General features: G+C 36.8%; 2 protein-coding genes across 3 annotated transcripts; one reads left to right on the top strand and one right to left on the bottom strand.

The window, feature by feature from the left end:
- Positions 1-34,890: 34,890 nt before the first annotated feature.
- col9a2 (procollagen, type IX, alpha 2) lies at positions 34,891-53,110 on the top strand. Its single transcript, XM_087787569.1, has 32 exons — positions 34,891-35,109; positions 35,908-35,982; positions 36,382-36,417; positions 36,498-36,560; positions 38,172-38,225; positions 38,755-38,790; positions 39,241-39,264; positions 39,339-39,392; positions 39,463-39,516; positions 41,072-41,122; positions 41,204-41,260; positions 42,079-42,132; positions 43,939-43,992; positions 45,766-45,819; positions 46,291-46,344; positions 46,420-46,473; positions 46,558-46,611; positions 47,248-47,301; positions 47,375-47,428; positions 48,339-48,383; positions 48,456-48,509; positions 48,597-48,650; positions 48,712-48,765; positions 48,852-48,923; positions 49,145-49,180; positions 49,290-49,334; positions 49,414-49,446; positions 50,837-50,983; positions 51,177-51,231; positions 51,378-51,566; positions 52,007-52,084; positions 52,515-53,110. Exons 1-32 carry the CDS (start codon positions 35,038-35,040, stop codon positions 52,718-52,720), a joined length of 2,076 nt encoding a protein of 691 aa, XP_087643695.1. The 5' UTR covers positions 34,891-35,037; the 3' UTR covers positions 52,721-53,110.
- A 3,713-nt stretch (positions 53,111-56,823) lies between these two features.
- On the bottom strand, positions 56,824-121,355 carry col16a1 (collagen, type XVI, alpha 1). 2 transcript variants are annotated; one of them, XM_087787567.1, is made up of 69 exons: positions 121,073-121,355; positions 113,899-114,008; positions 103,842-103,910; positions 102,804-102,921; positions 95,887-96,010; positions 94,718-94,999; positions 91,841-91,921; positions 91,200-91,268; positions 87,952-88,002; positions 87,642-87,674; positions 87,467-87,511; positions 86,510-86,548; positions 86,318-86,380; positions 84,307-84,351; positions 84,117-84,212; positions 83,962-84,000; positions 83,039-83,083; positions 82,912-82,947; positions 82,717-82,839; positions 82,179-82,214; positions 80,123-80,158; positions 79,807-79,917; positions 79,290-79,334; positions 78,938-78,973; positions 78,802-78,855; positions 77,427-77,477; positions 77,191-77,328; positions 76,875-76,910; positions 76,670-76,777; positions 76,435-76,557; positions 76,298-76,351; positions 76,070-76,111; positions 75,556-75,591; positions 75,427-75,480; positions 75,273-75,341; positions 75,126-75,179; positions 74,742-74,768; positions 73,347-73,403; positions 73,168-73,212; positions 72,932-73,003; positions 72,232-72,285; positions 69,387-69,434; positions 69,184-69,303; positions 68,922-68,963; positions 68,777-68,842; positions 68,545-68,589; positions 68,346-68,390; positions 66,112-66,165; positions 65,938-65,991; positions 65,802-65,855; positions 65,677-65,721; positions 65,527-65,580; positions 65,397-65,432; positions 65,263-65,325; positions 65,110-65,181; positions 64,954-65,007; positions 64,803-64,847; positions 63,459-63,503; positions 63,234-63,287; positions 63,093-63,146; positions 62,964-63,014; positions 62,377-62,466; positions 62,273-62,308; positions 61,739-61,783; positions 59,724-59,918; positions 59,492-59,555; positions 59,164-59,340; positions 58,320-58,397; positions 56,824-57,857 (listed from the first exon to the last, which is right to left on the bottom strand). In XM_087787567.1, exons 2-69 carry the CDS (start codon positions 113,969-113,971, stop codon positions 57,664-57,666), a joined length of 4,749 nt encoding a protein of 1,582 aa, XP_087643693.1. In that variant the 5' UTR covers positions 113,972-114,008; positions 121,073-121,355; the 3' UTR covers positions 56,824-57,663. The 2 variants fall into 2 exon arrangements, with proteins under 2 accessions (XP_087643693.1, XP_087643694.1); XM_087787568.1 differs by lacking the exon at positions 72,232-72,285 and having other exon boundaries at positions 121,073-121,354.
- Between the last annotated feature and the right edge of the window lie 21,269 nt (positions 121,356-142,624).

The raw sequence follows: 142,624 nt of genomic DNA on the forward strand, positions 1-142,624 counted from the left end.
GACCTTATTCTTTCTCCAAAAAAAACAAAGATTGAACGCTTAATACTCCCTAATTATTAGTGCAACAATAGTGTGAAAGGCATTTTTCATTTAAAATATTTTTTGCGGGTCCTTGAGTTTGTGTTTAAATATACCTGTGACAGCTGGTGATGCTTTTTAAAAGGACAATATTGCAATGCTCAAAATAGTCACATCTATAGCGTTTTATTTTCTCAAATTGTTCACTTTTGACGAAATATGTACGCATCAACTTAGAGCAAACAAAGATGCATTAGAGATCATATATAGATAAATAACTCTTAGAACCCATTAGATATCCTATTGCATTTGCAATTGGTCCAAATACTTGAGAAAATGTAGGCAAAAAAATAACTGATTTTCATTAGGGTTTGTATACCCTAAGAAATGCAGAAGAAAGTAAAAATGCAAAAATATAAATAATTATTAAAAATCAGTAAAATAACATTCAAGGAGAGCTTTGTCAGACATTTAAATATAGAAATGTATCACAAAAGGCTAAATGGAAAAAACAGGTTGTTCACCATAACACATCAAAGATTATGAAGTGCACAGTAACAACGGCACTCTACTTCAACTGTGGGGCTCTATACTTTATACAAAAAGACTTAAATATGAAAGAGTAGACGCTCAAGAATATGATCGTCTCTATTCCTGCAGAGTACTCTAGCAGGATGAGAATTCCGAAGAGTTGAATGTTGTTGCCCAAAACAACCTTTGATGAAAAAACGGTCACAGTTTCAGAAACATTGTTTCTCTTATGATAAAAAATTGAATTTGAATCCAGCTTCAATGAAGAGTAGTCGGGAGTTCTGACTATTCAGGTAACAAGTAACAATAGGCCATCATGTTTTTGTGCAGCAGAACAAGGCAGTGTTGTAGGAGGCTTAATTATGTTATCGGCGCTGTACAGATTAGTAAGTTAGTTAAAGTTATTCGTAAAGCACCTTTCTAGACCAGGGTCACAAAGTGCTCTGACAATCAAAAGCAATACACATTTAAAAATACCTACAAATATAAAAACTCTTGATGGCCAGGACAACATAGAGACAAACACAGGACTCCCAGAAAATTAAGAAAAGCCTGCACGAATAAAAAAGATCTTAAGATGTTTCCATAACCAGAATTTTAAAATTGATCCTGAAAGCAGCCAGTGAAGAGATTTAAGGATCGGAGAAATGTGAGTTCTTCTACTAGAGCGGCTCAGAATACTCGCTGCAGAGTTTTGTTTTAACTGTAGCCGAGACAGCTCCTTCTAAAGAAAAGATAATAATAAAGACTACTATTACAAACTAATAAACCTTACTTAATTACTTACTTACTAAAGCCTTCTCTATTTTTAGATAAGGACAATGCATGTGCTGTTTTTTAGTTCATCTGAGGACAGCATAGCTCAGTTGTGGTGATCTGACTGGAAGGTCACCAGATCAATCCTCAGTCCAGATGGGTTTGTGTCCCTGAGCAAGACATTTAACCCTACAGGGTCACTGTGTGGCAGATTCCTGCTGCTGGTTGTAAAGGGATGACAATAGTGTAGAACACTTTGTGTGCTGGGTAAGCCTAAAAAAGAGGATAGATAAACAAGGAGAATAAGATCATTATCTTGAGATCACAAGTAAACTACATGTAACCTAGTGATGGTCTGATGAAGCTTCATAAAACATTGTCATGTTGTTTAGAGGTCACTAGGTGGCGCCATCAGTTAAAAAATAATTTGATGTTTCATTAGGACTGTTTTTCAAAACAAAAGTAAATCAGTGCGTTAGAATCAACGACAAAACGCCACCCTTCAAACCCTGTACAACGGGTGTCCCACAAGGTTCTATTCTAGGGCCGTTACTATTCAGCTTGTACATCAACAATCTACCCTAGATCTGTGACACTGTGGAGGTCTTAATGTACGCTGATGATACGGTCTTCTTTACACACGGCCTTACACAAATTCTGTAGCAGCTAGGCTCTCTACAGCGATGAAGAAAGCAACTGAGTAGCTTGACAGGTCCTGCCTTACGCTGAACACAGAGAAAACGGTCTCAATGTTCTACTCGAACAGACAATTCCAAAGTGTCCTTCCAGATATCTTTATGGATAATTTCACAATCAAAAATGTAGAGGAAGTGAAATACTTGGGTGTCATTTTAGACCCTACACTTAATTTTAAAAACATGTGAAAAAGGTCTGCAATGTGCTAAAATTTAACATAGTCAACTTTAAACACATAAGGACCTCCTTCTTATTGGAAGCAGCAAAATGTTATTTCAAAGCAATGATAATTTCAATTTTGTTGTACTGATTTCTTGTCATCATGGTCCCAAGCGAAACCCACAGTTTTATACTCGCTTAGATATTTCCACAGCCAGGCCTTAAAAATCCTTGATCAAAAACCTTGGAGTTACCACCATTGCTTTATCCTTTAAAAACATCAAATATTGAGCTTTGACAACTTGATCAGGTTCTCCAATATTCGTCTGGTACATAAAGTCCTGCATGATGCTGCCCCTCCTCCCCTAAAGAACTATGTACAGCCACAGCGTTAAGGTCAGTGTCCAGGGGTGACTGCAATGTTCCCAAAAGAAAGTCTGCGTTCTCTCAATCAAGCTTTTCATACAAAGGCATCAAAGAATACAACGGGTTCCAAGACAACCTATGGAACAAAGCAGATTTTCATCGCTTCTCACGGGCTGTCAAAGACTGGCTTTTAGACTTAAGACTTTAACATTTCTTTATTGTCATTGCACAGAAGAACACAGCTGTGAAAAACTGGCAACGAAATTGCGTTGCATGGAAACCGTTTAACAAAACACAGTATAGGGTTTATTGTATAAATATTAATAAGTTAGAAATAGTGTAATATAATATAAACAGAATAAATAAATGTTTTAAATATTGCATATAATGAATGTATATAAAAGTATAAATATAAATATAAATAAGTAAAAAATAGTGCAACATAAATAGAAATAGAACAAACAAATAACGTTTTAAATACTAAGTTAGTAAGTAAGTAAGTAATATTTATTTATATAGCGCTTTTCTAGACCAGGGTCACAAAATGCATTGCTCAAAGTCATATTTCATTCAGCAGTCTGATGGCCAGAGGAAAGAAGCCTTTTCTAAATCTTTCTGTTCTGCAGCGGATACTGTGGAACCTTCTGCCAGATGCCAGGAGAGAGAACAGTACATAGAGGGGTTGGGTGGGGTCGGACAGAATTATGTAGGTTCAGGCAGCATGATTTTGCAACGTCCTGGATGTGGGGTGGAGTGGTGTCCCGATTATCTTCTCTGTGGTCCTCACCACTCTCTGCAGAGAATTCCAGTCGGAGGCCTTGCAGTTCCCCCGACCAGATGGAGATTCTGCTGGTCAGCAGGCTTTCGATGGTCCCTCTGTAGAAGGTGAAGAGGATAGGAGAGTGGAGAGACACCTTCCACACCCGTCTCAGGAAGTGCAGGCACTGCTGAGCTTTCTTCACCAGGCAGGTGGTGTGAAGTGTCCTGATGAGAACCTCTGTGATGTGCAACCCCAGGAACTTGGTACTGCTGACGACCTCCACCGTTGTGCCGTTGATGAGGAGTGGTGCGTGGCTGGGTCGGGATCCCCAACTTCAGCTATATTATGTGTATTTACAATGTGTAGTATTGTTTTATTCTGGTCAGTCTTTGTCTGGACACTTTCTCCCTTCATCTCCTCTTCCCTTCTTGGTATCGTCTTGTACGGATGGTCTGATGAAGTGAACAACTGTTCTACTAAAACCTCACATCTTTCTTTAACAGATAGCGCCACCTATTGACCTTTTAACAGTATTATACTGTTTCATAAAGCTTCAGCAGCCCATCACTAGTGTATTGGTGTCGGTAGAAATGAAGGAAGGTAGAACTTTATTGATCCCTAAGGCCTGGCCTGGATGGCCTGGACTACAAGTTTATTTTATTAGTATTATTATCTTAGCAACACACAGAAGAACAAACACCTGTTAAGAATGATCTTTGAAAGTCATTAGGTGGAAAAAAAATTAACCCCTGTGCGGCCTCTGTGTCAAGGTGACTGTTTAGGTCAAGAAAACCCTTTGGATCAAGGTGAACGACCTCAGCCTTTTGGTCACCTTGATCCAGAGATAACACAAGGGATACTTCAAACATATTTGTTTTCAGGCCTTCGGGTCACCTTGATCCAGAGATAACACAAGGGATACTTCAAACATATTTGTTTTCAGGCCTTCGGGTCACCTTGACCTAGAAAAAACACAGGGGCTACATCAAACACAGTTTTTTTTAGGCCTTTGGGTCACCTTGACCCAGAGACAACACAGATTGAACATGGTAATGTGCTGCTTTTGAGTGATTCAAAATGTTTCCTTTCTAAAACATTCTTGACAATTTAGAGAACTCAACATTGAACACTGAAACGAAGCAGCCAAACCAGTGACCTTCCTACTCTGAGATGCTAGCATTTACTACTACCCCAAATTAATTAAATATTCATTAGTCTAAACAATTTTTTGCAGTTTGCATTTCTACACATTAATGGCTGGGATCCATGCCTCATTTCACCGAGAGCATATGGGCAAAGCATCAGAGTATCCTTATCCGTCATCTCCGACATGCCCTGCTTTTATTACAAAATATAGAAATAAAAAAATAAAAAATCCGTCAAGTGAAAGTGGCAGCGTCAAACCTATTGAACTTTCAAATGTAAAGTAACATTGTCGTATAGAAAGCAGCTCAACCCTCAGGTCATGGCATTTGAGATTTCAGCTCTTTAGACATTTAAGATTTCAGTTCGTGACATGAGACCTTGACCTCCTGTCTATGCTTGGATGTATGTGACTTGGCAAGTCCTACAGCGGTGGGTAATGTCAGCAAACAAATGTTGTGCTCTGTTTGTGTGAAGCTCACTCGTGTGGCAATAGCCTCAGTCTAGTCAGCAGCTCTGTTTGATGGAGCATTTCTCAGCAGGGATCTCATGAGAGAAGCGGAAACGCTTGCCCTCACTTGCCTCCTGACACTTTGAAAATTAACAAAGATTGTCTGGATCAATTTTTGATCAAAGCCGTCGCATTGTAAACTTGCATGTGTAGTTGGGGTGACTTTCTGTTTGCGGTGAAAGTCATTGAGAGGGAAAATAAAAATCGAAGGATAAACAACACACGATAGGAATGAATGTTTTGTTTTTCAAAGTGACATTTGGTTGTCCACCATGTTTTGCTAAAATGAGTTCTCTCGGTGCAGTAGCTGTAATCGTCCAGGAGTCGTTCTTCTGTTTTCCGTGCACATACTTGAGGTTCTAGCGAGAGACACAGACTGCCCAGGGGACAAGCTGCCATTTCATAAACCCCTCAAAGATTACTCTGTATTCACACCGAGTTCATCCCCCGTCAGTTAGACTGGGATTTCATATAAAACCCTTTTCAATCACTTAAATGGGCTTGTGACTTTCTTTCAAGCCATTTCAACCAGGACGGATAGAGACATCCCAGATTTTCTTTCGGCATGAAGGTGGCAACAGGTTTTGCCCGCTTTGTTTTGAATAGATGTTAGAAAATAAATGTTTACTTACAATTGATTGATTACAGCTGAACATTGTTTATAGTTAACACATTCTTGATAATGATTGAAATGCATTCGTTTAAAGTTTTATAAAATATGTTACAGTTAAAAGATATTTGATAACAGCTTAATTTTGTTTTATTATACCAGTTGGAAAATCTTGTTTAAGGCTGAAAATAATTTGATTCAAGTTTAGGAAACTTTTATTAAAGTTGAAAATGGTTTGTTTGCATTTGAAAATTGTTTGGTTGAATACAACTTGATTTTTAAATTGTTTTATTCCATTTCATTTACACAGACAGCTATTTTTTTCAAGTTTAGGAATGCAATCGAACTGTTTTTATTTTCAATCAAAGTTGAAAAAAGTTTGGTCAAAATGTAAAGTTTTTTGTTTGAAGTTGATCATTTTTGGTGATCACTGTTGTAAATTGTGGAGGTATACAAAAATAAATGTGTTTTTTTTTTGTTATTTTGATTATGATGAAATGTCCCAGCTACTCATGGCGATTTGTGAAGGAACACCATTTAGAAACTGGTGGTGCCGTCAGGTAGAAACACTTTTCAAAGAAATAGATTTTAAAGCAGACATGAGTGACATATAGTTGGCTCTAAAAAACAAGTACACTGCTTCGAAAAGCTTCATCTTGTTATTTATGTAAATATGATTGTGTATATATTATATAGCGCAGATTTATCTTTTATTCTATTTAGATTTTCTTTCTCGTTTTTATTTCTGGGTGTTTTTATTTCTCTTGCTGTTGTTAAACCGAATTTCCCCTCGCGGGACTAATAAAGGTTTTCTGATTCTGATTCTGATTCATCACTAGTTAGAGAAGACTAGAAAATGTTCTACCTACCAGAGGATATGTACCAAAACAAACCTGTCACTATTAAGAACAGCCATTATTGTAGTTTTACGTGCAGAAGAAAGTCATTTCAATCCCTGACAGTTAAAAGAGGAAGGGAAAGTTTGTCCGATCATGTAGTTTTTAAAGCATCTGCTGTGCTGGTAGCATTGCAGGTAAAGATGCAGTATGTCATCACTTCATAAGGCAAGTATATATTTGTTGCCAGTCAGCTCCAGCACATCTTTTCTCTCTCAACTGACCGTGTTTCTACTGGGTTGCATTTTATTCCCTAAATTGTTGTTGTCTCTGCTGCTGTCACGATAGCTTCTTTTTTACCCGTTTGTTCTCTTGACTGTTATATTTTGAATACACCATAATGTGCAAGTGTCCGCGGTTGTTTGTCAGATGCTGGAGAATTTGTCGGGCAGCGACTCGGCCCAGTGTCTCGCGTCAGTCCTCCTTATGTCGTTTGCTCGAAAGATGCCAACCAATGGCATGATAAACAGAATTATGATTTCAATCTCTTATTCATTATGACAACACGTCCAGTGCTAGTCTTGACAGGCCACGCTCACTGGACGCTTTCAGGCTACATCAGGAAATGGATGCAGGTCCATTGAAGCTCAAACAAGCACACATACCCGTAGCTTTTAAGTAAGTAAGTAAGTAATATTTATTTATATAGCGCTTTTCCAGACCAGGGTCACAAAGCGCTTTAACAATCAAAACAATAATCAAAAAAGTATATACTTTAAAGATCAAGATAATACTGAGAACAACACAGGAGTTCCAGAAAATCAAGGAAAAGCCTGCACAAATAGAAACGTCTTAAGATGTTTCTTAAAGGAGTCAGTAGATCCATCAAGCGCAAAGAGAGAGGAAGATTGTTCCAAAGCTTAGGAGCAACAGCCTGAAAAGATTTCTCTCCTCTGGTCCTGAGCCGTGTGCGAGGAACCATAAGTAGATTCTGATCCACAGACCTCAGAGCCCAAGGTGGGGTGTAAGGCTGGATCAGATCAGTGATGTAAGTAGGAGCCTGACCATGAATAGATCTGAAAGTAAGAACCAGAATTTTAAAGTTGATCCTGAAAGAAACTGGAAGCCAGTGAAGAGTTTTAAGGATCGGAGAAATGTAAGTTCTTCTACTTGAGCAGGTCAGAATTCTCGCTGCAGAGTTCTGAATCAACTGCAGGCGAGACAGCTCCTTCTTGTTAAGACAATTAAACAAACTGTTACAATAGTCCAGACGAGAAGAAACAAACGCATGGATTACAAGCTCCAGATCATGTTCCGACAACATTTTCCTAAGTTTGGAGATTTTAAATTAAACTATTTGTATTAAAATTAATATTTCTTTGGTAAAGTTGTTTTGGAAAATATATGTCTTGTCTTGTCACCAATGTCTTAATCTTAAACTAAATCCTAGATATTCAACTGTAATTACATATGCTTAAAACTACTTAGTGTTGCAGAATTTAATTACCTTCATTTCATGAGTATAGAGCACACCTTAAGATTAAAGATGGTCTCAAGAAGCTTCATGAAGCATTGTCATTATTCTCAGAGCCCACTAGATGGCAGTCTCTGCTCTATTTTCCATTTTTTTGAAAAACTGTTCTAATTAAACATCACATCATTTTTTAAACTGATTGCGCCACCTACTGACCTCTTAACAACATGACACTGTTTCATGAGGCTTCATCAGCACATCACTAGTGTATACAAGCTGCACAAAACAAAATGTTTACTCATTTATTTGTAACTAGAATAGGGCTCTACAAATATTACTTACTTACTTAAATATATTGAACTCTGCCTGAAACATGGCAGTAAAATGGCTCAATATAAATATAAATAAGACAAATGACAAGACTACCAGAAGTTTGCCCATCTGTTTTTGTTACCTTCGTCGTCTACTTTTTTTGTGTTAAGTCAGTCCCTCACGCTGCTGTCTCCAACGTCTCACCATCAATTAAACAAGCTTTTGTGCAGCGTCTCTTTTTTAACCTTCAACAACCCACATTGATTTAACTGCATATGCATTTCTGTGTGTGTTCTTCATCACGATGCACATATTGACTGTGCAAAACAAAATGATTGTCTTCCTTTGCAATTTTTCTCTTTGGCTGTCTGCTTCTGGAAGCTGTAAACTGCTTTGAAACAGAGGTAATTATTTGTGGCGGCAGCAGATCTGACATTTATGGCCTCTGACAAAAGTAATTTAACCTTTATGATTAGCATGTTAAAAAGGGACGTTTGTTGACATAATGCCAAGTTTTACTACTATCAAACCAAAATCTTCTCACCAGGATTGTTTCATTTGAACAGTGATTTCTATTACAATTTTTTTTATAATATAATAACATGTATGATAACATACTATAATAACGGACTTATAATAGGAACTGAATATACCACTGGTTATCCTGGTAATATCCACTGAAATACATTAATTATTTTAAACAATATTTTTATGAAAATAAGTTTTTTATTAATGGTTATGTTATAGTTGGTTAATGGTCATTTCCATGATTTAGTAGCAGTTACAATCCCTAAATAAATGAAAGATGATAACTTTAAACTCTGTAATCTTATATGCTCAGTTTCCTAAAAATATTCGGCCTGATTTTCTACTGTAGTTTTTATCTGGAAAAAGGATGATGTGTTGTTAGACATGCAAATAAATGCAAAGTTATATAATCCAGATAATGTTTGTATCTTTCAGGCTCATAGTCGTGATTTACCAACTCGAGTTTTTTTGTGCCACACTGCCCTCATGTGGTCAGTTAAATTGTTTTCCCCCTCGCTTTATTTTCCTCGTTCTGCATGACAACAGCAGAGACAAAAACTCGTGACTAGAAGTACAGTCTGTACTGTTAATGGTGTTGGATATTGATATTCTGAACTTGTCTAGACCTCTCAATCCCTCACTCATTATCCTTTAAACATTTGTGTTTCATTTTTGTTAAGGAATGAAAACTGTGTCACACTTAGATATATAGAAATAAAAGAGAATTTGATAATAAAATAATAATCAATAACTTCTAAATGATGTCACAATTATTTATTCTAAGTGTGGGATTAAAGGAATACTAAGTACAAACAAGATTTATTGAGGGAATATGCAATGTGAATAAACAGCAGGTAGATGTTCATGACATCAACAAACAAGGGCAGATAGAGATGCAGCTTAATGTCCCTGATGCTCCACTTAACCTGAACACGGGCATTTCATCTGTGGAGCCAGCAGCAGGGCCAAATAAAGTGGTCATTATTAAAGTCACTCTGATGGATTCACCCCTGACCACCCACATTGAGATCTACGGCCTGTCCACCCCGTGGAGGCTGTAATAAACATGTTTAACAATGGGGTCGCTGCATAAAGAGGTTGTTAAAGTTGCCTTTTGAAAATCCCCACAGTCAACATAGTTTAATACAAAGTTTGTAAATGTCATGATTAGCACCAGCATCTGAGTCTGTGTCAGTAATGAGGGATTCAGGAAGGAAAAAAAGACGTCCATCAGGGTAATACAATTTAATTTATTAAAGAAAAAGAGAAACAGTAATTATTATTGATAATAATAATAATGGGCTGATGGAGCTTCATGAAGCAGCGTCATGTTGTTTAGAGGTCAGAAGGTGGCGCCATCAGTTTAAAAATGATGGGACGTTTCAAATGACACTGCTTCATGAAGCTTCATCAGACCATCAATACTTAATTAGATGAAGCAACAGAAAAATAACAAATATTCTGAAATAACAAATGAAATAACATTGAATACCCAAAATAATGTTATTATTTCTGAGTTTAAAGATGTTTCCACTGAAATCGTCAACATATACTATTTTCTTTGTTTAGGTATTGTTTCCGTTTTTAAACTGTGATTACGTTATTCCAGTTTTCATTAATTTCAGCCTTAGGCTAGCACTGATGTCACCATAGTCCAAACTAAATCCTCCTCATACTAGCATCAATATTACACCACAGCTTCAGCATCACACGTAGATGTCACAGTACAGATTGTAATCCAATAGGATCTGGAATTCCTATCACTACTAGTGGGATCTGGAATCCTACTATTGATATTGGTTAGGGTTAGGATATGATTACATCAAAATGTTATTTTTGATGTTATCCGAATTTCTCCAATTAGAATTGGAGATTGTCCTCCCAATTGTCTTAAGACAGATTGGAATTCCAATATTCATATCCCAATACAGCAGTAGTTCCTAGAAGAGATTGGAATTCAATAGTGGAATCTTTAATTTGTTTAAATATAAATTAAAAATGTTTTCTGGTTCACTGAAGAAAAACTGTGGAAACATGTGTTAGGAGAAGTGATGGGCTGATGAGGCTTTATGAATCAGTGTCAGTAGGTAGCGCCATCATTTTAAAAATGACGTGACATTTCACAAAACAAAAGAAAATAGTGCGGAGACCGCCATCTAGTAGCTCTGTAAATAATGACACTGTTTAATGAAGCTTCATTTCTCCTACTGACAAAGTTCTCATCAAAGGACATGGAAATCTCTGTTTACTTGAGGCTAGCTAACTACCTTTGTCAATATTCACTTGAAGCAGGTACATTAATTTAAATTGTATTTTAATGATGAAAATTTGATGGCGCCACCTACTGACCTCAAAACAACATGACACTGATTCATGAAGCAGACCATCACTTCTCCTAACTCATGTTTACATATTTTTTTATTTGTTTTCAGTGAACCAGAACATATTTTACATTTATATTTAAACAAATTCTAGCTACAAATCTCTCTTTAAATCTCTCTTTACATAACATGATTAAACCAGTATTTTCATGACGCTCATTCTATTTTTCTTCAACTAAATATTAAAAAAGTTAGAGTTTAATCAAGCCTTATCTTTAAGAAAGGATAGATGGCATTTTATGGAAGGCCCTCAATCCCAAAACAATAAAAATGTTTTAAAACCTTTTTTTTTTTTACTTTTTTTGGTTCATGCTGATTCTTTTTGGTCAAACAACTGAAACCTATCTAAAGGCAAGTTCAATAGATTCACTCAATTATTTTAGTTCAGAGACCAAGCCAGCCAGTGTGTGTGTACACATGTGCCTCTGTGTCCTCCCTTGTCGTCTGTGTGTGTCACTACTTGTTTGAAGTTGGTGCAACAAAGAGGTCAGCCCTGCTGTCTGCCCTTTCCTTTGCCATGCCATTCTGTCTTGTACGAACAAAATCTTCCCCTAAGAGATGTGACCCTCGCTATTATCCAGGTCACCACATCCTCGGTGACCGATGACAAATTCCCAAAGTCATGAAAATGTTATGACTTGTTATCCATAATTTTCAAAATATCCTCCGACAAGGATCTCATTTCCCCTCATTATACGATTTTCACCCAATTTGTTATCCTTTATTTAAGCATCTATCATGACAGACTAGTCATCTCTAATGAGATTTATTTTGGCCCATTGTAAAAAAATAAATCAAGTTAGCAAGCATCGGTTCATTTATTTTAGCAACCCTAAAAAATTAGATTGTCATTAAAAAACACATTGCCAATCATGTCATGGAAGTTCCACTGAAGTGAGTGACTTATTAAGTTAAATGTACTGTAACATTTTATGTATTCCTTATTATTAATTAAGTAAGTAAAAGTTATTTGTAAAGCGCCTTTCTAGACCAGGGTCATAAGGAGCAATAAAAAGCAATACACAAATTTGAAAACAATTTAAAAGGCCAAGAAAACATCAGACAAACACAGAAGTCCTAGAAAATTAGAAAAAAAAGATAAGATGTTTCTTAAGGAGTCAGTAGACTCAATCAAACACAGAGGGAGAGGAAGATTGTTCCAAAGCTTAGGAGCAACAGCCTGGAAGGATTTCTCTCCTCTGGTCCTGAACTGTGTTAAGGAACCATCAGGATATTCTGATCCACAGACCTCAGAGCCCGAGCTGGGGTGTAAGGCTGGATCAGATCACTGATGTAAGGTGGAGCCTGACCATGAATAGATCTGAAAGTAAGAACCAGAATTTTAAAATTGATCCTGAAAGAAACTGGAAGCCAAAGCAGAGTTTAAAGGATCGTAGAAATGTGAGTTCTTCTACTAGAGCAGGTCAGAATTAAAAATATTGTATTAACTGCAGGCAAGACAGTTACTACTGTAGCATCTTCTTTTAAGGGGTGTAATTCTTAAAATATTTTTTGTAACAACCTTTTATTTAAAGGTTTAAATAACTTAAATACTGAATGGCCTCAATAAGAAGAATTAACCTAATGACCAATGTTCATCTCTGAAGTAAATGCTTATTTTTGTGATCTAATAGAAAATACTTATTCTGGTTTACTTTCTTATATACTTAGCCAAGGTCCCATAATGCCTCCTTGTAGCTGTACGGTGTCTTAAGGAGCAGCTATTGGGAGCTAGCGTTCGCTGATTTACTGATTATACATCTCTGGCATGGATAAATTCAAAAAACCTGCAGGCTAATCCGACATCTTAAGCTTGTGAGGCTGCTCCGTATTGAGCAGGTTAAATTGACTATAATCTCAGGCATAGTGCACTGCAGAGGTGATTACATTTAGGATCCTCACCTTACAGGGCACAGCCGGCAGGAAGAATGTGCAACACGGTTTCATCATGCTAATTATGTGGAACAAAATGAAACCGATGTAATCTATTGCACAATTACTGCTATTGGGGAATGTACAACTTTTGTTGTGTTACACCGTTTATCATCTTCGACCCTTATGGTTTGTGGGGCATATTAAGAGAGGACGTTGGTTATTTAAAATTGAGTACTTGATAGTACAGGACATATTGTTGTAATGATTATGTCATTAAAAAATGTATAATCTGTAGAAATTAAGTTTCAGGTAATTTATTAGAAAGTCCTTGATTACATTTTTTAAAATTTTGCATTTAGAATTACAATACAATGGATGATATATCTAACCAATAAGAAGTTCTGGAGAATGGTTTGGCCTAAATACTGGTCTTAAGACCTCTTATTTGTGGTCTCACTGTTATCTGGGTCCATGTTCTTTGTCTTGTCTCAGTCTCGTGTTCTCTCCATTTTAACAGGTCTCGAGCCCTAATGTTGAAGCATAATCGACCGTGAATATTTCTCCATGTGTCACTAAACATTGGCAGGACTCCTGACTAGCCTTTTCCACAGAGATCAATTTGACAAGAGCCAAATGTCAAAATCAACTTTATCATGATGCTTATGCTCTTTGACTTGAGCAAGTTATTTCGTAAATAATTTGTGTACATTTGTTTTATTTTTGTGTCTCAGCAGTCTTGTTCTCGATCGGAAGTTTTAGTCTTGACTAAGTCTCTACAATTTAGTCTTCAAATTGTTTTGTACTCGGATGAGGTGGTCTTGACTACAACATATTTAAATAACAGGCGTTTAATCTTTAGTTGTTGTTTTTTTTTATTTAACTCAAGTGTCTAGCTTCAATTGATACCAGGACCAATACTCAACCATGGTTTTATATCTATTATCACAATCTCTTCCTGATTAATTCAATGTTTCTCTTTTTTTGCTGACAGTTGGCAATCTTCACAGCCCAACTTATACACTGGCTTTTCTGCAGACCAGCGTCAGCTTGTGATCACATCTACGGATCGGGCATCCGCTGCCACTCCATCTTGAATTCCCCTGTTTAGGTTTTTGTAATGAGATGGAGACTGTGCTGGATATTTAATGTAGATTGATTTGATTGGTCGTTGAGGACCTGCCACCATCTTGTGGACATTTTTTAGCACTATTTTATTTTGTTGTATTTTGTTGTAAGTAAGTAATATTTATTTATATAGCGCTTTTCGAGACCAGGGTCACAAAGCGCTTAAACAATCAAAACAATACTCAAAAAAAAAAAAAAGTACATACTTTAAAGATCAAGATAATACTGAGAACAACACAGGAGTTCGATAAATTCAAGGAAAAGCCTGAACAAATAGAAACGTCTTAAGATGTTTCTTAAAGGAGTCAGTAGACTCCATCAAGCGCAAAGAGAGAGGAAGATCGTTCCAAAGCTTAGGAGCAACAGCCTGAAAAGATTTCTCTCCTCTGGTCCTGAGCCGTGTGCGTGGAACCATAAGTAGATTCTGATCCACAGACCTCAGAGCCTGAGCTGGGGTGTAAGGCTGGATCAGATCAGTGATGTAAGGAGGAGCCTGACCATGAATAGCTCTGAAAGTAAGAACCAGAATTTTAAAGTTGATCCTGAAAGAAACTGGAAGCCAGTGAAGAGTTTTAAGGACCGGAGAAATGTGAGTTCTTCTACTTGAGCGGGTCAGAATTCTCGTTGCAGAGTTCTGAATCAACTGCAGACGAGACAGCTCCTTCTTGTTAAGACATGAAAACAAACTGTTGCAATAGTCCAGACGAGAAGAAACAAATGCAGGGATTACAAGCTCCAGATCATGTTCCGACAGCATTTTCCTAAGTTTAGAGATTTTTCTCAGTTGAAGGAAACAGTTTCTGGTCAGTTTTCTGCAATGTCGAACAAGAGACATGTCTTTATCAAATACAACACCCAGGTTTCTCAGGCTCAGTTTGACAGACTGACCTAAGTCACCCAAGTACTGACTCAACCCTGGAATCATATCATCAGGAGCAATCACCAGTGTTTCAGTTTTTATCCACATTTAGCTGTAAAGTGTTTTCACTCAGCCATTGTTTGATTTCTAGCAAACAATTGACTAAGCTGTTCGGCCTCTGGGGCTCAGTTGGATCAAAAGAGCAGTAGAGCTGGATTTCATCAGCAAAAATGTGATAAGAAACATCTGGAAATCTCTGAAGGATTTTACCGAGGGGAATCAAGTACAGCAAAAACAATAAAGGACCCAGAACAGAACCTTGAGGGACTCCACACAACAGATCTGCCGATTCAGACCTCATTTGATTGGCAGATACACTAAAACTGCGCCCAGAAAGGTAAGATGAGAATCATTCTAACACAGACCCAGACAGTCCCACTTCATCCCTCAGTCTTCTCAGCAGGATCTGGTGATCAACTGTGTCAAAGGCTGAGGACAGATCCAAGAGAACCAGAACAGTGAATTTACCCGAGTCAGCCGACATCATGATGTCACTGGACACTTTCAATAAAGCTGTCTCCGTAGAGGGATGTTTACGGAAGCCAGACTGAAACTTCTCATGGATGTCGCTCTGATCCAGGAACAAAGACAGCTGCTCAGACACCACCTTCTCCAAGATCTTGGACAAGAAAGGGAGCTTAGAAATAGGCCTGCAATTACTGAGGTCAGTTGGGTCTAAGCCTGGTTTTTTGAGCAGAGGCTCCACAATGGCATGTTTAAATGCATTGGGAAAAACCCCTGTGGAAAGGGAGAGGTTCACCATATTGGTAACCCAGGGGCCAATTACATCAAATACTTTGATAAAAAGCCTACCAGGAAGGACATCATCTGAGTAAGAGGAGGGTTTCATCTTGTTCACTAGTGCCGAAATATCACCCAAAAATACAGCAGTGAAGGAGGACCAAGAGGAGGAGAGGGCCTCAGAGACAGTAGGGGTTCCAAACAAAGGGGGAGAGATTTTCTCTTTGATCAATTTAATTTTGTCAATGAAAAATCTCAACAATGCATTGCTGTCAGCTTCACAGAAGACAGGCGGTTGTGCCTTTGTCGGTATTTAATATTCACCTTGTAAACTTCTCTGCACTGCATTGTTACTGTCTTTGGATTTAGGGTATTCTTGTTTAACTACTCAGGACATCTATTACACATTATTTCTCCTTTTCTTTATTTTTGGAACACATCTATCTAACTGTAACAACTTTATTTATTTAAGGTGGGGGTCATCCTGGGCAGGTTATCAGCCTGTCACAGCTCACAGAGAGACCAACAACTTTTACCTTTGCAGAATATAGAGTTCCAAATCAACCACTGTACATTTCTGGATGGTGGAAGGAAAATCAGAATTAACCAGTTGGAAAAAGGACCATAGACCCTGTATGTGTGGTCAGATGTTATTTTCCTTTTTCCTGTGTCCGTACAAATTTGAGTTTACTAAATACTGTTTATTTTGCTCACAGCGTGTCTAACAGACAGACAAACGTCAACAATTACATAAATTGGTGGTGGAAATTAAAAAAACAAAGACAACACAAGTGCTTTAAAGGGAGATGTTTGACCACACAAATTAGACTATTTTCAATGTTCAAAGTAAAATAAATTGTACAAGGAGCACAAGAAGGTGCTTTAATGTTGTTTTTTTTGATTGAGCATTGAGATATGATTGAATTCAGAGGTTGTTATTCATTTTATCTTTGCACAAAACATCCCTTTGTGAACCACATTTCATCATTTAACTTTAGATATCGATTTGACTTGGTACACGACAAGCAGTCAATTGCAAGTGTGAAACAGCTAATGGAGATAAATTACCTTCTGACCATGCCATCAATACAGAAGGTGTTCATGATGTGTGCGAATCTCATTTTCATGTCTTTTACTGAATATTTATGCTAGTGTTTTTTTCTCTCTTAGCCGGTAAGATATTTCGTTTTTCAACCAATATTTCCCAGATGGCTTTCAGAAACAGAGATTTTGGGGGCAGAAGAGAAACAATAGAGCCTTCAAATATGCAGCACAGTTGCAAGAACATGGTGTATTTGCAAATGCGCTGAAGCAGTGATAACATGTTTTCCCCAATTGGTATGCCTTCTGTTCTCCCACCCTCCTCCTGGCTGTCATATATTTAGTAAAATATTACACTGGTAGTCAAATTCTGCAATAGAGATCATCTTTAACTATCACTTAAAATACACGTCAATTGATCTTAGATGATTTTGTGAAGTGCGTATCAAGGCGTGTGTTGTTGACATATGTGGTGACATTCAAGGCCTTGCGAACCAGCCTACCACTTGACCAGTTCAGAATGCACTCGCGTCTTCCCTCGAAATGGGTTATATGTAGTGATGTTCTGATGAAGCTTCATGAAGCAGTGTCATTATTTTCAGAGCCCATTAGATGGCAGTCTCTGCAATATTTTCCCTTGTTTTAAACGACTGTTCCATTGAAACCTCACATCTTCTTTAAACTGATAGCGCCACCTACTGACCTCTAAACAACATGCCACTGCTTTGTGAAGCTTCATTAAAAGACTTGCTAATAAACAATAACAGGCACAAAAGAAAAGAGGCAAAACATATGAAATCCAATAAGAATAATGCATAAAAGAGAAGGAGGAAAATGACTATAAACAACACAGGAACGTCTTTGATCTGGTACATAGGACTGGACTGGTGGTGGTAGAGTAGGTGAGGTTCTTGATTGCTGACGTGGTCCAGCTATGTGCCGTTAGTATACAGGGGGAAAAGGAAAAGGAGAGAACAGGAACTGAGAATAAAATGCCTTAGGCATTAGTTTCGGGGCCGCAAAGAAAGAAACATTTTCCTTAAAATTCAGTTTTATTAATTAAGGTCGGAAATATGTGTCAATTGACATTGGCATATGACTGTTGTGCAGATGACCTGTTTCCTTCAAGTTTATTAAACAAAATAGCAGTCTTGTTTTGGCTGTTGGTTGGTCCTTGAAATTAATCAAAAACATTAAGCCGGTCCACGTTAAGAAAAAAATATTCTTAGGCTGTTACACCCCACACAACCCAAATACACAACCCAGCAAAAAGTCTCTTGTTTTTGTGTATAATTTAAAAACTCTTGTTCCAAACAAAAAGATCATGGCTTCTTCACAGGTCATGGCTTCCAACTAATTTTACAAAAAATATCTTTATGTTAAGGCAATAGAGAGAAAACAACAAACATACAAAAAATGACACAATATAAACTGACACAAAAAACTCTCTCTATATATATTGTCTCAAAGTTAGAGTTAAACTGTCCACAGACATTTTACTCCAACCCTGCTCATGCTGTAATCCCAGCTAAACCATGCTTATATCTACAATAGGATAATAAAAAGTCACATCATAAATCTTTCCTGGCTGCTGTCCTAGTCCCCTCCAAGACATCGTCATAATGCTGTCTGCCATCCACCCCACAATTAAAGAGCCACCCAGCTTCATCTAAACCAGTATTCAAATGGGGGAACAAGTGTGTTGTACGAACTAGTGTTAGTGGTAATTAACATGCATTCTACTTGGAGAAGAACACATGGCACAGGCGCCTGACATCTGGCTGCCTGGTCCCAGAAATCCACAAAGAGCAAAGAAAAAAAAAAAGGATGGTATATTGCCAACCAGCAAATCGGATTAAAAATATTGAATAACGAAAAAACGTTCACTGTTATCTTTCATCCTCTGCCAGGCTGTGATGCACACAGAGGATATCCTTCTGGTGGATGACATGGTTGACTTAGCACGGGTGCTGTACTTCAGGTCAGTGGAGACACCTCTTAAGCTTTTTTGACTTCAGCCTCAGTTGTGTATGTACTGGATCTGTGGGGGCCTATGGGGCAAATAGGAAAGATATTGCATTGTATTATGCTTTAAAGAGGCACCCCGTCTTACCCGTATGATTTGCCCTCGACTATAGTAGGAACAGGAACATGTTCTGATGTCAAATGATTCCACTTTATACTGCGATATCCTAAATGTCAAGCCATACTTACTGTCTTAGGTGGAAAAGGTTCATTGACCTTTAAAGGGCTGACAAGTCACTTAAGCAGACAAAACTCATATACAGTCAATTTAGCTTGCCTTTCTTTAAAATATCACAGTGAAAGTCAGCGTTTAAATGTACACCCTTTCATTTAAAGTTAAAGGTGCAGTATTTAATTACTAAATGATTGATAAATGAAAGTCATTAAGTTATGGACAATAAACGAAAAATTCGTCTGTGTTGGTTTCTACATATAAAAGTATTTGAAGCTCACCATAAGATTATTTGTAGTGATGAGAGTTTCATAATGCATATATATTATAAATATACATATTTAGAACCCATTATATTGGCTCTAAATATAATGAGTTAAAGGTGAAAATAAGAAGTAGCAGTATTTTAACATGAACAAAAACATAAAAAGTGAAATTCTTCTTCTCCAAGAAACAGTAAGACCCTCATCATAACGATGTTTTGAATGTTTTACTTTATATATCCCCCGTCTGAAATGTTGGCGAAGGAGAGGTTACGAGAGCAGAGCCCATTATGACATAATAATGGTCTCCTCCACCAGCCAACTGCAAACACGCCGGCTTTGTTTATACAACGAGTCTCATGGAGGTGTAGACTTCTTGGATTGATGACTTGTGGTGACAAACCTCAATGCTAGACCAATCACAGCAGAGTAGGATTGGTATGGTAAACAAACTGGGCTTAAACACATTTTCTAAATCAAAAGAGAGTTTTGTACAAACAGACACATACTGATGAGTACAAGATCTATTTAAGAGACACTTCAATCCACATTTTATTTGCCATTCAATCTTTTTTAAATCCTCCATCTTTTTCTTAAGTGAAACTGATAGCGAGCAGAAGCAATCAAGAGTACTGGTTCCTCCATGAACTCTGGTGCCCTCAAGTCAATATCCACATCTGGGATTTTCCCCCATGTGTAGGCAAGTGTGTGGATACGTTACTCTATGTGCCCTGTGGTCAACCTGACCACCTCCCATTAGGGGAGTAACCGGTAGGAATTGATTCAATAAATGACTGCATTATAAGATGAATCACACACTGCAAGTCAGAAATAAATCCTGTGATTAACGATAGCAGTGGAGCAAAAAGTCTCTGGCAAATGTTTCCAATAAACACATTTTCTTATTAATGTGGTCAGATTGAGGAAATGGCATCTGTGCCATGAGAAACAACAGCAATTAGTTAATGGCTAATATATTGAGCCCTTTTGCAATAAAATAAATGAGAGGATTGAGCTGGAGGCCATTTATATTTGTGACATATCTCGCTGGGAAATGTAAGCCATTAAAACCCCAAGAAAATTGGGTATGTGAGTTATCAACCAATGGGGTCTACAATTTAGAAAGAAGCCGTTTTGTTGGGGGCAGAGAATGGAGGCCTTTCTTTTTTTTCGTGAGGGATAAAACAAACATTGATCCAAGGCTGAATCCAAGATGAATTGCCAATTAAATAGTTTGCAACTCTGTAATCCTTTCCTCCCTTCTTATATCCTTTTCATTTGTTCCTTCTTCCCCACATTTTCCCCTATTCTGCTCTGCAAATCCATCTTTTACACTGGTTCAGCAAAGGGGGAAAAAAAACTCCCTAGACTTTAAAAAAAGATTACTAAGCGGATTAAAACCAGCTCCAGAATCATAATCAGCATGAGGCATTGAAGCCATTATCAGGCGTCAGTTCCAAGTGTCTGGATCACAGCCTTATGCGATAGAGTTCTTGATACACTCCATCTCTCGGAGCCAGATGCATTAATTGCAGCTCTTTCACGCACTTCACTCAGCTGGATAATTGACATTTGGGATGTAATGCGTTTCTGGCTTTTGTGTCTGAGAGAGGGACAGAGAAAAGATCAGCGCTGAGAAAAATCACAGCGGTTGAGTCACATGACATCTTAATTGTTAAGTCACTCACAGCTGTAGATGGTGGTGAGAAATTGTTTTACTGTGTCCACTTGAAGGAGTAACCCAAGTAAGCGTGTGTCTACTTAAATTGGGATTGAAAGATTCCGACCAACTGTGAAACGTCGGATTTCAGTAGAGAAATGCATATTTCATGAAGGTCAGCGATCAACAGAGCGAATCGTTATAAGTGTCCAACTGCTGTGAAAAGAGGGAGAGATATTGCTCAAATCATGAAAGTTAAAATCTTAAAATGTGGCTCAGGTTGTTGGAATATAATCAAAAGCAAAAGGGCTTTTAGTATTTGACAAACAGGAGTCGTTTTGATTATGTAATAATAGTCAGAAGTATTTGTCCTAACAAATCGTTTTTTTCATGTGTAAATATTCATTATTAAACTTTATTTTGGGGTGAAAATGTTTATTCATGATTTTTACTGAGCTATATCTTGAGACTAAACTCTATTTTCCAGAAGATGTTATTACTTCATTTTCACCTTTCATACCAGCGAGGAAGTGCATATAGGTTATGCTACATTGCTCCCATGAATGTATGAAATTGTACTCTTCACCAAAAGATCACCATTTCTTTCACAAATGTGAAGAGGTGTGCAGCTCAGCTGGGTAGATATGCGGGAGAGTGAAAGAAAAGCTCTCGAAAACCTATTGATGTAATTTTCTACTCTGAATGTGCTACTCATTTAAGGTTTCACAATGTTTTATTACTGTATCACGGACTGGTGACTCAAAAGGAATGGATCCATTTTCAAAACTAGCTGGCAAGTAATCAGTACGTTTCTTTGTGTCAAATAAAAAAATGATCGCTACAAAGTACTGAAAAGTTGACAGATCAGATGCACGTTTTTCTGAATTTCTTCATATATTGAAATAAATGTAATATTTTGGGAATGCTTACACGTTCACTGGAGCAATTGAAACATGAAAGCTGCGACAGAATGTGTCTACAGTTCTTCACTGATACTGCTTGTATACATTGTATAACTGCTTGTATACATTTCAAATAAATAAATCAACCATAAGATCTTCAGTACAATGCATCATTAAAGGGTACCTTATTTAAAACCCAACTGTCCTGACTTATTCACATGTTCTAAATGTTGAAGTCGTCCTCTTCAAAATTGCATCATGATGTTGCTCCGTTTTGAAGTTATTACTTAATAAAGTTCTCCCCAAACGAGATTACGGTTTAAATTATACATTCTGACATCACTGTGGTGGAAATGTCCTCCACTAGAAGCCCTAAATCAGTTAAGTAACTACATTTTAATTGTGAAATAAAATAAATACTTATGTTAACATACTTATGTCTCGTGTGTCTTTCTTGGTGTTTCCTGTTTTTATTTTGAAACCTGCTCCCTTCTGTGTCTGTGAGTTCCCTTTCCGGTCCCTCCCCCTGCTGATTGTTATTGTCTCCACCTGTCTTGTGTTCTGCAGCTGCCAGTGATTGCTGGCAGCCTTCATAGTCTGCTCACTCTCCTTCAGTCTTTGTCGGTTCGTCACACTTGTTGTCCCGTGTTCGTCTAGTTCGTGTTTCACATGTTAGACTCCCTATTCGAGATTGTTTCGCCTTCCCAGTTTTGACCCTGGTACGTCTTCCCGTTTTTCTGCCTGCCTGTGCCCTTGACCTGTTTTCTGGATATCGTACCTGTCGGATGTATATTTCCTGGACTACCAATATAAGATATAAAGTAAATCTCAATCAATAGTTAATAAAACCCAAATTCACCACATAGCTTGACAACTTTTATTAGTTATTTAAACACCGAATCAACACCACAAATATAATTTAACAATTCGCAAATTCATTTTAAGTTAGAAAAAGGAATCCTTTAAGTTTATCAAAATATAAATGGGTTCAGACTAGACATAGCAAAGTACCGCATAATTACGGACATTTACCATTAGCTCACTTGAGCCTCCACTTAATACAGCTAATTGCAAAAACAAATCACTGACATTTAAAACATCCTAAAGGAAATCAATGATAGAATTTGCTCAAACATGTGTGGAGTGATTATATTTGGCATCCCATCCATACATCCTTGTTTGATCTTGTCGGCCTTGCGTAGATAAGGGGGACATCTGGCAACCCAGCAGTATTAAACACTTGAACACCAGGCTTTGTTATTGTGCCAGGCACGCCTGAAGCATGCGTCGCCAAAATCACAGCGAGTCGGTACGATGATGGAGAGTTGTAATTGTGTAAAGCATTATTCACTGTTAACATCAATGTTTACTGGTGTCTACATGAGTTTTATAGATACGCTTCACTACAAATTTACCAAATTTGGTTTTACAATTTCGACAAAAGTATCACTTATTGCAATTGAACTCACCACTGAATCAATGGCACCAACCATACAACACCTGACGGGCACAAGTCTACAATAATTGTATCCCTTTTTCTCCATTCTGGAAAGCTTGTTAACCACATTAGTAGTTGTTTTTTTCAACAAAAAAAATCAAATTTTTACAGAGCCTGCTTAGCTCCTGAGCTTTTACTGATTTAATTTTCTTAGTTAATGACAGCTTTCCATCTGGATGAAGTTTCCTATAGTTTTACAACAGAAGTTTGCTACAGCTCCTGCATCTGAAATCCCTAGGTAGTCCATGTGTGCATCTGCTGAAAGAATGAAGGAAACAATGTCCAAAAGGACCAACAAGTGCTGCCCACAGCTGAGAGTCCACACATTAATGTCAACAGGATTTACAAGTTGAAGGTTCTTGTGATAATATTTGTTTGAAATGGTCCCATTAGAGCCTTTCTTCTTCTTTCTTTTCATCCAGTGTCTCCTTGCACGTTTGTTTTTCAATTGATCTGCAACCACACAGATCTAAGCGCACATTCCCTACTGATACAGGAAATAATCTTCAAAGAAATCAACTTTTTTTTGGCGATATATATAGCTTCTCCTGAGGAAGCTGCTTTTTTTTATGTGCATTTCTTCCAAGGTTGGAAAAACAAGATGAATTAAAAATAGCCATAATTGTATAAAGTATACTTTAATTTAGCACATGCACCATTTTTATACTTACAGTATGTCGACATTTAAGTTATCTTGAGTAGTTTTAAAATTAAAGTGATCTTAGTGATCAATGTAATACCTTTCAAATCTGATTTGGATTGAGAGATTATACAGATTGTTGGTGTCAGACTTCAATCTTCTTTGCCTTTAATGGCTGATGGTTCTGAGGTTACCGTCAATTTTGAAGTAGTAGAAGTTTGTTTACAGACACTAGAGGAAGCTGCTTGGTGAAAATATACGAGACTGTGTATGTCAGAGCAGCTGAGATGAGATGAAATGAATGATGAATGAGTGCACATATAAGATAATATTCTTTCGTCTAATGCAGGGCTGCCATTTGTCACGCTTAGAGTGTGACATTCACGCAATTTGACTCATTGTCACACCACACGCCACACTTGGCATTTCTCACGTTTATATTTAGCCATTCAATACACTAGATTTATTTTGTTCATGATAATAAACGTTGGTCCTTTTTGCATATATCTGGCAAATCATGCAATATCGATCAATCACAAGCAACGTAAGTCGGGTCTTGACGTCTTACACCAACTTAACAACATTTTAAAACAACAGTGCTGCACTCAAGCTATCCGTAATTCGGAAGTCTCACTTCACTTTGCCTTTATTTCCCCAAATGCAATAAGAAGAAGGAAATGAACTTCCTGCTTTCAAATTAAAAGCATTGAATATGCTCCTTCTGCCTTCTAATTATCATGGTCATACTAGGTAATGTTGTCTTCTGAAAATTGACAGCCCTGTTTAAAGTGAACAGCAGAGAGTTTATCTAGATCCAAACACATTTAATCAGTGCACCGATTGTATGCCCCAGTCACTGCTATAAATGGGCTAAAGCTAAAGATAGATAAAGCTCTAAGACACATGTCTAAGTCAAGTCAAAGTTTTCATTTGTTTTTATGACCGCAGAGAATTTCTGGATCTTATCAGATAACATTGACATATGTAAAGCGATTCTATGCGATTTGAAGTCGAGCGACACCAGTGGACTAAAGTGGTACAGGAGACCAAATTTCCCATGAGAACTCGCTAGCAGTTGGACAAATTTTCTGTTTCCAGACTTCCATTGGCTGAATAAGAATGGATACTGATGAGGTAATGAATGATTATGGATAATGAAATATGATATGCGTTATATCGGCTTTGTAAATAAAATAACTTTAACTTTTTTAAACCAGCACCAGCACCAGCGATATGTAGCTTGTCACACCATCCCCAAGAACTTTTAAAGTGAAAATAAAAATCACACAAAACACCTCAAGTCAATGTATACGAGTCATTTAACTAGTTTTAAGTTGATGTGTCATCACAAGTTTTATGAAAATATTTTAGTACAAAAAAATGTAGGTACCCAAACAACCCAGAGCTGCTTTAAAGCGACAAATCAGCTTTTGATATTGGCAGGAATGCATCGTGGGAGATTGCAGTTCTGTGTGCACCATTAATAAGTTAGGTTGGATAATGACTGCCTTCCCGCAAGTTTTGTTAATAAAGACAATTTGTTTTTTTGGCCCTCTGATGTATTTGACTTTGATATACCTACTCTAAAAGATAGGGTCCTCAGTGCCCACCAAATGCTTCTCTCTGCTCTGTTAGCTGTTTCAACTCCAAGCCATCTTTTTGGGCCAATTACCGAGCTCTGAAAATGAGTTCCCGGCTTCATTCAGCCGTCACTACCTAAATTCAATTTGGCTAATAGTGTCTTATCTTGATTCATCCAAAATCTAGTTACATGAGGTAATTGGTTAGATGGAAATATCAGTGTCCACAAGCTCAGCTAGTGTTTATACCTTGATTATGTCGAAGTTTATAGTAAACTGGGATCAGACCGGGTGGCCTGTGCCTCCGAAATAAATACAAAGGTTTAGTCTCCTTAGAAAAAACCAAAGAAGATCTAATAAGTCATGTATATCCTTGGATTTTTTTTTTCTTGGGTTTAGCTTGAACCATAGTTTGACTCATGGAAAACAAAGTCAATATAAGTTCCAAGATAGTCATCCAGCCGCCTAGTTTTTTTTTTTTTATGTACCAGGAAGTACAGAGAATAACACGCATTCATCTTCAAGCCTGGATCTGACTTGATAGTTCATTATATTCACTGATGTTTCTGGCTTCATTTTAAATATATAATTCAATGAATTAATTGGTTTTCAAGTGTTGTTACTCATGTTTGATTAGTAAAGCAAAGCTAAACCATTGTATTGATGGGGTGGCATTACTACATATACAGAAATGAATGCAATAATAAAAAATAAAACATATAAAATGGCTAATTATGTGTTTTCAATGTTCCTGCTAATGTCAATAATTCTTGATCCATTATCAGTCTTTATTTATGGCCCTAGAGAAAAAATCAAATTTAATACACAACACAATGATGTTTTGATATATTTTCAGGTGGGTATCTAGTCCATGAACAAAACTGACTACTGTAATGCAGGATTCGTCAGTGACCTTTCTCAGACAAACCCTTTTAATTAAAAAGTTACTGCCATACATTTTGCAATACTATATCAGAATTGCTTCGTGCAAGCTGCCATACAGCAATTTTACAGTAGTTTAAGAATTTCAAATCATCAGAAACGATGAAATGCTTCACAGCAGTTTCCTGAGAACAATGCAACTTGGCATTGGGAGGCTCAGGGGAAGAGAGAACGACTTAGGCACAGCACTTTTGAACAGGGAAATGAGATGAACTTGACTGAACCAATGTCTGACAACCCAAGAGCGAGATGTGCTTGTTGAAAATAATTTAGGTCAAAATATTTAAGGCAGGAAGCAGTTGAAAAAAGGTTCAGGCCAAATTAAGGGACTCATTCTTAACTCATCTATCTTCAAGGAAATATGTGTAACATGTCAAACATTGTGATTAGCATCACCAAATTCAAACATTGCATTTTTCTGAATTAAATGATTTCCAAGTGTAATAAAAAGCGTGCGTCGGTCTTTTGTGTCATCCAAGTTAGTGTCAAAAAAGGGTTTAAACAAGTGTATGGACAGACCGAGGATATAGAGATGTATTGGTAGGAGATGGAAGGATAAAATATACAGATAAAGCGTTGTGAATGTGAAATAAATATAAGTGGGTTTTTTTACCTTAGGGGAGAATAAAATAAATAGATAAAATAATTGAGGAAGAGAAGCAGCAAGAAAAACATAAACTGGTGCCATTTAGACAGATTGATGGTTATGAGTGCTCATGACTACTCTGACTAGGAAATCTGTGTTTGTTATCTTTTATATGTCACATTAAGGCTGTACATGCATTTCACAGACTCCTCTAGGTTCTCTATGGAAGTAAGAACACACTTTGAAATGACTTGTGACTACACAACGTGTATAAGAGCCGCCCGTGCACCTCTGATGAATCATTCAGCTAAGACGGCATTACTTTATCTGAGTTGAGGTGGTGACGGAGAAAATGTTATAAGATTTGTGCGTAAGTAGAGGAAGGAAATATGGTAATGTGTCATTTTCCACACTCCTTTAAATCCTGCAAACTTAAATCCAGGTAGTAGCTCAACATGATTTCCTTTAGGTGCTTCACTTGGATTTCTATTAAAGCAATACTATTACAAAGAAGGCATTTATTCTCCAAGCCAGGAACTAAAGTAAATGCATAAATCCATACAGTATTATTAAATTTTCAAGTTTCAAGTAAATGCAATAGATTTCCAGGGTGATCCATTTAAGGTCATCTCACCAACTTGGTGGATATTGGTCAAAAGAACAAGAAACGTGAAAAAGTGTTCTCTTCACTGGGTGATTAGAATCTCCCCTTGTTAAGAGGAGCTCAGTCATTACTGAGACTCAAAGTAGAAAAGCTACTTCTGTCTTTTAGGGAGGCTCGGGCACCATGAGTTACAGACGTTGAGAGTTGGTTAGTAGAACACATTAGTCTCCTAAAGGATGACCAAAAACTGTTTCTTTCAGCAGAGTAAAATCTCTAATGGTCTCACAACACGAGTTACAGCTTATAATCCATGCGTTTGTGTCTTCTTGTTTAAACTATTGTAACCGTTTATTTTCATGTCTAAACAAGAAGGAGCTGTCTCACCTGCAGTCAATACAAAACTTTTGTACCCGCTCTAGTAGAAGAACTCACATTTCTTCCCCCTTAAAACTCTTCACTGGCTGCCAGTTTCTTTTTTAGGATCAATTTAAATATGTGTGTTCTTACTTTCAGAGCTATTCATGTCCGGGCCCTTCTTACATCAGTGATCTGATCCAGCCTCACACCCCAGCTCTGGCTCTGAGGTCTGTGGATCAGAATCTGCTGATCTTCCTCTCTCTCTGAGTTTGAGTCTACTGACTCCTACAAGAAACATCTTAACACGTTTTATTTGTGCAGGCTTTTTCCTAATTTTCTGGGACTCCTGAGTTTGTCTCTATTTTGTCTTGGCCTTTAAATGTATGTATTTTATAGGTATTGTTTTTGATTGTTAAAGCGCTTTGGGACCCTACTCTAAGAAACGCACTTTAAACATAATGACTTACTTAATTACTTACTAGTTGGCCTTGGAACGGCTTGATATTGTCCCTGCTAAACTTGAAAGGGTAGAGAAATTTGATTAAAACCACACAAACACACCCTCCCATGTCCTTCATAATTGTAACATCATATTAGAGACACTGGATCCCATCTAGCAAAAAAAAACGATTCACATTCCTTACACTCATATTGCATAGACTTGATCTATAAGTCATGAATGTATCTCCTTACACACACAGTGAAGACTACCAAAAAATATCTCTGCCTTTTTGTTATCAGGATATTTTATTTTTTTCTTTTCCAGTGAATGTATTTTAGCGTTTCTGACCCAGGTATTCACAAAAATGATAAAGTTTCCAATCTCCTGTCCCTCTTTCACAGCTTCTAGGGGAAATGAGGGATTGCAAATTTGATTACGGATGTTCCAACATAATTTGTCTTGTTTCTGGAAAACATGCAGTGTCTTCTTTGAGGCATTGCCCACTGAAACAGCGTGATGAATTTTAAATAAAAATTGGAGAAAAAAAGTAATTATCTTGTGCTACAACCGCCAATTTCCAATTTACATGTCTCTACTATTCAGCACAGATACAGGTTGGATACTGATGCTGTGGCCAACATTTGTATTTATGGCAGAAACAACAGTTCATTAAAACCATGTAGCCCTATAGCAGGAAAATCCATGCCTCAAGGTAACCATGAGTGTGGTCCAAAATGAATGAATTTGTTTACATGTGTGTGCTGTTCTATACCTGCTTGTTTTTCTCTGGTTTCCTCTTGCATTCATTTCCTGTCCACGTTTTTCTCAAATGAGATTCTGTGTCCGTGTGTGTACAGTACATACATCTTGATTGACTGGATATGGGGGAAAAACCCAACTTTATACATTTTATGGTAGTTTCTTTTTGTGATTCATATTTAAGCTTAAAAAAAATGGAAAATATTTTTTAAAAGAGTGGTTGTTTGCTGGCCGGTGTGTCTTTACAGCCATCTAGTGGACACAGTTGCAGCTCCAGCTGGTGACATGTACTGTTCAAACAGTAGGAGTCACTGTAAGGTCGTTTCCCTCACTCCCATTAGCCTGCGGATCATGTGGGTCTGCAGAGATCAATTTCAAAACAAACATGGTTCAATATCAATTATGTAGCAGTTGGTTTGCTCGGGTTATGTACACTAGCAGTTTGTTCAAAAGTTTTTGTTTGAGCATTGGTTGAATCCACATGAGTTAATTAGTGTTGCTGATTCGTTTTCACTTGTTAGAGATATGTTTGCTTTTTGAATCCGTAATACAATATATGTCTAACCTCAAAATAACCTAAGATTTTTTATTAGGATTTTTCCAATCAAATATCAGACTTTTAGATCTTGTGTTTAAAGTACATGAATTAAGCGTTCTTTAACCTTTGAAATTTCCAAGTCACCTACAGTTTATCAGATCGTTCAGTTATTTTGTGAGTTCAACTGTATATCTGCTATATTCTAAGGGCTGTACCTGAACCAAAAGTTTTATTGTCCTCCGTCTCTGATTGAGATATCATTTTTTAATTTCACTGTAAAATTGCACTTGCATTCACTAATAACCCTAATAAAAAATAATAATATACAAAAAAAATTGATTTCTTTGAGTACAAGATTGGTGTTGAAATCAAAAATGACAATATTATAAAAGAGAAACATCAGGGGCAAATCATCAAGACCTTCTGTGCCTTTAAAGTAGGCCTGGAAAAAACAACTGTATATATTTTAATGTTTCAATTTAAATAATTTTACATACTTAGTACTGAGTTTAGCAGTTTAGATCAGTTTTGCTATCTATCTCAGGGCTCTTTGAGTGTGACAGTCATGCAATTTGACCATTTGACCGTAATTTGACGCCATAGTTCACATTCCAAAGAATATATTTAACCATTGAAAACTCAAATAATAATAACTTACTTACCTCCTTATTATATTTAATTTTTAATGATAATGACCTTTGGTCCTTTTTGCGTAAACATAGCCAATCACTGAAGGCGCCACACAATATCAACCAATCAGAAACAAAGTAAGGCGGGTCTATCTTTCGTTACAGCATCACAACTCACACAAAGACACACAATGTGTGATCAAATCTGGAGATGTCTTGCTTGGTGTACTGTAAATAGCTAAAATGACATTCAGAAGGAGGAAATACACTTCCGGCTTTCAAATTAAAAAAGCAGCACATCGGTGCAATATTCTTTCCGCCTTGTAATGCTCCATTATCACAGTCATACTCATTTCTGTTTAAAATCCACGTTTGTTAATCTATTTTTATTATTCATTAGTTCATTTATTTTTGCTATATCTTATGATTGATTAAAATGAATTTAGATTAAATTACATAGAAACTAATAATAAAACATAATATTTCAGTTATGACTATTATATGTCATTGTCAAAGATAACAGGTTTATGACGCTATAAATCCAAAAGTTATCCCAAGTTACAATCGATGTAGTAATATGATGTTTTTTTTCACATTTTTGCTGATGACATCCAGCTCTACTGCTTATTTGATCCAACTGAGCCTCAGAGGCAGTTTCGTCCAATGTTCCCTCTATTTTTTTTCGCGTCTGAGCAAACACCATCTCCTTGGGATAATATAATTGATTTATATAATAACCATGTCATTTTTGACAATTAATATTATGCTTCCTAGCTACAATATTATGATTTAATTATCAAGTTCTCTAATTCAAATGATATAATATTTTGTGGAATAGTCCATTTCCATTTAAATGATCTAAATCAGGGGCTGCCCACACTTTTTCGGTTTGCGAGCTACTTTTATAATGATCAAGTTCAAAAGATCTACCTTCATCAAATTTGCTCAACATAAGTAATTACATACTTCACTCAGATGACTTGCACTGAATGAAGTGAATGAACTGATGATCAGTCATGATGGAAGGATGTGTGGATTTAATCATCTTCATAAAAATGCTGACTTACATAAATAACTAGATTCAAATAGTAAAGTCTGTGAGGAGCATATTTCCCCATAAGAAGATACTTTTCCTCTAAGAGTAACTTCCAAAAATGTCCATGAGATCCATGAGACCTGGTCTTAAGTGTCAAACAAGTTCAGACTCGTATATACTAAGAATTGCATTGATTTCCAACTAAAAATGGTCGTTCATTCGAACCGAAATGGTGCACAAAAAATATTCAGATGTAAGAATCTGTGCGTGACACGAATTCGAGCCTTTTTCCAGAGAATTCAGACGGGTTCATCCCTTTCCATGCCTCCATTTCAACATGTCCATCATGTTTAAATCAAGCACAAGACTTAATTATCTCCTTTTCTGTGATCATGAAAAAAAGAAAAAAAATGAAAACATGAATTTAAACTAACAGTTTACAATTGCTAATTTTAAACATGTCTGACATGAATCACACTATTGTAAATGAGTTCAGATGTGCTTCGGTGTAAATGTTTATATTTTACATACACGGTTATTAACAAGAATACTGCATTCACAGAGGCGAGCAGTGGATTATTTACATTTTAATAAAACGCGCATTATTTTGTTCGATATACTATTAAAAAAAAACAAAGCTTATAATTCTATATCGTTTTTCTGAACTGCGTAAAATGACTGTCGGGAAGTCTGCACGTTTTGCTCTTTTTATTCTCGATTGATATTAACTTTGCCGTGCGTTCGCTGGAAGAGGCGGGAGCTCAGATTGGCTGCTGTGCATGTCAATCAAATTGACAACCAATCACGCACTGTTGTTGGCAAGCTAACCTGTAGGTGCCACAGCGTGTATGGGCGGGCACATACACAAGCGCTGTGTGCTATGATTGGCTGCGTAGCGTAAGTAAACCGTATCGTATTATTGGCTGGACACCTGTCACTCACTGAGGTGCGCTGCAGAGATGTTCTTGTGCGCAGAGCATGTTCAAGCGGTGCGCGATTGCGCAGGCGCGCAGTTTAGAGGGAACATTGGTTTAGTCAATTGTTTCCTAGAAAACAAACAGTGGCTGAGTAAAAAAAAAATTGCAGCTAAATGTGGACAAAACTAAAACTTGGTTATTGCTTCTGATTATAAGATTACAGGATTGAGTCAGTACTTGGGTGACTTAGGTCAGTCTGTCAAACTGAGCCTGAGAAACCTGGGTGTTGTATTTGATAAAGACATGTCTCTTGTTCAACACTGCAGAAAACTGAGCAGAAACTGTTTCCTTTAACTGAGAAAAATCTCTAAACTGTTGTCACAACATGATCTGGAGCTTGTAATCCATGCGTTTGTGTCATATTGTCTCGACTATTGTAACAGTTTATTTTCAGGTCTAAACAAAAAAATGAGCTGTCTCGCCTGCAGTTGATACAGAACTCTGCAGCGAGAATTCACCGAAATCACATTTCAACGATCCTTAAAACTCTTCACTCTTCACAAAATTCTGGTTCTTACTTTCAGAGCCATTCATGGTCAGGCTCCTCCTTACATCACTGATCTGATCCAGCCTTACACCCCAGCTCGGTCTCTGAGGTCTGTGGATCAGAATCTACTGATGGTTCCACGCACACGGTTCAGGACCAGAGGAGAGAAATCCTTCCAGGCTGTTGCTCCTAAGATTTTGAACGATCTTCCTCTCTCTCTGTGTTTGATGATCTACTGACTCCTTCAAGAAACATCTTAAGACGTTTTTATTTGTGCAGGCTTTTCCTTGATTTTCTGACTCCTGTGTTTGTCTTTTGTGTGTTGGCCTTTTAAAGCATGTATATTGTTATTGTTTGTTAAAGCGCTTTGTGACCCTGGTCTGAGAAAGGCGCTGTACAAATAACGTTTACTAAATGACTTACTTACTTACTTACTAACATTGTCAACAATGACTGGTTTATGCTGGCATGGAGGTGAACACAACGTTCTTATGAGTTTTCATAGAAATCGACATTTATTTTAAAATATTGTATATTTCACACAATATATGAATTGGCTAACCTGACAACTTAGTTAAGGTAACAGAATTCACATCTTTGGAATGTTTTCTCAATCTTAGTATGATAAATTAAGTTTACAGGATACATGAGGGCCTAAAATAAATAACACAATTATACAACAATGTTTACTTTTCCTTCAACTTCAATGTTATTTTTGGTGACGGTGAAGGGGATACTGTCCAACTACCCAGGCAGTATGATGTTATTGGAAAGTCCTGGGTCTTATCAGAAGATAGTTGAATGGAATATGTGGTTATCTGCCGACATTGGTGTTCCCTCACTGGCGTAACATGAAGTCCAGGCACATGGAAAAAAAAAAGTATGATTTAGATTGATTTTTTTTTTTAACGAAATCAAACATTGTTATCAAGCTTATCTCTTAAAATATCCATATTAAAGTTCAGTTTTTAATCATGAATCCAAATAATCAAATAATTTATTTCTTACGTCAAGTGTAAGACTATTGACTCTTTAAATTATAAAACAGAACAAATTTCCCAAACTAAACTAAAGAGTTACTCATTAGGCTGTCGCTTGGCTGTCATACAATAATCTGAAATCTCTTTCTGGTTCAGCAGCGTTAGAACATAACAACGATCCTCAGTTGAAAAGACGGTTCCACAAAAAGGCATTCAGACTTGCGTCTCAGGCGTGCGTCGGTCTTTAGAAGAAAAAAAAAATGAACGGATGCATTTTATTTCTACAACTTTCCGCGTCACGCCGTGACGTCACCACCCAGCTGATCGGCGCTGTGAACTGAGGTGCGAGTCTGCGCACTTCGCTGGCCAGCTTCAACATGCGGCGACATATAAAGAACCATCTATGGCGTCACAATATTTAAAGTCAGGGAAGTCAAAACTAATGTAATCTTAATAAATAAAAATACATAAAAAAAGCATATACAGTAATCATAATGATCTTTGATTAAAGAAAACATTAATTTTCAATAACACTGTACAGTAAATGTAAGGATTTACAAACTAGAAAAATACAATTGAGGGATTCTGTGTAAACCCGAAATAGTTATATATTATTATTGTTTATTACAAGTAGTTAAGTCCTTTTTAATGAATTTGGATTAACTTCTTAACGAAACATTTTATCTTATGAATGTATAGTCTAATGATTAATAAATACATTGTCTTATAGGCTTATACAGTTTCATGAAGAGGTATTTAAGAGCCCACTAGATTTCACTCTCTGCTCTTAAACTAATTATTTATCTATTGAAATCACTTTTAAACTAAGGGTGCCTCCTACTGAGCTCTTTAAAAAAGTGAAAAGCTTCATCAGGAGGTTTAATATTAGCTTGAATGTGTGTCCATGTCAGTTCCAGGATCAGTCCTGCACACCTCTCTCTCTGTCTCCCCACCCCTCATCCAACCCCCCTTTAACTCTCTGCTCCTGGAGTGGACTTTTTTTGTGTGTCTTTGCACACAGAAACGGCCCCTCCACCCCTCCACCACCCGTCTTGCCACTCAAGCAGCTTTGCCCCCACCAGTTCCTTCCAGTGCCGGCCCGCAAGAGGAATAAGAAAAACCCGAAAAGGGGAGAGAATTACAGGAGAGGAATCGGTGAAACCGAGGGGTGAGGGACCATGGCTACTCTCTCTGCCTTGTTGAAGACCTGGGTTTTATTTCAGGCCCTGTGTCTGGTGCTGGCCCAAGTGGTAAGTCTCAAATTATTTATTTTTTTATCATCTCTTGAATTTGTGACAGAAGTTAACAGGTGAAGCTATAGGTTTCTGCTTCTGCCTCTTGTTTTGTTTCTTCAATCTTTTTATATAATTGGTGACATTTCAGTTGAGACTTTTTTTTCAGTCTAAAACTCAATCTCAAATATAACAACCATTAAAGTTATTTGAAGTTTCCTTTTTAACGTGTTAATACGTGAAACAAATCCACAAGAAACTTGTGTCAAGAAAGTGTTTGAGTCTTTTGTTTACATTGACACCTATTTGCGATGTCACACATTCTGTGATGACCTAACAATATATACGTTATTCTCAACAGTCAGAAATAAAAATACACGATGCATACGATCATTAAGAAGAGACACAAATACAATTGAAAGAGATCAAATTAAAGATGGGATATGGGGTGTCAGGTGGGGGAAGAGGAGTAAACACAGCAAGTCTTCTGGCCCCTCCTTCAACATTCCTGATCCCTTTGCATGTTTACTGTCTTTTTTATAGTTTTCTTATGAAGCATTTTCTTTGTTGTACGGCATCAAATGTATTTTCTTCAAAAAGCTTTATTTTATATTTTCATTAATTACTGGATAACATTGTAATTTGTCGAACAAGCATTAGAACTGATGAAATTCACTGATAAACATGATTTAAATAAATAAATCCTTAATATTATTTGTTTGGATCCAGTGAAATATGTTCTTTACATTTTATTTAATTTTGATTTGATATTTAAGTTCCCATAAATCTTACTTTTATAATTTATCCTGTTTCCAGAGGGGTCCACCTGGACCTCAGGGCCAGCCAGGCCCACCAGGACCCTCCGGTATGCCCGGGTCAGACGGCATAGATGTAAGTATTCACACAGGTTTGCTCTGCAGGTTCTGCCACAAAGAAGGTCATTGTGCGCATGGGATGCCAGAGGAACTGATTTGCAGTACTTACATCTACCAGCGGGGGGCAGTGTGAAGCATAACACGCTAATACAATAGAGCTCTGTTCCTAGCAAAGAGAGGGTCTTTGAGTGGACCCGGCCCAAGAAGTTTGGGGATTTGGACATTAGATAAATGGTTCGATTCAGGTATTTTGCAGCGAAAGTTGTTTTGAATTATTTATTTAGTTTTAAATTGTTTTGATTTTTAACTAGAGTTCTTGTTTTAAATTCACTGTATACATATATATTAAATATTACAATTATAATGCAAAATGCTCTACATTTCTGTTTGATTATTAATATGTATTGTTTTTCAGGGAGAAAAGGGACCTCCTGGCCTACCAGGACCCCCAGTAAGTCATAAACTAAAACAACTGTGGGTGCTTTAAAAAAAATAATCTCTTAAAACAACTGTTTTTTTCTGCTCATTTAGGGATATAAGGGGGAGCCCGGTGAGCCTGGCTCCAATGGATCACCTGGAGAAAACGGCATTGATGTAAGTATTTGAAACATGTAGATAAGAAGATAAACTAAATGTGAGATCAAAACTAGCGTGATTTAAACATGATTTAAATCATATTGCAACCTCCATTTGATGAAGTTTTTCTTGTTCAATTTAAGAAACAATATCATCACACAAATGTTATCCTTTATATAGATTTAATAGTTTAGATGAGGAATATAAACATACAATTGGTCCAAAATGACTGTGAAATCACACTCACCACAGAGCAATTATAAATGACATTTTGATACAAGATGTGCAGAAAAAAAGGTTTTTCATCCAGTCTATAATCGGGAAGTGAATAGAGCTTCAACAGTGTGTCTACGATCGAACAGGTTAAGTTATTCACCAACTTTTTTTTTTTTTGCTTCAGCTGAAGTCCAAATGTATCTGGTGCGTGTAGTTATAATGATGCAAATCACATGCTTCTCTCTCACACACACACACACACTCAAACACACACACAGAGACTTATAATCCACCTTGGAATCTCAAGTTCACTTCCTAATTACTAACAGCATCTGTGTCAACTTTAATCATTTATATGATTAACCCCATTGGAATGTGAATTCAGGTCACATGAAGTTTTGGTTGTCTGTGCCCTCATGTGAACCAATTAGGTGTGCCAAAAAGGTGGGAAATTAGGTGCCTTAAAGCATTTTAAAATGGAAAGTAAATACATTTAAAAGTTTAATTATGTGACGAAAACAGAAGAAACTAACGAAAGGCTGTTTAGGTTCGTGAAGCAGTGTCTGTATTTTCCACTAAATTTCTCATCACTCTATAATCAAGCTTTTGAAACAGCTATTCTATTGAAACTTCACACAATTTTAAACTAAGGGCGACACCTACTTACCTCGACAAAAATAAGGCTGCTTCATGAAACTTCTTCAGCCCAACACAAGATGAAAGAACGATTGAAAATCACCAAGGCCCAGACCATTAGGGAGACCCAAAGTAAGTAAATAGCAATAGTATTTATTATGATGAATCATGTATGATCTTAAACAACTTTTGTTTTTCCTCTGGGTAAACCAATTAAGTTGTACAAATACATAATACTGATTATTTACAGCCAATAAGTTCTAGTGTACTTGGAGTTACCTACACATTTTCCTCACATTAATATTTCATGTTTCCCAATTTAAAAAGTTATAAAAGTGATATCAGGAACTTTAAAATACAAATTTCTACTTATTATCACCTGAAATAATAATACGATAACATATATTGTGGTTTAGATTGAGTTGAGGAAGAAAGTGACCCTAGATTTATTTTATGTTATCATTATTTTTTATACATTTTATTTAAGGGCGATTGTATTTTAACAGTACCAACTCGTTGAATTACATGATTTCTTATATGCAAGCCAAATAAAATGTTTGAGCAATAAAGAGCAGGTACCTATACTTGTGTAAAACAGCAAACTGTCAACAAAAATAACAGAAACAGACATGGTAAGGATCCACCATCACCTCAGCCATAGAACTTAAAATGTAAAAATCAAACGTGTTTCAAGTGTTTTATTGTTGCTTGCAAAACTATCCTTAAAAATATGGGTCGATGGAGTGCTTAAACACCAAAATTTATCTCTCTTCATAGGGCTTGATTGGTGCAAAGGGGGATCGTGGACCTTCAGGAAATCCTGGACCTAAGGTAAATATGATGACTTTTGTAAAATGTTATATTAGTTATGGGTAAACTTAATTGTTCCTGAACCATCAACACATCAGACTAGTCGTGTTGAGTAAATAAAGATAATGAATACTAGATTTAGATTAATCTCTCTAGTTTATTTGCAGGTTATAACATTTTCATCCAAGTTATTTTATTTACAGACATTATTATTATGTACATTGTTTCAGGTGTAACACATTATTACTGTGACTATTTCGTCAACATCTGCTTTAGGATAAACATGTTTTAATAAAAAATCAATCACATATTAAAGGAAAAATGTTTTGTGTGTCGTAGTTTTATATTTGTGTAGCTTTTTTTTAAACTATCTCAAATATGCTTAAAGATGACAAACCATTATATTTTGAAAATGTATGAACAGTGTTTTTAGTAATTATTTAAACAAATATATTTAGTAACTACTAAGTTAATTGAGAAGTAATTGGTTTTACACACAGCTTTTTTCGATCATAGCTTGACTCAGTTTCTTTTGTTTTCTTTCTTCCAGGGTCAGTTTGGTCCAAGCGGCGAGCCCGGTGCACCTGTGAGTACATGAAGAGTAAAATAGCTGTAGTACGCAAAGTATCCGCTAGATAGAGCTATATAGCCGTGTATTAACCAACATTGGGCTGTTGCTGACAAATTATTTCTAGCGTTGTTCAATGCCATGGTTTGATGAAACACTATGAGCATTCACAAACTCCTCTCTCAGGGCTGGCACTCATACATCCACATGGTTCCTCGCTCTAAGACTGAAGGTTTTTCTTTCACCCAGATTGCTTTCTCACGTAATAACTCCAATTATGCTTAAATTCAAAGGACACAACAAATAGATTGATTTGTGTCTGTCTTCTGCTGGAGTGCTGTTTAGCCTTCACGTTGACCCTGAGCACACGCCGCTGTCATTAACAATAGGCTTTTGTGAACAATAAAATATACTTTGATGAGTTTTTATCACTTATTTTTCACTACTGTAACCTTTTTGTCACCACAGGGACCAGGCCTTCCTGGACTGGCTGTAAGTAGCGAGTTTGATTTAATAAAGTTACTTCTTGATACAGCAGAGTTCACTTTAAAAATGTGTCTTTCTAGGGTATTCCTGGACCAATTGGCCTTCCGGGTCAAATTGGATCAACTGGGCCCAAGGTATGGCACAGATGGACGACTGAATAATGGATGGTCAAAGAAAACTGTTTTTCCTTCTTCTCTTTTATAGGGTGTTATGGGACCACCAGGACCTCCTGGACTCCCCGGACCTTCGGGCAAGCCTGTGAGTTTATACAAAATCCTTTGGAAACCAAAGATTGCACTACATTTGCTCGACTTTATTTTGATGTTTATCAGTTTCCTAAAGCATATCTGCGATTACTGATGGTCTGATGAAGCTTCATGAAGCAGTGTCATTGTTTTCAGAGTCCACTAGATGGCGGACTCTGCACTAGTTTTCTTTTGTTTTGAATAACTATTCTAAAGAAACATAAAATAATTGTTAAACTGATGGTGCCATTCACTGACCTTTACACAACAAGGTTTCATGAAGCTTCATCAGAGCATCACTATCTTCAATGTTTAAAAACAATCCAAACCATCATTGGGTAGCTCTGAATCTAAAGTGAGAATGTGGTCACAGGCTTCATTTATAAATGTTATTTTATTGCTGTAGTTGAACCAGATTCTGTGGGATATGAAATCAACTGTCTTGTATTACCATGAGATAATATCACTTTACCAATGAAAGTCTGCCTGATGGGGGTTTCATGAACCTTATGCTCATGTTCATAGGCAGGCGAATTGCATTCTGCTAATTTTATCATTTCTAACCTGAGCTATGAAAATGATGGTAATGTATCGTGACACTTTATCAGCCCATCAAACAATACTCCCAATCCCATACATACCATACAGCCCCTTTGCTACTGGACTAATGAAGCTTCATGAAGCAGTGTCTCTAGTAGGTCATAGTCTTGGTCCTAAACTAAAGGTAGGATATTTTAAAATAGTTAAAAAAGAAAAGATTATACAGCAGTGGTCAAGTGGTCTCTAAACATAATGGCAGTACTTCATGAAGCGTCATCAACCCAGTATTCATTAATAACCAATTTGTAAGTTGATCCTTCTAACAAATAATACTACTGGAGACCATAGTAGTATCAAGTTAATTTGAACAACGGAAAGTAAAAACCTTATGTTGCATCCTGAACTGTATACATATATTCTGACCTTAAAGATACTTCTTGGATTGGAATTGAATTTAGAGTGATGGAAAACTAACCTTGTATTTCCAAATATTCAACTGTAATAGGAATGAGTTGTGTGTTGTACTCATAATTGGTTCCATGGTGTGGCTGGTTTACAACACTGTGTTAGATTTAGCATCTTCAAGATGTATCAACGACAGTTATTAAATGTTCTTTATGAGCTATGTGTACTCTGCCAACGAGAGAGTCTCTTAAACGTCCCAACAAAGATGAACTACCAGTTTGCTGTGGTCTGACTATGTCGTCTGTGTTGGTATGAGACTGGGAAATCTTCATTGAGAGTGATGTTCCCAGCCCGGGAGAGTGTATTTGTTTGGCTTTAGTGCCGTCCTAGGGTAAATAAACCCCCATTAGATCAGAAGGCTATTTCATCTGACTGCGGCGGGAGTACATCAGCCTCTGTAGAGATACTTTACTTTCTAACTTAATCTATAAAACGCAGAGAAGGAGCGGTGGAGGGAGAAATAGATGGGTTGCTGGCTCAGCTCGTGGGAGTAGAGGCGACTATCTGCCAACTGTGACGAGGTGATTTTCCTTTTCAATCTATCTGTCCATCTGTCAATCCAGGGTCCTCCAGGGAAATTTATTGGTGGAGAGGAGGGCAGCGCTGATTTCCAGGTAAGATCATGACACCTACTTAGTTGCAAATCAGATTGGTCTCCAAAATTCACACCACTGCTTTTTTTTTCTTCTTTAAAGTGTCCGCTTAACTGTCCATCAGGACCTAAGGGCCCACAGGGACTGCAGGGAGTAAAGGTATGTCCCAAAATTTCAAGTCTTTATTTTTAAAGACATCTAGTTCAACAAGACAGATGTTGAAATACAGGGAGCTGCTAAGAGCTGTCATGAACCTTCTTCCACGGGTTCAACAGAGTCATGTTTATATAAAGAAAAAAAGAGGTTTTATATTTTAGTCAGTCACATTTTAGGTATCGCAAAAATGAACGTAAGAAATAAATTATTGTTGAATTATAGAATAATAGAAGATGAACTTATTCGCAGAGTAAAGTGTTTAACCAAAGATTAATTTGATTAATTAAATGTTACATTAAATATGAAAATGAAATGTACATTTATCATCAAATAAAAAAAATTGAATTGTTTTATCACATCACTAGAAAATAATCTAGATATGTCTGATAGAGAAGGTACAAGTTTAATATCAATTATCTGTATTTACACCTTGCATACACAATAACCCTTAACTGGATCCCATTATTCTGACTAAAACAGATGTATACACAAGAAAAACATAATTAAGTGGCTGTTTGTGTATATTTGGACATCCCTATGGTTATTAAGATAAATTAGTCCTTATTTTTAGAGTTTTGCACCCTGATCACGGATATGGCTTTTTCAATGTGCCACCATAAATTAACAACAAAGCTTCATGAAGCTTCCTTAGCTTTTATTTAAAGAAATACAAATATATTTACATATACATATGTGTCATGAAGACTTGAACACTTTTGTACTACACCAATATTACATGTAACTTCTTAAAAACGTTTTTTATCATCCAGAAATGCAGGAGTTGTTGGTGAAATAATTATCTATTGTTGGCTTTTTTGTAGGGACACAAAGGACGTTCAGGCATTCTCGGGGACGCTGGTAGCATCGGAACAACGGTGAGCATTTCTAATATGAATGAGAGGGTTGTTATGCACTTGGCCGATGAACAGAGAATGAGTTTGAATTACAGGTTGCAATGGAGGTCTGACTTCCTGGGTAAATATATATTCTCTAGTGTTTCCTATTTTGGAGACTATAGGAGGGAGCAGCCACTGAGTTTATAGTGAAAAAACAACATCCCCAAAAAGTTTGTATTATTCCATTATTGTTGTTGCAATTGAATGCACCACAGCATTCCGTGTCAATCTGATGCAGGGGAAGTGTTGTTGTGTCTTTTCTAAAAAAATAATATTTTGTGTCATCTTCCTTTTTATGCTAATAGATTCACTGACAACAGTCTTTGGACAAAATACTTGAAGACAACTAGGTTGGGAAGCATGTGGAAAACAGAACATACTTCTAGACATCTAACCCTAGATATACAAAATAATATTTATTAGTATTTATTTCAAACTTTTATTAGTTTTTCGTTCCTGGGAAATAAAGCCTATTATTAAGTTCCAAAGCCTGACTTCAACCTGCCCATTACCAGGCATTAGTTGATTAAACAAGGTTGTATCACGGTACGCACTTAACGTCTTATTTGATAGTGTCAGGTCCAACCATGTAGTCAGCAGGAAGTGCCAGATAAAAGGAGGGAAGACAAGACAGGTATATAAATATGTGCAGACAAGATCCACGGAGCGCCATCACCCCCCCTGAGATAATTAACACGCCGTCTTCTGAAGGAGACGCAAGACATGCCCCAGGAATTAGCCTGTGATCTTCCTACACACCGAACGCCTTGGCTAGACGATGAACACACCGACGCAATCAGTTTCCCACTCTTTCCAAGCTGTAAGACAGGTGCTGACGGGTAACAGCAGCCCTTGGATTCACCTTTTATACATCAGTTTTTTTTCTATATTTTTAGATGGAAGTTTAACACAAATGAACTCCAACAGATCAAAACATTCATTGTTTATGTGTCCGAAAACAGACTTGACCAAAGCGAGTTGTGGGATTCGACTACAAGGTTTTAACAATTTAACGGGTACAAGACCATTAAAAAGGAGAAACAAAGACATCTCTGGAAACAAGAGGAAAGCAAAAAACAGGAGAGGGATACTAAGATTGATTATAAAACACAAAATCAAAACTATAAGGGAGATAAACGTGAAAAAGAAATAAGATAAACCAAGAATAACGTGGCTGTCAACACAAGCATATGGCAGAAAGAAAACACGCAATGGTTCACAAACACTTAGAGAACGCTCAAGGACTTTACAGTAATTAACCACAACAACCCCATAAAGAAGATCAATATGAAAAGCTCAGGCAACTCAAAATACAATGGAAAGTACAAGAAAAATAAGGAGGTCAACTTTACCAGCTGAGTCATTATCTGTTGAGAAATGATACAACAGTAATGGTCGGAAATGTACAAAATGAAAGAAAGAATAGAATAGGAGAAGATTGTATACATCCAAAAATAAAGTGAGATAAAGGGATGTTCAATTAGATGAAGAAGCTACTGCCCCACTGCGAAAAGATGTGGGTTTTTCTCACAGCTTGTGTCGACTTTTGTGTATGAGTTTGTTGTTCTCCCTGGTTCCCTACCATGGTCCAAAGATTTAATTAGAGAACTCTAAATTGTATGTAAGGATAAGTTTGTGTGTTGTTGTATGTACATATATATCTATATCTCCAGCCTCTTGCCCTTGACAGCTGGGATATGATCCATCCACAGCAACTGTCATATGATAGCTAAAAATGAATGAGTGATCGAAACTGATACATGTTTTTTTTTTGTGTGTTAACAGGGACTCAAGGGTGAAGTTGGAATCTCTGGCGAACAGGGCATCCCAGGACCTTCGGTATGCTTGTTTCCTATGCCTATATCTCTTTAAAACGTACTTAACATTCTGTAAGGGGAAAACGAATGCGAAGTTTGTGGTGAAATTGTCAATTCTCACACTAAAATACAATTTTTTTTGTATTTGTCTTTGTTCTGCTCAGAAAAGAAAATAAAACCTTTGGCTGGTGAATACTTTCCAGTTTTAACCACCAGCGTAATGTGTCTGATATAAAATGTTAAGAATATATAAATCCTTCAGAGGATGAAATACAAATATTAGGTTAATATCTATTTAACCCCTTGAAGGAGGTTAGTTTCCATGGAGACAGTGTTGTGCTGCAGTTTTTACTCTCGTGTAATAATTCTGCGTCATTTATAATTGTAATATTTCACATTTAGCTCCCTCTGAAAAGTAAAAAAGAGGCTATTTCCTCCATTAATTTTAACTAACGCTGCTATAAAAGACACCGCAAAGGTGCTTTCATAAAACTTTCTCTAGCCTGCGATTTTAATGATTTCATAAAAAAGAATGTTAAGACAATGATAATCTCTATTGTATATCAACTAAACTGGCATATATCTATGACCCCCCCCCCCCCACACACACACATACCTGCTGATATTGTCTATTGTCATGTAATAGCTCATTCATGTCACTGGTCAGCTGTGGTCAGAGAGTATAAAGGTGGTGAGGAAGGAAAAGAGATGAAGCGTGATCAGGGTCCTGAGTGACAAATTATGACCCAAGATGTCTTGGATGGCTTATTTTCCACAAGTGGTCTCAATTGGACACACAAGCAAATCTTTTTTTGAGATGCAATACTCTTGGTGTTAACACTAGAAGTCCTAGAATTTTTGCTGTTCCACCTATAATACCTACACAATCATTGTTGCACCACAGGAGGGAACATGCTGGGAGAAAGTGGGCCCAGATTATGGAGGGCAAGGTAAATAATAAATAAAGGTCAGATACAAAATACAGCTAAATATTATAATTAAATAATAAGGTAAATAAATAATGAGTGCTTATTATTGGGGAAAAAAAGTTGGGTTTAGGCTGGTTTTGAACCAGGGATGTTGGGGTCTTAAGTCTTGAGCCGTAAATAAGCAATATTTGTATCTGAATATTTGAATTTGTGATCAAAATGTTGTTTAAATAAAAGCTTATCCTGTACAACAAAAGACAATATAGACTAAAAAAAAAGATACCCACAAGGTAACAGAGATACTCACCTGCCTCCTAATATATTTTTTAGATTAAATGTCTTCTTTATATATATTCAATATTGCCACTAATGATCATCATTTGTGCTGCAAGTAAATAGGGAGCTTGGGAATATCTGTAAAAAAAAAAGAGCAGAGGAAGACAAATCATATTGTTTATAGTTGTGGTAATGAAGGACAAAGAGAATTAAGGTGTGATCGGATAAGGTGGAGGAGGTTGCCCGAAATGAGAAAAAGAACAAGAGAATTCTGAATAACAAGCATAGTTTAAAAAATAAATTAAAAAATAACAAAAAAAAAGGCCCTATGCAGAAAGAAAATCTGCCTAGAGCATATAAAGGCATTATTTTCATGGATCTGAAAAAAGCAACTCACCATAATCCTGGATTTTTTTTTTTGTCCTTGTATCAAATGTCTCATGGAGTGGTAACAGGTAAGCACTGGTGGTCTGGAACCATTGGTTGAGTATAATTATGATTGCAAATAACCAGATTTGACTGTTTTTTTTTAATGTAGTTTCATTAATCTCTTTGGTTGAACATTAATATTCTATAATTTGTTTGTCAAGGGTCCAATTGGTCTACGAGGTTACCCTGGCATGATGGGTCCTAAAGCTGAAGCTGTAAGTATCAAGACAAACATTTTCTACCATACTTTTCTGTCTTACCTTTTGTACCCTGCACCGGTTTCTTCTTATTCTTCCATGAACACAGAGGAGGCTCAGTCGGACCAGCCTCCTCTATACAAACACCATCTATTACCAGCAATGGGGACATATGGAAATGATGCTAACACAAATCTCTCTCCTCCTCTAATGAGTTGAGGTTGTCTGGGTGCACCGTGCCTCCATCTGTAGTTAATGATCCAATGTAGCAATCCGTCTTACTGTTAACATTAGCTACGTTAGCCAAGTTAGCATCAGGGCTCGTTGCCAAAGCATAAAACGGATGCCTCTCTGTGTCGCGCTCATTAGTGAAGTGAGTTAAACGCTAATTACCCCCTTTATTATAATAAATAGTGGAGCGGCAAAGTATCCTAACTAATCACAAACAATTGATGGTACCTTCTTCTTTTTTTTTTCGGTCGTCCTCAGGGACCACGCGGATACAAGGGCATCAATGGACCCGTAGGAATTCCCGGACCTCCTGTAAGAAAGAAGCCTTCAGACTTGAGATTCCTCAAAGACAACGAGCTGTTGTAACTATGTCTGTCGTATATGTAGGGTGAGGAAGGACCCCAGGGAGGACCCGGAGAGCCAGGTGACAAGGGAGACAAGGTATGTGACGATTGTTGTTGTTTTCCCCTTGAAACCAATTCACAAAGTATTACGAGCTGAATGGTGATTCGCTTGTCCCTGCAGGGCAGTCGAGGTATCCAGGGTCCACAGGGCGGAGTTGGAAAAAAAGGAGAGAATGTGAGTTATGGATCTTCTTACGACTGAACATTATTATAGGTTAAAACTTATTAAAGTAAATATTAAATAAAATAAATTGCTTTATTATTCAACGACTGGTGTTGTTAAAATATGAAAATAATGAATAAATATATATATTTTTTAAATGATACAAATGAAATACATCTACATTTTACCTAAATAGACCAAGGAAAAACTACAAAAGAATTAACAAAGGAAACAACATTGTAACCTTAATTACAAAGAGATCAATAAGGTAATATCCATCTCTGTTTCTCTACAGTTTACCAGGACATAAGGTTTAAAAAAAAAAAAAATGAGAAATTGAAATAATAAAAATAAAACCAAACAATACATGTCCAAGAAATAATGGAAATAATTAATTTAAAATCGTTTATAATTATAAGACATTCATGTAAATATTTAAACATTTCCAAAAAGGGAATTTTGGAGCTAAAACTTACTATAACAAACAAAATCCAAATTATTTCAGGAGTTGAAAACATCTACGGATAGATAGAAGTTCATAAGTTTCTCGTTTAAATTTAACTTTAAGTATGTATTTTATGTTCTACATGTATATTCTTAAAGATAGATTTAATGCAATTTTTCTTATTAATATTTCCTTTTATTAAGGGTCTTCCTGGTATTGATGGAAAGGATGGAACACCAGGTATCCCTGGAATTAAGGTGAATCTTTCAACCACAATAAACATTGACATTTGTTTGATTCATCGGTTTAACGGCTGGTCATTTTCTGTAGGGTGGACCTGGACAACCTGGAATGCATGGTCCTCCTGGTCCTCATGGCACAGCTGTAAGTGACACCCGTCTTTTCCCACTGTCTCATATGTCACGAGACATCACATCCGTTTACCCTTTGCTTTCCACTTTGCTGGTCAAAAAGTTTCCAGTGAATTTAGGTGATGCTCTACAGTCTGGGCATTTATCCAGGTTAACTGTGACCTCTCGACCCCGACTGATTCGGAATTTAAACCACCTTGAAACTGCAATCTCCCTCCCACTCCAAGTGATTTATCACAATAAAGTCAGCGAGTGTGTTTCTGTGCGTGCCACATGGGCTTGCCTGTGAGAGTGTGTGAGCATCATTCTAACTGAAATGGTAATGGACCATGAGATGCCCACTTTATTGTGTGGTCATTGAGGTGACACTAACGCCGCTGAAAAACTAAAACACCATAAGTTTCCCTATTTTATGCTCTATTGTGATGTCGCAAACAGCTCGACCAACTCAAAAACCCAGCAGCTCACCTCGACAATCCATCTCTGAAATATTGAGATTTATGATTGGTCACTGCTTGCAGATGTGACGCGATCTCCTAATGGGGCTCCTGATGGCAGTGATGGGCAAATGAAACTTTCATGAAGCAGTTTCTTATTTTCTGAGCCAACTAGATGTCAGTCTCTGCTCTGTAATTAATAGCTTTGAACAGCTATTGTATTGAAACCTCACATCAAACCTGGAGGGTATTGTGGGCAAAAAAGGGACTTTAACACAACTCAAACTATAATGTGGTATACAGGATGCTTTAATATTTTCCACACAAAACAACATATATTGCCTGCTATACTTATAAAGTTCATGAAAATCAATAATATAAATATTATTAATTTAGCTCCTTTTTTTTTTTAAATCACCATTTTTTCAAGCATCAACCAACATTTTTTTTTTATTCATTTATAATCCATTCACTCTCATCTTTTAGGGTTTGCCTGGCAGTCCTGGAACCAAAGGAGGTGCTGGGTCAAAGGTAATTTTCCTTCTTCTTTGAACAAATAATTTCTTTTCCACTACTACTTATTTGCCACTCTTGTTTTCTTAGGGAGAACCTGGACCACGGGGTCATGTTGGTAGTGCTGGTGCCCCTGGACCACTTGTAAGGACATCTTAAGATCCTAATTATTGGATGAAAAACATTATTATTTCATTTACAATTTGTTGTTCGTATTGCTTGCTTTTGAAGGGTGAGCCTGGTATGCCTGGTGAGGCTGGCATGCAGGGGGTTCCTGGACCAAAGGTAAGAATATCAAATCAAATTATCACGATTGTTATTCACACTAATATCTCAACGATGACAGGGTGACAGAGGTCAGCGTGGACTGTCAGGGCCACAAGGAGCGATTGGCAAGCCGGTATGACTCTTCAATCATAGATGTTCATAAGCAATGTACACCTGGAGAGTGTTTATTTAATCCCAAATATTTTGAATTATGTTCAGGGTGGTAAAGGAGAGAGGGGGCCAATCGGTGTTCCAGGTGCCCAAGGTCTCAGTGGAACCAAAGGAGACAAGGTAAGAGAGTTTCTCTCTTTTAAATAAGATGTTTAAAAAAAACAGTTACATTTTCTCACCAACTGGGGGCAGTACTTTACTATAAAATACTACAAAACTCTATCATAAAAAAAATAACAAAATAAAAATGAATAGGATCTAAATTGTAAGCAACCCCTTTTCTGACTCCCCATGATCTGCTGGTTTCATTGACTGTTTCATTTATTTTACTTTTTTTCTAGGGTTTCCAAGGAAAAGGAGGGTCAAAGGGAGATGTTGTGAGTGTGCAGTGAATATATTTATTTTTATCTATTTACTTTCTATCCTTTCTCCTACTTTCTATACATTGTTTTACCAGCCACATTAAATATTTGTTTCTGTTTTCAGGGCGATCCAGGTGTCGAAGGATTGGCTGGGGAAAAGGGAGAAAAGGTAAGTAGGTTTTAACATGCATCTATTATTCAACAAGATACTTCTAATTTGCTGTTTGTTTTCCCTTTGTTTATTGCAGGGGCTGTCTGGTGAGCCAGGCCCAAAAGGACAGGTAATGTTGTGACAAGAACTAGAATGAAGATAAGATATACAGTTTTCAATTAATAAACATGTTTAATTTTATAGTAATGATTAAAATATACAACTTGTATACGTTTATATATATGAAATAGCTTTTTTTTTTGTTACCCCAAGCACCAGAAACCTCAAAAATGCTAAATGAATTTATGTTGCTATAATCCAATAAGAACATGAGACGCTAACAAACAACTTATCTAATTATAGTAATTAACCTCACAAATATGGAGTTAACCTGATTTAATGAACAGAATTCTGGAATCTTCAGTCTCTGATATTTTAAACAAACAGCCTCATCGCTCCCTCTATTTAGAACAACTTCAAAACAGGCTTACTCTTCCACCCTTGATGGATTTGGAGGCGCTTAAACATAAAGCGAAGGCTTAACCTGGATTTATTGTAGCTTTATTGTTTTTGTTTTTAACAGCCACTTTTGGTTTTCTATGGCCAAGCCAGAGACATTTCCACCATAAATAATGGGAAACCTACCTACTTCGTAAAGACTGGATTCATCTACTGCAGTCTGGTATATATGTAGTAAATAACTGGATGGTATTAACCTATTTGGATCACTGAATTGAAAGTGTAGTGTGATGCCATGGCAGTTAGAAATCCGAGTAGGGAATGTTGAAACTTTGTTAAAAACTGTTGAACTGATTTACATTATTCATTATATATCCCTCCAAACGTTAATTTCCCATGGCTGAGCTAGCTGAGGTTAGGTGTCAGGGTCAGCAGATCCAATCGGCTCTTTAGAAACAAGTTGAATATCAAGGTTTACACAAGCCAAATGACTACGAGACATAGTTCCTCCAAAGTGTTATTGGTCTTTTCCATTAGAAATTATCCAACAGAGAGCATTTGAGAGACATCCTAAAAAGATGTCGTAGCCATCTTAACTGAACTCTATTGATCTGGATCTACTTTGACTCTCTTCCAGATGATGAAGATTTTGTCTGTGGATCTTATGCTTCCTAGTTCCCTCACCCATGACCAAGTATCCAAGATAGTATTCTGGAATTTAGAAATAAATATATCGACCGAACTGAATCAATTTCCCGGAAGGTCTTAGTCAGAAGGAATAATTTAAAGTAAGGGATGTTCAACCAATGTTTGGGTTCAGTCCTTGAAATATAAATTGGAGATCTCACATCAGTTTGTTAAGAGAACTTTGAAATTAAGTGGTTTAGCAAACAATGCATCCGTAGAACCTCAAATAGGCTTCCAAGTGTTTACTCTTTGTTTGCTTTGACTTAGTTTGCTGTGTATCCTCTTTCATTTAGCACTAACTTTTTTAAAACTATCTTGCATATTAGAAGGAATCCATGTTTGTGTCAATAAGCTCATTGTCAATATGTCCACAGCAAGGAATAAGGGGTGATCTGGGATATAATGGTCCAACTGGAGATCCGGGTAAACCAGGTGATCAAGGACCACCTGGACTTCCAGGACCCAGAGGACTCAACGGAGAGCGGGGTGTCCCTGGTATGCCTGGCATCGCTGGAAACCATGTAAGGCTTTTGAAAATAATCTCTTTTGGATTCACTTGAATTCATGTTTAAGAAGATTGTCTTGGCACATTTAAGATGAATATAAGGATAAATATACTTGCAAAGTCATTGAAGGGATTTTATATTTGGTGAAATAATATAAAAAAATCTGAATCTTGCAGCAGCATGACCAATCTTTCCTTTCGTCCTCAAGGGCCGTGATGCATCTGACCAGCACATAATTGAAGTAGTGCTCAAGATGTTGCAGGGTGAGTGACCAATCCCGAATATTCACCTTTGATGTCCACAGGGAAGATGAGTTCAGCTTCAAAAATGCTTTCATTTTCGAGGCAATCATTTGCCAATCTCAATCCATCATTTAATCAAAAATGTTTCATGGAATATTCTGTTCCAGAGAGGCTTGCTGCAGTGGCTGTTAGTGCAAAGAGGGCTGTTCTCGGTGGGGCGGGTGTAATGGGCCCTCCAGGGCCCCCTGGACCTTCCGGATCACCTGGGCCACAGGGACCTCATGGTTTGCCTGGTGTTCGTGGTATTCCTGGTATGATTGGAGGCCCAGGACAGATTGGAAACACTGGACTGAAAGGTAACCATGTCGGATTGAATATAAGCATGACTACTGCCGACAGGAAAACTAGATGGATTCACTAATCATCAAATCCACTTAGTAACAACTGGTGGAGACAAAAGCTGTTAACATCCTCATTAACAATTAACTCACTGTAAACACAACAGTGCATTTTCACTCAGAGAGAATAGTAGAGAAACCTGCAGAGTAGTGTTTAAATTCATTTTAGAAATGTACACCTGAATTTCTGCTACATATTTATCTTATCTTAACAAATTATCTTTTCAAAAGGTACTATAGTTTTGTTTGGTTTGATAATAATATAGTCATCCAAAGGAAGTTTTATCATATACTTGGATACATTGTTTAAAGGTTTGAAAGCCATTTCTATTAAATAATCACAAATGCTGCGGATCTGGTAAAATAATGAAAAATATAATTCCCCCTGTCTTCACCAGGAAAGAGAGGTGCAAAGGGCGACAGAGGAGAGCCAGGTAAACCTCACCAAGGACAACCTGGACCCCCAGGAATTCAAGGCAAGTCAAAGTACCCCCTCAAATTGAACAACCAACACTTTGTTAGACACGGCGGGTCCATTCTGAAGGAAGATGCATCGTAATGAAGTTGGAGGGGAAGAAACTTGAGTCAGCCACAGGAGAACCAGGCACTTACAGAGCACCATTAAGTTCATTTAACAGATGTTCTTGACTAGGAATTTAATAGGATTGCACTTAGATGTGCTAATTGCAGCTATGAAAAACACACTCAACATCCCTGAAGTGTTTACATCTTTTGTACATATTCCTGTCAAATGAACACATTTGTATACATTTTCCTTTTTAAAAAAACGATTTCTTCTTAATAAGCATATAACTTTAAGCTTAAGGTCTTATTCATTCTCTAAGTGCTTAAAATAAGGATAACAATTTTAAGTGTGTTTTGTCAATTCATCAATTGTCTCCACAGGTGCCCGTGGAGTTGATGGCGTTGCCAGGAACGGCAGACATGGTGAGAGAGGACCCCAGGGATCAGCCGGAGAGGCTGGTCGTCCAGGGAAGGCAGGTCCACAAGGTCTCCCGGGCTACTGTGAGGCTGCAATGTGCCTGGCTGCATCAGCCTACACCTCCCCAAGACTACAAGAAGCTGGAAGCATTAAGGGACCAAATATCTAAAGTCCTTGCACACTGTCCACGAGAACTGTAAGATAGGAAGCGAGGGAGAAGAAAAGGAGACCACTCTTCTCCAGAGTAACATTGACAGTCAGGGGGTTTAAGTGCAGTGACTTGATGTACAAGCCCCTTACTAAATGTGTTTAGTTTTGACAGATGGGACACACCTTCGCCTCACTCCCCAAACAACACCATGACAACAGCTGCTCACATCCATCTGCATGCTGTAGAGTTTTGGACTATATCTTTCACCACAGTATCTTTGAGCAGAGATAAGCTGGAGAGCAGATAAAATATGTGCAATGAAGATTTGTTCTCTTGCATTTCCACCAGTATCAGTGGCCTTCATCTCATAAATAAATCAGTAATAAATTCTTGCAGTTTAAATAATCACTCAGTACTGCTCATTGGTATTTTTTTGTAAGCTTGAGTGAAACCCTTGCTATCCCCTCATCCTGCCGTTTCCCGCTTTCTGCCCAAATCTCATTTTAGCAACTAATGACAAGCTTTATCTCGTGTTGCCTGGCAACAGCAGTTTTCAGTGGGCACTCCCATCTCCCATAATGCAGTGCTGTAAATCTGTGTAAATGATTATTACTGTATGTCAGTAAAGAAGTAAGTGAATTGATTATAATATGCACCAACAGTGATCCTATGTTCATGAATCCAGGAACCTTTTTTTTTTTTGCATAACACAGCAGGTAGAGTATAAATGTGCTTTTCATGCCACTGTCAAAGTACGTTGGGGTCTCAGTGATGGATTTGCTTCATCAACTGAAGTTATTTATTGTTATTAACATAATCATCTGTAAATATTTTTTTTCCTCATCCCTATCCTGGTTTTTCAAGTCATCCAGTAAATCAATAAACATGAGATTTTTCTAAAACCCAATGTTTTTTTTTCTCTTTTTATGTCATGAAAATGAACAGGACTTGAATGACATTCATAAATGAGTGAGGCAGGGAAATGTACAACCCCAAATAAATCTGTTTGTATAAAAAACCTTAATTATAAAAACAAAGAGATTTCACAAGGCGGAAAAAAAAAGACAAATAAATAATGTTTTGCCTGAACCTGTGTCAAAATGGAAAAAAACAACAGTTTCCGTGAAAAGCTGAAACTATTTCAGTACCTGGTCATTTGTTTTAAATGTTGAATCTTTTCAGTTTTCTGCCTCCAGTAGTGATAGGCAGTTTCAGTGCCCACTTGGTGATACTCTGCAATATTATGAAATGCTATGATCAGCTATTCTATTGAAACTTCACATCATTTCTAGACTCAGGGTCCCACTGTCTGCCTTCAATCTTAAAATAGTAGGAAAACTGCTTTTTGAAGCTTTATTAACCCATGACTAGCACCCAGCAGTGTTTACTTTGTACAATGAGGTCACCCTAGTATAGAAATCTCATATGGATGTCAGTGTATTTTTTTTTTGGACACTGTGTTTTTAAGATTTGAGTTATTTAGTAGTGATGGGTTATTGAGGCGACATGATACAGAGTAAGCTGTGTGGTGCTGTATCACTGTCTTCGTTTTTGAAAGGCCACTAGATGGCATTATCTGTATTCAAATATTTGAATCCATGAAGCTCCATGAAACCTGGCATCATTTTCAAAGTGAGAATGCCATCTAGTGGCCTTTCAAAGTTAAGACACTGTATCTTGATACATTATCAACAGCTGATGCAGAAAAAAACAATACTTTCTTCAAAAACAGTTAATGTTTTTCAATATTTAATTTGTGGAATATTATTTGACACATAATTGTATTTGAATAACGGCTCAGTTGAATACATTTGGATCAGTATTTATGATTGAATGAGTGAATATTGTTTATTTCGGTCATGACAGTTTAGATCATCAACATCACATTTCATCATAGTTCACATATTACATGCATGTCCCGAAAGGGAAAGTGGGAGAAGCAGAAGCTTATCTAGTCCCGCCCCCATTTACTTCAAAACAGTAGCAGTAGTAGTGGTAAAGAAATGAAATCATAGATATAATCATATCTTAAATCAGAGCTCGTTTTACTTTGTAAACAGATTATTGTTATGTTTGACAATTTCCACATGTTACAACAGTAGATCAAAATCTGTCGATAGACAGTAACGTATTTATGCAGTCCATTTTGTATATGTTGGAGGGATGAGATTATAGGTTATTTTAGTAAATTATTTTTTCTTCAAATCTTCACAAATTTTGGCTACCGCCGCTCTTATCCATGCCACGATCTCGCGAAGTTTGAAGATGTCAGAGCACATCCCGACCACAGCATTCCGAGTATATGTGTTGTCCTCCCTCGCACCGGTTTGCACGGCTGCGATCTTCCTTGTTTTCAGAAACAGATTGAAGAATCCCAAATACCAAGATGACCTTTCCGATTAGAGATTATGAACATGTCGTCAACATTCTCCACATCCAATGGAGCAAGGCACCTGACTTTACATTCTTCTCAACTGTCCATGGTGTAGCCGGACATGCACGTTCCCACAGACCCCACACGACGTGTTGAAAAGACTTACACGACACACCAGTTAAGTAACTCCATCGTTGACCAGTAGATTGTCCTTAGTGTGTCGATTTTACTCTGCGACTGTCACTTCTCACACAGTAGTGTCACAGACTAATAAAGCACAGTTTATCTCGGCTTTCATTATGTCACATCCTGATACTTACAACTGTCACGGGTTCTCTCGGCCACAGCTCATTGTTTTGTTACAGAGTGTTCTTATGTTATCATCTCACGCCATCACCATAACATATCCGATGTACGGATTTGACTTCATAAGCCTTCTGGAATCAATTTGTACCTTTTAATGGAAAATTGATAAAAACAAAATTGAAGCCTATAAGTGTTGCTGAGTGTTTTATTATTTTTCTAGTGAATTTCATTGTTCTACACCTGTGACCGTTATGGAAAAGAATTTTAAAAAAATTACCTGATAACTAGTAGTGATGGTCTGATGAAGCTTCATGAAGCAGTGTTGTTATTTTCAGAGCCCACTAGATGGCGATCTCTGCAATATGTTTCATTGTTTTAAACAAATTATCTAATGAAACATATCATTTTTAAACTAATGGCGCCACCTACTGACCTTTAAACAACACAAGACTTCTTTATGAAGCTTTATCTGCCCATCACTAATAACTATTAATGGGCTGATGTATCTTCAGGAAAATAATCATTGTGTTCTAAGGCCACTAGATGGCACTCTCTGAACCTTGATCAATTATTTAAGAAAGCAACATCACATCAATTTGAATCTGATGGCTATACCCACTGAGCTTTAACAAGTCACAGCATTGTAAAGTTTCATAAGCCCATCACTAGCAGTTAAAGGTAAAAGTATTGCTGTTTCTCAAATCGCACAGTATTTTACAGTACACTATAAGACAGAGCACTTACTTGTACAGTGTTCAAGTTACGACAGGGTAGTACCGACTCAAAGTAAACACTGCCGCTACACACTTGCCGGAAGTGACTCGACAGCTTCTTCTTCTACTACTTTTTAACACTGATTGCAACCAACCGTTGGAACTCTATCGCAAACACTTGAAGTTATTAAATTGTTTTTCATTGAGTTTTTACTGTTGTTGTGTTGTTTTGAGGTATAATTTGTGTTTTCTTGAGACGGTATCTGCTCCGAAGACGGTCAGTGATGTAGCTTTCGTTTAGCGCCCTAAAAGTCACTAAGATGGCGGATGTTAAGGGTGGAAAGTGTCCATCGATCTACACTCAATTTTCTGGCCATTTGTGTGCACCAATTGAGTGCTCATTGTGCACTACATTTTCGCACACTGCTCGGGACGCACTTGTGACCTTAAAATTGTGTGTGCAGAAGAGTGTAAGTGCAGAAGTGCCCAATTTGGGACACAACCTATAACTCACACAGTATTAAAAAAGGCATGCGATGACACTTTTAACCCGGCAGTGAGCCTCAAGTGATGTCAGAATGCATATCAGTAACTAGTGATGGGCCTTTCAAAATGATGACACTGAATCATAATTCAGCTCCAACAACTGATGCATGAGGCTTCATCAACCCATGACTATTGCTAACTAAAGTAGGCGAATGGGTATATTAAGAATAAAGACAACTTCATTATTTGCACAAATATTTTATAAAACAAGTCTCATGATGGTATTGACAAGCATTGCTGCGATGCAAACAGATTCGTACATGTTGATGGCATGATGGACAGACGGTTTGATTTTGGACAAACATTTGATGAAACCAATTCCTTTAAATAAATACGTAATTCAAGAGACACTCACTCACCAGCTTTAAAAGTAGATGGTTTTGCTTAAAGCTTTTAGAGGTCAACATAAAGATGCAAAAATACTGGGGCCGTGTTTGCTAAGCTTTTTAACCTTAAAATATATGGAGATACTAAATGGATTCTGTCACAATTACTTTGTAAACAACAAATATCTGAGAAAATGAAAATAGCTGCATTTCTTTAACACATATGGGTAAAAAACAGAGAGGCATCGAACACAACTTCCTGCAGAAAAAACAATTGTTATACCATAGTTTCTAAAACAATGAATTAAAAATGTAACCACATTCATGCCATGAACCTTATGTTTTTGAAGAGCTAGAAAGACCACCTGATATAAATATAGTATATACAAAGTGTCTCACAGAGGGATTGAAACCATCTTACGATTTAACCATTCTCTGTGTTCCTTCAACCAGCCGGGGTTGAATAAAACTACAATGTGATAAATGAGGGACATTAATCAACTTGCACAGACAAGACGGTTTAGCAGTATCTGTAGCTTATGCGTCGAATGAAATGCAGTGAAAGAAAGGTCAGGGGGATTGTTTTTTTTCTAAAGAAGTCAGATCAAATTACACTGGGTCATGGTCTTTGGTTTTTTTCATCTTCTTAGTCTCTTATGTTCCAGCCCATTCGTCCTTTCCATCATCTCTGGGCATTTACCATGGCCCCTTCACATTAGGACCTTTGGGGCTGAACTCGACTTGATGGCTCATGCAGTCACCAGGATTACATCTGCCGTCATTTCCCTTGGAACCTTGGTGGCCGGGGGTCCCTGGGATGCCTGGAACACCTTGCTGACCGACGGGGCCCGGGGGGCCCATCTTACCATAGCCTGGAGAACCCGGGATACCTTAAATATATAGGGATACATTATTTTAATGGTTTATATTAAGACAAGACAGAACGATTAACACATCTTAACACATCTTACCATAATAAGTCTTTATTATGATAGTAATGGGAATTAACCTGAAGTGTTTAATAACTAATGTTTTTATATAGCTCAATGTTTAGATTTATCTTAACACGCTCAAATAGCACTGTTTTATTTGTAAGTGCTCAGTAGGTGGCGCTAGTTAACGCTAAAAAAAGGACGCTGTTACATGAAGCTACACCAGTAAATCCAATAATAAAAATAATATGTAAATGAAATTGTTTTTTCTTAAGGGTGAGCGTGATAACTAACAACTTAATCAATCGTCTACCAAAAATGAAAGGAAAATATCTGTAATCGTGTGAGTCTCATTTACAAGGGCTGGACAATAACATCACAAATCATGTTGAAAATAACATTGTAAGGGCTAAATGTTACCTGGAGCTCCTGGTTGTCCAACATCTCCCATTTCCCCTACACCCTTATCTCCCTTCTCTCCCGTAGATCCACGTTGCCCTGGAGTAAAACACATTTTAGTTCATCGATCAAATGGAATCACTGTTCACGGCCTGCCTAGTAAAACGCCTGACATCATGCTCAACGCAGTCGCCAGGCTACAGGAGGGCCAGGTGACAGGTTTTATGAGTTTTGAGCAGTTGACAGGGAAACAATAGTCTCTGAGGATTTAACTAGACTGATATCAGTTGTAAAATACTTGCAACATGTCTTTTGTTGCCTCACACTGTTACCATTTAAGAAAGAAAGTTTTCTGATTATGAAACAGAAATATTTTAGTAGTAGTAGTATGATAGATACCATAGGATATTTCATTAAAATGTGCTCAAATTAAGAATAAATTAATAAATGCATACAGAAGCTTATAGTTTTTTAAGCCTTTACACATATATTATTTTGTTTGTTTCAGATATATTATTCATAAGATATTTTCCTTATAATGCCCATGGTTAAGCAGTGACATATATCTTAAAAAATGTAATGAATCTGTTCATTTCTACCTTAAATTGTCTGTTTAGCTACATGTGAAAAGTAGTTTCATATCTATATAAGGAAAGCCATGGTTTTGTTGGAATATTTATTTAATTTTTTAACATTCTTGTTCATTTTAAGTTTCATTATGGATTTGTTTTATGTACGTCATGTACATGTTTATTTAGAAATGAAAAAAAGTTAAAATATTTTATCTGCATTCATCACAGAAACATATTTATTTCAGTTTGCTTTTTCTTCTCCATTTTCAAATTAAAATTCATGCAAAATTCACCTGGCGGGCCTTGGGCTCCTGGTCGGCCCGCTCGCCCAAGCTGACCCGGTTGTCCTGGTGCTCCGGGGGTTCCTGGATTACCAGGTGAACCGTCCTTGCCTGGAGGCCCGGGCCGCCCCGGCGATGCTACCATCTCGACTGGCATCTGTATGCGGGACATGTAGTAGCCCATTCTCTCTGATGAAGAAGGGAATGTGGAAGACAGCCATTAATACTTACCTAAAAAATTATCATCCGCACAAGGTCAGACACGTATCAGCCGAGATGTGTTGCTCAGGTTATAATTACACACATTACGCAAGTTTCCGTGATAAAAGTCTAGACTCACCATCGAAGATCTTAATCACTTGCTGGCGGATGAAGTTTTTGATTTCATCATAATTAACAACGGCCTGTGAAATGACAAATGCAGGGAAATACCATAGGTCAGGCCAGTAATTGAGTAGATCATTAAAGCATGATTTATCTCGTTGGGAGATACAAAGGGGTGTCACTTTTAAGATAAGATGAATTATGCATTGGTCTGTTAAACTAAATGCAACCGAGGGAAGTCGACTCACGTCATTTCCAGGAGGTCCAGCAGTTCCAGGAAGACCAGGTGAGCCTTCGGAACCAGGGCTTCCTCTTTCACCTCTTGGACCAACTGGACCGATCATGGGCTGTGCATCCTTGGAGTGATATCCTCCACCACCAGGAGGCCCTGGTCTACCCCTCTCACCAGGAGAACCTTTTTGTCCTTGGGCACCAGGCTCGCCCTTAGAAAATGACACAATTGTGAGTTACAGGTTTAAACTACAAGTATAGGCAACAGGGGTATGGGTGTTTCCTAGATGATGACTCATCACAGTTTACTTTTTGAAAGTACAAACTTGAAAGCATTTTTAAAGAACATCATAAATAATTTTGAAATACAACACGAGACTTGTTCTGTCTTTGGCAAATACGACAAGAGGCTCAAAGCGTTCAAAGTCAGGTATGTGGATGGTTAAGGACTATTATTGGGGGACGTACATAGGCCTATGCTTTACTTTTTGCTTTAAATGAGTCGATAATATGAAAACAGACACATTTTGATTTTATTTTTCACATTTTATAGTTGGTAAGGTAGAGGTCATGAGTCTACATCTATCCTATATAAGTAAGTTATTTCTTTTAACCAGGAATATGCCTGATGAGATTCACAATCTCTTGCAAGAGGCCAACAGAGCAGCACACGGAGTTCACACTAAAAATACAACTACACAAGAAATAAAAAAAATTTAAAGTTAACATCAATACATTATAATCCCCAGCTGTGTTCTGTAAGCAGACATGTGCATGCAGTAGTCAAAAAGTCCTTGAGTCTGGCTTTTAAAATATTCCAAACTTGAGGAATAACCCAATTTAAGTAAGATGCCTCGATAGTTTATTCCAGGAACAAGGTGTGCATGTTGTAAAGTCACTGTCCCCAAAGACAGTCTGTGTTCCATCTATCATTCCTAAGGCTACAGCTGTTGGTGTGACTTAAAGAGCCAAGAAAGAATCATAAATAGAGAGATAAGTCACAAAGAAGAGAACTTCTAAAGAAAACAATACTAGGGGTCTGATCTATTTTCCTTTGTTTTGAACAACTGTTCTAATGAAACATCACATCATCTAAAAACTGATGGCGCCACCTACTGACCTCCAAACAACATGAAACTTCATCTGCCCATCACTACTTATTATACTATTATTCATTCTCCATGGCCATGGTAAGATAAAACTTACTTGTGATCATCATTAAATACTTGTATATTTTGCCTCAATGAGTTCACAACCTTAAACAAATAAAACAATAGATCTAAAAGGGAAAATTGGTAGAAGATATTGATCGGGACGGATTATAAAAACCGTGAAGTTAAACACACGTTAGGTCCAATATTATTATACTGTATATTAATCATTCAATGTTCTATACTGAAGGCTAACATACCGTGTCAGTATTAAATCTCTGAATAATTCATGTTTGCAGCTGTGATTAATTGACAACAAACTTGTCCATAATGGACGTCTAATGTTTACATGTCACCAGTAGACAAGCTCTGGAATAAAGAGCAGAATGAAGAATAAAGGAGCCAGCGTTTGTCCTTCTCCTCTATTCTCTTCCTCTTTACTGCTAAATCCCTGACAATGCCGTCCTGTCAGTGTGACAAATGGCCTCATCTACCATCTCCTCTCATGCTTAATAGCATTATCCCAGAGTCATAAAATAACTATATCACTGTATCCACCTACTGAAAAGCTTTTGTCTAAGGGGACGCTTCTGGAACCTTGCCCGCCACCTTGTCTCCTTCACTTCTGGGGATGAAGTGAGGCGAGGGGTAGGAAAGGTTTTGCTGGGATGCTTCCCAGGGTTAGTGAACTAATGACTTTTTCCTTAAGTCCATTAGGTGAGCAAGCATAAAAGATCAAAGTTAGCATGTTCAGCACAGCTGAATGTCAGCATTATTATAAAGTATAGCGGAACTGAGATGTTCCGCTTCAGTGACACATGGCCATGACACGACCACACACGCCTACGTTGGATATTAATTCATGCCGAGTCAGCTTTTACCTTTTGACCTGATTGGCCGTTTTCACCTGGCAAGCCGACCGATCCCTGTTAAAAACAGAACAAAGACACCAGAGAGTGACTGATAAAAGGGATGACAAAATAAATGTAACATCACTCAACAGATAAAATAAGAACATGATTGTCGTTTTAATAGAGCACGACAGTTTGAAAAACATTCCTGTGAAAAGTCTGAATCAAATTAAGTTCCATTCTCAGTGAAAGGAATGACGATAATACTTTGCTTAATCTATAAATGAGGATGAAGCTATTGTCCTTCTTACAAATTAAACATTCCTTTCAAAACAAGCATGAGTAATTACTTTTAGTATTACATTTGAATAAATACATTTGAATACTTATGGTATTCAACAGCGTGAAAAATTATTTAGTGTTAATATCATACTCTAAATTCTATACTCACCTGATATTCGTAAAGAGATTAATTTTTAATTAATAGGTATTTATATAAGACTTTCACGCATCAATTATTTCATTATTTTTTGGAGTGAAAAGACTGAGCGACTCAAAACTTACATCTTTACCAGGTTGTCCCTCGCTGCCAGGCTCTCCCTTAAAGTAGAAAACCCATCTTGAGTGATATCATTACACAATAAGTTTTACCTCCATGTGACACTGACCATAGGTCCTGGATGTCCAGGTTGTCCCGGTGGTCCATTCATGCCAAGGAGACCTCTCTCTCCAGCTGGTCCCTTATCACCCTTAATACCCTTAAACGATGACATAAAAAACATGTTGAAACACCATGTACACTCTTCCACCTGACTGTTTCTTCTTAAAATGTCTTGAACATCTTTATGTATAAAATGTTGTCCGCTATAGCACTTAGCTATACAATAAAAAAAAGGGAATACATTTCATATATGTTGAGTTAAAATGCATTTTATTTATCCACACCTTTTAGAAATGATAAACATACAGATTTTTAAAAAGTTCCTGATCAACCTCTGTATGTTTTTGCACTGTTGGAGTAAACCCAGACAACACAAGTAGAACATACAAAAGGTCAAAGGTTGGCTCCCTCCCGACCTGGAAGTTAACCTACAACCTCCTTGCTCTGAGGCATCATGCTAAATATGTGATACTTGTATTGCTTATATACTCAATAATAAACTATATATTTATATTTATTTATCTTTTTTTTTTTATAATAAATAAAAATTTCACAAGGTGATAAATCTAACTATGAAAATATATATATACTCACCAATCCAGTTGGACCCGGGGGACCTGGGGGTCCGGCTGGACCTGTAGAGCCCTTTTCCCAAAAATAAACTATCAATACATTTATATAAGTGTATGTGTATGTTTGTAAAAAAAAAGTATTTTTACTTACAACGTGGCCTGCAGCTCCAGGTCGTCCTTGTGCTCCGGGGGCTCCTGGATCACCCTGACAATCAAATCATTGATCGGTTAACAAAGATTCGTAAAGAGATAATGGATAAGACTGAGTTGACAGTAGATTCAAATCCTTCACCTCATGGCCTGGTCGTCCTGGAGGTCCAGCTGGACCGGACGGTCCTGCCTCACCCTAGCCGAGCACATTAATGGAAGCATTAATCCAATTAAGCAAATGGCAGACAATTAGCTATGTCATTTTTATAAAAGAAGAGGAAAAAAAACTTGGCAAAACGAACTAACAGAGCTTTCATGCAGACATAGAGGATGGAAATTAGAGTGGCACAATCAGTGGTTGGCTAACCTTCTGTCCAGGGAAGCCAGTATGGCCAGTTTTCCCTTTGAATCCCTGGAGAGACACATCAAAGAGAATACGCGTTGGTACAGTATCAAAATTCACAAAGTCAAGGCTGCCAAAGAAGAGCCAGACGTGTCTTTGAAATCCGAACACCTGCTCTTGGGCAGAATTCAAACTGAGATACAGAGGGAGACGGATAAATAAATAAAATGGCCAAATAAAAGGTTGCACAGTGGAGTGAAAGATGTTGTAAGTATTGGCTACATAAGAAGTTATAGAGAAGCACAAGTGAGCTGCAAACTTTCAAACAGCGTTTCATGTAGAATTAAACTGAGACTGGGATCTCTGCTATACTTGTTTAAATCAGGCAAATGTTTAAAAATATTTCAATATGTTGACACAATGAAAAGGAATATTAATCAAAAATCATGACTGCAAATGATCATGACTGACCATGTTGAGTACAAGCTAGTCCTTCATGTAGATGTAAATGGAGACATACACATTAATAATTAAATAACTACTCAAAGTTTATTTATAACATTAGAATATTCAATTATTAAAGATTTGGGATTTTCAACAGTTGTTTTTTTTGTGTGTATTTTAGAGTTGAATTAAAAAATGAATTACATCTTGAAAGGTTTTTGAAAAAAAAAAAGGATTGAAAAATATTTAAAAAAAACAATTAAATAACAATTAAAATACAAATATTTAATATTTTGATTGAACAACTACAATTGTATCTCTGCGTGGCGCTGTCAGATTAAAGGTAATGCTTTAAACATTCATTCTATTAGTGATGGGTGGATGAAGCTTCATGAAACAGCGTCATGTTGTTAAGAGGTCAGTAGGTGGTGCCAACAGTTTAAAAATGATGTAATCTTTCAGTAAAACAGTTGTTTAAATCGAAGAAAGATAGTGCAGAGAGCGCCATCTAGTGGACTCTGAAAATAATGACACTCATTAATTAACCTTCATCAGTCATGAATACTCTTCAATTAAAAGATCATACTTATCTTTAACCAAGAGTTAGGGCCATAAGGACATCCCTACCATTCAGTTATTTTCTTTAAGCTAAACAAGAAGTCTAATCTCAATGATTACTAATATATTTTTGCTTGTACTTATAAATTTATATAAACATTTTGAAAACAGGTAAATGTTAATTTAGTTCAATTTAACAAAACAATGGAATACAAGCTCAGGAAAAAAGAGAATAAATATGTCATAGTTTCTACTATTCACCCCTCTTTTATTATCTACTCCCTTCCCCTTTATTTTGTGGTTTGAGCCAAATAACTTTACTTTATTGTTTCAAGAGTATACATTTTAACAAGATGCCATACTCACTGGGATTCCTCTTGGTCCAAGCGGACCTGGAGGGCCCATCTCACCCTGCGAAGAAAGTGTAATCACTGATCGTGGTCAACTAGCTTAGTATGTATTTAAGACCAAAGCAGAGACAAAAAATATATTCATCTGATATGTTTATGTAACACACCCGCAACCCTGGTTTTCCATCTTTTCCATCAATGCCTTCAATGCCGGGGGGGCCCTGTCGAATACAGAAGTGTAATGCAGATGATGTCGGGTATGAAACACACATAAGCAGAGTGCTCTAAGTACATTGTGGTAAAAAAAAAAAAAACAGACTTACCATCAATCCTGGGGAACCAGGTGAACCTGGAGGTCCAACAGATCCCTGCGGGCCTTGTAAGCCGTCATTTCCCTGCAAGAAAACAGAAATCAAAGCATTTAATAATATATGAGGACAACAAAAGAGAGGTTTTATTGTTCAAAATGAGTTCACCTTTTCACCCTTGAGTCCAGCGAGTCCTTCTCTTCCACTTTTTCCAGCTGGACCTGGTAGACCCTGAAGAAAACAAAAGACCATTTATACAAATATTTAACATAAATTGCTTTCATTATGAAGAATATACATACGGGAGGACCAGGGAAGCCAGGCTGACCTTGCAAACCCTTAAAGAAAATGAAGACATATAACTTTAATAACTTTACACTTCAACTCAGCTACCCTTTAAACCATATAGATGTTTATATGCTGTGTAGATACCCGCTCTCCAACGGATCCTGAGGGTCCCGCTGGCCCTGTATCTCCTTTAATGCCCTGCAAGCGAAAATAGTTTTTCAGTGCTCTTCTCAGTTATGAGATTCAAAAATTATTTCAAGAAGTAGAGAGGCTCTGAAAATGTAAAACACTAACTGGTGCGCCAGCCTGTCCGGGATACCCAGGAGTGCCTGGAGGACCCTGAAGCAAGGATAAAAATGTAAAACAGATCCACTTCATGTATAACAAAGTCATATTGATGTAATGGCATTGTCCCGTACAGATTCTCCTTTGTGACCGGCACCCCCTTGGCTGCCACGTTCACCTTTGAGACCCTGACAAAAAAACAAAAAACAACAGCTTTTAAAATATCCAAATTCCTTTGTGTTAAAACACATATTTGATGTCAATACTCACTGGCATTCCGGGTACACCCATGGCACCTGGGTACCCTGGTGTGCCTGTGGATCCCTGAGATGGATAACATAATCATAGTCAATTAAAAATGTACAGTATATACATATTATTGTTATTATTGTATATATATTCTATTCTAATTAATATTAAAGAAATTCATTGTCTGCTTTTTACCTGTTCACCTTTCAGCCCTGGAGGTCCAGCAGATCCTTGCTCACCGACCTGTCCCTAAAGATGATAAAATAGACTTGTTATGCTCATAAAAACTATTAATTATTCAATTTGTTTTTGTCTTTTTTACTTTTTTTAATTGTACAGTTTACTAATGTAAATCATTATGTTTGTTTTTATATTAAGATCGATCCTTTATATAAACTCAATTTCAATATATTACATATTTCAAACATACTGTATATTTATACATAAAAAGGCTGTCTTTTTTGTTGACAACTGACCTACTACTATTATAACTATTGCTATTATATATTTATTTTTAATTATTATTTTGAAATTTACATTTTGATGCCCAATTTCTTTCAGGTTTTTTTCAGTGGCTTCTGTATATATTTTTTGACCTTCATGCCACTGAAATCTCCCTTAAATATGTTATCTGAAAACCAAGTATCTTAGTGCTGAAAGGCAAAAATGTAACATTCTTAGATAAGGCTTCAGGGTCTCAGGAGATAAACATGCCTCTCCTTACCTTTAGTAGTTTAAAGAGGCATCTTTTTGCTTCTTTAGAGAAGTACTTTTCAACTGTTCTCAACAACCCTTTAAGCTGTGACCCAAATGGAGAAAGAAAAAAATCTAGTTGAGGCCTACATAAGTCAAATCTCCAGTATTTTTATAGCTGAAAATATCCTCTGCTGTCATGGGCAGCTCTCTTATGTCCAGGTAAGACTCTCCCCCTTACAAGAATATATGCAATGTTTATATCTATCTTTAGATTTACTAGACTTCTCACCATGATATAAGCTGTGGTTGTTAGGGATTGTGAATAAACTGCAAAACGCTCTATAAAAATATCATCCCCTTCTAAATAAAAGCAAAGCCACCCACTGAAAGCTGATCTTCAACCCTTTTTTTTTTAGGTTGTGACCCAGCAGTAGAGAATCGATGCCTTAAAGGAGTGTTCAAATTGAAAGGGTGAAAACATTAATGCTGTATCTAAATATGAAAGATGCTTAATTTACTTTCCAGAAAGGCAGTTATCTCTCTTAGGCAGATTCCACAATGTAATGTGTTTCCTAGCAACAGAAGCTGAACATAATAGTGCGGAAAGAAAAATAGCATTTTATAATTACACAACCGTGGCTGGTACACAGTGTAGACTACGGGTTTGTTTTAGAGAGTCTTTCTTTTGCCATCAAAGGGTGGATTATTAGTTGCATTTTTACCATGTTAGTTATGGCTTCAAATATCTGATTTGAGTGTTTTCTGTCTATTTTTTCATTTTATTTTTATAATTTGTATATTGATTATAAGAGCTAACTTATCAGACGTTTGTTTTTGTAGCTAATATTGCATTTTTTCTGTTTGTAGGTCAAATAGAAACTCAACAACAGACAAACAGGTTTAAATGAAATGTTCAATTAATTAAATAATGGGACAATAAACAGATGATTAGTTCTGATCCTTGTTTATGTGTATGTGTGTTTTGTGAGAGAGTTCCAGAGCTGTTATCCCATTGGGTTCAATGCCATTAACAATATTTCAAAGCTTAACCAGAAGTAACAAATGTGGGGTAAAAAAAAACAACCAAAAACTTAAATTACAGGTGTCAATAGGGGGCTTAGTCCAGGTCTTTGCTCAATAACTTTTCGAGTCTAATGCTACTATAGTTGTACTCTCAAAGTTAGGATGCATTACCTAATATGTTATTGAAGCTTACTGTCTAAAGAATGTATGTTCAATGTGTGTGTGACTTGTCAGTAGAGAACAATTTTGCGTTTGAATAAAAATGATTTAGAGTGAAAATGTTCTTCAAACACTCTTACAACCTTGGGATTCTGCACACGATGCACCTCACCTGAAAGGACCTGTTTTTTAACCCTTCATTTGGATAAATAGACTGTGATAAAATCTACATCCACACTGCAGCTTCACTCTCCATCATTGTGATGCTTTAAAGCAACTAGATTAACAACATTTAAAGGTCCATTTGTAAAAAAACAAAAGTTATAAAGAGGTGTTACGACCTTGCGGATTTGCATGTGTATATTTATTATTGATAAAGTGATTTGTAGTTTTTTTAAATTTATTTTTTATTGTGTTTATTTATGTATATTCATTTATTAAATCTTCCCCTAAGAATACAGAGATAAAAAAAACAACAACATTATATTCTTCTTTCTAAAAAACAGACTATTGTGTAAAAGTCTATATAAAAAAGGGAGAGAACATCTTACCGATTTACCAGATGGGCCTGGGGGACCTGGAAAACCTGGGGGGCCCTGTGAACAGATGGTAACACAAACTATATGTTTTACCAACATCAAGTCCTGTAAGCAGCTATATAACACCTTAATTCAATGTGGCTCAAACAACTTCAGAAAAGATCTGAGGATTGATTACCAGTGTCATTGCATTTATTACAAATTGTGTTACCATGTTTCCTGGCATTCCAGCAGGACCTCTCTCCCCTGGTATGCCCTGCAACAAAAGGTTTAGCTTTTTCATTTTCCATCTCCAAATAAAGCAAAAGTTTTACTAATACAATTATCCTCCATTCATTTTTGCGTGCATTTCACCACACTACTATAATCTGTTTGTGTTGCTAGTTGATATGAAGTTAATTGAATATAAAAACAGTAAAACAAAATAAAACACTAAAACCTACCGCTTCACCCCTGATTCCTGGAGATCCTGGAGTACCTGGAAATCCAGGTATTCCTTGTCTGTCATTCTGAAAACGAAACACGAGTTGATTTATTAATGCAATCATTTTGAGCATATATATGTTTAAAGATAAAATCCTGACTGACGTCTGGTTGTGTCCCCTGTGCCCTCTGCAGTTTTTCCAAACACTGAAACAAATACATTATCATCAAGTAGTGAAACCATTTAAAATTTAACCAAAAAGACGGATTCAAGGAATATCTAATATCTAAACTGGGAAATTAATTTAAATAATTAGCAACATAAAATAAATGTAAAATAATAATAATAATACAATGTATGATTCAATTATGTTGTCACTGTAGTGACTTTGAATTGTAAATAGATAAAGATAAACAAAAAATTTACTTTGTCACAGTTGTCCAATTCAGTGACTCCAGGTTTGCCCTGATCTCCCTTCTCTCCCTTGGCTCCGGTCATGCCAGGTACTCCAGGAGACCCAGTAGAGCAGCCACCGACACATGCCTCCTGCATTTCAGTACATATTCTGTTGTTGGTATTCATCCAAGAATAACAAATAAACAAAAAAATAAAATAACAATAACTCTTACAACATCATCTCCTGGTGTGTCATCTTGAGGCCGTTGCTGAAGAATATTCTATAACAGAAGATAATTCACATATACTTTCACGAAAAAACTTCTTGAAACAATGTGTTGAGTAAAACCTTACTAATCCTGAAGCAGAATTAATATGTAGAAGTATTATAATGATTTTACTTGGCTATTTTAGTCCTTAAATATAAAATGTGTTCCTAAATCATGCAAAACTCACAGTATTTGTGGGAAAATGATAAAGGATAAAGTGTCTGAATGCACTTTTTCATGTGTGTGGTTCAATGTTGTTTCCTTCTGCATTATTATTTGTAAATTATAACATTATTTGTAAAAATCTTCTGGGAAAATAAAACTCCACCATCTCTGCACATTTACTCCTTTTCCCTTAAAGCATCCACAGCAGGACCACCAGACTCAGCAACAACTTATTCCTCTTAGCTGTCAAACTGATGTATGTTTTATTGTTAAGCTGTCTTCATCTGGACTCAGAAAATAACTTCGTCCCATTCGTAATGAATAAAAACTTTCACAATTATTGAAATTCCTAATCCTTGTATGTCAACACATTTAATGCTCTATACATACATTACTTATAGTACAATGTTCTGAAGCTAATTATAATATTACATTAACATAACATTCACTGGCCCTGCCAATAATGCTCCACACAGTAAGGTGAGAATTGCAAATGTTTGTGATATATCACTTGTCACAAACACAAGTCACGTTCAGACTCCACTTCTTATTTAAATGTATCAAAACACACTTGTATATTTGATTTGAAACTATTTCGATACTATCCTTTCTGAAAAAAAAATAATTGGAAATGTTGTGAAATTGGGAATAATAAGAGTTTAAAAAACAAGAAATTGACTTCCATTTTGCAAATATAATTTCTTTGCTATGTGTTAACAAGAGAGGACGTTCATGAGGGGCTTTGCCAGGAGAGAGTTCGACTTTGGAGTACAGTGAATGACTCTCATGACTATATTTATATATTGTACTTAAGACAAAAAAAAAAAATCTGTCAATTAGTGAAAATTACATCAAATAAACACAGACATATGTTTGTTATGAGGTGTTACGAATTCAGGCACTGAAATGTCTGTAGCTTTTTGGTATAGTTAATATCGTTTATGTCAGAACCAGTAAAATTAAGTTCCATCAATGATTAAAACAATGATTACAAGATGAAAAATATTCAAAATTCAAAACCACAATTTGCCTCTTCAGTACTTTACCTCATATTTAAAACATAAGCATATTCCCAAAGATCTGTGTGGACCTTATCTAATTTTTCATCATGGCATATGTAAATAAGTATAGACACTGGAAAGTGCTAACCTTTTGAGTCGGGTCACAGAAGATAAAAGCATTATCTCTGAGGTAGCGCTTTTAATATGTATGAATGTGAATCACAATCCAAGCTGCTGTACTTTATCAGAGTGCTGATTACTTAGGAGAGTGGCATTGACATTTTGTGATGTATCTTCTCTGGAGTGCTGCTGCGAGATGTGCCTTTCAGACTTAATCAAACTGAAGAACAAATCGACCTTTGAAAGGGTGACGAACAAAAGAGGGGACTCAAAATGATTTATTGGAAAGTTTAAGTTGATTTCTCAATGGTTTTCGTTTGAAATTTGGAGCCGCTCACAAGTGCATGTATGTGCAATGTTAGACGAAACTTAAGGGCCCAAAGAGGGACTTTTGAACGCCACACAATGAGGATCTAGAGCTATCATATTGCAATCCGGCTCAGATAACGCCGAACCCCTTTGGCCCTTTTCCCAGCTGGTGGTCCCATTGGAAGGGGGTCCCATGTTTCTTTCCCAGGCAACATAACGCCAGGGATACTCCTCTACCAGGTTTGTATTTGGAGGAAGGGATGCCTGATCTGACACCTCGCTGGTGAGGTGCTCAGTGGTAGGAGACTACGGGGTAGACATTGGAGATTCTGGAGAGACTATGTCTCTCAGCTGGTTCCCCTGCGACCCGAACCCGGAAAAGTATCCTATTTTTAAAGGGCAGTTAGAAATAATTGATTATAGAGCAGAAGATGCCATCTTTTGGGCTCTGAAAACAAGGATACTGCGGTTGTGAACCTATGCTACCAGTTCCTCGGATACTTTGTGACCACATCCTGTGGTTCCCAACATCACTTCACCAAAAAAGCAAAACATTTGAACTATGGAAACTCGAATACCTTTACAAAATGTGTTGTATCTGATTTTCAGACACAAGCAAGTGTTTTGAGGAAGAATATTGATTAATATTCGTGGGAAAATAGTATTCCGACTGTTGCACAGCAGAAGGCAAAACAACAGAAAAGAACATAAATCAATAAAAGTATAAATAAGAGTTTAAACTTAAATCCAAAATGGTTTTCTCTAGTAGTAAAGCTTTCTCTTGAAGTCAATACAGAGAGTCATAAGTGACAATAAAATGTATATTTATAGAATTTTATATATCATATTTACACATGTTTATAAGATGCTATATTTATGTATGCTAACCTTTGCATATGGTACATTTTTGTGTGGCATTAGTCATAGACTGTAGGTGACGTCCATGGTCACCCAGTGAAAAGTACACTATCTTGAATTTATATAATTTTTTGAAAAGCCACCGTGACTTGCCTATCGAAATAAAAGATTGATTGAAATTGAAAATGCTTAATTTCATTTTCGCCCAGCAGCTTTCAATCATTTATTTGCTTATCATGGACTATTATTACTAATTAAGTTTGTATTATGTTTCAAATAAAAATCGACTGAACCTCATCTCAGCTCAGCTAATTAAAACCACCCCCCTTTTTTTATTTTCTTTTTCCTTTACTTACACTGAGTCCAGGTAAACCCCGTTTGCCTGGTAACCCGTCATTTCCAGGGATACCCTGAAAAAAGGAACTGAGGTTGAACTGATCTGTTGCCAGTCCCGTCTCCACCGACAGTCGAGGCAGAGTGAAAGTGGAATGGCCAATCAGTCGACGACTGTTTAGGTTATTAGACAGTATTAATATTAGTACATATTAATCCCAGTTTAGCCAAAGGCATGTAATAAAAACCTCAATTATGTGCTGTCTTTCTTTTGTCTTTTCTCTCAGAACAAAGACGACAGCAACACTTTATTTGAAGGTCTGTCCAAATTTATGGGTAACAGCAGTGAGTCATCCATTGGTTTTTAAATAATGGTGTGACGCTTTCAAATGAAGACCTTCAAATAACTGCATATAGTTTGAGTAAGAGTCCCCAGCGCTTGCTTCGATTGCCTTTTAAATGCCAAAAAGCCAGAAGCACCAGTTAAATAGGGGCATTGTATTAATCTATTAGAATTAATAAAGCTGTTCTCAACGAAAATGTTGACGACACTCTGCTCCCTACATGCACACGGATGACTTTTAACCAACTAAAATGCCAGGCATGTCAAAAGCAGCTGAGAAAGACCCCTGACCTGCCCAAGCTGAAAGATCTTTAGTAGCTCTTAGTTTGGCTTCTGATTCAGAATAGACCCAAACCTCACCTGACATGACAGTTTCTTACCTGTGGTCCCTGAATTCCTTCAACACCCTCAGTTCCTGGTGGTCCTGGAGGACCAGGAGGTCCAGGGGGTCCCTATAATATATTATAGAAAAAAAGCAGAAGACAATTTATTGATTGAAGTTTTGAAAGTGCACATTTTCACAACATTTCCCCCCTTAAGAAACTTTTTAACAAAAGAGTGGGAAGTAAGATGAAGAAAATAAAATTTGAAAACAATACCGACTGACATATCAGACCTGAGGCCCTGGCTGCCACATGTTGATGGGAGTTCCTGGAGCTCCCTGTAAGGCAAGAACACTCAAGTCATACAAAGACACGCCATTGTACAGATTTAGAAACATTTTTTTTTTTGGTATTGTAGAAAGATAAATAAACAGTTGCAAAATGATGTCTACAACAAACTGTGTGCACTCACAGGTCCACCGTTGCCAGTGTGTGGGGAGACCAAGCAGTTGCACTCTCCTGGTTCTCCCTGAAATGAAAGGAAATATTTAACCTTATATTTAATATTTTACATTAATCGCATTTATAGATTTATGTTCCTAAACTACCGACTCAATATCACAAAAAAATGTTTAGTAATGTCATATACAGGTATGTATATACTGTATATAATTGTTTTTGTATTGAATGTATTATTTTAGTCCATGTCTTTTCATTTTTGGCATTTGGGTCAAGGTGACCAAGGGACCTCAATGGCCAGAAATACATATGCAGTAATGGTGGTCATTAATTTCAATCAACATTTATTCAGACTTGTCTAATTCCAGACTCATAAAAGTTTGAACATTTTGTTTAATATAAGTTAATACATGACTGTTTTAGGTGGGTTTGAATTGATGAGCTTGATTGCTGCGATTTAAGTCTAGTTTTCATCAAGAAACTTGTATTTTATTGTGATTTTAGTTTTAACCAACACAAGTTTCCATCAGCCTAACTCATTCTGCAATTCCGAGGTGCCACATGTTTGATTAAAACTGTTATTGCAGTCATTCCCAGGCCTAATTTCTAAACTAAACTAAACTAATTTCATTCCATTGGTTATAAATTATATAAAAATACAATTCCTTGAACTGTCTTTTGATGTTAACATGTTTGTTTAACATAATCGCCTTTGTTAATACAATGTCAAAAATCATTTTATTGTATAGTTTTTAACCATTAATAATGTCTCATCGTTCGTCTAGTTTATACAAAATAAAACCACAAATTAGTCTACTTTTCAATAAGTCATCAGTTTTTGATGATATTGTCATTTATGGTTTTCCGTTACAAGACCAGCCATTATGTTGCATCTTGACTCTTTTTTTCGTCACATGATGAAGGCTTGTTAATGACAATAATATAAATTAGAAATTACAAAGAAAGGGACAGTAATCAGTCTGGACCACAAAAAAGCATTATTTAATATATAGATATATTAATAAATATTCCAGTGAAGTTGTCAGATGTTTAAAAGAATACACTTTAAGACTTTTTCAAGCTAAAAATGCATCCAAGCGAGAGTAACAAATGTTGCCCTTTTTTTCGCCTCCATCACTTCTTGCACTCCCTTACCCATTCACTGCCAGCATCGACCGGTGGCTGTGATGAATACAGTAATTAATCCTCGCATTCGCATTCTCTCCTCGGATGCCCAAACTTTTTTCTGTCTAGCAGCAATAACACACTTGTCACCTCTGGAGATAGTCTACATAGCCTGCAGCTGGTGCATCCACGCACGCATTCACACACTATTACGATCTGTTACACCCACTCCTATTGAAGCCCCTCACAGATACCGTCATTTAAAACAAAATGGTAGACTTACCTTGTCCCCTTTGGCCCCATCAAGTCCCTGAAAAATAAGAAGAAAAAAAATCCACCCAGTTAGAATATATTAAACGTTACTTTTCTCGTTTATTCCGGAAGACATTTCACAGGGCAGTTAGTTGAAAACAGATCTGGGGACAAGGAATAAGATTAGAAGAGACACTGCCTCTAATATGCATCGCGGCAGACATCCTTGGTTACAAATGGTGCCTAAATCAAGGACAATTCCCCTTAAACCCACAAAAAAAAACAACTAATCAGATGCGTTCTCTGAGCCAAAAGCTCCAATTTGTCGCTTGAATTTGTCTGAAATATTTTTAGGTCGAGGATGTTTGTTTAGAAGTATGCGATTAAAACGTAATTAAGAAAAATAGATGCTCACAGGCCTGCCGTCAGCTCCGGGGGATCCTTGTGAGCCAGGGACACCATCTTTGCCCTATAGGTGGAAAATGAACATGAGCACAAAACAGAGCACCCATTATACAGAGATGGTGTTCATTTACAAAACATATATTAAATTATGTCATACCGGCAACCCTGCTTCCCCAACTCCCATCGGACCCTGTGGTCCTGGGGGTCCATCTTCTCCTTGGCTGCCCTATAGATTGCCAAAGTTACTGTTTCATCATTTAAAATGTGATTTGACTTTGCAAAGTAGAATAAATCACTGTTTTCCGCAACACCTTATCTCCTGTAGGTCCTAGAGAGCCTGGTAATCCAGGAGGTCCTAGAGGCCCCTTTAAGAAAACATGAACATGAGATTAAGACTTGTGACTATTAAGTTAGAAAGTATTGTAAAATATGGAACTCACGGTTAGACCCGGAAACCCTCTTGGTCCCTCTTCACCCTGTGTCATAAATTAGGGAAAGAGTGCCAGTTCAGTATCCACGAGACACATGAAAATATACGAGCGTTGCATAAAAATAGAGTTGAGTAATGACTTATTTAACTTCATGTTTGAATTTAAATGATGGGGAAACCCCTTGAGTTAAAGAGAACTAGATAGACTTCAGAAATACCGACCCTGTCTCACTTTTAACAGGTCAAGAAGATGAAATATGATTCAGCTGAATATTCAGCTCTGGAATGTAACATACCAAACACGTGTTAGATAACAGTTGTTAATGTTTATAATAAATGTTAGATGATTGAACATACAGAACAAGGAAAATAGTAGGAAATATATGGTAATTATTATACATAAATATCACTGGACATGTATAAGTTACAATTGTTTGAAGAATAACAATTTCTTTTTTTTTTGAAGGCTAAAGAATATTTTTGTGGATCAAATATTCACTTTTTAATTAACAAATGTGACTTACCTGTGGTCCTTGAATGCTAATTCCTGCCACGCCAGGTTGTCCCTGAATGTGACAAAATTCCAAGAAAAATATTATCAGATAACATCTTAAAATTCTGTATCCATACATAATTTTAAACCATATAATATACATGATGTATATTTTGTGTATATATACTTTATCCATTTGGTACCAGAAAACACAATGGGTTCTAATAAAACAATATGGATTGTAAGATACATGACATACCATGCTGCCTTTTGGACCAGCGGGTCCTTGAATGCCTGGCAGGCCCGGTTTACCCTGAAAAGCAAACATGTAATATCAGCTTCTGTATCTTCTCCGTTTACTTTTATCAGCGTTAAATAAATATTTGTCTCACTCACATTTTTTCCAGGCTTTCCAATTCCAAGGGGGCCGGGCTCTCCTCTTTCTCCTTTGGTTCCAGGCACTGCTACCCCATCACCAACTGCTGTGTTTGTGGAAGAACAGCTGGTACAAGCGTCACCCTGGCCGACCACGTCAAAAAATAAAAATAAATAAATGATGTCTCCAAAATAGCATCCATTTTCAAGCACAGGAGTTTCATTTTGGCATTTAACTAATGGAACCACACAGTACCTTTTCTCCTTTCAAGCCTGTTAACCCATCTCGCCCAGACTCTCCGGGTAAACCTGGTACTCCGGGAGAACCATCCAATCCTTTATCGCCCTGCTCTCCCTGGTCCCCCTAACAGAGAGCTCTTATTTAGGTGTGAGCTAAAAGCCTTTTTATTATGCTCATGTACATGAAATATATATTGTAACTAAATGGAAGATTTACTTACCCTGTCACCTTTAACACCAGATAGTCCTGGAGGCCCCTGTCAAAGCATAAGATTAAAAGTTCACTACTCAAAGAGGTGAAGAAAAGTGTCAATTCACAAATTAAATAAAATGTTTCTTCAAACTACAGCTTTGGCCAGATAAATGTGCTCAATTTGTCCTACAGTTCTGAAAAGCAGTTTGTATGCGAAAGCTATCTGAATATTATTTGTAAATCAACACCTGTATTGTTGGGCATGTATCATTATCAATTATGCCGGGATCAATCACTTTTAATTAAAAGTGAATTATGTGCATTTTTAAGGATCATAAAGGTACCTGTTTTCCATGGGATCCTGGTAGTCCTGAAGGGCCCTGAGGACCTGGATCACCCGGCTTGCCTGCAGTTCCCTGTGGCACTTTGATGTTGGTAGGGCCACTGCCAACCTCGAATGGCTGGCACACTCCACACTCGCCCTTAGGTAGGGCACAAAGTGAAAAAGGTCACTTTGTATCACAATAAAGCGACAAGGGAGGACACAGAGAAAATGAAAACACATTTTTTGTTGCCTTACCTTGTCACCCTTCACGCCAGGGACACCCAAACCAGGAAGTCCTTGTGCACCCTTCAGAAAATATAGCAGGGGATTAAATATTGGACTAATGTTTAGTCTTTGTCTCAAATTATGTTTGATTTTTATTTCACCAGATGATCTGATTACAGCAATTTAGACTGTGCTATGATTTGGCAACATTTCAATCTTCTGTTATCGTTGTTCAAGATGTAAGGTGTATCGAGAACGCGACAAAGGCTCAACACTGGTTACTGAACAAACCAGAGTGCTTTGTGTCCTGACAGACATGAAGCTAACTATGTTAATATAAAATAGTAAACACTTCATCAAGACGTTAAAGGAAGAAAGTAAGAAGTAAGGTGCCCCCAGCTCTTACATAGTATAACATAAAGCAAAGGAAATATCATGGTTGATATTTAACTTGTTTCTTTGGCATTTACATTTTTGACAGCATTTATTTTTTTGTTAATTTATATTAAATAAATTGTGTATCAGAAATGCATCCTTTAACTGTCTTCTTTTTTAAGCATATGATATTTAATGTATCGTTTCAATACGTGTCAAGTAAAAGATCATTTGATATTCCACATTGAATAATATTTTCTTTTCAATTTGTTTAACTTGACAAAAAATACATGAGTTTAATATTGTAACATATCCTGCTTAGTGAGTAAATTAATTACCAATCAAATATTATAATATAATATAATATAATATAATATTGAAAAGTAAGCAAGGTTGTTAATAAAATAAATATTACATTCAATTTGCTATTTAGGTAAACCTTTTTATTTTATTGCAAAATCAGAAACTGGAATCTTGATGCCATAATCTATTGAATAGTTGATGTGTATTTACCATTAAGTCATCTTAAAGGCCTGAGCAACTGTCCAGTCATGTATTCGCATGGACAGGGAAAAGGAGTGGGTTCTATTCAGTAGTAGTTTATGTTGTAAACAGGTCTCAATCTCTAACCGATAACATCTGGAGAGTGAGCTGCCTATAGATTCCTGTTTCACTGGCAATAAATGTATGTGAAAATGAATCGTTTCCCCCTGCAGCTGAGCTCCATTGTCTCCACTTCATCAATCCATCTCTCACACATGAGCTTCCCAGATTTAGAAACTTGCTACTGATCTTTGTCTTTGCCCTCCTTCACTTCATGACAATTGTTAAAATACAGGGTTCATGAATCAACACATAACACTGATACTGAAACTTTAGCCAAGAATGTTGCTAAAACTTCACAATTTCACCATAATACATTGAAATACAATGTATTTGGTGTAACTTTTATTTTATGTTACTATACTTTCTACTGAAAGGGTTAAAGATGAACAGATGATATCAATATTTCTGGTCGTCATATGCTTACCTGTTCACCCTTCTGTCCATCTTTGCCGCTCAACCCTCTTGGTCCAGATTTCCCCTGTCGGTCGGCAATGCATTATTTCAACAGCTTGAAAATCTGATGCTGAACATCTTGATCGTTGCCACATTTTGAAACCTACCTGTTTGCCATCTGCTCCTCTGCTGCCTGTATTCCCCTAGCGAGAAAAAAAAAACACATGGATTATTCTCATCGTGGGATATTACCCATTTTTTTGTAAAGTGAACCTTAAAGGCGGGCATAAAACACTTTGATTTTCCCTGGATACTATTTTCATACATAGTTCCCTACAGAGCAGAATCCTGATGGCATAGAGTTTCCTTAAACACTGAAATCTCTTCACCGCTGTGAATTGCCACCTCAGGAAGGCTATTTAGAGCCCCATTAGCAAAGCGAGTGAGCGAATTCTCTTCATGTAATCCTTAAATGCAGTCTGCTATCAAGGTCAATTCCTCCTTTGTATTATTACCTACCTTTTCTCCACGCAGCCCTGGTGGTCCAACTTTTCCTGTGTCTCCCTGTGGTGAAGCAGAAAGAATCACATCATCCTAAATATATACCTACAGTGCTGAATATATTGCTGTATATTCTAAAAACATATATAGTCTTATCCTCTTTTCGATTTCCAAGTTTTTTTTAAAAATCAGGCTGAGAAAAACATCTTTTTACAATGATTGATTTATATATCTTGGGCAGATTTAAGATGGTTATGGTATGGTATCAAATATCTTTGACTATATAGTTAAGATGGAAAATAATTATATAAAAAAGATTAAATGTGACAATAATGGTCCAAATTCACATTCAAAAATAAACAAAATCTTGGGAAAATACATGCAGAAAATAAGCTAAAACTCCCCCAAGACTGTGGCCCAGTCTCAGTCTCAAGAAGTGACCTCTGGTGGAAACATGCATCCTAAACAAATCTCTCAAACCAATGGAACAGCGTGATATTTTCTTTTTTCTCAAAGAGAGAACAGATAGACATACTTGTTCCCCTTTAAGTCCAATTTCTCCTTTCTGGCCTCTCTGCAGCAGGTTTTGAGATAGTGCAGGGTTTGATGGGAGCTCTCCAAGAGTGGGACAGACTGTACACTCTCCCTGAATCACAGAAGAGAAGATGATGAAAGGGAGCACGAAATAATCCCTGGAGGACATTTAAAGATGTCAATTGAATGGAATCAGAGTAAATTGAAATGAGGAAAATAATCTTCTATCTCAAGACAGTTGGAAAAAGGAATGTCCAGGGAAAATTTACATTAATAATCTTTGAAAATGTAATGACCTGAAGCACAAAAATACTGACCCTTTCTCCTTTGGCACCATCTGATCCCCTTTCTCCCTGTAAAAGATGACAATTACCCAAATTGCAATTCTAAAAGTATTTCCTTGCTCTCTGATCTGGACTGTGGGTCCATGCAGTGGTGGAATGGATGTTTTTGTCACAGAGACAAATCTTTTTCATAATTTCTTGATTTAAATGTCATACCTTATTAATTTACTTCAAAGATGTCCCGTATTTTCTGCACTATTAGGCGCACCGGATTATAAAGTGCACCCTCAATGAATGGCCTATTTTAAAACTGTTTTCATAAATAGGGTGCACTGGATTATAAGGCGCATAGAATAAAAGATACAGTCAAATGTTTGACTTGGGTTGCGTTATGTATCCACCAGATAAAGCTGTGCTAAATGGAATGTCAACAAAACAGTCAGATAAAGTCAAACTTTATTAAGCGTTCTGACAACTCCGTTCACTCCCTTGGTAACAATGTTCAAATGTTGTTCAAAAGGCTTCAAGCAGCAGCGCGTGAGACTAGTGTTGTGAGCAGACAAATGTTGAGTGTGCAGCAGAGAAGTTATATACTTGTATGACATATAGAACGCACGTGTATGACTGGTTGAACGCACAGCAGAGTGATTTTGTGCAAAAAAAAAATGTTTTGAGTGTACAACAACGAAGACACACTCGCTCGAAACGGTGACAGTAATCTTACTCCATAGACGTCTGCCATGATGTCACGTGCGTCATTAATCCCACCCTGTGATGACGCAATAACATAATTCCACACACGGCGTGTCGGCTCAGTCGGTGCAGAGTCTTGAAAGTTTTTGTAAACAAGTCATCCATCAGGTAATGTTCATATATAAGGCGCTCCGGATTATTAGGCGCACTTAAAAGCCTTTAAATTTCTCAAAAAACGAGAGTGCGCCTTATAATCCGTAATAGAGCGGAAAATACGGTAATCTATGCAACTGTTTGTGAGTTGCAATGCACAGTCGCTATTAAGGCTAAGATTTTTGTTGGATGCTATAGTTTGTTGGGATTTCAGAGGTTCTCTTTTGGAGCATCACTGAAAAACTAAGAAGTTTTGAACCAAAATACCGTTTCTTCCTGCATCTCTACATGCTGCAAACTCTGATATAAATGTGTTTGTCTTGAAAATAAAAGTCAAGCCTAAAGAAATACAATAACAGAAATTATGAATTCAACTTTTATTTCAGTTACCAAGGCTAGATAATTAAATAGATTTATAGTAAACCATTTGAAAAATGTCTGGTGCGAACCACTATATAGCAAACATTTATTGGATGCGATTAAAAGGAGGTTGAATATACATTAGCTTAAGATGTTTATAAGTAAGATTAAAGTCTAATGTACATTTTGGGAACTAGTTGATGATTGGTTTATTGTCTACATGCTTCACAGGATACATGTGAATTCCCGCGGATAAAGTTGCCACTGATGCAGACTTTAGGAAAGCGACAATAAAGGGCTCAGATATGTTTGATACCACACCTTGATCACTTGATGGTTTCACAATGGGAAGCCACTGGACATTGAATCCCTTGCTGGAGTCTACGAGTTTCTCAAGGGAGCCATTTGGGATTCAGCATTAGTTTTGGACTCAACAAGTGCAATAATAATTTCCCAGGTCTGCCACTAACAATTTACTAACCAGCGAGCTAGCATGATAATACCTGTACGTTGGTATATTGAGGAACGGCTTAATCTCGTGTTTTCCGTCATTCAAGAACACATTTTGATATAAATAGGAGTCAACCAATTATTGAAAAGGTGTGTTTGTGCCATGAATGTGTTCATCTTCAATATGTAATGTGTTTTTTTTAGCACAGGTAATTTGAGGATATCCCATTTAAACTAACCTGATGGGAGACTACAGTATTCATAGGAGTACATTGTTGGCTGCGAACACAAATCCTTTCCTTGCCAAAGGGTTTGTGTATTGAATGTAAATGTTCTATGCTCCAATATTCAATTTCCCAAGAATGCAAATAAGATATGAATTCTGAATAATAATAACCTCTCGACCATTAAAGATTGAACAGGAAGTTCCTACCTTTTCTCCTGCCTTGCCATCTGCACCTTGCATTCCCTGATAGCGAGAGAGAGAGAGAGAGAAAAAAAACAGAAAGGGTAAGATGTAAGAATTATTGTCAACTCTGAGATTCATATTCACCTCCCTCATGACCCACCTGTTCTCATTCTGTTCTAACCGGGTATGACAGATGGAGCCTGCCACTACAGAAAATCATTGCCCAAAGAGCTATGTCGGGCTCTGGACATATATTCTACAGTATATCTGCTCTTTTTTTTTTGTTGTGGGGAGTGTAGAAAAAAATAAAAGAAAGCTTGCAACCTGTTTTATTCAGTGAGGACTATGGAAGCAGATAAAGTCCTGCACACATTTATGTAATTAGCAAAAGCACATTAGCCTTGGAAATGAAATCAAATGGAGTGTTCCTTCTTGAGAGAGGCTGCTTCACTCTGTGATCTACAAGTGCTAGTGAAACACTCAGAAATAAATAAATCCACAGCAACTCAGAGAAGCCGGACTGTGTTAGAAAAAGTATCCAAAAACAGAGAGATAGACTCACAGGCAGACCCGTTTCTCCTATTCCCGACATCCCCTGCTCTCCTTTTGGACCGGGCTTTCCCTGGAGAGCCACTGTGTTCCCAAGGTCCGCTGGAAGAACTGGACATACTTCACACGGGTCACCCTGAACAAGGAACACAAGTCCACAATCAGCTGATAAGACATGGAGAGAACAAGATTAGACCTGCTCTTTTACCTTTTCTCCTTTAGACCCTCCAGGCCCCCTCGGTCCCTGTTTCAACGACAAAATCCAGTTCCAGAATGTACCTATGCTCACTTCCATTTTATTTCAGCTTCTACATATGTTAGTGAAAGTTTCTCACCGGATCACCAGGAGATCCGTTGTCACCTTCAGGTCCGGCATCACCCTTTTAAATTGACCAAAAAATAGTTTTAACCATCACAATGAAACAACAAAAAACTAAAAAAAATATATATATATATATCACCTGTTCAAAGGTTCATAAGAAAATGACAGTATTATTATACATATTTGCCTGTGAAACCGTACTAGGTAGTGATTTTCTGATGAAGCTTCATGAGGAAGTTTCTAATTTGTTAAAGCTCATTGCGCCATCAGTTTAAAATTGATGTTGATGTTGCTAAATAAAGCAATTGATCAATGTCAATAGTACTAGGTGTGTACACTTTTTGGATAGCAGTTGCTGGTCCTTAGTTTATTGAAATGAAACATAAAGTACAGTGATTTGATGCAGGAGGTTCTGTACAATATATTGTATACTGTGATATATGTTACATTATATACAAATTAATGGTCTTGTGTGCTTTTTTCTTCTTCAATTCAAGTGTTTTTAATTCAAGCTATCCTTAATTGAACCTGATTGTATTTTTCTAGATAGAAATAAATAGTGATGGTGTGATGAAGCTTCATGAAGCAGTGTCATTATTTTCAGAGTCCACTAGATGGCATTCTCTGCGCTATTTCTCTTTGTTGTGAACAACTGTTCTAATTAATAACACTATTTAAACTGATCCTTAAACAACATGACACTGTTTAATGAAGCTTCAACAGCACATCACTATAAATAAACATACACTTCAAATGCTCTTTTTCACATTTTTATCACACCTTTGGATGATGCACTTCCTAAAAATAAAGCTGTGAGGACCAAGTATAACACCATATCAATTGTCAAGCAATAAAGGATTTAATAAAACCAACTTTAAGCAAAACAAAAAAGTTAAAAAAAATGCCACTTTTTAAAACCTCATTTAACAAAATTACCTTTTCTCCTTTAGCACCTCCCGGCTCACCTGGTATACCCTGTCAGAGAGAAGAAAAATTATATAATATCAGTAGTTTCTCACATTAAGGCCAACCAGAGTTCATTATGGAAATTCAAAGATGTCCCAGAAGCAAGAATGCATGCATGTACTCACAGGGGGACCAGGTACTCCAATTCCCGGTGGACCAGGGAGCCCAGGATTTCCCGGTTCTCCAGCCAGGCCCTCAGGACCCACATAACCTGGGGTACCCTGAGGAAGTTTAAAATTCAGTTTTTATTCAATTCCGACTTAAATGAATCTACGTGACAGATATGGTGATAGACAGGGGAGGCTGCACACAGACCTTCTGTCCTTTGGGACCAACCACACATACGGAGCCAACTCGACCCTGAAGAACGGTGAGAGACAGTTGAAGTGTATATTAGTAACAGTATTCATAAGAACCTAATAAAAGAGTGGATCCAGACATAATCAAAAAAGATCAAAGTTATTTTTTTTAATAACTTGAAGGGTTCCAAAAAATTGTTTAAATACTTTTCTTGGAAATTTTTATGTGGCAAATGTGTTGTTATTGTTCATTTAACAATGCTCTAAGACTCAGAAGACTAGGTTTTTCAATGGCTACAGATGGCACAACCACGCTTTGGACTACAGGGTTGCAGGTTCCACTCCATTCCACTTAGAGTTTATCTTTAATTTATTCTTAACTAAAAATTGGAGCTGTGCTTCTTGGCAAAAGTGTGCCCCGTTTTACTACTTTTATAGTTGTGCAACATGATTGCAATCTATTTTTTAATATTATTATTAATATTATTATGTTTGCTGATAATTATAGTTATAATTAAACAACTTGCCATTGGGCATAACTTTTTTTTTATATTTAACTAAATAAATATGTTTGCTTGCACTCTTGATCTGACTTCCCTTTCCAAAACCATTCTTACTTAAAAAGAACACTACATTGTGATAATTCATTCAAAATTCAAATTTATGTCCAACTCGCCCTCATGTTGACTAACTGTTGGGATTATTTTTGAGTTATCTGTTCCTTTTTAGAGTTAAATGAGTTATATGTCGTCCTTTAAAATGTCTTACTTAAAAAAATCGAAATACCTCCATAATGTGTGTGACGACCGTCATGTATTAAGGCTAGACATTAACGATTGTTCAGAAATAAATTAAATAAGCAATAAGGTTGTTTTTTTTACCAGACGCTGCAAGGCGTAAGGCTTGCATATACATACTGACACTTGTAATGTGTTTGAATGAGGAAAGACTTCAGGCAGCAGCTGGAAGACTGGGATCTTCCGCTAAAAACAAGCTTAAAATATACAAACTTATATCAGTTTTTTCCCAACCATTCTCACATTGAGGCTTCAATACAAGATGGACATTACAGACGAGCACCATGGAGGTATTTGGATATATTTAAGTTTGTCATTTTGAAAGAAAATGAAGAAAACTGAGCACCAGTTACTAAATTAAAATTGACTTACATGTTTGCCTATAACTCTAAAAAAGAACAGATAACTCTGAAAAAAATCCCAACCCTTGGTTGACATGAGGGTGAGTAGAAAATGAATCAATTTATAATGTATTCTTAACAGTGGCTTTTCAACGTTGAATATTGAAAAACGGTTAATATATTAACTTCTTCTTATAGCCTATGAGCCTGAGCATTTTCAGAAAGATCCGTACGACATAACGGGATTAGTCGGATCCATGTGACATTAATTATGTCTGTCACCGACTCGTGAGCGGCTCAATGTGCAGGCGAACCCAAATGTGGCACTCGTACGCCCTAAATTTGTTTCTTGGAACTTTCCGTTCATCAGCAGGGTCGCTGCTTCCAACAGGGAAGATTAAAAGGTTTTAGTCACTGACAAAAGGATGCTGCCAGTTTGTGAGACGAACGGCACAGTCAATGAGGCAGCATCGATTGTGCGAGCTTTGTTGCTTTAGCCTAATCTAACAGGCATTAACAGGCCGGCTTAATTCTATGGGGGAGTGAAGGGGAGATATGTTAGGAAGCCTCAGCTTAGACCAAGTATAACACCGTATCAATTGTCGAGAAACATTTATGATATTAAATAAAAAATAAAACAAAGAAAAATGTTGTTATTTTTCTTGTACATGGTATATCTTTAACCTAATTTTCCTTGAATTTGATCCGAAATACTACATTGGCTATCGTTGTGATTTGTCTTCCATCACCACAGGGATAATTTTCCATTATAACTGTGACCAAACATTATATATAATCATCCACTTGGTTACAGTTAAATATTTCAATACAAATTCTATATTTCCTAAAGAAGCGAACTACAATTTGGGTTGATTAACAAAACACTTACATCTTTTCCAGGAGTTCCAGTGAGACCCTGAAGACCCATCTCACCCTTCTGACCCCTTTCTCCCTGTAAGGTGTCAAAGTTAAACATAAATCAAGTGTTTCTTCAGTCATCTGTTCATTCGGGTAAATCTGAATTTGTGCATTACTTTCATAGCAAAACAATAATAATAAATAAATTAAAAAGTCTTCTCACCACGTAGCGAGCAGCTTCACCCCAGTTGGCAGGCAACACCTGTGAAGAGAAACAACGACGAGTCCAGATCAATGACCCGGCTCTTAAAACATATCACACACACCACTGGAGCATAACACACACGCTAACCAGTCCGTAACCCGTGAGGAAAACAAGAAGGACCCATATGTTTCGTGAAAAAACACAGAGAAGAGGAAATAATATCGAGTGGGGAATGGAAAGGATTACATAAACCCTAATGTTTCTTTTCATCCAGAACAGAAAACAGGTGAAGTTAGAATATGTTTTATTTGAATGTGACCATATGTCAAATTCATAATTGCATCCAGTTAAAAAAGAAAGTAAAACTTATTTAGAGACAAAGGAAATGTGCCTCAACACTCTAAGACTCTTAACACTTTTCTTGTTATAGCTAAACACATTGTGTAATGTAACGTCTTCGGTTGAATAAAACAGTTTCTAACGGAGAACACAGGCCGCATGGAATCTTCTAAAGGGACGCAACGTTGGACATGCCTTATTCAATGTGTAATCATTTGATAAGGAGCTACTAAAACAAAGCTATTATCTTGTGCATTTTCTAATTGACATCTGTGTTGTATTTTTGTGAAAATAAACCAATGAATGTATTGTTGAATATTGTGAAATAAAATAATGTTGATGTATTTTTTAACTACTATGAATGATGAACAAAGGTTGTTCTATGCTGGATTTAGTCTTCTGCAATGTGTGCTACATATTACTATCTGCACTAAAACCCAATAAGTGTGTATGTAAACAAGAGACAATATACATGGACTCCACATGGATGATCACGTTAAAATGAAATATCTTGTCTTGATTTCAGAAAGTGCAGTTTGAGAAACGAGGTGAAACCAAACGGCTGACAGCCAACAAGGTTAGGAGGATATATGGAGGGGCTGAGATTATAACCTGTAGCAAAAGAACGACACTCACCGCGTCTCCCTTTTCTCCCTTCTGTCCCTTGGGTCCCTCGGCACACTAAAGGTAAAGACATGAGGTTGGCAGGCATCGCAAATCGCTATCTGACTCATTCTGCATGCCAAATTACAGGGCTATGTTTTTTTTTCTCTTAATAAATGAGCCACACACAATGGAAAGAGTTACTCACTGAACGGGAATCACTGCCAGAACAGCCAGAACCCTAAAATGGACAGGGATAAGGAAAAAAAAGGAAAAAGTGATTGCTTGCCAGTGAGAATTAGACTCTAAGGAATTCAGCTTGGTGCTGGACCGGTTTACAGCCAACATCGTGATAGACTTTAAGAGCACTCAGGTGTTTTTATTAAAGTGTATGTGAGTGAGAGATTTGTCATCACTAGACCAAAAATAGACATGTCTGGACACATGTGATGATTTTCATACACCTTGCTCAATTACACCGACCGGCACAGGTTTAAATATACAGTTCTATCACTCACCCGTTCACCCTTTTCACCCTTGAGACCCGAAGCTCCACCCAGGCTCATAATCTGGAACCGAGAGAGAGAGAGAAACATCACTACTCACTTGTTGTGATATTAATCCCTAAAGATAGATAAGATGATTCGAAAGGACAGGCTGAACAAGATGTAGTTGCTTTTATTAACAGGTGGTGGCACTGTTACTTTAAAGAAATGAAAACCGGTCCTGCTGCAGTTAAAAGGATGAGAGGTGGGAAAGCAGCCATAAACACAAACACACGCACCCCGTTGTCCATGCACTCACACATACACACACACACACACTCACACACACACACCTCCCTTGAGTAAAAAAGATCAATAGGAATGTCTGATTCCCACAGCACTGGATTGTGCCGACCAGCTGCTCTTCACAGGAGGGCGCAGGCACACACACACACACACACACACACACACACACATAAACACACACAAAATGAATAACCATTATCTATTATAAATAACTGAGGTCTTTTTAATAGAAGGCATAATTAAAGCAAAATCTGTCATCTGGCCTCTTTGGGTACATCGATTTCACACACCATATATTTGCCCACAGTGGAGCGGAACATACGAGCGTGCTGGTAACAGTGGGAGCTCTTCCTCACATGTGTCGATGGCGAGCAGCAATGAAGAGTCAAATTATTTATCAATTATTTCTCTCTCAGTCAGAAAACTCCCCATTAAAAAAAAACAACAGATATTGCTCACAGCTTTCTTGATAGCAGTTATTTTGTAAAAAAAAAAAAAGCTCCTAATTCTGCTCATGCTATCACCACAAAGACTTCTTAAATGAAGTTTGTCCTTGGCAATAACTCAGCTCTACTGACCTTCCACGTACATTCCAATATAACCAACATCATCTGCCTCGGTATAAATGAAAGTGAAAGAAATGCTTAAAGTGTTCATACTTTCCACCTTAGAGAATAAATATGTATCACAAGCTATCTGAAACATGATTGGATAAAAAATCTACCATCATATTTGACAATGGAAACATTGAAGCCAAAGTATATTGTGGCATACGATATAAGAATAATTTACTTTTTAGGTCAATTAAGGTCAATTTAGGTCAGTTTAGGTCAGTTTTAGGTCAGTTACTTCTCGTGTTTAGGTCAGCAGACAATGCCTTGCTCTTCCTGACAGCTAGTTGGATATTTATTTTAATGTTTGCTTCATTCAGAAGTGTCTCATCATTTAGACCTCCGAAGGTGGGGCACTCAATTTGAAAATAAACATGAGGTTCCATTCAAATAGCTGCTCAAACCCCCGGATAATGGCACAAACATTTTCTACCTTTCCTGAATTCTTGTTTTTGTTTCGTGAGTTAAATTCCACAGTAAGCATTGAGCTCTTATTTAATCTGTGTATCATGGTTCCACCTTGCAGTTGTTTGTGTGATACTGGACCAAAGTCATTGTGTCCAAAGACAAGACAAGGTTACACAGAGAGTCGGTAGTATTTCTCCCATGAGAGTCTGTTGTGACTCTAATATTAAAAGTCAGAGTGGGCCTCTTTAAAATATTACAAAAAAAATGTAATCATCTGATTCTACAAACCGTTCTGATGGTCACAAAAAAAAGAGTTGTGGCATTCATTTAACTGACTTTATTTAATTATTTTAAGTTCAGAATCATTTTGCCATTACTACTTTAAGGGAGGCCCCGTGTTTTGTTGCAACATTGATTTAACAGGATAAAGGCATAGTTTCAAAATATGTGAACACTAAGAACATTTGGGTTGACAGCAGGTTTTAATGCTGTAAAAAGAAAAAAAAGAAAGTGGTATTTCTTTTAGCCAATGCTACTTTGAACAGTTAGCTTTTTGTTAATCAATCAGTATGTCCATTTGTACAAAACTCATTCATCATTCATTCATTGAAATATTTACATTAAGCCCCGCCCACTGAAAACACTTTTTCCTGGAGATGAAATCCTATTTACCACAACCACGCCAACTTTACTGTGATTGTTTAAACATCAAGGTTTGTCACCGTGCATCATCAATCACGGTAGTCTCCATCTCTACGGGAATCATTGTAAAAACAAAGCGGGCGTGATTACAGCTCGTAACCTCTCGTTCGCCACCAGACAGGGGAGAACTATATAAAGAAATAACTTTAAAATGTGGTCATGATGAGGGACTTACTGCATTTGGAAAGTAAGACTTCAACATTTGAAACATGTGAGTGAGTCAGGAGAGTTAGTTTCGTTGCTTTTTAAGAATAATGTACTTTAAATCAGAAGTTTTAAGGTGATTTATTCTACTTTTCATTCAATTTGTTCTAAAGACGACTAATCACAAATGCTTATTTTCTTTTTTTAAAAAGAACACAAAAAACTCAGGACGTTGTGTTCTCCATCACTGATGATAACCTACATCGACAAAAGCCAGGGGAAGCAGCTTGCTGTATTAGTAAGCACACGAAGGAGCGATATAATGAACCATCTAGAGTTTTGAATTCTATTTGTGAACAGGACATGCCGCTTTGTAGGTGAATGACAAAATTAATAGGCAGCAGCAGATCCCTACTGAGGTGTGATGCATAATGAGGTGTAAATCAGTCCTGGGATAGTCAACAAGCCAGGTATGGACCACTGCGATTCATCTCACCGGCCCAGTAGACAGACAACCTTATACAAATATGAGAAAAATGAGGATTATATACCTGATAAAAGGTCAGTTTTAAAAACAATAGACTCATAATATTTCTATGAATTAAATAAAGGCTTAATTTCTCTGCTAAAATATCATGCAGGGAAATATAAAAGAAAAATGTCAAATTGTATTGTTTAGACCAGAGTTTTCTCATTCATTACTGTTTATATTTTATTTTATTTTCTGTTACTGAAACACTACAAATCCTTTTTTTTTTCTTTTCTCTGGTGCCATGGCATGCTATGAATATGCTTTACTTACTTTAAAAACTATAAACAATGAGCAATTGTTATGAGTATTTATTTTGTATAATCTTATTAAGCTTAATTTTCTTAATGTTTTCCAAAATAACAACAGCTTTTTGTGCCAAAAAAGCATTTATTTTTAATATGACCAAAACAAAAATTCCCTCTTTTACCGTTTTACAGTTTTTCCATTTGATGGTTGTAGTTAGTTTCGTTCGAGGTCTCTCATGTTAGAAGTAAAAATAAAAGAATGACTTCAAGAATAAAAAACAAGAACAGATCTTGGCAGATACACTTTTTTCCGCAGTTTTCCGCAAAAATTACCTGGTCAAAGGGGTTTTCCCCCAATTCATTTTCAGCAGCTCTTCGGCTCTTTGGAGTATCATTTGGACACTGTGGAGAAATATAAATCATTATCAATTATATAGACATACTCACAATAATCAACATCTTATGGCATCAAAAATGATAAGTACCCAAATTTCTACTTTTTTCAATCTTTGCATTGCGAAAACTAAAGTTGTGGATAATCAAAATATCTGACTCAGTCTAACTGGACATACATTGGAGATGATAATGACTAATAATAATAGACTAAATAACAGAAGTACACCTTCAACATTTCTTAAAAATGTGAATTGGTGCTTGCACAAAAAAAAAAGAAAAAAAGACAGAATCTGATCATTTCATTGTCTTTCTTACATAACTTATATTGCATTTTAAAGTAGTCAAACATATAAAGTATTGACATTATATTGTTCTTCTGTAGCGCGTAGCATTAATTAATTTATTTATTTGTATAATTGTTTTTGTTCTTTTTAATATGTGTACTGAATGTCTTAATGTAATACATTTGTGTTTAAGTTTTTGTTAAACTGATATTACTCCAATGTGTGACAGATAATAGTATATCACTTAATAAGTGCTGAACACTCTATCTTCTCTGTCCGGAAAGGATGTCTTACCCGAGCTCCTGGTATTTCACAGCACGCCTCCTGTGTTGCCAGCGTCGAGTCACAATACAGCATCATTTGCTGAACATCCAGCTGAGAAAGGAAGTGAGAAAGAAAAGAAAGAAGGGCAGACAGAGATGACGTAACATATGCGTGTATATATATTATTTAATAAAGTATCGCATAATGGACAAAATGTCTCACTTATTTAATAGGTTCATGCTTTAATTGCTAACGGTCAAACGACCTCCTCCTATTAGTGTCGGTATATTTAGCTAACATATCAGGACATAAAAGCTTTTCCTGCAAAAAATAACAAACCGTGACAGCCTTCAAAACACAAATACACACACATATGTCACACACACACATACACCTTTCACTCACTTGGAATAAATGCAATGAAGCAATGAATACATTTTATACTAGCATACTATCCAGGATGTGATTTTATTTGAGACAATAATTTTTTACTACCGTTGCAACCCAAGGGGAATGTTGGCAAAAGCCATTGAATTATTTTTGAAAACCCATTATGGCTCAAAACAATACAATTGCCTTGTAAAATCGTGTGTTTTATTCAAATCACGTCTAAATGAGTTCCCCTCTGTGGTTAAAGGCCAATAGCAGATACAACCCATCAATGACTCGTTTCACAACCAATCCTTTACAGAGGAAACTATTTGTGTGGGTCAAAGTGTAGCAGCCGTCTTAACCACACACATCATGAAGTGTATTTGTAGTGTTAGAGAGGAGTGAAGGATGTCTGGTAAAGGTGCAATTCCACTGTTGCTTAGCAAGACATGAAGAATAGGAATGCTGGCTCGATTTACGTACAATGACCTCTAACACTTCTAATGAGATTATGGAATTTTATTTAAACCTTATGTGGCAAACCCATTCATCTTAAGACTGTCTATCCAACCAGTTTTATGTGTTGGTCCCTCACCTTTTGCGGCCTCAATGTTTCATGGATAATTTTGATTAAAATACTGCTTATTTAAATATATTGTATCGATTCCAACTGACAAAGCTACACGCCTGTCTCTATCTTTTTTACTATTATTTGTTAACTAACTTATGGACTGCTATTGGACAAACACAATGCTAAAACACAGACACAATGATCTTGTCTCGTGCTGAGACAAAAACTAAAACAAATCTCCTTGTACTCAGCCAACCAGTCATTCTCACTGGCCTATGTAAAACCTATGATCTATGATCTATTTAGACATGGAATCATAGATTCTGTGTCGACATCCGATCGTATGAATCAGCCCGCTGTGTTTTGTATGCTGATTGGGTCAGTGAACATCAAAGCGCTGTGTTCTGTGTCGGCCACAGCTGCACTCAAGCACCAGAGGAAGATGCAGCTCATAAAGTTCAACTGCTGGACTTGCTAAAGGAAGAGAAAAGCTACACAGCTGCAGGGCAGCACTAGGAAATAAAAAATATCTTTAGATTGGGATATAAAAAAGGAGGGAAACGAAATGAAAGAGAAATGCGGGGAAGTGGTGTGATCAGAGAAGCTGTGTTATATTTTACAGAGTAAGTAATGGATAAGAATTTAATGTTGCTAGAATCATGTAGGTTTTTGAGTTCGTAGCAACCATGATAGAATATGGCAGTTTGGGAAAGGAACATAAAGACGAGGAATTATGAGGCCTCGGTTTGTTTTTGGATAGTCAAAAATGTTGTTACTGTTGGATGGTTTTCAGAACATAACCCCTGCAATTAATGAAGAAACACTGAATAGGTTTATAGTGTACCGATGTCAGTGCACATACGTACAAAGAGTTGTGTACTGAGACACTGGCAGCTTTTGCTAAAAACAATCTCAAAATATATACAATGATTTCTCATGTAGAGCTTCATTATATCAACAACATTATGAAGACATTGCTTTCTGCATATCATACTACAGCCAAAGTTAATAGGTTCAATTATTTTTTATATTTAACTATTAATTTTAAACAAATGAAAAACAACTGTCTCCTTTTTTTAACATATGATGAACTAGGGGCTTCCCAAACGTTACCATGCCAAGGCTCCCCCAAACATCATAAGCCCATGGCTGGCAACCCTCCTTTGCAAAACAAATCAAATGTTTTAAAGCTATGTAAAACACATGAACTATTAGAGTGTGTTTCCTTTTCAATTTGTATTGTTTGTTGAGTATTTGGGGCAATCAGAGCAATCTCGCCTTTTAAGCCTTTAACTCATACATTATGTATGATATCTTGTGTTTTTGAATTGCAGATGTCCATGGGATCTTAGCTTTTTTAGCAGAGGAATCGTCTTGCCTATTTATTCGGCCTGGAGACTAGTTTGGGACATGGTGACGACTTAAATCTCAACAACGTGAGACTTAATCTGTTTTTGACGGGGGGTGAGAACCAAATCACACAAAAGTTAAATAATTTACCAAAATATACAAAGACATTTTTAGGATTTCTTTGGATCTTTAGGAATTGAAGAGCACAAGCAACTGTTTGTCTCTAAGTTGCTACGACTGATCTGTTGCGTCAGTCAAGGTAACGTCTTTGCCGGTGAGAAACTACCTTACCTTAACCTTAATCGTCACAGGTGGTTTGTTTAGGTTGAATTGGAAACTTGAGAATCCGAAGATCAAGGCAGTTTTAGTGATGTATGTTAAGGGCAAATGGTTAAAAAAATATTTTCATTTTATTCATTTAAAGTTGATTCTTCCTTTTCCTCCAATTTTCTGAGACCTCTCACCTCAAAACAACCATACTTTGAAAACCCCTCAAAGATATTTATTTTAATCAAACATTTATTGTTATACATTTGTCTTTACAACTTCTAAGCCCCCCCCCAACCAAGTGACAACTCCTCAAAGTTACTACTAGTCAATATTGTTCCACACACCTGCACGGGCGAGGCATCTAAAGCCTTTATTCCGATGATCGTGTGTCCATCGGTTGAAACGGTCCCTCGAGGTTCCAGGGGTTGCACCTCAGGGGAGCCACAGTCCACGCTGAGTGACGCCACATCTCTTTCCACACCGATCGCCACCTTGTGCCAGCGTAGGTCCATCAACGACTCCACGGCCTCCCCCGAGAAAACGCAGCTCACGGGTTCGGCCCCGGGATCCAACCCTTTGGCTCGTAATGAGAGCGTGCCCTCAGGGCTGTTGAGATCTATGGAGAGCTTAAAAGGGAACATGGCGGAGGAACACTTGAGATGAATTTGCATCAGTACGAGCAATTACACATCTGTAGTCATCTGCAGACGGAGGGTGACGTGAACATGCAACTCCTGCCTGCAGAAAACAGCAGCGCAGACAAAGTGAGGATGAAGACATATTAATTACACACACGAACAGAACAGCTGATCAATCATTCCTAATGAGGGTCTGCAGCCTCCATCAATCATTCATATTGAGTATTTAAATATGGTGTGCGGTGATTACGGCAACTCAGAGGAACCCTAGCGCTTCATTACGAGACACACATGAATAACAATGAAGGCAAACGAAGGCAGAAGATGATCCAAGGAGAGACAAAGTTGAGGGAAGACAGAGTGGGAGAGAGAAGGATTGAATGGAAAATAAGCAAGAACAAAAGACACCCTGGAATGAAAAGGTGGGGGGGATTGAAAAGGTGTCAAGAGAGAAAAGAAATCGAAGAAGAAAGTGGATGACGGTGCAAAAGAGAGATGAGAGACAGCAAATATGAGTCGACAAAGAAGCGATGAATAAAGGACGAGTGGCTGAAGGAAATACAATGCAGCGGGACAGGATGACGAAGAAGAATAGAGGAAACGTGCAACGCTGTTTAAAGAACGAATTAATTGCCAAACGATGTTGTGATTTGATAATCGTCATGGATTAGGTTTCATTGATGTAATTGATCAGTGAAAATAGCCATCATTCTTTTTCTTAATATCTTAGTCAAACAACACATGTTTTCTCTTGAAATAAAACAACTTGTAACACATTAAAGGATCTTAATTTGTCTCATGTAGAATGGTGGTAGTTTCTTATCATCATTCCCAAGTGATAGAAATGTGAGACATATATAAAAAAAACTTCCCACCTGTGGAAAACCTTGTTCGTCAGATATCTGAAAGAGGTAGGTGGTGTCTCTGAGCGCTGGCTTCTTCAACGCCATGGTAAATATCATGGAGAATTCCTCGGGTAGACCATGAGGAAACACCTGACTGGAAGATAAAAAGGTTGAATATACAGTTAAATAATGTACATTGAATATCCCCCTAAAATGAAGTGAAGGAAAACCTCTAAATTACGTTTTAAGGCAGAGTTCTCAAACCTCTTTTGAAACACTGGCTGGTTGAATTCCTGCCTTATTTTCACGGACCAGATAAAAACAGAAAGTGTTTTGCTAGTTAATATTATTTCATTTATTTTGAGTAATCTGGCCCTGAACAAGCATCTTTGACATGTCAGTCATCTAATTTAAAGCAGAATTATTCATTAAAATGTGTCTTTGGTATGTTTGAGGAGGGGCGGGGGGGGGGTGTTAGTGAATCCCAGACCAGACATCATCTCTGAACAGTACATTAAACATGTTACATATAAACTAAAATCAACACATTCTGAAATCTCTGTGAAAATTCCACTGGCGCTGTAAACAAATTACCTTCTTTCTTCAAGTCCTTAAAGACATTTGCCATTCATATAATCTAAACATACAGTTGTGAGTGACTCATGGTTGAAACAAACTATACCGAAACCAATCAAACATAAAAACATGATCGTTATCATTACTTTTACTGTAAGCATTGAGGTTTATTGAAGCCTATTGCATTGTGCTGGTGGTCAGGCTTGTTGTCATCATAGAATATTTAAAGAGTAAACAAGTGATAACTACAAATGTAAGACAAAGAGAGCTAACAGCTGCAGTCGCTAAAAAATAGAAAAGGAAATGTGTTAGGAGGAGATTAACTGTTTAACCTAATAAAAAGCAGACAGAAATTATTATTGTTATGAATTGGTATACATTGTTTAAACTGTAGCCATGAGATTCACGTGGCATCTTCGTTTTCATTATGTATTGGCTTGTTTAAACTCATTGGAAGTTATTTGTGTGAATATCAAAGTTTCAGAATGATAAACACAATACACTAAACGTTACAATTAATGTTTTTAAGCAGTTAACAACGACTGATTTCTAAGTTCCCAGTTTTTTAGGTGTCAACAAAAATGCAATCTTTAATGTTCGTAAATATAGAATTAATGTATCCCTTCAGAAATGTTGAGTGAGTGAATCTGAGATGTTAAAAGTTGAGGCACGATGAGTTCACGAAAGGCTCAACAGAGTTTTGACGTGTAGATGTGAATAACTGGTTTATATTTCAATTTTTCAAGTATTTGTTTCCTATTTCCTCTTCAACTTCATTTTCAAATTATTCAAATATATTAATGCTGAATCATCAAAGAAAATCCTGAGGAATATTATCAAAAAACTTCAATAGTAAGTTTTTCATACTTCTATTTTTCAATGCCAAAAGTATTGTTTTCTTCTTTAATTTGTTTTAAGATAATCCTTAATTCTTGTACAATGCTAGTGAGACTAAATAACCAAACCAGGTAATGTATGATGGGGCAAAATATTTGGGGGTCTTATATTAAGAAACCCTGATCTATATTTTGCCTTTATACGCCTATTAATAATGTACACAAGCGTCAACCTTGCCGTTGAGATGATGAGCTGCCAGACTAAGAGAGGTGTCTCTTTCAAAGCAACTTATACAAACTGAACAGGAGATGTCTGAGGAAGCCTCTGGCATCCATTTTCATGAGAGATACAGTCCAGCGAGCCTCATCCCTCAGTCTTGGTCAAGGGCATCGCGGCGCACACACAATTATTCACTTCATGGAGATGAATCTATACTGTGAGATGAAGGGTTCACAAACAACACAAACCGCGTGCTCACTGAGATGGGAGAAACTTTTGAAATATTCTCCCTTGCTCCATTTCTTTTGCTCACTTTGTGAACACACGGTAGAATTGTTGCCGGCAGCTGGCTTCCCCCTCTTGGAAGTGGGGTGACAGTGATTTATGACTGAGGGAAGATCCAAGAGAAAATATCCAACTATAGGACGTCAAAACAAAGGTAGAAAAGGACTAAAGGTGAGGAAAGTAAAGAGTTGAGGCAAGAGACTTTAAGAAACACTAAAGTAAGGAATAAAACTAAAGACAAGTAGGTGGAGACCAGGCTGTGGATTTTACGATCGTTGCGAACATGGACACAATTTTCTTTTGGATTTATTGGCCCACAAAACTGGATGGAGAAGGGGAAACCAAAGTAGACTTCAGTTGATTTGTGCCACGTGCTCCAGGGCACAAAAATACTCTGAAACGATTGACTCTTAAGTTCAAAGAACATTACTGGCCTTTTTCATTTAAGCGGGGAAAAAATGGCGCATACTTTTTCCAGATGCAGCCGCATGACAAGGAAACATGCAACAGGCAGATCAATCACGGTTCACAGTGAGCAGGAGCTAGAGCTCAAGGGGTTATACTACTATTGATGTGGGGGAAATATTTCTGGGGTAAAATCAGGCAGAAAAGTGAGATGGGGAATATAATTTTCCACACTACTCGATAATGTCTCAGCTTTTTTTTTTATATAAATCTTTTCAATTAAATTATCCATTTTCTTTCCCATCAATGTCAAGGTTATATGGTCATTTCTAGACTCTGTTCTCTCTTTCCCCTGTTGCAGTGGCAGAGGAAGAGGTGCTGGTCCTCTAAAAAGTAAAAAAAACTAAACAATAACTACACAACGACCCATATCAAGAAAACTAAAGTAACACCTTATTATAAAATATACAAATAATATAACATAAAACATAAAAAAAAGAATCATCTGTCAGGTGGTACCTCTGGAGATTCAGGTGAGAATGGTACTGTACTTTCTTTGGGTTCTTATCTTTAGAAAACATCATGTCAATGTACATCGATAAGAGCACAAGGCCACAGCCCATCGACCATTTTGTAAGGCCTTTGTTACCATAAACAAATCCAATTTATGTTTCATCGATTATTACTTTCCAATCGATATTTTATCATTAAAATAGGCCAGATTTTCTCCAAATGAACATGACCGTGTGACTCAGGACGCTTGTTTTTGTCAAGATAACTCAAAAGACAAGCATGTTAAATAGAAATAATATGACTCAAAGAAAAACTCTATAAGTTACCAACTTGTTGCAGAGTCCAGTCCAGGACCTTTCACTGACTCAGCATTATAGTGAGAATTAGTAGATACAGTGTGGACACATTTGGTGTCTGATTCCCGCAAGCAATAACCTTCAACTATAAATGAATCACAATAAAAACATTTTGCCCCACATTTAAACTTATATTATTATTTTATTTTGTATATTATAATTTATTTAAAATTAATTTTAAGATTTGAAATATTAATGATATTTTAAAGTCCAATAGCAATAGAAGTCACTGGCACTCACGTAGTATCAACATAGTATCCAAAAGCACATGGTGACTAAAAGTGACAAATTTTCCAGAAGATACTTGGATCACGATATTAATGCAGAAACATTGCAAAAATTCCAAAATGATCTGTCCCTGGTCCCATTATCAACTTCTCCTGATGCCATATGTTGATTGGTTTTTGATTTCCACATCTGAGAGATGAATAGGTAAAAATCACTCCTGTCTTGGAGGTCATGAATATTTGTTTGAAACTAACTTAAAAAGCAATCTGTAATTTTTTTTTACTGGTTGCCAAATGCAACATTAAATCAACAAAAAAATATGCTTGCTTTTTGATAACACTGTCATCAAGCCAAACATTTGTCTGCCCGTCGCTGACTTTGACTGTCGCCAAATTGAAAGGGTTCTTCAATGGCAGACACATTTAAGCTTTTAGTCGTCTTTTCAGCCGTTTGTGTAACCTTGGATGAGCTCGCTGGATTAGCTTCTGACGCAAAATAAAATCCTGTTTCCAAATTTCTCCAACATTGATTTACTGCGACACATCATGAATTACAGTCTTTGATTGACATATGGTAATATCACTCTGCTAGCCATTTATTACATGGTTTAAGACAGAATACAGTTCTAGATGTGTCTTGATGTATTAACATACACAATCAATCACATGCAGTCAGTGCTCATTAGTATTCTCAGTACTAGAAGCTGTCTGACATTACAAGAAAGTGTGATGTATTTGCCTAAGGCTCGGATCGTAATGTTTAGCCTTTTGACTTTTGTCAATGTCTCCACGTTCTGCTTAAGCTCTCAAATAATAGCTTCAGGGAGCTTTCTAAACAACAGTGGACATTGAACCAATGATTTAGTGCTAAGTGAACTCACTATTCCGGGTGATGCATAAATGAATAAAAGTTTACCAATTAGAACAACCAGCATAGTCCTATGATGCAATCAAGTGGGTTGGAAAGTTGAATTTCATACCAGAAGGAGACTTCATTCCAATACCATGCCTTTTGCCTTCTGGTTCCAGAAAGAATCAAATGTTGTTTTTTATGAAACGTTGTATTTCCTTACCCTGTCAACCTGTTCCCTGAGTATGCGTTTAATTACCAGTCATTTGGATATGTTTGGGTATTAATACTTTTTTTGCTGTTTCTGATTTGTCTTTCCCCTCCTGGTTAGGATGACACCTAGTTCTGCCATCTGTCAATTGTCTTGTGTATCCTGTCCATGTGTTTAATAAATAGCTAACTGTAAATATAATTATATACAGTCTCACTGTTGTCCAGTCATTACAAGTGCTTGGGCCCATTTAGTTGTGGGTATAAGTAAGTAAGTAAATAAGTAAGTAAGTAAGTAAGTAAGTGATTTATATATATAGAGCGCTTTTCCAGACCAGTGTAACAAATTCTTAAACAATCAAAACAATACTCAATAAAATATATACTAAAAAGGTCAAGATAACACAGAGAACATCACAGGTAAAAACTGATAAAACTGTCTTAAGATTATTTCTTGAAGGAGTCAGTAGACTCAATCAAACATAGAGGGAGAGGAAGATCGTTCCAAAGCATAGGAGCAACAGCCTGGAAGGATTTCTCTCCTCTGGTCCTGAACAGTGTGCGAGGAACCATTAGTAGATTCTGATCCACAGACCTCAGAGCCCGAGCTGGGGTGTAAGGCTGGATCAGATCACTGCTGTAAGGAAGAGCCTCACCATAAATAGTTCTGAAAGTAAGAACCAGAATTTTAAAGTTGATCCTGAAAGAAACTGGGAGCCAGTGAAGAGTTTTAAGGATCAGAGAGATATGTGAGTTCTTCTACTAGAGCAGGTCATAATTCCTTGCTGCAGAGTTCTGTATCAACTGTAGGCGAGACATACAGTATATACGACAGAATGTGGGTCTAAGCTAAACTGCAAATCACGTTGGGCTCCCCAGGATAGAGTTGGACAAAGTAGCCTGGGAGATAAAAGTCTGGTCGTCCATGCTGAGCTCCCTGACCCAACTCTGGAAAATATGAGATCACAGCATGCAAAGATGGCAAGTGGTGGACTTCAAATTGAATCACAGACGTGTATCAGGAAGATCGAAATCATCTAAAGGCTGGTTCCTTAGAGTGACCACAATAACACACCAAAATATATACAAGTATCTCCAGTACTATATTTTTGTTAAATTAGTATTACTATCAATATGGATTATTTATAACAAGATCTGCACAGTGCTAGGAAGGTTCAGCAAAAACCGGTCAATCAAGTGCTGACTACGGGGGGAAGTTACTGATCTTAAAAGGTTTTTCAGTATGAAGAAGAAGGAGAACAACCTTGATCGTGGAATAAAGTAGTGTGTATTGTGGTAATTCACCAGGAAGGTGAATAATGTGCTTGGTGTTACTTCATTTGAAACCATTAGGCAAATGAAAAGGACATAACAGAAGATAGAAATATGTCACAAAGCTGACAGGTGCATTGTAGATGCTATTTATATTTCCCCACATTGTTTATGGGTTAAAGTTCAAAAGCTATTTGAGCAATACATGGCATTAGTTGAATTGCCATATTTTAGGTCATTTAACATCTAGTTCTTTTCACAGGTGACATTAAGACACAGTTACATAAATCCAGACAACCTAAAATTCAACCAGTTCTAAGATATCTCTTGTCTTTTAACAACTTAATGTTCAGAACAATTAAAAAATATATATGTTTAAAAATACCATAGTTATGCTCCTTGAAATGTATTGTTGAATAATCTAAACGATAGATCATTGAATGTGATAAAAAGTGGAAAATAACTTTCTTAAATCCGTTTCAGCTCTTTGGCAGAGAATCGCCTCGACAAAGATGTATTAGTAACCTCTCTCATCCATGATTCTGTTCTTTTGCTCACTTATGATTATGAGAGTGGAAGTGGAAGAAATACACAATCTTAACTCTTCAATTTTAATTTGGGATTTTAGCAAGAGCTACAGAGGTCAAGCTACTTTTTTCAGAGCATACAATTCTCAAAACCATGCAAACTGCTACTCTGGAGTTCACAACGATGTCTAGTAAGCCATGAACAAGCCACATTCAGGAGATACTTGTAACTTTGTATTTATTGGTGTGTTTTACAAGTTATTGCATAAAAACTAATTATCCCTTAAGTGAGTTTGTCTTAAAATAAAATAGCTGAGAAAAACTGTTGTAAATGTAGGTTGCAAATCTGTTTTACAAGGCAGTGCATCACGTAAATGAAACAATTTCTAGAAATTCAATCAAGCTTGAGCGATTGTATGCCATTTCCATCCACACAAAAGCCATTGGACAGCTTTGGCACATCCAGTGTAGGTTCAGAGGCTGACTAGCTGCAGGCTATTCGCTCACTCTGCTTTTTCAGTTGTGGCATGAAAAGAACATGTCAACATGATTTTTCTCTATATTTTTTTTTACCCTAAAGCTTTTATCAATCATGCTGCTGAGCACACAGGGATTTTATGTATTTCTCTTTCAGGAGACGCACAGTGAGAGTGATGTGTTTTAATCTTACTCTGTAGAGCGGAGGAGCGTTGTCTTTCCCAGACGCAGGATGGTTGGTCCTCGAGGGTTACGGATCTTTTTGACATCAGGACTCTTGAGCAAAGACAATCGCCTGACTAGATTGAAACCTGCCGATAAATATGAAGAAAAAACATTGAAGCGAGCTTCGGATTATACTTTGGAACACTTCACGTCACTAATCTTAAATAGGAAGAGTCAGGAAAGTTGGGTTTTGACATTCGTTACCCTTAATGACACCCAACTGGAACTGATCTGCAATCAGTGCCCCTTCAGAGGCTCCATAAGCTTCCTGGTTTCAGTCTGTGGTGCCAGATCATCATCTCACCAAATCCAGGTAGGTAGATAGGTGCACTACTTTATTGACACGTCACAGTCCTGGAGTCCTTTATAACTTTACTTTTATAAAGTGAATTGCTGCATGTATCTTCTCAGTGCCAACCTGACATGGCACTTCAAATTCATAATGAAGACCAATTCAAAATCAATTTTATTTCAAATGTTCCTCTCTGACAGAGCCGTTCTGGAAATTTAAACTTGGTTTAAGTCTCAATCAAGACTCAGAGGTTAAACCAACATGTACAAATTCCATTTTGTCTAGGACAATAGGCCTGTATTGTTACTGGATTTGGTGGGAGTACAGGTCTACTTATTATATAATTAGTTTTTAACCCAAAAAGTAACAGTGTTGATATCACTTAAGTGCAACTAATGTGGAAACCCAACTCTCCTGACTTCGTCACATGTTTTAACTGTTGAAGTCTTTCTCTCCAAGTTGCAGTAAGTCCCTCAGCATGACCATGTTTTGAACTCATTACTTTTTAAAGTTCTCCCCCATGATGTAATAACGTAACCGTTCAATTAAACCAAAGTTTTATACAAACAGACACATACTGACAAGTACAATAGAGGGACTTAATATTAGTTATTGTATTGCTGAAAAAGACAACAGCACTGTGAGGTAATCACAAGCCTCAGATGGACACTGAAGAGACTTTTCTTTTAACTTGTTTCTAAATGATTCCTTTACCGGTGATGTTGACTCTCGGTTGCGGTGAAAACCTCCATTCTTCAACTTGTAGGGACGGACATTGTATGTCTGCAGAAGGAGAAAAAAATGTCAAAAGAACAAGATAAAAAAAAAAAATACAACTCATTGTTGCAAGTTTGCATCGTTACATTATTTCACCTTAGTTTCTGCTTTATAAACAAAATCCCAAGAATCCAGGACACAATTCATCATCTCTATTCTTTTTACAGCAGTATTGATCGGCTAGAAAAGCATGGAAAAAAGGCTGAGCAAGAAAGATGAAATGTGTGTGACGAGTGCAGCCAGGAACACAGCCTGGTATGACTGGTTGTCTGACACCAGGGTTGTCTCCGGTGGATGGCTTCATTTGATGGACATGTTCTCACCCTGTCGGGGGAGGTTACAGAGGGAAGTGTTGTCTGTCAGATAAGTCGGTCTGACATCAATGAGAAGGAGGAGAGGTTTGTGCAGAGAACCGGGGGCTTGTGCAGGTAGACAGGGCTCCTCTGAATCATTGTGCTTCTGTTGATAATTGATCTCTTTGGGGCCAAGGACCAAAGGTACAAGAAAGACTTTCAACCGGGCACAATTTTTCAGTAGCATGTTTTCTTTACTTCTTCTGCCAAGACAGAAAATCTGATGGTTAAAAGCTGCATTTCATCCGAGGTTTGATGGTAACCTTTATATATCTGATTTTAAAAACAGGTGATATGAATATAAATCAAAAAGCATCATATTCATTTTATATTAATACATTATTTTAACACAGCCTAATAATGATACTTTTTTGAATAGGTGAATACATTTAAATAAATCAATAGTGTACATTCTTTTCATTGCAATGGCACCATGTTGGGTCCATTTTCTTTTCCGGGGGTTCACAGTGTATAGCCCAGATTGGAGCTAAATGAGGTAATATGTTTTACAGTATTGTCTTGATGAATCAAAATCAATTAAACAAAAAAAATGTTATCACCAAATTTTGTTTTTTTCATTTTTTTAAATGCAATTATTTGATTATAAACTTAAGGACTCACTTGGTAAAAGTTTGTCTGTTTATTTATCTGTGACTCACATTTTAATTAAAGCACAATAGCTGTCCCATTGTCATTGAATGCACCAAACTCAACCTTTCAATAGGAATCAAGCGGTGTGTTTAAATTAAATTATATAATTTATAATTGAATGAATCAAAAGTAAATCAAAAACAGTTTCAATGATTTTTTTTCTAGTATTGTAATCCACTTTTAGTCTCATTTGTATTCATCACCGCCATATGTGACGCTATAGTCAACCACAAACAAGGTAAACAAGTACACTTTGAGAGCTTTGGTAATTACACCCAAGTAGCTAATCAAGAATTTAAGATTTGATTTCACAGAGGCTGGCGGAGGATAAAGATTAAATACCATTCAGTCTGTAAACAACTTTTAATAAGTTCATCAGCTCACACCTGGAGCTACCAGCTCTTTCCGGATCCAAACACAGAGACTGTTTTTTTTTTACAATAGAGCAATTATAATATTAAAGATTATTTGGACCGTCTCGAATAATAGAAAGTGAAGTTAAAAAAGCATTTAGAGGTGAAAAATACATTACAAATAAACAGCTATTTTTGCAAAGGTTGTAATTTTTTCCTCCATGATTAGATGCCCAGAGAAATCATGTATAGTTCGTGAAATACTACAAATGATCAATTTATTCATAGTACTGAAAGACCCTTGCCCTTCAGAACTGTCTACTGCCTGCTGTCTCGGTGTTTTGTTTGACAGATCAGGCACAGCCTCAGGCTAAGAGGGTTTTTTCCACTCAGTTGTTTCAGATCAGCAGATTACCGGCCCTTGTAGATACACTTGGCCACTTTCTCCTGGACAAGCCACCAGAACCCCACATCTACGTTATCTGCCTTTGAAGTTGTATTCCTGACTTCTAGCGTCTCACTTCCCTTGCCGTTCGCCTATTAATAATGTCGTTTTTCTTCCACTTTGTTTTTGTTTTCTAACTTTACTTCTTACTAGGAGCTGACATCCATGGCTTTCCCTGCATCTTCTGTTTTTGCCTTTTTTTTATCTTGGACAATATTATAATGTTTTTGTTTGTGCCTCTTTTTCTGTTGGAATTCTAAAATGATGCCATGTGTTGTTGTTTCTGCTTCTGGGTTCCGCTTGTGCATTGTCTTGTTATAAAAAGAAAAACTTAAGGGAAGTTTAGGTCATATTTAAGGTTACTTTAAAATGTGGGATTTAATTGGATTTGAATTTAATCAAAATGTGTTGGGAAATTAGTCAACCAACGTGGTGGAGATGGTGTAGAACTAAAACGCTTAATTGCGCCTGTTTAAAGCCCCGCCTCTCGCTCCTGGCAAATAAGACATATCAACAAAAACACAGCTGTTCAGTATGGGACTTTTCTTATATTATTGCGGAGAAAATCAAAGGATTTAAAATAAAAGTAGTCTTTGGTCTGTCCAGAAAAATTTTGCTTAGATTTTCTGTAAAAAAAAAAGAAAAGAGGATGGGGCTCAGCAGACTATTATGACTTTACATTGCTGGATATGACCTGTGATTATTTTAATCATGATAATAATGACTGAGACTAATGATGTCATACCATGTGTGATTTGTTAATATAGACCATTTAAAGAGGAAGCGGCACGTAGTCATGGAACATACAGTAACCTGTCAAGGACCCTGAAACTTTTATGACATTAGAAGTCAGAGTCATTGAAATGTAAGTTTTAGTTTGTTTGTTATACTAGCAGAGCATATTTTGACTGTTTATTTAATACTGTTATATTCCATATTTGCTAATGACGTGACGGATGACAGCTTTTTGCTAATTAAATCTGATGAGAGGAATATCTGACTCTTCGAGTTCTTATGTCAAGCATTTGTTGTCAGCATTTATTCGTGATACGATAGTGCTCTGCTTTGAATACAAATATTTCGAGGCACTTTTAAACACCTACACAAAACTAAACTTCACTCCTGAGTTTGTGCTTGGTACTGCCAATCATATTTGATGATAACACAACTTTAAATACATATTTCTATACAACAAAAACACTCACAATTTAAAGTTAATACAAATATGTCTTTTTTTAGGGAAAACATTTTAGTTGAATATGATGCTGAAAGATTAACAATGGTACATGTTATTTGTACAATTAATGCAGTGATGAGGTGTTGGACCCTTTTCCAGGTACTTGGGCTGGGCGGTAGAGGACATCCTAAAAAAGTTCCGGTCGCTCACAGCGCACACAAAGATTAACATTGTCAAAAAAGTAATTGATAAAGTCTGTTTTTTTAAATATTGTAGGAACCTCAGGCTAAAATCAAACCCAAAACAAACTTGATGTGATGCTGCAGCACAAACCACTGCCCTCAACCAAAAGGCATATTAACCAATTGAAAAAAAAAATCTTACAGTGCCCTCAAACTAAAGTAATGTTTTTATGGACTCTTTATGACCCAGAGCGGTTCTTATTTTGGTGAACTTCTTCTGGGCATTTTGAATAAATGCTCCTACTTAACTAAAATGGAGGCAGATATTTCAGCAGACTGCTGGGTACTCAACAACTTTGGCAGAGGGCAAACTGCAGGACTTGAACCCCATTTCCTCTCAAACTGTGATCAAGGGAAAGCTTTTGCTTGTTGACAAGCTAATTAGCACAAAGTATGAGTGGCATTGCACTATCCTGCTAGTAGCAGCATGTAGCCTCAAAGTGATTGGATGGTCTTGGCTTGGCGCACTTCCTCTTTGATGGCTTTTGCCTCAATGCTGCCAAACCAGGTAATGATATATTGGCAAGAGTGTAGCACTGCTGTCAGTGTTCTCACTGCCCATCGACTCCTGGAAAAATCACAATATAAAATAAAAACAATCGATTTTGCATAAACAACAATTTTGAGATTAATTTATTAACAATCAAGTAGTTAATCAAAGTAACAATACAATTATATGCGGGAAAACATTTTCACCCTGTTAAGATACTCACATAGTATTGTTTTTTTCGTTTTATTTATTTTTTTAACTTTACTGTTAAATATTAGAAATCGTTTTGATACACTTTATTTAAAAGCGCCTTTCAAAAAACTTAAGGTCGCTTCACAGATACCAGCAATGAAATATCACAATACAATAAACCAAGAGGTGGAGCATGAACAACAACAGAGTAATAAAAAGTGGTTACAGCAGATAACAGGGTTATGCGGTTCGATACTTAACAAACAAACTATGCCGCCAATCTCACACACAACAAAGCATGAAAGTAAAATGAATTGAATCAGTGACTTTGTTATTCCACAGGGCAAGAAAATATCTTCATTGAAGTCAGTTTAGAATATAAATGTGTAAAAAAAAGTGTCAACAGGTTGGACAGGTTGATCAGGAGGGCTGGCTCTGTGGTTGAAGCTGGACTCACTGGTGACAGTTGCTGAGAGGAGATCACTGGACAAACTACTGTCCATTATGGATGATGACAGTCATCCTCTGAACATTGTCATCAGTGAGCAGAGAAGCAGATGAAGTCCACGAATGCTCCTTCCTAACACTATTAGACTCAGGTACTCATTTATTCCTTGTGCTATTAGATTGTTTAACTCTTGGTTTGGGGTAGGAGTGGAGTGAAAATATTATTCTATTCTATGTTAATCTTTGTATCCTTCATGTTATTTTTCTTTGATCTGTGTTCTTTATACTTGGATTTTTATCATTATTATTATTTATTATTTTTGTTCTTTTTATTGCACTTTGTTCTTGTTCTTTTTTTATGTGTCTATCGTCTGTGTTGCTGGGTGCTGGAAAACTATTTCCCGAAGGAGGGATTAATAAAGTGTATCCATCCATCCGTCCGTCCGTCCGTCCGTCCATCCGTTCATCCATCCATCCATCCATCCATCCATCCATCCATCCATCCATCCATCCATCCATCCATCCATCCATCCATCCATCCATCCATCCATCCATCCATCCATCCATCCATCCATCCATCCATCCATCCATCCATCCATCCATCCATCCATCCATCCATCCATCCATCCATCCATCCATCCATCCATCCATCCATCCATCCATCCATCCATCCATCTAAACATCTATGCTTAGGTATGTAACATGTGAAATACTGTACTTCCGGTAACCTTTTTTTTCTACAATTGTAAAAAGCCTTCTCCTTGAATAATGCAATAACCCATGTAAGGAGTAGGTGTCTTTGTCAAAATGCCAATCATGTTCATCCAAATGATTTGAAACATGATTACCCTTACAAATATTAAAATATCAATATTTATACTAAGCTCTTCCAGTAAATACAAAAAAAACAAACTGTAACATGGAGTATCTGCATATAAATTATGTACAGTTTCCATGTAGTGCCATATTTATTTATTTTTAATTTTTCTTTTGTTTCTGTAACGTTTGGAAATATGCTGTCATTTTTCTAATGTTCAGATGCCCTTCAGGGCCACTGTAACTAGGCCTATGAACGATCATATTACATAATATAAAAGGGAAAACTTTGAAGACGAATAAAACAATAAAGTATTTTTTTTGGAATAGAACAGTTATTTGTGTTTTGAGATCTTTGTGGGCTTTTGTTTAAAAGGTGAACTAATTAAAATGGTTTTAACACACACATCTGTTATATAAAAGTCCAATAAATTCATAATAAGTGTGAAATTTACAGAGAGAATCTTCTCTAACTAGGATAAAAAGGTCGGTTTTGAGGTTAAACAGTTTGCTGGTGTGTATGTGAGAGGATGTATCTATTGATGGGCTTCACAATCTTGCGTTGGAGTTAATTGGACCGTTTATCAGGAGCGAGCTTTTTCAGAATTAAATCTTTTCTCCCTGAAAATCCTCAAGCAATTAAGCCAACTTTACACTTGAGATGAAGATGTGGAGTGACGTATTTGATCACTCGCCTTGATTCATTGTATCGAGTGGGAGGCTAACATCACAGGGAAAATGAGAAACTCTTGTGTAATAAAAATGATTGAGGGGAGAAAGAGAGGAGGGAATATCTCATTTGCGCTTTCGGGCAAATGAAAGAGAAAATTCCTGGTTGTTTTCCAGAGATCAAATTGCAAGAGTGGTGGAAGGATCTTAGATCTCGTGCTCCCACCCTCTGGCTCAATTTTATTAGACCTTTAGAAGACTTAAAATGCTTTTAAAAACAGGTAAACTGTCACACAGCCGATTTGGATGGGGAGATGTTGATCCACACTGTTGCTCTGGGGTGCATACACGTGGTTTTAATCAGCTTTATACAGGGCGGACCATTTGAGAGTGACAATTTGTAACCTGAAATGGCCAATTGCTTTGCTGTATACCATGCCGGGGTTCAAAACTGTGTATTAAAGGCTCCAATTTCACCTAGACAACCCACACAAGCCATGACTTCACTTTTATCAGACCCTGCTGTGGTTGGCTATTGTTTTCTTTCTCATGAGCAGAACACACGTCATCATTTTTTGATGCCAGTGTGTTAAATTTTTACTGCTGTGAATAGTCAGCATGAAGAACTGAGCGAATTGAAGAATACTTTTAGGGATCAGAATCTACACACGGACATTAAAGTGCAGATGCTTTGTAAAAAAAAAAGGAAAAGACTGCACTGTCACGCAGCAGCGATTATTCCTGCACCTGCTTGGTATTCAGACCAACTGGAAGCAATTGCAAAATAAAAAAAAACGACAGAAAAACAGACTGAAAAAGTGCAGACTGGCTAATCCATGTTTCTTCCTCAAATAGCAGTTAATATATGGGTTACTTTTAACCCTCACTGCAAGTCACTTTATCAGGCATGTCTCAAGTATGGCGTAAAAATAAAAAACAATATATTTGTCACAAGCTTATGAAAACATCTCAAGGATAGTCCTTAAAGAATTCTGTCCATCTGAAAAAAGCTCCCAACTCTGTGTCAAACCAGGTTAAACGTTCAGACTTGGGTTGTAGAGCTTGTTATCGATCTTCTGTTCTTTCGTAGAATCGACCAAAATGCTTCAGTGGCAACCAGTATTGGAACAGGCTTCATCTTAAGCTGCCAAGTTTTGGTACCCATGCGTGATCAAAACTTAAATGCATGGATTTTTCTGAAGAAAAAGCTATAACAAAGGCAGTCGATCTCAGTTGTAACTAATTTGCACTGTAAATTATTTCTTATTTATTTCTTCATTAAGAAAACAGCAGTGAAAATTTACTGAATCTGAAAAGTGAAATTAAACTCAAAATGTGTAATGTCATCTTCTTTTTTGAAAAAATTGAGCTCATAATATTGGTTGTGGAAAAAAAATCATTCGGGTCCTTGTAGCTAAGGTATTGGTATGGAACATTTTCGATTGATACTCAATCCTAGCTTTTTTTGGAGGAATCTCACGTATATGGCGTGATAAGTGTTATCGTACCACAGGTTATCTCATTTAGCAATTCAAAAATATAAAATGTCTTTATCACTAATGTCCAAAGTACGTCCATTTGCACCGCTTTAGCAGATTTAATGTGGCCTGCAGTCTTCATTATTAGCTGCATTATTTAACAACTGTACTATTTCTAATTGCAAGAATAACACTATTTAAATATCGCACAGTTTTGATGCAGAGGCATACTGCATATATGTTTTCCTATGTGTCCATTCAGAAGTTCTCTTTTTTGGCTCAAGATTTAGGGGCTTTTATTTTGAATTTACAAAAAAACATTTGACAATTCTGCACTCATTAGCGAAAATCATTGTCCATGACATGGCCCCTCTCTAACCTGGTCTGTCTATCCCCAAAGCAAGCAAGCAGAAGTTGTTGTAGCAGTGCAGCTCTGACTGACTTTGTATTTTTCCATCAACATCCTCCAGGTAAACAAAAGATCAGTGGCACTCACAGCATAGATCCGTGCGGCTCCTCTGACCTTTCTTCGGGGCCAACAACGCGTCTGCTTGGTCAGGCTCATAAGTTTGATCCCTCTAAAGTTACTGTAGTTCAGAGAATCTTCCTTCAACTTAACATCTATTTACCAGCAAGTTGTTTATCTTGACTACATATTTTCATGGATCAGTTGATACAATGTTAAAATCCCTTCAAACAGGCATGGATTCACTTAATAAATGGATATCTAATCCGAAAACTAACATCACAAAGCTAATGTTAAGAAATAAATTGACGAAATCTCAGCATTTTTCTTTTTAACCGTTGTGCTATGGGTGTTTAATACACTTCTAGTTTTACCTCACCGCAGTTTAGTTTTCACTAAACCTGTCGTCATGTCAGCAGATTACAAATAAGACAGATTCAGATGAGTCAGGGATATACTCCGGTTGTGCGTGTGTGTGTTTGTGTAGCAGTGACTGAGAGTATTAAAGCTGCACTTGAAAAGGCACTTTCTTTCAACCACTGGGGAAGATGACTAGTAGTGCTGCAAGCTGAGTCATCCGAAAAAAACTCTGACTTAGGTACCCACAGGACCTTTTACTTCTTGAAGCATCATGTGTCGCAGAGGAGTGATCAACCATCCATGTTATATTATAGAGCGAAGCTTCTGACATTACACTGGAGGTGTGATGCGGAAGTAAGACAGCTCCCACGCGAATGAACGTACAGATTTGATTGTCTGAGCAGATCTGACTGAAGACTTCTGTCAGTATAGATCAACATCAGATACAGCTAGGAAAAAAATTGTTGCTAGACCAACAATTTTTATTAATTTTCCATGGTCTTTATAACTATACGCCTGACACTCTTCACTTGACTTTTCTCAAGTGTGAGGGAAATTTCCTTCATTTGAAAAGCAAAATAATCCTTATTTCAAAATAGGGATGTCATTAAAATATGTTTAGATAAAATATAAAAGTATAAAATAAATAACACTAATAATGATTCAAGACCATCCATCGTTCCATCCTTGTTACACTTACATAATTCGACCATTACAAAAAAATAATCATATCGATGATATTGTAATATATGTTTATTAAATATCAAAGTAACACATGCATTATTTTACCATTACAAAAAAATGATTATTTAAGCATATCAATATTGATATTATATTATTCCTTCATAAAATATAAAAGGATTCAATGAATATTAGAAACAATGATTAATTGTACTACTGCGCAAAGTTTACCTAATCTTACCATTAAATTAAATTACTTTACTGACAGCAAAGTCTTTCTTTTTTTACAGTGAAGTCATTATTAGTTATCAGGTTAGAAGAACGGCAGCCATTCTGAGATGAAATGTTTTGCCTCGCAGCGCTTTATAATTTTTTGGGAATGAAAATTAAGTTTCAAAATTACTTAAAAAAAACATAGTTTCTCATACCAAATGAATAAAAAATAAGTATATAGAGTGGATATAAAAAAAACCTGCATGTCTTGAATGGAGTACATTGGTAATATAATGTGTCACCATAAAATGTATTTTAGAGGTTTTGTTACATGACTTTCTTCATGTTAATTTTTTTTTCAAATATTCTGTGCTCTAATGAATTAATGGATGGATCAAACCTTGAAAGCAGTTTTTCACATAGAAACTTGCTATGTCACATCTCAAATGTTGTACAAAAAGATTGTGGCTGCAGTAATTGCAATATTTATATTTATCCAATATCACACTTCCAACATATCCACTATATTGCTGCAAACAAGCCCCAGATTATCACAATTGCAGCAATTGTTTTGAGAAAGAAAAGGCCTAAAAGTATTGCTTTTTTTAAATTGTGTTTTGATTGTTATTGTAATTTAAAGTCCATGTTAAATGGAAAGACGGTGCCATCAATTAGACTCTGATGCTTTGTGAAGCTTAACTTCCATTATCGAAGTGTAAAAAGTCACAACTTCACAGTTAAAAATTAAATTTTTAGGAACACATTGTATTCATTTAAAAAGTTTCAGAGAGACATGTTTCATCCTTGTATGAATACCAATGACCTGAGAAAGAAAAAAACATTTTAATGGGACTAATGACTGCAGTAAATTGAGGAAAGGTCTAATGAGTAAGGATGACCAGGAAGAAGACTTTCTGAGGTTAGAACTGCTGCAACAGAAATGTGTTATCTTCACACTGACCTTCCTGTGATTCGTTGATGTCACATGACCCAAAGCCAAGGACCAAGATCAGAGTGTAGAAGGTCACCCTCATTGTTCCGACACACACAGATCACAACACCAGCCACCTGCTGAAAGAAGGATGCAAAAATAAGGTCAGGAAAACAAAATAGAACTTTTCATACCGGAGTGGGCAGCTTCACATTAACTGCTGAATAGATTTTGATGTGTATTTATGAATAAGTGCTGACAGCACTAACACTGGCTTCGATACTGGCGTATAATTTACCCAAAAATGACTCCTACGAGGACACCAACATCAATAAAGAATAATAACAGCAGTTTGGTCAACACGGTGGGCAGCAGCGACACAAAGTCGAACACACCTAAATAGAAATGTACTGACAGTGGACAAACCTTCAGAAAAAGGAGAGGAAACAGACAGGACAAACAAACAAACAAACACTGGGGGAAGAAAAGCATGGGAATACATGCATGTTGAATGATATCCAAGACTCGTAGGATGGCTTTGTTCACGGTCCAATTGACAGTTGGGCCAAAATACATAAACACATCTGGAGGCAATTCCAGCAGAGTCATAGTTCCATAGTACCAGATGCTTCCACGTGGACCGCCAAAGAGTGCACGTTGGGATAAACTCTGCAAAAAAGACCTCGGTCAAATACATCAAATATCTCCCATAAACTAATTTATTCTATTGTGTTTTACATTCGGTCAATCCCAGCAGACCTGAACTTGCCCACAGCAGGTGCAAGAACCTTATGACTCTGCATTGTTTACTGGTACACTCGGGGCCTCGAGGCAAACAGGCAGACCGGCTGTGTCTCGCAAACAGACATGCACACAAACTACCCATCTACCAGGAGAAATGACCCCCATGTTCCCCTGGGGGTCCACACAATGTGGTATTCCTGTCTAGCTCAGGACATGTTGTGAATGGTTCCCAGCTGCCTGCAGGATGCTGGTTACAGACGCTGTTGTGTAAAAGTGGTTTTTAACTACACCACTGAATCCTCGCCTATTGGAGAGAGACAGAGGGACGCCTTTCATAACAGTAATGTTAGCTTGCCAAATGATAGTTGGAATGTTATTTTTAAAACATATTAAGTAGGTCACTATTTTTTTTATTTTAAAACTGATATTGCATTCATATTTAGGATGCCATGGTTAGCTTGAGAACGTTGTATTGGGTAAGTTTGGTACATAAATATTATCAAACCAATTAGAAGCAAGATAAGGCAGATGCATCTGTCAGTACGGCATCACTACTCACACAGATAGAGACAACAGCGCACGGTGGAGTCATCGTAACCTAACAACATCATACTGCTCTCAAGCTCAGTTTTTCGGGTTTCTTCATAAGCCAAACCGTAATATAGAAATTCTTACAACTGTAAACTTTACGGTAAAATTAAATGAACTTCTCTGAAATATTTTAAATCCATGTTTGTTCATCTTTTTCATCATTCTTGAGTTCATTCATTTTTGCCTTATCTGTTGATTATTTAAAACAAATGAATAGGTTTTGAATCATTGAAAACTTCAGATTTAAAAAGCTTTTAAGATTTAAATAATAAAATAATACAATTGTACATAATTTGAATATAGAATTTTGGAGAAATTGATCATTCCAACATAATATTAAGCTGTTACTCAAACATGTCATTAGGAAAGATAACAGGCTTTTGACTCTACATATTAATAATTATCCTGAGCTACAATCACTTCCAGAAATATCTTTTAGAAAATTTAGAATATTAACCCAAAATATCATAAGAATTCAATGTAAACTTTAGTTATTTGTTAATTTGTTTACTAGTGTTAGCAGGAAGCTAACATTAGCAGGAAGAGTCTGTGGTGCATCAGTGGATTCACCCCCTTGTACTTCCACTGACACAATTTTCCTTTGGTAAAACAGTACATTTATCACATATACTTATCACAAATAAGTAAGAAAGTAAAGAAATATCAGGGATATTGCATACGACAAGAGAGAATGTCAAGAAAACAACTTTAATTTTTCTTCAAGCATAAATGAAGTTTTATAAGGAGGGTCAATACTTTATATCTCAGTTGGTGGACCCTCAGTTAAAATATTGACAGGTCGTATAGTCTTTGAAAGTAAAAGATGACATAACAGATAGTGACATCGCCATCTAGTGGGTGCTGAAAATAAGGACACAGCTTCATGAAGCTTCTTCAGCTCACTACCTCATACAGCAAATAGAAAAAAAGTATAGAAACTCACTATATAATGCTTATTTTTATCTCCATAACTTAATTTGAAAATTAAGACAGTAAATCAAGAAGCTTTTCCCGAACATGCCAGCTTGGTGTTCATGAGAGCAAAAACAAAATGAGTTACACAGCTCATTATTGGTTGTTCTAATTAGTGGCGAAAGGACATAAACAAATATTAAACATACATATCACCTTATGGTGATTTTGTTCTTTTTTCTTTTAGTGATTTCACATGTTTTTTTAATCTAAATAAATCAAGTTGCTCTGAAACTGCATATAATTCCTGCCAAAAGCTTCTTCCTGTTAGTCTCTGACAATGCTACTATACAACCTTGATAACTTACACGAACACCAAAAATAAAACAACATAATAACACATGTCAGTGCATGTAATATTGGCTGGCTAGGAAGTTAATTAAAGCTTGAAAAGGCTATATTGAAACACTCTAAAACTGCTGCCATTATTATAGGCTTCATGCAACACGATCTCAGTAATAAGAAAGTTCACGCGGAGAATAATGCACCACAGTCCAGAGAACAGAAGCCGGAAAAAAAAAGTAACGACTCAATGCAATTATTATTTAGCCATAATCCAAAACACAGTGATAGTCTTCCTGATGGATTTCTGCAGACATTCGTGTGTCTCTAAAGCAGATAAAGGTAAGCAATTTTGTGGTTAGAAGTTGTGTTTTGGATTACATTGGCATCTGTATTTGAATGTTTTTTGCACAAAAGAGATAAATGAGAATCAAAATCAAAATAATTCACTTTGCGCTAATGTCATCTTGGACCTGCTGGCAGATCTTTAGGTCTGCAACAAAACAATATTATATCCCATGTGTGTCTTTCCGGTCCCGTTATCCAGATTTTGTTTCATCCCGCTACACAGGTACTCCGTGAGATTGTGTTGAACTCAAAGAATATATTGGCTTACTTATCAGTCAAGTCAACATCAAAAAAGAAAACATTCCTCTGATTAGGTCAATTGGTTCGAACTTTTTGGAAAATACTTTTATCTACTTCTATCTACAGTACTGAATGTTTAAAGCCTTGCTCAATGGCACATTTATCTGATATTATAAACTTATTCAGTTTTCATTTTACAAGACTCCAGGAATAAAAGTCAATTACTTGCTCTCAAATACTTTTTTAGTTTGAATGGTGTCGCTTGAAAGGATTTAATTTTTAACTGTCAAGTTGTGACTTTTTACACTTCGATAATGGAAGTGAAGTTAAGCTTGACAAAGCATCACCTCTCGGTGTTGTTGTTTAAAGAGTCTAATTGATGGCACCGTCTTTCCACTTAACATGGACTTTAAATTACAAAAACAATCAAAACACAATTTAAGAAAAGCAATACTTTTAGGCCTTTTCTTTCTCAAAACAATTGCTGCAATTATGATAATCTGGGGCTTGTTTGCAGCAATATAGTGGATATGTTGGAAGTGTGATATTGGATAAATATAAAATTACACGTACGAAAGTTGATGCATATTTGAACTCCATCGTGCCTTAACTTCAGTCTTATAGTACCTTATATAAAGTTATGATTCACTGCAAATCACATTGAAAGTACCTCCTTTATGAAAGGTGCATGGATATATTTACTTTTTCTAGATTATATGAGGGTTTAAAACTTAAGTTTGGAGCAAATATTCTTATGGGAAATAGCCATATCCTTTTTTTAAGCTGACTAAATGGTATGCTATATAATCAACTTACTAGCTCTAAAAAATACAACACAGAGAGGTGATATTGTATGGTTGGTATGCTGTCTACAATGTCCTGATTAACTAGCAGGACATTTAAGAATACATTTGGACACCGAGCCTTTCAAATACCAATGCTGTGTTGTTGTCAGCGAGTGAAATATACTGTTGGCTTGAATGAGACCACCAGTGATATTGAGTCAATCTAGTGATCTTAGTACTATATTGTTTTCAAATCAAAGCACCTCGTGAAACTTCAGCTAGAAAGGTCGGACAGAGAGTCAGTTTATTGTTAGCTGACACCAATAACCGCCATGTGGGAATCCTTCTTATCCCATCGCCAATCAATCATTACAAGGAGGTCGGTTTCAGGAGGGAAACCACAAGGGTTCCATAACTCGACAGCATGATCATTGAGGCTCAAGAGAGCTTTATTTCACTCTTTTGTCCACATATAAACACAAGAAACAGCATAATGCAACCAGGTGGAGATTTAAAGGAATAGAATATGAGGTATTATATATTTTTAAATATTATATTATTTAAGCATTTTTTCTATATTAACTTATTGTAAATTTAAGTATTCTGCATTTTTTGTATAATGTTTTAATAATAACTCGTTTTTAATGAATACATAAAGGCATGTAGGATCATGCAAATTTACATTCAGACCGACCCACAAATCTCCAACACGTGTATCCAATTTAGTGGTGCTGTGCAAGTAAAGTTAAAAGTGACGGTTCACCAAGTCTCTGAACTCTAGCTACATTCATTCATTCAAGTTCATCCTCATTCAAATATATTTTAAGTGTCAGTGTGAATGCACAAGATTGATGCTAATGGACTAACAGCATCTTCTAAAAAAAAGCTTTGTTTAATTTTTTCGACAACAATTCCTCGTGTCAAAGCTTCAATACAACACAGTGTTTTTGGATGAAGATGAGGACAACCGTGCTGCAGCTGCTCCATTAAAATGAACATACATTTTTGCCTATAACCCTTAAAAAGAACAGAATACTCCCAACCCTTAGTCGATATGGATGTGAGTACACACCACGAGTGGTATACTGATGATGTCACACAAGGCGATTTCGCCTTATACATTTTAGTTGTTTTATTATTAGATTACAATTAAAAATGACCTTTTAGAGTACATGGATCATTTAAAGAAACAAAAAGAGGGGTCATACTAATTAAACAAAGTTATATAATAGACGGATGTTTCACATTGTCAATGGAATTGATTATTGTGTTTTAGTTCCAGTGTTACAATGTAATGCACACAAAACACGGATGGGTCAGATAAAGTTCAGTGCAAAATGGTATCAGATGGGCTAATGAAGCAGTATTCTCATATTCAGAGCTCACTAGAGACTCTACTCTATTATTAATTGAATTAAACAGTTATACTATTGAAATTTCACATCATTTTTAACTGAGTTTGCCACCTACTGATCTCTAACAAGAAGGACACTTATTCATGAATCTTCATCCGTCTAACACTACAGTATTAGTTCTACACATTAACACAAATCTTTAAATGTATTTCACTGCATGTTTTGTGTGATGATTGAAACACAATTCTTCTCCAGCCATACGTAAGTCCAATACTGAAGGGAGTCTCTCTCTTTGTCTGATGCTCAGCATGACTAGCTCTGTTTTTTATGTATCATTATTTAAACACACGTTATTTTACACGAGTTTCAAATGCCTCGGAAAGAAAGGTCAATTACAAATGTTATTTTTGTTAAATGACTGACAAACATAAGCTTTGATCAAACGTCTAGCAAACGTACATTACATGGCATTAGGCAATGAATGTTCCTTTATTTTTTTTAAGCTTATCATTATCCAGTGAGATAAACGTACCTGGCGGGTTTGAAAACCTGACTAAATGCCCGCTGACCTGGAACAATGGAAACTTGCAAACTAGCTGAGGCAACATCCAAACCTGTACACTATGTCAAAGTGGTCGAGGCATGTTTTCACTAGTCTTACATTCTGGGCTGCACTAAACATTCTCGCTCTAACTTAGCCCAGTTGGACACATTAAGCTCACATGGACGATATCCCAAAACAAACAAGAAAAATGCGAAGAATGCTGTGATTCTGCGATAAAAAGAGGCAGAGCGAGATGAGGAACTAGTTTGCTGAGGGTATGCTTAGCTTGCCGTCTGCAGCTACTTCATTTTTCAGCCAGATATTACATCTACGAGGCTAAAAGCAGCAGTGACCCAAATAAGCAAAAAGTCAAACGTGTAAGAAAGTTTCCTGAAAGCCACACACTGCACGCTGCTCATGCACGGATCGCTCAGAGCCATACGTGACCTGTGGAGGCTGCCGCAGATCATATTAACAACCCTTTAATATGTAGTCCTTTTAAGAAATGGAAATTGTATTGTTTGTCAGGATATATTCCCTGGGGTCTAAGGAGGAAGTGGAAGCATTTCTTCAGGGGTAAGCAATTCCCTAAAGACAGCGCTGAATAAAAAACTGTTACCAAGGTTTTTAAAGCTCTTACATTTCGTTATGTTTTGATGCATTACCTCTGTTGCCTGCTGCAGACTGAATTTCACATCTGATTACAATGAAAGGATTATATCAGGGCTGCCTGCAGAACACACAACACATGTAAAAAAAAAAGGAAAAAGCTCTCAAGAATCCCTTAGGGTTCATGCAGGATGCAAAAAGCCAGTAAACATGGCAGAGCTGAGTAATGAGCGCAGCAGATGTGTCTGTTGGCAATCAGGCTCTTTACTCAGCTTTCCTCTTTCTTCTGTCGTAAATAAAGAATAATAATTTTAATCATTCTGCTAATTTAGCCTGATTTTCTTCAACCGGAATAAAAAACAAAGGCCCCAAACCACTGTATGCTGCTTTGATACCATATGTTCTGAACCATGGAGAGTACACACATATAGTACATGCTAGTTTCTGATTCAGTCATCTGACACCTACATGAAGCCTTTCAAATACATCATTCATGCAACGTCGTTGCAACTCATATTTGCAATAAAAAAGCAATGCAGCTTAATTCTGTGGCCTTCACACTTAATCCCTGTGAAATACTCTCCACATGTATTCCTGTTGCAATGTGTTGTAAAGGTTTCTTCTTTTTCTCTGTAGACAAATTCTGTCAGTTTCGAATTGACTTTTTTTTTCTAGCTTTCTGGTTAAAAACCATCGTCCTATCATCCACATATCTATGTGTATCAAAAACATACCTTCAGCTGTAGATTATATCCACATTTCTATATCCACTTCGAGATGTAACTGGATGTATCCTAAGGGTTCCTGCCAGCAGTTCAAGTGTATTCCAGTGTGTTTGTCCCTTTGATTTCTCTTCTTGAGGTTCCCTCAGAAAAGAGTGGGAGTCAAAAAAAAACTTTGGGGAAGATTGGTGTCTTACTTTTTCCCCTCCCCTTTGTGAATTCCAACTCTTTCTCTCCCTCTCTACTTTTTCCTTTCCAATACCCCACCCCCATCCTTGTCTCTGCTCATGACATCACCTTGTGCACAGAGAAGTAGCCTGGAGTATTTTCATAAACTCCATACAGCCCTTGTGCCCTCTCTTTACCCTCAATCTCATTCGTACCCTCCTCATTTCCCCCCTGCCTCCCTTGGTTTAACTACTCTCTGATAGATAGTTTACTGGAGGGGAAGAGAAACTTTCATCTGCTTCCTTTGTACAATCAGTTCAGGGATTAAGAAGCCATGGAGAGTGAAATGTAATGTTTGTATACAAATAGGAGCAAATAAGAATGAATTGATGTAAATACATTTTTATAGCAAATAAATTATTAATTAAAACAAACATAATGTCATGTTTGGTTACCTTTTGGACCATAATGAGCATTTGTAATAGATTCTAATAGGATATATGAATTTTTAAAGACAGAGGTGTGTATTGGCAAGAATCAGGCGATGCGGGGACACTGATATTATATATATATAGATATATATCGCGATACTGTAGGAAGGATATATTTGTAGTATTGTCCAAATATTTGACTCTACTATTGCCAAAAAAAAATTAAAACTATACATTTTTGATAGAGTGTAACTGCTTTCATTTGTTTTGAAAACAACATATGTCCAAACTTTTGCTTTAAAAGCTGCTGGAGTTGACTGTATCCTCTAATCCTCAGGGATCTTGTGGGTGTTTATTGTTCTTTTAGCTGCATAGCACATAATGACTGCTTCCTTTTAGCGGTTGGAAGTTTTATTGCAACACAAAAGCACAGTATATATTTGCATGTAAGTTGTAAAAATGTAGAAAAAGGTTTTTTTTATTTATTTCAAACATACTTTACTGACCTGTATGTCATAACAGAACTAATACATTTATTTTTTTATTTTTTTTTTAAGAGAAAGACATGTCGACAATTATTCTATCAAAACTATACTGTATGGTGGGCAAATATATTGAGATTTATCTCCGTCTAAATATTTTTTATATTCGGTGTTATCATTGAATATCATTTGGATCTTAGTTTTTAAATACATTTTAATTGAAAAGCTTTTAGATTAATAGACTAGACTAGACTAGGTTTGAGATTGCGTGAGTCAAGTCTTTTGTAACCTCACTTTTTTCAAACTGAGGGCGCCACCTACTGATATTTTCAAAATAAGACACTGCTTCATGAAACTCTGTCAGCTCATCACCTGTACATACTTCTAACTAACTGGAATGAGTCGTCAGTCATAAAAACAGCTTTCAAGATTACACCGGTCTTCAAAAAAACCAATACATTCGAATTTTAACTTGTCTAAACATGAGAGCAAGAGGGTTTGGTTCTGTATCCTTCACCCTAGAGAGGAATATTTTTTCCAATCCCTCTACCCATAAATAAAAGTCATGGTCATTACAAGAAGGTGCAAGAACTCTGTGATTTGAAATTCACTTTCTTCTTCTCTTCCTTAGCTTACACCGCAATTGTTGGAACTGAGCCACGTTTGGAAATGATATTATGATTCGCTTTCCTCAGCAGTTTATAGAGTGTTCTTTCCATTTATCCTCCACCTGATAACTCCCAAGCTCTCTAAAATAAAAAATGTGTTTATAAGGTATTTACTTCCCCAATCCTAGCAATGAATAGTGACTGTTTGACTTGCATATCATTGTATTTCATCATTGAAAATGCATAATAAATGGAAAATAACAAACGAATAAAGCCTGGCTATTAGTTATTTTCATGAACCAATGTTAAGTTGCCAGGAGATTATTTCATTTGGAATAAGTGTGGTGCACGACAAGGACATGGAGAGGCTTTTACAACAGGGGGCAAAATAATAAATATGTATAAATGGCAATAAACTCGTCAATGATTAAAGGCCCTGATCTTATATGCTGATTTATGTTCCAGCCATCAGTAGTGTTGTCATTTTATTTACACCTATTGTTAAACTGTCCACCCTTGACCATTTCAGTGCTTTTAACAGTCACATAAATTCACTTCTTATTGTCATTAAGAGAACAGTTGTAAATATTAGTTTCATTTCTTTTACATGTAATAAATAACACAGCTTGCTTCAGTGGTCCATAATTGAGTAGCAAAGTCAGCCAATGACATCTCAATATAAATGACATATGACCTTTGAACCGTTTAGAAGGTCAGACATCATTTTGCTAGTTGTCTATGTCAACAAGCAAAGGTCGCGGCTCGCTTCAATTCTTCGGTTTAACCCAGCCTGGGGCAAACAAGCTTCTCTCCCAATGAAAGGGATGGAAGAGGTATAAACTAGTTAAGGTGCAGAAAGAAAACCAACCATTACTGTTAAACACACTTATGTTACATATGGACTGTGGGTTTGGACTCAATCGTTCTCGTGAAAAAAGACAAAGAAAAACATAAATCAAATGCAAAGGCCACAACAAGATTAGGCCACACTGGAACCGAACCGGGCTCCAAGTCTGGGTAACATATTGCTGATGAAGCAAGTGACTGCAGAGAAAAGTAGCGGAAGATTTTTTTCATCAAAATTTAAATGAAAATCTTAAGGGTTGAAGACGGTAAAAAATTACAGTCGGTCATTTCAACAATCACAGATGCAGCCATGACTGCGCCTAAAATTTTGTCTTAAATTACAAGAGGAAAGGGGGGAGGGGAAAAAAACTGCTTTGCTCCTGAAGGGGGCGCAGTGCAGGTACGGTAATGTTAAGTTTCAAAGACCTGCATCTAAAAGTACAAAGCTAATGCAAATGATTTAGTAAATAATTTAGGCACAAGGGGAAATTCCATAACCAACATTCCCTACATTTACTTAAATTAAATTTTAAATATGTTTTTTCTTTTTTAAATGATGTTGTACATTATGCTCACAGCCACTTTGCCTCGCTGGTGGGGGTCACAATATATACATTTAATTGTGTGTGGCCCTTGAGGCATTTACAGCCCTTAAGCAGATTTTATTTGACGCTTCTTCTTTATGAACTGTATTATTTAAACAGCGACTGTGAAATACATTTATGATAGGTGTGGATGTTAATTCGGTCCATATAGAAGTTCTCCGTTTAGAGTTGACCTTGTTGCATATATATAAGAGTTTTTATTTTAAAGTTGTGATCATGATAACTCTTGGTATGATGTAACTGCATCAAATGAGGCCTGACAAAAAAGAAAGCTGCTAAAGTTGAGAAAAGAAACAAGAGATGAACAGAAGATAAAAATGTTGAAAACTCATATTCGCAAGAAAACATCTATGATATTTGAAATATGACGTGAATGAGACAGCGTTCCTTAAAATAGAAGACGCACTGTCCCCATTTTCAGACCTAAGAAGGAAGTGCTGGATAAAATCTGATGTAAAACTTTTTCTATAAATGTGAATGTTGTGTTATTTTTTAACTTCAATTGTAGCTGAAGGACACAGAAGCTGCTGAAAGAACCTATTCAAAATGGAAAAAAAAAACAACACGTTTTATACAGAAGCCCACAAATATGCGATGAATTGATGAGGCAAATAAAAAAAAAAGTCTTAAACCAACACAGTTTTTTAAGGGGTTTTAAGTAAAGCAATCATTAATAGTTTCCCCGCTGTAGATGTTTGCCTCATTTTTGTTGAGAGAGTAAGTGGTGTGTTGTTGTCCATCTTTGTCTTGAGTAAAGGATGTTTTGTATTGATATTTAGACTGTTGTGGTAGGTTTTAGAGATGTGAAGAAAGGTACTTCTTGTAGCGATGGGCTGATGAAGCTTCATGACGCAGTGGGTGACTCTCAGACCCCACTAGATGGCAGTCTCTGCACTATTTTCCTTTGTTTTTAACAACTACTGAAATATCTGAAATATATATATATATATATATATATATATATATATATATGTATTTTAGTCTACCACGATCTTCCAATCTCATTCCCTTATTCCGTCCCTCATGGATAACTGTGGGTTGAGTGATGGAATTCATCCATTGACAAGTGAATCAACCTTTTTCCTGCTAAAGGCACACCTACTCTTCTACCAGTTTCCTTCTATTGCTAAGTAGGTTGTTGCAAGGCCAATCTTGCACGCTCACAATTGATCCATAGTCATTGTTTCATTCTCACTGTGATTTTATCCCAGCTGGATAGCCAGCATTATCTGGATATAGAAAGTGGAGTTTTCAATATTTTTTTCCCTTCACTACTCAACCCCCAACATCCCCTCCAGTCTCTTTCTTTCCTTCAGTAACCGCGTGAGGCGCAGGCGGTGTATGGATCTTGGCAGCGTCTTTATTGGCTCTGTTATTTCCACTGCATGCTTACGCACTCTGTTGAGAGGTTGAGGGATCAAGCAGAGAAGGTGAAGAGAGAGCAAGCAAGACACTTGAGGACGGCTAAAAATGACCCGGTAAAGTTTCTTAGTGTGCTGAGCGAAAGAGTCTAGACCTTGAAGAAGAAAAAAAGTGCAATGAATTCAGTCTTGCGCCTGTGAAGCGCGGCACATTTATCCACACGTCTCTTGTATCGACCCATATGGATACTATTTCAGGCATGAGTGGCAATATAAATCAGTCAATCAATGGGGTAAAGAGAATGGAACAAATGTTTAATGATGGGAAGTTACCAGGAGCACTCTTAAGCCCACGCTTCCGCTTTAGTTACCTCAGTCTTGATGAGTATTTTGATATGCCCCCACATATTTACTTAATCGTTGTTTTCCATAATATTGCTCCTTGTTGTCGGAATAGTAAACAGGCTTTTATCAACAGAAAGGTTAATATGCGTCGAGGGCTCCTCAGTTTGCTGCTCTGCATTATTACTGCAATACGGTGTGTAATAAAGTCAAAGTGCCAAGCTGTGGGCCGAAACGTCGTCAAAGCCCCTTTGAAATCTGGAAAGTTCCAACGTGACCACACACTGCAAAACAAGTCAAAATGTTTTTTTTTTAATTGAATGCTCTTTAGTGAAAGAAAAAGAAGAGCTTTTGTTTTAAGAAAGGAATACTTGTGTAAGGAATAGATTAAAGCTGCCACATCCTGGGCCTTGGAGACGAGCATGTGGAGTCTATTTGGCAAACACGTAGCCACTTTCAAACAGAACTGGATTTCATCCCATTCTGCACTAAGAGGAAAAAAAAAAGAAAATAGGGGAGGAACTAGTGGTCAGTGGAAATTGCTGACACAGGCTAATGAGGCGGTGGGAGGGAGATGCAAAGAGACACACACATGGGAAATAGACCTCAGACTCTACAGAAAATACAGTAGCTGCATCAGAACTTTTTCCCCCCACCCTCTTTTCAATGTGGAAAGTCATTGTAGTCTTCCTCGGACCAAATTAGGTCATTTGATCGAGGCTGCATTAGCTGTCTTCATGAGAACTGTCTGCACCGTCTTTTCCATGTTCCTCAGAGCACATGGCACCCAGCCTTTTTGCCACGTAATCAGAAATTCAAGTCTGGTTCTTGTTTGGCTGTCCCAGGGTCTCCTGTTAAAGTGCTTAAATGTTCAGCCAAGCACAGCGTTATTCTCGTCTCTGACCCATTAAAACATCTTTTTGTGGATAAGGAGCATAGTAGGGCTCAGTTTGAGCCATTTATTTCCCACAGTGAAGAGGTTCAACAAACTCAAAACAGCAATCACAAAGTCAATGACTGTGCAGAAATGTAAGCATCAAATACATTTGTATTTTTTTTATTGACATCTGTACAAACATTATTTTAAACTTGTCTCAGCATATCTTTATTCTTTCAATTTAATATTGGTCCTGTCTTAATCTGACCTTACACCTCAACACTGAGGTTTTAGAGATATGTTCAGTTCTTGTTCTGACCAATAAATATTGAATACGGTCAGTCTCTCAAACAAACTAAAAATGTGGTAAATCCATTGGTGTTAATCCATAAGTAGAGACCTCTTACAAAACAAATTGTCAGTAACCCTTCTGATCTTCATCTTGTGTTAAAACAAGATTTAAACCTTCAGTTTAGCCCTTGGGTCGAGGTGACCCAAAGGCCTAAAAGCTAGTGATGGGCTGACAAAGCTTCATGAGCAGTATGTTGTTTAGAGGTCAGTAGGTGGCGCCATCAGTTTAAAAATGATGTGATGTTTCATTAGAACTGTTGTTAAAAAAAAGGAACATAGTGCAGAGATCGCCATTTAGTGGACTCTGAAAATAATGCTACTGCTTCATGAAGCTTCATCTGACTATCACAAATGTACAAACGTTAAGTGAATGAGTTGCTTTCTTCAAAGTTAGCATATACTGGTTCATGTGGTGCCTACATTTGATTTCAGCTAAGAAAACTTAATCACTTCTTTAAAGGACTACTAATGTGTGGATTTAAGTGTATCTCAAATTGATTTTGGACCTCTATTGTTTTGTGCATTTTTTACAAAAGTGGAGTCACCTCCAAGGGACGTGTATAAAGAAAGAAGCAAAGTGTTCTTTACCGCTGCGGATAACCTATTATTACCTCATAGTGGAATTCACTCTTGTAACCTCTTGCTCTGCGATATTTCATGGGAGAATTTAAATAAATGACATCAAAAAAGAGCATTATCATGATGAGACACTATCTGCATCTTGGAGAGGAAGACTTAAATATTTGAAACGTAATAAGTCAGGAGAGTTCGGTTTTCACATGAGTTGCCCTTTAATCTTAAATTATAAAAATATAAGTACATAAAAAAGTGCATGCGGGACGAAGTGGATTAAGGCTTACATCCAGACCGTGGTGTCAGATCATCCATTCTCTTTTGTTGGCAATGATGACCTCCCTATTGATTCTTGTGTTTTCTCCCTGGTTTATTAAGCTTTTCTAGTTTATTTTGTAAGTGTGACTTTTATCGTCTGCATGCTTTAACTTTCCTAATTTATTGTTTTCTTAACTGCCGTAAGTGTGAAAAGCTAAGATTCGTGACTCTATCAGAGTCTGTGACGTTATTCGTATTTTTGTACGTGTTTAATAAATTGTGTTAGTTAATCTCATTGTGCCAAGTCTCCCTGATTTTCAGCCACAATATGCACTTTAGTTCAGTCAGTCTTTGGTTTATGTCTGTTTTAATTCGCCTTTATTTGTTTTTCACGCAGATGTCTCACAAAATACAAAGGCTTGAAAAAGGCTTTACTTTTTGCATTGGTAACAACATAAATTAAGCTGAGGGAGTCTATGTTGAGACCTAATTGAAATAAATACATTTTAAATCTCCAAAGCCTGATAATTATACAACTAATTTGAATCAGGTAAGTGAAAATGCCTTAACGCATTGACAGCCAAACACATTATCAGAGGTATTCATTTGGGTAAGTGAGAATTAAGACCTGCTCAAGACCAGTTCAATAAGTACTTCTTGGAAGCTAATTGCAAAATATATTTTGTGAACTTGCTGTTAAAAAGAAAACAACAAGAAAAAAAAAACACCACAGTGTTCAACAAAATGGCATCTTTATAAGTAAACACCTCAATGTTTTCCCGCTCATTAAGACTCTCAAGGGGATGAGCATTGACCTCCGTTACCCCGGTGTGGTGATGAGGATTGGTAAAGATCAATGATGGCTTAACAGAAAGACCATTGGATATAAATTGAGATAGACAAAGAGAAAGAAAGAGATATATGGTGAAAGAGACTGTTATGCATCCAGTCCAACGCGAATCGATCCTCTCCACTCCAAACTGGTGGCATTGATTGCAGTTTAAGTAGCTGCCTCCCTGTGGTCCACATCAATGACCACACAGCAATGCAGCAGCTGATACACCAGAGACGTACGCTTGTTTTTTATTGTTTCTTTCAGTCGTTTGTTTGATATTTATTTAAAATGTGGCATATAGTTGTTGAAAGAAACAGTGATAACATTGTTTATAATAAAATTATATGAACTCTTGTCTAGATTTTTATTTGAGAAGCAAAGTATCCGGGGAAAAGAAAAAACAAATGCATTTCGGGCCCCTGAAGATTATCACATGTAGTGGTCTAGGCAACGCAGCTAATTAACCGTGACAATACAAAATAAGCTGTTTTACTTATGAGAGTTATACTAAACAAAGCTCAGCTTTATTATTTAATAAAGGATTTCTCTTTACAGAAAAGAATGAAAATATCGTGTTTTTTTTCAATAGTAAATGACCTCTGAGAAATGGAATAATTGTACTTAAAGTTTGGGAATGCTAATGTTTGCAGTCAGATTATCTAAGCAACTGTGGTTAATTAAACATAAGGGTGCCATTTGAGGACATGTAATTTGGTTATGACCTCTAAACTATTCCCATCTTTGTAACCAAAGTGGCAAGAAGCATTTGTTCAGCAAAGTGTCTGATTGAAGCCTTACATCAAGCTCTCATATTGATAGTGGCATATTAAGTGACTGAAGACAGGTACCCTGTATCCAGAAGCCCATGCAAATGTCTTATGTTGTGAAGCGAAAGAAAATCGGAGGTGTGACTAGAGCTGTCAGAGGATTGTGACAAGATGCTTTATGATTTATATAATTGTATTTTATGTATACTAGTCATACACTGCTTAAACCAAACTTTACAGTTTTCTTAAGTAGCTTTGTTTCTTGGCTTTTTTTTTAATCTCTTAAATATATTGATTTTTGAATATTATATTTGTTCTGCAATCTGGTTGAGCCATAAGTTCAGGGCCCATGGAATGATATTCTGCGGCCCTCTATTTGATGTCTTTAGTTTTTTAGTGCAGGTCGAGCAAGGGGCTCCATTTCATTTCGAAGAAAAATCAATCTATATCCATTTTATATCTAGGATGCGCCGAAGAAAAACAGCTGAAAGAAATTCTGAACTGCTTCCTCTGCAGTTTGTAGGTCACAAATCCACCCACTTGTAGCTAAGCCTTAGCAAGAATTCACCTCTCGTACTAACTAAAAGCTTATATTAAATAACATCGAATCAGTCTAGGAGGAATCCAAAAAAACTAAATTTGAAATAATTTATAATAATTTTAGCTGGACGAATGGGTCCTCATGTCTAGATCACATCGCTTTTGTTAAACCCTTTCTTTTTGTTTACCAGAGTGTGATCGACCGTTCCCTCTGATTGTCCTAAAGGCTTATTTGGCTAATCTTATTTTAGCCAGGAAACTTGACAGAATGTGGTCCAGAATTGAACATTTTTACAGTTATGCATAATGTGCGATAATGTATTTTATTTGTCTTCATATAAAAGGATTTCTTCCTTATGTATCAGTTCTACTGTAGGTGCTTAATAGTAATCTTAGCCTTTCATATTTTACTGCGAAACTAATTTTGAGACGAAAAAAAAAGAAAAACAAAGGAAGAAAAGAGCATGTGAAGATTTGTACGTTTTCTGTTTTTTTCCTTGAGGCTTCTCCATCTAATGTGTTCGATGCACAAACTTTTTTCTCTATGGATTTGCTGCTGTAATCGTCAGGAAAGGCTACTATTGCTCATATTAACACAAAATTAGATAATTCAGCATATAAATACACGTTTTAAATATGTGCCTAAAATAAGTGCTTTCGTACAGATTTGTGGTGGACAGTGTTGGGGACACTGAAGGCAAAACCGACAATCAAACAAAAAGACTAATGTCCAAGGTGCAAGATGCGAAAGCTGCCTCGCAAGCAACCAGGGGAATATTTTCCATTAGAACTAAACCATTGGACCCTAGGTATAATAAATTCACACCTCTGCCATGAGCCCTTAAGGTGGTAAACCCACATAAAAAGATGGTATGTATATGTTATGTTATGTATATGTATATAAATGAGTGCAGTGCAGCACAGATGCCTGATTAAGATGCCTGATTATGAATCTACACAGAGTTTCTGGCAGTTTGCATTGCCGCAAATAAGTCTTCCATGCTTTAATCCTATATCATTTAAAGTTGTTTTATTTTACAAATGAGTTTTTTCGAAGAGTACTTTTGATTGGCAGTTGAACCATTCAATTGGCCCCATGTTTCACATTCATATGGGTTCATCTTGACTTCAAGTGATGGGTTGATGATTTAGAGCAGTAGAAAGTGACACATTCTGTAGGGTTAAAATCAGTTGATAATAGAGCAGAAAGAGCCATCTAGAGGCCACTAAAAAGAAGTATACTGCTTCACGAAATTTCACCTGCATCACTACTCAACTCCTGTCAGCAAGAATATCTAGACTCACGAAAACCCCCCTGAGCCTTCCGGTATCTACAGCTTACATTTGGCCGACCAAGTACACATAATTAATGTCTCCAAACATCTAAGGCCTTGGGATAAAGTACTTCATTTACACTTTACAGCTTGTTTTAAAGGGAATATGAATTTCCAAATAAGACAATAGACAGGACACTTCCTCCACAGAAATAGTATATTTTGCAAATATCTAAGATTCTAGTGTACATTACAGGATAAAGCCTTTGGTAGGTTATATTGTGATTTTGATAATGTGGGGAAAATTCCTTACATTTCACAAATGATATGGTTCAACTGACTTAATTACTTAATACTTGGAGAGATGATTCTAAATTGACCCTATTAGTAGTGATGAGCTAATGAAGCAGTGTCATGTTGTTTAAAGGTCAGTACTACCACAAACAAAACAAAGGAAAATAGTGCAGAGACCACCATCTAGAGGGCTCTGAAAATAATGACACTGGTTCATGAAGCTTTACCAACCCATCACTACCTTTTAATAATAGGATAATGAAGCTAGATGTCATTTTTTTTCAAAGTCCACGAGATGGAACTTTATGCTTTAGAATCAATTGCTTTGGACAACTATTCAATTGAAAGCTCAAGCTGATCGTACCACCTACTGAGCTCTCCAAAATGAGACCCTACATTAAGCCTTCTCTGCCCATCACTAGTTTTAGGATTATCAGATGATATACTTGATCCTCATGCTCTTTCAAGATGTAAAACCAGCTGAGATAGGTAGAGTAAGCTGCAAGGAATTATGGGCAACGTCAAAAATAATCAAATGAAACTTCTGTTTTTTTAAAGTAGGTTTCTTTGTGTATATCGGCATTTAAGGTGAAAACAACTTTGAGATAAGTGAGTAGCTATTAGAGCATCGATACACAGCTTTTCTTAAGCTTTTGAACATGCTGCTCTTATGATGCCTCAAGCGGAAAAAAAGCCTGATGCGCCTTGTGGGGGATTTAGTTTATGCTGAAGGTGCAATTAAATTTTAATGACATGGCTTGATGCGAGTTTTTATACACAATGAAAATCCTGTACAATCTTCACGACAAACCTCATTGAATAAATAGTGAATAAACACACAATGAAAAAGTAAACTAATCTACACATGCACACTTTAGAATAATTATTCTTCCTCATATCTGTGCCAGTGTGAATAACTTAGATGGCTTATCTGCCTGTTGTAAATGTTTCATGATGTTTACCAGAATGCTAGCTGAACCACTCCCACTGGCACCATCCGAAGGGGCTGCGATGAGAAAACTATACAGGAAATGAGGGGTAAAAACAACAGGTACAGACTCGAGAAAATCAGCAGTGCTCCGATAATACAGTATATTGAATGGATGAGTGGGTGCTTACTTCCATATGGAGTTGGTTCAAATTTAAACGACACATTGTAAATGTATGAAACTTTTTAAGTACGCATCCGCTTTTAATGTTACCCAACTGCCTCCTTCAACTAAGGTTGTTTACAAAAAAAAGAAAATTAAAGTAGTAAACCTTGACCAAAAGCCTAAAAGGAACACATCTATTTAGGTAAAAATAGATTTCATTACATTACACTTAAATAAAGAGAAAGCCTATTATACAAGAAAAAAATGTATCAAAGGATGTCTGAAATATATGCTTTCATGTAAAAAAGAATAAATAAGTAGTACTGAAGCATAATATTTTTACAAATAGCGCATATACGGTTATATATTTACTGACCTCTCCTGATGAAATAATTAAATTTCAAAGCTTTAGAGATAGAGTTGTTGAGTCTTCAAGCAGGGAATGAAATAAATCTCTGGATATCCCAGGCTGTGAAATGGAAGGACAGCCTGTTGAAGAGGAATAAAAGCAGCAAAGTAACTGCACTTAACTTGCTGGGTAAATGCCACATTGCCTTTTGCGATGACACATTAAAACACCAATCTTTTGCCTGGACCTGATCTTTGTGGAAAGCAAGCAAAGACTATTTCAAAGTGAAAATATGGGGAAATCATGACCATGTTTGTCCTTTTTCTGTCGTTTCTCCTTTATCAGAATCCTCGATCCTAATCTATCTTGTCCATCCTTATCACTTGTCCCAGCTTTCGTCAGTGTGTCTCCTTCACTGCATCAATGTACCTCTTTTTCGTCCTTACTAAAAATCACAGAAAAAATACGGACCCCAACAATAGATGACTAAATAAACCTTGATTAGTGAAATCTAACATCTGTCTACTCATCGACTCCGCTGAGTGGGCTATTTTGAGTCAAACACTTCTATGTTTAGACTAAAACCTTGGTTAAAAAACATTTATATGTGCAGTAGTTGACAGTAATTGCATCTGAACAGTGAAAAAGGTGGGTATGGGTATAAAAGGTGGGTATGTGGGAAAGGTGAACAAGAATTGGCAATACATTTGATAAAACAGTGTGGTATGGATATTGAAAGTGTCACGTGGTCATCATTGTCATGCACCTACGATTGGAAAAATAAATGAATAAAATAATAACTCTTTTTTTATAAAGGCGCCTTTCAAAACACAAGGACGTCAAACAGACAGATTAAAAACAATACTGAAAATATTTTAAAGTTAAGAGAAGTACAAAAGTAAAGTTTTTTTTTTTTTTAAATGGAACTACTCAAAAATGGAAAGTAAAAGACTTAAAGTGAATAAGCCATTAACTAACCATTGTCTAACATTCTATAAGAGTGAAAATCAGGTTCATTTATTCAAAGGAATGGATGTGAATACAAATTAAATTACGTGGTACTTACCTGTCTATTGACTTATGTGTGATGACAATAGTTCCATTAACTCTTTTTTAAAAACTAATCATGACTTCAGGATATGACATCATCACTGGTCGTTTTGTACGTCAAACACTTTTCGTACCTACAGCAAGGCTCATGGATCTTTTAGGACAATTAAAATATAAAAAATATCTACAAGAATAATTACACAAATATATAAAAACTTCATACATTTCTTCATAGTGTGACAACTTTATAACTAAAAAAAAAAAAATTAGGGCTGGCAAATATAACCATTTTATTTTGAAGACAATATCCATAGACATTGGGACAAAAGAGCAGAGTACAGTGACAGTTACAGCTTAATTTCTAGCAAGTGTTTTGACAACGTTCTCATATATTCTCAAATATTCTTCAATTAGTATTGTTGTTTTTATTTGTTTATTTCTAAAGTTGAAATGACATGTTACAGTATCTAAAACAAAAACAATTTCCCGAAGGAGACCTCCTGAGGATCAATAAAGTTTTACCTTACCTTACCTTTATCTTTGTCCACTAACAGTAGCTCAGCTACCCGGAATACACGCATAAAAGGTTTACTGTTCTACAATAAGATTCATGTCTCAAACTAAACCCTGTGAAGAATAGGCCAGTATGAAAGTAAATCCACTGCCACCCACACATCAAAGAATCCCTGACCCCTGATCTATGTAATTGAACTTCACTCCACCTCTCATGGCACAATGGGTTCAACATGATGGGTCTCAAAGTGGGATTTAAGCGTGGTTCGCACAACCGTTCTATCTCATATTAGGAGAGAAAGCCACTGTGTGTTATCTTTCTAGTGTGCTATATTGTCTCATGCCTGGAGAATACCTCCCTCTATAACACTTCCACCCCCTAGCTTCCACTCTCCATTGCTCCTCAGACTCAATTGACATTCTGAGACAAGATCAACACTGACCTGGAAGCTGGGAAGGGGATCATTTAGACGATGGCAAAGCTCACAATGTCCCTCAGTTCTGAGGGTAATTACTCCCAAAGTAGAAAGATCAGCTATTCTGTATTAAATTATATAAAATAAAATTCCAGAGAGAACGTCTGTAATAGCTTTCTCTCCACAATGTCTCTCTGGATTCCCACATCTAATCGAGGTCCCTTTTTTTTTTTTTAAACCATCCTCACTTGGTTCTCTTTATCGCTACAGAATTGCATGTCTTGTAGTCTTAATTTATTCATTTCCTCTGAAAAGTCAAAACCTCTGAAGTTTGCAGAGTTTGTTTACAATTTTGGGCTATTTTATTCTTACCAAACTTCAGTCGGTGGTCATTTTTTCTCTCTTTATTTCTTTTTTGCTCTAGTGCTGATCTGTGTGTGTCCTCACATGGCATCTGCCTGTATCGATTGACATTTCACTCTTACTCAGTCACTCATCACATCACATTTACTCTGATCGTTGCTCTGGCAGCCCAAAGAGCTTTTAAAATAATTATACAAAATTTGGTGGGAAAGTCGGAAAATAGTCATTCATCTTTGTTCTTTTGCTTAGCGGACATTAAAAATAAACCGTAGGTTGTGTCTTAAGCTATAATATATGTCATTCATAGTCTGAAAAGTGTGTCCAAGCTGTAATTATTTTGTTACTTCTTAAGAAAATATTTGGGAAAAGGATATATTAAGGCGATAACACCTGGTCAAGTTCACAAACCTATTATTATTTTGTCCTTTTCTGATCCTCATCCCATCAATTGCTGTTAATTTCCAGTGTTTTTTTAACCCGTTGAACATTCTTACCAGTATTTCACGATGGATTTTTTGGATTTTCTTTTCTTTTTGCCTTTTATTTGTGTGTGTTACCAATGGCCATCTAGTAGCGTTTTTATCTTTTCTTAGTAGGAAGTCCCAGACCTTCCTCTCCCAAGAGAGTTCTGGTCTTTCGAGTATGTCCTGAGTTGACCCCTTGGTTTACTGCATACCTACAACACCTGACCAGACCTCCTCTCCTTTTGATTTCAATACATCGTTAGCCATAATGTCCCTAATGGATCTGTAACTTGGGTTGACATAGGGAAAAAAAACGATGTAAAAAAACAACAACTATTAATTACAATAAAAGTCCTTTCGTTTATAATAAGAAACGTCAAGAAAAGGCCGAAAAAGTATATTTCCGATAAACGAAATGCCTGAATGAACAAAATTACGAGAGATGTTGAAGATGTTCCCACACTAGGAATTGTCTCCATAAAGAGAACAAACAATATTATCACATTCTATCACTGCATAAATTACATCATTATAAAATAAATGATACAGTTCTGCTCAGCTGCTTCATCCAGGCTAATGCATTGACAAGATGACACAAAGAAATTAACCAAAATAAATCTTAGTTGTCACCTTAATGAGTCGATGAAGCAGTGGGAATACTGAAATACCTTACCCTTCGGCCACTTGGGGGCGACATGGCTATGCACTTGCATTTCATTAACTGCACTGATCGTAGAACCACAGTTGTTGCTGCAACTCAGCAGGCTCTTTCACATTCTTTCTCCACCGCATCTATTCGTATGTTCCCTTCAGTATCCCTTCAACACAAGCATACGCCCCCCACACTTCTAAAGTAAGCTCCGATATAAAAAAGAAAAACGAAGGATTGAAATGTCACATGCGTATCAGAAACTGCAGGAACATTAACCTGCTCACCCTCAGGTGTCTTGGCTCTCTCCAGCGGGGTAAGGAGAGGGATTGGGAGATATGCTAAATGGACCTATATATGTGATGGTAAGTGGGCTGAACTGGCATTGAGTGAGACCTTTTACAATCACCTATATAAATGCAGGGATTTAGACAGCAAAATATGACGGATCTAGAAAGGAGAAGGTAAAACGCGTAGCTATTTTACAGCTGTTTACAGGTCAGGTGAAGAGTCACAGGGTCACTAAAGTTCTGCGCTTACTAAAACCTGTTTTCTCAAGCTGAAAAAATGATTCATAGTATTGAGACTGCATCTCTCTTTCTTAAAGGTGCTAAATATGACACAGTGAGCAATATTACATGTAGAAATTGTGTCTTCAATATAAATTAAATGTTTTCGTTTGGGGTTGTGTTAGGGTCCCGAGTATGGTTATTTACATCAGCCCCACAGGAAAAACTTTTGTGTCACAGGAAGATTAATGTCCAACCGTGGAAGCAGGAGATAAAGTAGAACAAATGAACTGCAAAATGAAACTTTTGAAAATATTCCAATTTCATCGTAACTGAAGTCAACACACAGGTCATCTAGAGGCTATTTTCACAAAGAGTCAGATGAAGAAACTGTTGAAATAATGGTGTCATGAAAACAAAAGATCATAAGCAGAGATCATGTAAAGTGATACTACCAAATCCGTTGCTGTTGATGAAATTAAAGGGGAGTTAATATCATGACGATATTTTGAAGTTATTTCTTTGTTATTAGTTTCTCCCCCGTCTAAAATATTGGCGAGAGGTTAACAAAAGGTTACAAGAGCGGAATCCGATATTAATTAAAAACTGGCTTCGCTCCTCCTCCACCGAGCTGTAATCACGCATCCCTTTGTTTATACAATGAATCCCTTTGGAGGTGGAGACTTTTAGTTAGTGATTGTCTGATGAAGCTTCTTAAAGCAGTGTCATTATTTTCAGAGTCCACTAGATGGCAGTCTCTGCACAATTATATTTTATGTAGAACACCTGTTCTAATGAAACACTACGTCAATTTTAAACTGATAGTGCCACCTACTGACCTCTACACAACATAACACTGCTTCATGAAGCTTCATTAGCCCATCACTACTTCTAAGACTGATGAGGCACAATGACGAATCCCCATAGCAACCACAGCAGAGTAGGTGTGGTTATTGTGAACAACCGCAAAAGAACAAATTGCTTTTTGCGGGGGGCTAATGAAAAGAGAGTTTTCTACCAACAGACACATACCGATGAGTACAATAGAAGTCCAAGATCTATTTAAGAGACACTTAATTCAACACATGAATTGCCCTATAATGTAATATTGACCCTGGTTTGAAAAACAACTTAAGTTTGCTTCATGTATGTGTCCCTGTCCTTATCTGAATAGACGCATCCCTAGTACTGTTGCAAACACAAACTATCCTTGGACTCACACCAACTAAGGCGTAATGAGGCTTCGTCATCCATTCACTTAATCACTCAATTACTCTAATTGGTGTTTTATTGCGTTAATATGAGTCCTTTCACGACTTAATTGACACAAAACAATCATTGGAGTGATGTTTTTTTTTCCAACATCCAACTTTAAATGGACCAGTCCTCTGTTTAGAAGATTAATCAATGAGTGGCTATCTTTTGTCATAAGCTCCACCCATTTAGCCAGAGGGTTAACATTTTTAATTGGATTAGCCGGCTGTCATTTAAAAAGCTAATTTGAGGTTCAGATGATCGCTGAATTATATTAATGAAATGTACAGCACTAATGAGCCACAACTTTGTGTCCGGTCCTGGTGGCGACTCCAACATATTCTCTTCATCAATGCTGTCAAGTACTTCTTTATGCACCAGGTATGAAAAAAAGTTTATGTTAAAAAAGTGATTAAAAATGTGTTAAACAGTTTTAATTTGTCAGTTAACTGCATGCACTTTACTTTTATATGTATAACTGATCACCAACCCATCTACTAGTGATGGTCTGGTGAAGCTTCATGACGCAGTGTCATTATTTTTTCAGAGTCCACTAGATGGCGGTCTCGGCACTATTTTGAACAACTGCTCTACTGAAACATCACTTTTTTTAACTCATTGCGCCACCTACTGACCTCTAAACAACATTTTCATCAAGGTTCATCAGCCCATCACTACTATTTACATAGGATCAGCGGATTTACGCAGATAAAATAGATACCATTCCTTTGTTAGCATTGCAGTGGTTTTATTTTCCATGCTGCAAAATTCAATTCATCCATCAATCCATCCATCTAATGCATCTACCTCTACTCGTCCATCTGTCCGTTTACCTGTCAGTAAATCTACCGAGCTGTCTGTCTCTCTGTCCACCCATACAACTATTCAGTCTTGCTGTCTGCTTGTCATTTCATTATGCACTAATTTAAAACGTGTATGTTCTCTCAAGATTGAGAATACCAATCTGTTCGAAAATTGCACCGATCACTGTTATATTTATAGAAAATTAGACCTCACGCAGTCAATGCCAGCTAGACATTCAAAAACTATTCTTACATGCAAATAGGTGAGTAACCAGACACTTCTTAGTTCCATCAAAACCAAGCATAGAAAATGTCTTGTAATTCAAGCAGTGTCTTTGCATGTTCCATCTAAGAACGTTACAGTTTTCTGATCAATAAGGCAGAAGAGTCAATGTCTACTTGGAGAAGTCTGATGTCAGGGTTATGATGCAACCGGGTGCTTCTTCTACGAGACCAGAGAAACCAGAGGGTATCTCTGTGCCAAGCCATCAATGAACTGTCTGATGTGTCACAGCAAAGCAGTCATTGGCTGTGGATGAATGAAAAGGCCCTGATGAGCAGTTATGACTGATTCAGAGGGAACACATGTGGTTGCATGCAATTACTCAACAGGGAAATTATAAAGAGATCTGTAAACATGGTTAATGGAACAATACCTGATTTCATGAACCATTTAACGCTGGTTCAAGCCAATCTAAAACAAATTCTTCTCTTGGAAAGCAGTCAATAGATGCCTATTCAATCCAATAGTTACAATATAGTTGTTAAATTTAGCTTTGACCAGAGCTTAAGTTATTGTATTGTTAATCACCTTTGTATCCATGTGGACCCTTGACAATGAAACTTTCATGAGTAATAAAATAATAGTTGCTGGAGTGTTAGGATAGAAAACTGAAAATTTACATGAGGTGTCCAACATTTTTCAAGTATTCGTTGTGTCTTTTTCTTTCAGTATAAAGGAAGGAATGGGTACAATTATTTTGATTGGTTTCCAATTACATAATGATAATTTCCTTTACCAAAAATGATTCTATAACTTTGCACATAAACAGCTCAGAGGGACCTTGGATTTAAATACTTCTTACCCTGCTTGTCTCTCTCATATTTCCACGTCTCCTATCTCTTGACAAGACCATAAATCAAGGGGACTGAGAAGATCTTGTTTGCGTAGGGGGGGTAATTATATGTACCATATGTAAGCACTAGGGCCATGATGAATTAACTACTCTAAATAGGCCACTCCTGACTGACGCAGATGGCTCTGCCACCAGCCACCATTTTCAACGACTTATCAAAACAGGTAAGTAGGTGGGCAGGAGTAGATTAAAGGACTTGAAGAATTTTATTTCTTTAATTTTATTTATTTGCATCCTGAGTCAAATTACTCTAAGATTTCAAGCACTTGCTTTTCCGATGTTCCTTCCAAGAAAAGAGGCACACAACATGATTATGTCTTCAGGTTAAAAGTGCACTATTAGATGAAGTTATATACTTCTTGTGTCATCATTAAGATGTACTGAAAAAATACTCAAAACTATTTACAAAACAAATGCAATACAGTGTCTGTGAAACTATTGTTATATTAAATCCTTTTCACAACTTGCGAGACCACCAGCCTTCTCTTGTAACATAATCATGAGCTCTTACTCCATTTTTTTTATGTATACATGTTTCTTTCTGGTGCTGTAACAACATAAAAGGGTCTTGATATTGGACTCTGAAGAAACTGGTTTCATCATTTTACATTGCATAATAAAGAAGCAGTGGAAATTAACTAAAAACATCCTTTACAATTTTAATGTTTTAAGTGACTCTTCCAAATGGTCCTGTGTGATATTAGCTAATGCCGTCCAATGAATCAGAACCCATTTACAGTAAAAGCATTAGCAGGTATTTAACTTTAAACTTTTGCAAAGAACAAATGATTGTGAATAGAAAGTTAGACACTCCAGCCAAGGATATTCAGACTTTAGTTTGGCTATGATGGGATTTAAACAGAGACAAAAGACATTTGGAATTAACTTTGTCTTTAGAGTTTCTTCATATACACTGAGTTCCGTGCCAGCCCTTTTTTCTTCAGAAGTACTTTCTAGAGTGTTCTCAACTCAAAAATGATAATGTTGTGTTGTATCTTGTAAGCGTGCCAGCAAGTGGCAAGGACGAGCCAGCAAAAGTCTAACCAAGAATAACAAAATGAGTTAATTAAGTAAGAAGTTCAAAAAATGTAACTTTTGTCTGCATTGATTTGATGTTTGGGGAAAAAAAACTTCCCAAAGAAGGTTGCCCTTAACTATTTTGTTTGTAGAGGAGGAGCAGCTAGCTCTGAACAGATCACACTCTTTATTTTCTGAATATAACCTGTATATAGACCTGTAGAGTGTTGTTCGGTGCGTTTTTTTTCCGGTTGTGACCTTTTTTTTCACCTCTTGGATAATCAATAATTTCAGATGGACTGTGAGTTGTGACTGAGCTCTTACTTTAAATTGAAAATTGGACATTAGATGAGAAGTTTCTGTATTAAACTCTCCTTGCAAGTAAAATAGTTTTGACTTTTGATCTGAAATCTGATCACAGCCTGACGCAAGATTCTTAACCTGACAAAGGGTTTACAGTCTGCATATAAGTTTGGTAGAGGTTGCACAGTAAGACCTGAAATACCTGGATGACAGCAGGACGACACAATATCAAGCCACATACAGGTTTTTATTTATCCTCCCTCTGATGGTCACTGTGACAGTATGACACATGGCGAAGGGTTGTCCCGCAAGGCGCTGCCCACCAACTGCAGGAGGAGGCTATTTGTCAAACAAATATGCTACAACACAGCTGACATTGAGGGTCAGGATAAAAAAACAAAAAAAAAACAAGTGCAGGTTGTACAGTTGTGTTCAACATGTTGTGGGATGTAGGCGTAGGGGTGGCACCACAAGTCTCTGTCATACCTGTGGCACGTCTCCTACGATGAGCAGCATCCCCTGCTGGTTAACTCATTCAAGCACACACACACAAACCACTTCTCACCCTCTCTCATCTTCCCGCCTTGTTGGCAGCGACATTCCCTCTCAGTGGAGGTGTGTACAGGTCCAGCTGGTGCATGTCATGCTCTGCTGCTTAGCATTGCCCAGGAATGGCCTATGTGTCTAAGGACCAGCTGGACATAGATGCATGTGCATACTGCAACAAACACACTTGAGGCACAGTATTCATTATTTCCTCCACTCATCTCTCAGAAAGAGCAGGTGGGAGTGAGGGAAAAGGCCTTGTTGTTTGATACAAGGACGCTGTCCAAGAGCCTTGGAAAAGCTTTCTCTATAATGACCAATGGTCGGGTACTATTCCTGGCCAACTCATAAATGACACCTGGATATTGCAGGTGCCAGGAAATGGAGGATTTTAGTTGGTATTGTATAAAAAAAAAAAAACAGACACTCACAAAAAGGAAGCTTACTGTAAATTGAGTAGCATGTCCACTAGTCCACTTGTCGTTT

This window comes from Callionymus lyra, chromosome 3 (assembly GCF_982586985.1).
Source record: "Callionymus lyra chromosome 3, fCalLyr1.hap1.1, whole genome shotgun sequence".
Classification (NCBI taxonomy): domain Eukaryota; kingdom Metazoa; phylum Chordata; class Actinopteri; order Syngnathiformes; family Callionymidae; genus Callionymus; species Callionymus lyra.

Excerpts from the sequence above, each read along its gene's own strand:
- col9a2 (XM_087787569.1), top strand. The coding sequence starts at position 35,038 with ATGGCTACTCTCTCTGCCTTGTTGAAGACCTGGGTTTTATTTCAGGCC. Across the intron at positions 47,302-47,374 it reads CAGGTATCCCTGGAATTAAG|GGTGGACCTGGACAACCTGG; the intron begins GTGAATCTTTCA and ends CATTTTCTGTAG. Across the intron at positions 49,447-50,836 it reads AGCCAGGCCCAAAAGGACAG|CAAGGAATAAGGGGTGATCT; the intron begins GTAATGTTGTGA and ends ATATGTCCACAG.
- col16a1 (XM_087787567.1), bottom strand. The coding sequence starts at position 113,971 with ATGAGGGTGACCTTCTACACTCTGATCTTGGTCCTTGGCTTTGGGTCA. Across the intron at positions 74,769-75,125 it reads CCGGAGCTGACGGCAGGCCT|GGACTTGATGGGGCCAAAGG; the intron begins GTGAGCATCTAT and ends CTTATTTTTCAG. Across the intron at positions 66,166-68,345 it reads CAGGCCCATCTGGTAAATCG|GGACAGGTCGGTGAGCAAGG; the intron begins GTAAGATGTTCT and ends TATCATCTTTAG.